The 119,178-nt window shown below is 37.5% G+C and overlaps 5 protein-coding genes across 7 annotated transcripts; 2 read left to right on the top strand and 3 right to left on the bottom strand.

Annotated features, from left to right (window-relative positions):
• The first annotated feature begins 15,193 nt into the window (after nucleotides 1–15,193).
• Nucleotides 15,194–23,635, top strand: LOC115435822 (free fatty acid receptor 2). The gene is made up of 2 exons (XM_030158433.1): nucleotides 15,194–15,411; nucleotides 22,720–23,635. The coding sequence occupies exons 1-2, from the start codon at nucleotides 15,194–15,196 to the stop codon at nucleotides 23,633–23,635; spliced, it is 1,134 nt and encodes a 377-aa protein (XP_030014293.1).
• A 2,023-nt stretch (nucleotides 23,636–25,658) lies between these two features.
• On the bottom strand, nucleotides 25,659–39,130 carry lim2.5 (lens intrinsic membrane protein 2.5). Its single transcript, XM_030158487.1, has 5 exons — nucleotides 38,936–39,130; nucleotides 33,831–34,043; nucleotides 31,072–31,221; nucleotides 27,320–27,454; nucleotides 25,659–25,778 (listed from the first exon to the last, which is right to left on the bottom strand). The coding sequence occupies exons 2-5, from the start codon at nucleotides 34,006–34,008 to the stop codon at nucleotides 25,717–25,719; spliced, it is 525 nt and encodes a 174-aa protein (XP_030014347.1). The 5' UTR covers nucleotides 34,009–34,043; nucleotides 38,936–39,130; the 3' UTR covers nucleotides 25,659–25,716.
• An 11,669-nt stretch (nucleotides 39,131–50,799) lies between these two features.
• Nucleotides 50,800–64,920, bottom strand: vsig10l (V-set and immunoglobulin domain containing 10 like). Its single transcript, XM_030157608.1, has 12 exons — nucleotides 64,744–64,920; nucleotides 62,571–62,900; nucleotides 60,370–60,642; nucleotides 59,992–60,258; nucleotides 56,013–56,255; nucleotides 54,624–54,902; nucleotides 52,624–52,716; nucleotides 52,041–52,265; nucleotides 51,652–51,771; nucleotides 51,535–51,575; nucleotides 51,337–51,423; nucleotides 50,800–51,246 (listed from the first exon to the last, which is right to left on the bottom strand). Exons 1-12 carry the CDS (start codon nucleotides 64,814–64,816, stop codon nucleotides 51,172–51,174), a joined length of 2,106 nt encoding a protein of 701 aa, XP_030013468.1. The 5' UTR covers nucleotides 64,817–64,920; the 3' UTR covers nucleotides 50,800–51,171.
• A 1,783-nt stretch (nucleotides 64,921–66,703) lies between these two features.
• Nucleotides 66,704–78,856, bottom strand: etfb (electron transfer flavoprotein subunit beta). Its single transcript, XM_030157612.1, has 7 exons — nucleotides 78,714–78,856; nucleotides 77,360–77,518; nucleotides 72,436–72,594; nucleotides 72,248–72,310; nucleotides 70,097–70,255; nucleotides 69,733–69,941; nucleotides 66,704–67,320 (listed from the first exon to the last, which is right to left on the bottom strand). The coding sequence occupies exons 1-6, from the start codon at nucleotides 78,765–78,767 to the stop codon at nucleotides 69,771–69,773; spliced, it is 765 nt and encodes a 254-aa protein (XP_030013472.1). The 5' UTR covers nucleotides 78,768–78,856; the 3' UTR covers nucleotides 66,704–67,320; nucleotides 69,733–69,770.
• Nucleotides 78,857–79,877: 1,021 nt separating this feature from the next.
• Nucleotides 79,878–109,384, top strand: usf2l (upstream transcription factor 2, c-fos interacting-like). Of its 3 annotated transcripts, XM_030157609.1 has the most exons (11): nucleotides 79,878–80,157; nucleotides 80,649–80,689; nucleotides 80,940–81,046; nucleotides 81,987–82,106; nucleotides 84,273–84,426; nucleotides 88,235–88,322; nucleotides 92,242–92,280; nucleotides 98,954–99,012; nucleotides 99,391–99,485; nucleotides 104,488–104,616; nucleotides 107,146–109,384. In XM_030157609.1, the coding sequence occupies exons 1-11, from the start codon at nucleotides 80,123–80,125 to the stop codon at nucleotides 107,233–107,235; spliced, it is 957 nt and encodes a 318-aa protein (XP_030013469.1). In that variant the 5' UTR covers nucleotides 79,878–80,122; the 3' UTR covers nucleotides 107,236–109,384. The 3 variants fall into 3 exon arrangements, with proteins under 3 accessions (XP_030013469.1, XP_030013470.1, XP_030013471.1); XM_030157610.1 differs by lacking the exon at nucleotides 92,242–92,280 and having other exon boundaries at nucleotides 79,924–80,157; XM_030157611.1 differs by lacking the exons at nucleotides 79,878–80,157; nucleotides 80,649–80,689; nucleotides 80,940–81,046 and adding an exon at nucleotides 81,090–81,876.
• Nucleotides 109,385–119,178: the final 9,794 nt, after the last annotated feature.

The raw sequence follows: 119,178 nt of genomic DNA, 5'->3' as shown, positions 1-119,178 counted from the left end.
ATTTCTTTAAATTTAGTACAGGATAGAGGGGTAATATATAATAATAATAATAATGAATATATCTGAAAATCAACACGATATTTACGTTCATCGCCATGTTTATGGGATGACTTCTCGTGTCATCTCGCGATAATAAATAAACAAATCATTGCATTTGTGATTTAATAGAAAAACCAAAATTACCCAATTCTGTTTTTTTTAAATTTAGCAAATATCGGTAAAGTTTTGTACATATGTCCGATGGAAAAGCGACTGAAGTTGGCTAAAAGGTTCAGTTAGTAAGACATGGGAGGATCTGATTTCACATATGTAATATAATGTTCATAGTTATGTTTTCATTAGATCACAATCATATGAAAATAAGGATTGTTGTATTTTTTGTTTATATTTTTACTTTAAGATAAACTGTTTTATTTACGGTTTGTTTCATCTCCACCATTGTGTCATCACATTTCTACAATAGCTTAGAATATACTTCTCTTTTCTTTTCTATTCAAGGTTCAGGTGAATTAGGATTTCCTGTTCATGTTACTGTTACCGTTCATGTTTTTAGTAGCAACTGTCACAAAGGCTGGAGTATTCAGATGATTTTTTTTCAGCCAGTTTACTCCTAAATGTCACTTAACATTACATTCTGAACCTTTAAATTGACAATTACTTATTGTTCACTTTTAAATAGCATCATAAATCAGCACATAAAATTGGCTGCTGGTAATTCAGGCAAATCATTCTAACTACATGGTAGCATATTGAACTAGATTTCTGCATATCAGCCACCGATCAGCTACTGAATATGATCTTATTGGCACATAAACTGATGTTTGCTCTAAAGATTGATGCATCTATTTTACAAAACCACATTATTAGTGCCCAATGATTATAATAATACATTTATGTTTGATAGTTATGTAAATAAGTTAAACAATGTAACATGAAATACTATATGATGATGTTTTCTTTATACTCTATGTTTTACTCTATTGCTGAATGTTGCTAATAATCTATAATCATTCTTGATATTAAATTGTGCTTCATTGCAGTGTTATTTGCATTTCATTTATACGCTGTACAGTGGCTAAGTGCTTGTCAAATTTATGAAGAAATACAAGATAATAAAGATGCCTCATCTAGTTTCCTGTCTGACACTTATTTTCTGGTTAAATACAGACACATGACTAGTATTAACCATGATATGATTTAGGGTCTATGCAACACAGAGACATTCCCGCTGAGGATATGACTCATGTATTTCAAAAATTAAGAAGTTAACAGCTGTCTTTAATGCAGTAACTGACTTCCTTTATAGAGCTGCATATCTTCTCACTAAGCCTGTCTACGAATAATAATCTCTATTTACTGTTTATCTTTTAGCTTTTCTCTAGTTCACTTGGTAAGCAACATTCTTAACACAAGAAGATTGCACAATAAGACAATTCTTCAGAGTCATCTAGGAAAATGGCCAATAATAATGATTATTGGCTTTTTCCAACACAAATCATAAAGAAAATACAACAACAGGAGAAAAATACCTATTGCAATGGTCTGAGTCAGAAAGTATTAACACATATTTCTTCGCTTTTGGATGAACTGTTTTTCATAGTAATCTCTCATGCAATAGATAGGTATACTTAGCAACATATATGTCCCAATAAGACATCGTCTATGGAACTGGGTACCTCTATGAAACTGGATTTATTTTGGTACCTGGCACTTTGCCAGCTTTTTCAGACCTAATAATAAAAGAGAAATTTAGACATACAGTACAGGCCAAAAGTTTGGACACACCTTCTCATTCTTCACATTTTCTTTATTTTCATGACTATTTACATTGTAGATTCTCACTGAAGGCATCAAAACTATGAATGAACACATGTGGAATTATGTACTTAACAAAAAAGTGTGAAATAACTGACAACATCTCTTATATTCTAGTTTCTTCAAAGTAGCCACCCTTAGCTCTGATGACTGCCTTGCACACCCTTGGCATTCTCTTGATGAGCATCAAGAGGTAGTCACCTGAAATGGTTTTCACTTCATAGCTGTGCCTTGTCAGGGTTACTTTGTGGAATTTCTTGCCTTATTGATGGGGTTGGGACCATCAGTTGTGTTGTGCAGAAGTCAGGTTGATGCACAGCTGACAGCCCTATTGGACAACTGTTAGAATGCATATTATGTTCAGAACCAATCAGCTAAGTAAATACAAACGAGTGGCCATCATTACTTTAAGAAATGAAGGTCAGTCAGTCTAGAAAATTTCAAAAACTTTGAATGTGTCCCCAAGTGCAGTCGCAAAAACCATCAAGCGCTCCAACGAAACTGGCTCACATGAGGACCGCCCCAGGAAAGGAAGACCAAGAGTCACCTCTGATGCTGAAGATAAGTTCATCTGAGTCACCAGCCTCAGAAATCGCAAATTAACAGCAGCTCAGATTAGAGACCAGATGAATACCACACAGAGCTCTAGCAGCAGACACATCTCTACAACAACTGTTAAGAGGAGACTGCGTGAATCAGGCCTTCATGGTCAAATAGCTGCTAGGAAACCACTGCTCAGGAGAGGCAACAAACAGAAGAGATTTATTTGGGCCAAGAAACCCAAGGAATGGACATTAGACCAGTGGAAATCTGTGCTTTGGTCTGATGAGTCCAAATTTGAGATCTTTGGATCCAACCGCCGTGTCTTTGTGCGACGCAGAAAAGGTGAACGGATGGATGCTACACGCCTGGTTCCCACCGTGAAGCATGGAGGGGGAGGTGTGATGGTGTGGGGGTGCTTTGCTGGTGACGCTGTTGGGGATTTATTCAAGATTGAAGGCAACCTGAATCAGCGTGGCTACCACAGCATCCTGAAGTGACATGCCATTCCATCCGGTTTGCGTTTAGTTGGACCATCATTTATGTTTCAACAGGACAATGACCCCAAACACACCTCCAGGCTGTGTGAGGGATATTTGACCAAGGAGGAGAGTGATGGAGTGCTGCGTCAGATGACCTGGCCTCCACAGTCACTGGACCTGAACCCAATCGAGATGGTTTGGGGTGAGCTGGACCGCAGAGTGAAGGCAAAAGGGCCAACAAGTGCTAAGCATCTCTGGGAACTTCTTCAAGACTGTTAGGAAACCATTTCAGGTGACTACCTCTTGAAGCTCATCAAGAGAATGGCAAGAGTGTGCAAAGCAGTCATCAGAGCTAAGGGTGGCTACTTTGAAAAAACTAGAATATAAGATATGTTTTCAGTTATTTCACACTTTTTTGTTAAGTACATAGTTCCACATGTGTTCATTCATAGTTTTGATGCCTTCAGTGAGAATCTACGATGTAAATAGTCATAAAAATAAAGAAAATGCAAAGAATGAGAAGATGTGTCCAAACTTTTGGCCTGTACTGTATTTCCCCCCAGGATGGACCTAATGATGACCTCAGATAAATGCAAAAAAAAATTCTACTCTTGCGCTGAGCCATCCCAAAATTAATGCATTTTTAATAAAATATTGGGGCCAAAAATAGGATCAAAATTGGGACAGGAAAAGCTACCTAGCTGTCAGTGCATTTGATCTGGAACACATGGCTGTAAATGGTCTTATATACTACTATGAATAAAGCCACTGTGTTAAATTTTATGATCCTAGTGGTTTTTCTAACCCAGACATGCAGGTTTTTCATGAATCTCAGTCTCATTCCAGGTTTTGTGTGTAACCCATCGTGTCCACTGGCGTTACATGCTGAACCTACCCATTTAAACACATATTATGATTTTGCAACAGCAGTTGTTTTTGTGAAACACTCCCAAAATGTACCTGTGAGAGAATAAAAAGATATTCAAAAAATAGTAGCACATAATTTTTGTGTTCCTTTTACAGTGTAACATGCAGATTTTTGCATAAAAATGTGTTTTATCTGAAAAATAGTTTCCCTTTTATCTCAGTAAATATTCATTTTTAAAATAGACCCAAATTGCTTCTAAACTGGCATCATAACATTAGTCTACATCTGGTTTGAATTTTTAGCCCCTCTGTCCTGTTTTAAGGACCGGTTTCATAGAGGCACCCAGCTATGGCCCTTCAACCTCAGTGGAGAAAAGTAAATAGACATGTTAAACACAGTAACGCCAGTGCCTTTAAAAACATGACATGTACAGAGAACAGAGGTCAAGAAGCTCAACTGTGATGGTTCCAGCATGTAGCACTGCATAGTTCTGCTGCTATGCCATAAAATAGCTGTTTAGAGGACGAAACGCAAAGACACTTGAAGAAAAACTGCTTTTAGTCCAAAATGGTCAGACATGTAGCTCTGTTGCTTTTCTTTTGAAACAGAACAATAGCTTTTATTTTTTTTGTTAGTATACAATGCTTGATATCTACTTAATATTGAATTTGCTGTGTTGACTTGAGTACATCAACATCTTCTGGAAATATTATGGTTGTTATGGTGATTCCAGACAAGTGCTTTCTGTCATATCTTGTATTACATGGTTTATCCACTTCATTCCAGTGGAAGAAATCGACGTGATTTGGAGATTTCAGTCATTTTTGTGTAGCGCCCCTTTGCTCTTCAGGCTTTAACAGGGGTAGCTAACCTGGGTCCTTGTTAAACATGTAATCTCTTACAATATTAACTTTTCTTTAAACTATGGTTCTATTTTATGTTTTGTACTATTTTTAGTGAAATGTAACTTAATATACCTTTTTAAAGCATTTACCCTTTAAATGAATACTTTTATAAACACTGTAAGCACTTTAAATCTTCCACCTCCAATGCAAAAACACATACACAATTTATAAAAAATATTCAACAATTTACTTTGAAAATTTTCAATCAACAAACAAAAAATCAAAGCTTTCACATTCAATTGTCTTTTTCCAATAACCAGCAATAATAACTTAAACCATAAACCCAAACGTTCACTGTTGCAGGCCTGTGTGTTGCTCGGGTACATTGCAGCCTAAAACTAAATGGCCTCTTCACCTCACAGAGCAATAAAATAAAGATAGGACCAATGGCCCTGTAGCTTACCAGCCAAATTAAAAGCTTTGGGAAATGTATCCACATGCCATTTATTATCACCCAGTTCTGTGTATTTATTATATTACAGAAATAGCCCATGTTTTGGTCATATTCCAATCAGATCTGTAAAAAATTCAAATTCCAACTTGATATCATTGATATTTACTGATTTATTGGATCAATCCACTTCCTATCTCTTATAATGGGAAAATTTTTCTAAGTTGCACCAAATCCAGAATCAGATCCGGATCGAAATAATTTCAATCCCTTGTGTTGACATCATCATACAGAAGCTGTATACCAAGTCTGAAGTCAATCAGAACTGGAGTTTCGGAGAAGAAGACGATTGAAATTTTTTCCCCATAAGAGCTCATGTTAAAATTTCTGTAAGTTCCCGGATCCAGATGAAGATCCTGATCAGCATGTGGACATTATGTTTTGGTCATCTCTCCATCAGGGCTGGACTGTAGAAATTTACACTGGATATCATTTATATTTACTGAGTTATTGCATCTTTCCACTTCCTATCTCTTATAATGGGGAAATTTTCAAAGTCACAGCAAATCCAGAATCAGATCCGGATCCAAATAATTTCACTAACTTTTGTTGACATCATCATAAAGAAGCTGTATACCAAGTTTGAAGTCAATTGGAATTGTAGTTTCGGAGAAGAAGACGATTGAAATTTTTGTAACGGACGACAGACGCCGCCGCCGGACGACAATAGCTTACAGCTACAAAAGGTACCTGTATCACAAGCTCCAGAGAAATGTTAATCCGTTCGGTCCAGGGAAAAAGGAAACCCAGAAACCAGTAAACAGCAATCCTCCTGTCCGTGGCAGTCATCCGCGACGTCAGCCTCCTCCAGTGCTGGCTGTGGGCTCAGTCTGTGCCCTCTGGGACTCAATGCTATCCGCCGTTAGCTGTTAGCATACCTGCTAGCTCAGTCCGTCTACAGCAGGGGTGTCACACTCTAGTCCTGGAGGGCCGGTATCCTTCCTGTTTTAGATATTTCCCTCTTCCATCACACCTGGAAACCATTACATCATTATCAGGCTTCTGCAGAACTTGAAGATGAGCTGATCATTAATTGAACCAGGTGTGATGGAAGAGGGAAACATCTAAAACATGCAGGATACCGGCCCTCCAGGACCGGAGTTTGACACCTGTGGTCTACAGCTAGCCTCATGCAGCTAACTCACTAAGTTCACCGTCTATGTTTTTCACCTTTGGACTTCTAGTCGAAGTACTGTTAAAACACAGTCTCTCACCATTATAGTGACTTTTAGTGATCTATCCGACCACTGTCATGCACTAAATGGTGTTCTTTTCTTCTTGAATACACTGTCCGTTTCATTCCATGCTCTCACTCACGTACGCTCCCGTTGACTTCACCATGTTTCTCTTTCCTCTCCTCCACTTCCTACTTCCTATGTTCTATTACCCTTGACCCCGAACTACATTCTCCAGGATCATAATAGAGGGTATGCACATGCGTCACTTCCCCCCTGGGCCACGCCCCTCTAAGTCAGACTGAGTGGCAAAAACCAACCTGCTCAACATGAGGGAGTATAGCAGTAAACACAGCCAGACCAGGAAAATGTGAAATATGAAATTAAATGAAGGACAACTGGACTGGACATGGATCCGTACGAGCTACCAAAGAACAAGTGGTTCATGAACACTGACATGTGGACAGAAATGGAGTATCCTGACATTCAGGGTGTAGGGGATCATCACTATTTTGACCTGAAACAAATATACATGGTTTCATCATTACTGACAACCAGGGTCCAAAACTAGGGGCCAGAACCAGCTGATCCACAGTGCATTTACAGCAGACCATGTACTGACCCCAGAGAATATATGCAGGATCTACTGGTACTGAGGAGATTTATGTCTAATTAATATCAAGTACTTTATACAACACATGTACTACTGCTGTGGACCAGCAGGCTACGACTTTATTCTGGTAAATTATGATATTTTTCCCACCTGTTTTCAAATTACCACATTATTCTTGTAATATTATGGCTTTAATGTCAGAATATGATGACTTTAATCTCATAAAGGAATGACATTTTTGTTAAATTATGAGTTTTTTTTGTAACTACGACTTAACATCATAACATTGTGATTCTTTTTGTATTCGACTTCATTCTCATAAAATTACGGGTTTTATATCGATATTTTATGACTTTATACTTGTAGTGACAAGTGTATTTATTTTCTCATGTGGCCCTAATGTGGCCGGCGTAGCTTTATTCTCCAGTTCCCCTGTATTTGAAAAACTAGGTTAGCCTCAGTTTAAGTTAGTTTACTAATCATGTAGGAGCACAAGGTTCAGAATCACAAAATGAAGACAAAAACCATGAAAGATCTGATCATGAAACCAAGAGCTTTACTAAGAAGTAACGTTAGCCAAAACAATACGTAATTTAAGGTATGATTTTACCCAAAAATACAGCATAAATTATTGTTACCTGACACGAAACGTGATCCACAAATCTAGGTTTGGTTTCCTGGATCCATCTACTTCTCTTTTCTTCATCTTTTGGTGTCTGTAAAATGATATCTCTGACTGCTTTTCAAACCTGTTCATACAATCAATCACACAACAGCTCTTCCCCATTTTTTATTAAATATTGTTCTTCAGTTTAGACGGTACTGAAGCCAACGCTGTCACTCATCTCCCTCTTTCTGCCACTCAGTGGGCGTAACCGTGGTGACTTCCACTAGCGGTGACATCACGTGCATACCCTCTATACACATAACATAAAATATACATTTTCATTACTTTTTAACAAAACATAAAACATTTGCACAGCTTTTCCATATTATTAATATTATTATTTTTAACTAAGTAAACACCTGCATTTAACATCCTGTAAATAATACAGTGCATGAACTCACAACAAAATTATATACCTTTTCACAACGACATGAGCTTTTTTTAATACTACCACACTGAAATAGTTTTAATTTTTAACCCTATGTATTCCACTTATGAACTTATGGTATTTATGCTTTTTATGATTTTAACTTTTAACACACACCCATCACCTTATTTCCATCAGGCTACATTTGAATACAGGGTGCTTGCTCTTTATCCCTCCTCCCCCAAGACCTTGACTTTATGTCCTTTTATACTTCGAGCCTTCTTTTTGGTTTAGACTGTATTTGTTGTGTGTTGTAGAAAAGTTCATTTTAATAGATGTATGTATGAATGAATGCATAATTCCCAGTAAATTCTGTTTTACTGACAGAAACGTTTTCAAAACTGTCCGTTTGCTTCTCTGCTGTCTCCTCCCTAACTCTGTCACCTCACCAGCAGTATTGCTTTCACCTGGACTCCCTGCTGCTGTCCTCTCCCTCACCGTTCCACACCTAATCAGCCAAACCCATTCCACTTGTCTGTCCCAGCTTTGCCTAATCAGCAGACCAGTATTTCTACAGCACAGACTCATCCACCCAGTACCAGACTGTCCTTGGATCATGCCAGACTTTCCAGCATTCATCCTGACCCTACGGTCCTGTTTCTGACCCTGCCTGATTTTGACCATGTCTCTTCACCTCAGCCCTGGTAACCTGACCTGTTTTCTATCTGTGATTCTGGATTTTCCTGGTTTTGACTCTGCCTGGCCTGACCACGTCTCTTTGCCTCAGCCCCAGTAACCCGACCCACCCTACTGTGTGTGACCACAATTCTGGATTGTTGGGCCTTATACCTGTGACTATGTGGCATTTCACCAATCTGACCCTGACCCAGAGCTTCCATCTGTTCATTTGACCTAGTGGCAACCACGCCAGCAGTCACATCTGAATCCTGGGTTCAAGTCCACGAAGTGCACCTGAGTTTTATTGTTCCTGAACTCTACCGGTGTCAAAGACTATCACTGTGCTTTTGTCTGCCTTCATATTAAGAACTATTCATAATAAAATTTACCTCCAAACTACAAAGAACTATGCTCGGCCTGATCACAATCAAGGTGTACAAGTATATTTGCACCAGTTATTAATCAGTCAAAACAAAAAGATCCCCCCCCAAAACTATTCCCAAAATGTTTCTTTGGCCATCTTATTACTAGATCTTGCCATCCTCAAAATTTGAAGAAAATTGGATAAAAACTGATAAAATGGCGACCCAATGAGCGTGAAAACATGCTCAATTTTATTGTTATAGGAGAGCAAAATTATTGTACATAATGTTTTGTAACACAATAAATAATTACTACTCAACTCCTGTGTCTTTTCTTACAAAATACACACATCACATTGCTTTTCATCTATTGATCATTTTTGAACAGCTGTTTGATTATCAATTATTATTTCAGTATTAAGACAACCATTTTGTTATGAAAACCCTTCTTTTACAGCCTTTTGATTGTAATAATAGAATGGGAACCCGTTATTTCAGTATTATTATGACTAAATATGCACAACTAGACAGATTTTGGTCTGCTCCCTGGCTGCAGAAAATTTGGGAACAATGTGGGAAACATGTTTACGTTGAACTGCATGTTTTCAATGGCGCGTTGTTCACCAAAATTCATGTAGTGTCCATACACCAATATACTTCAATCAATAATATCGCATATATGCCTTATAGATATATTGTTATAACTCGTTCACAAATGTTTGTTTCCTCCTGTACCAGGAAGACTTAGTTACAGATCTAACAGAGATGCGACCATGTGGTAAGCCAGATTTCCATTCCAATCTTGTAGAATCTGTACACCATATCAAAATATGTGGGTTTAATTTTATTGTTTCTGTCAATATATGGAATTTTTCAGCACGCATGCTTTGGACACCACATCTATGCAATAAACAATGCATGATTATCCTGAGTGCTGAAGCATTTGTATATCTTTGTAGGCATTAAATATAGAGGCTATTAGGCTGGGGTGTCCGTACACCCAATAATTTCTGATTTGAAAGGGGCAAGCCTGCGAAATTTTTAGTAGACACTATAATACAAAAATATTTTGGACTTTAAAAGAGAAATATCAGACAAATAAAATGGCCTGTCTGATTTTTTGATAGAGCATTATTATTTTTTATCTATCTGTGCACCCTTTCTGGTACCCTTGATTGTGATCAGGCCGTGCTTTGTTTGGGTCCTAATCACACCTCATTACACAAAACATATGAAAATCATGGATATCACATGAACAAGTTTCACTAGAATCATTCCAGTACCAACCCATAAATGAAATCTTATCTAGTTTTTTCATGCTTTCTTCATGTATTTGTTATCTTACAAGATTATGTGCCTTTGAGCATACTCTCAAATCTGTCTACAAGAGACTTTTACACAAAATTCCAGACTTTTTGAGGTCTGTAGAACAGCGTTTCAAAATTCCATACTTTTTAAGACTTTAAAGACCTAGACCCTTTGTATATTTTGTCTTAAAGTTGCCCAAACAAAAGTTGGACATGTTTTTTCCAAGTAAAAAATCCTCTGAACATTCTGAAATTAAATTAGATTTTCAAGACACATTTATGAGGAAAATAGAAAATGGAGTTTGTTTCAAATCCATCTCAGGCTCAACAATAAATTCTCCTGAGATCTTGCAACACAAAACTCCTTTAAAGAAATGAAAACAAGCAGGAATGAAAGTTTGTGGTAATTATGAAAAGGAAAAAAAAAAAAAATCCACATATTGGTGTATTATTTTATTCAAATCTTTTTAACCCTTTAAAGCCTGAACCATTAAATCATTGACAGAAAATTCCAGTTCTTTGAAACTGGAGCCTTTATTGGTCCTTCTGAACAACCAAATAAAACATTTGTTCAAATATCTATTTCCATGTATGAGTTTCAATTTTGTATCATATTTGATACATCAGGTTTCAGTGCTCTAACATTATTATTTTTGAACAAACAAAAACATAATATAACACAAACATGTCTAATAAATTGGTAATTCCTTTTCAAAATTGCCAAAGTTCGGCCTCCTTCCTCGTTAATGGCAGTCTTGTAGTGTCACTGGAAAGGCCACTGGTGAATGAATTCCTCCCCCCGGTGGATTATCCATGTATCGCATGTATGTAATTGTATACATCAGGTTTTTCAAGACAAAAAAATCACACTGATCAAGTAGAGGGCTTCAAAACTCATGTATCAAATATGATACATTTGGCGTTATAGAGTTAATCCAGTTTCAATCATCCACACTATGTTCCCATCCTCATTAGCCTCACCTGACAGGAAGGGAACCATTTCATGTCACTGGTGAAGCGTTCAATGCATCATTGATTCTTTTGCAGTGATTTATGTTCTACAAATGCTGGGAACTTGTTAAATTGTTGTCAAGTGTCTGCTTACTGCTTAAAATCAGCAGGAATATAACGTATTTCAAGATAAAACAATAGCCTATATTCTATTACGTGCTAACTAATATTAGCCAACATGAAAGAAAAATAATCTGTCTATTGTACATTTAAGCCTAGAAAAAACTGCACTGGTTCTAGTCGAGCTTGCTGAGAAACTGCAACTGTCTTGCTGTCTTTAACTCAGAGATGTTATGGTGTTCAGTACCATTACTTGTGACATTAGGTCAACACATCTTTCAGTGTAATGCTTAAACAGATCATAACCAAATAAAATGTGTTTACAAGCACTTTGTACTTTGTCATTTGAAAAGTCATCAAGACAGACAGTCTAACACAGCCTGTGTGCTCCATCAGACAAAGGAAAGGCAGGGGCTGGGCCTGATCCATGTTCTTATAGGGTTTGGTGTGGCCTGATACCTATGTGAGTCCAGCTCCTGCCCCTCCTCTACCAGGAAGTGCAGTTTTCAATTATATATATATATATATATATATATATATATATATATATATATATATATATATATATATATATATATATATATATGTAAGGGTAGAGACTGCGATCTGGTAGGATCGGCGATTCTACCAGTAGAAACTCCGATCAGAGTCTCTACTGGTAGAAACTCCGATCCTGCCAGTAGAAGGGTTAGGGTTAGGGTTCGGATCGGAGTTTCTACCAGTAGAGACTACGATCGGTCTCTACTGGTAGAATCGCCGATCCTACCAGATCGCAGTCTGTACCCTGACATATATATATATATATATATATATATATATATATATATATATGTGTGTGTGTGTGTGTGTGTATATGTGTGTATGTGTATATGTGTGTATGTGTATATATGTGTATACATATATATATATATATATATATATATATATATGTATGTATGTATGTATATATATATATATATATATATATATATATATATATATATGTATGTATGTGTATATATATATATATATATATATATATATATATATATATATATATATATATATATATATATATATATATATATATATATGTATACGAGGGCCGTTCAATAAGTTCATGGCCTCACCCAGAACAGAACAACACAGACTGATAATTTATATTTTATTTTTCAACATAATCTCCATTTACAGCAATGCACTTGGTCCATCGATGTTCAAGCATCACTATCCCATCACGAAAGAATGTAACATCCTGTATTATAACAACCAGTATTTCTGGGTGAGGCCATGAACTTATTGAACAGCCCTCGTATATATAGGCGTTTCTCAATATCAAGTATCCTGGCCTTGGTCAGAATGGCCCCAGAGAGCAGACTTCCTAACAACACAAGTCTCTGCTATAATTGGAATGGTTGGTGCTTGTGAACTTTCCTCCATGGCTCTGCTGTATTTCTGCCATCAGCTCCCTAAAGTATTTCCACCAATCCACCACAATATCTCATGGTTCAAGGTTCAAGGTGACTATTAATACCCAAAGGTAGATTTGTCCTGCAGTGTGAAGAGAGCATCTCAAACGTTATACACAAAAAAACATTAAAACCGCAGGACACACACAGGGGACAGACTAAAAACAGCACAGACAAAAGACATGGACACATACTCCCAGCAGCTCACTGACAAAGGTTAAAACAGTCAAAAAATAAATAGATTAAAAAAAAAAAAAGACTAAAATAAATAAAAGTCTTCAGATATCACTATCATTTGATTTCAATACATTTGTACTTCTGTTTACATTTACATTTTTTATACATGTTGCATATTCTTTAAAAGTGGATAAACAAATTGCATTGAATCCCATGTCATGACAATAAAAATGTATTTTCTCACTATTCTGCCTCTCGCGTGTGTTCCAACATCATCTAGTGATGGTCGTCTACTCAAAAAAACATTTCTTTCTTTTTTTTTTTTTTTTTTTTATTAGTGATACTTAACAAGACATTGTGGACAGAAAAACAACAACACATAAACAAAGGGAAAATCAAACAAATAAACAAACCAAAAACAACAACGACAGAGTAATGACAAACAATAACAATGACAACATCATATTACAATGAAAAAGATAATAAATGTAAAGAGCGGCTAAACAATATAGCTTGGTTAGGGGTGATAGGGAAAAGGGGAAGAGGGGAGTGTGAATGAAAGTGAGAAAGAGAGCAGGGGGAGTGTGGGGGAAAATAATACTTGTTGTAATAATACAAAAATATCTAATAATAATACCAGTAGTCTAATTTGCTAGTATTATTGTGGCAGCGGTAGCGGCAGACACAGCCACAATACGGGTTAAATAATTTAACATTTGTAATAATGTATTTCTATCAGTTACTATCTGTTTGAGCTTATATGAATTAATTTCAATTAATATGCCTATGGGCAGGTGGGGTGGAGCCAAGCACACAGTAAAACATTTTTAAATTAAGTTTTCACAGAAGCAGGGATGGATCTAGGGGCAGAACCCCCCCCCCCATTGTAGACCTTTCCCCTCCAGCTGCCCCCCTAGCCTTATGTTCTAAAAACTACACTAAACAAAAAAAAAAACAACAACAACTCAGCACTATTCCCAAAAGGCTCTCAAAATATTGAAATAATAAATGAATTCACAAAGAATTATATTATAAAAATAATCTTGGGCCCCTAAATACTTGGCTCCACCCCTGCATCAAACGTGCGGAGCTTGTGTAATGACTGGAACTCCTGTAAAACACACACGGTGTGTGTCTGGAAACTGAGTCACCCAGCTTTACCAGGTGAAGACAGTTTAACACTCAAAGTTAAAGTTTAGTTAACCCATAAAGACCCAAACATCAATCGACGAGCTAAAGTATCTACTGATCTAAGATATTGATCCACTAATTCTATCAATCCATGTAAATAATTGGTATAAAATGCAGTTTGTTATCTTTTCATGGTCATCAGATATGACTCATTTGGACGTTCAGATGGTCTGCAGTTACTGTGGAAACACCGTCATCTTCTGCAACATTGATTCACCAGTAAAACCCATGGAGTTTGATCCATGACAGTGGATGGAGAGTCTTGTTTTATGTTCAGTTAATGATATATTTTTCCGAAAGTCTCTTTTTCTTCAGTTTTTTTTTATTTTTATAGAATAACCTTTGAATTAAGTCTTGAGCTTTTATGAATATCTACATGATCAGTGAATTAAATATAGGAAAATAGAAGATTTTTACTGGAAAAAAATTCAAAATTCAAAGAATAATATTATAATAAATGGTGATAAATCAATTAGTAAAAGTTAAATAAAGAGAAAAATTCATTTGGGAACTGACACAAAAGCCACACTGGGTCCTTATGGGTTCAATATAAAATAAATGGAATATATGCTAAAGGTTCAGTATGTTCATTCAGAGGGTCACCGCTTCAGTCACAGTGTGATCAATATCACAGTAATAAGCCTGTACAGTTAAAGCAGGCTGCATCCTTACTGTCAAACTGAGAAAATAACAAACACAGTGTGAAAAATGCACAGATTTAACCCTGAAATTTTCCTATCTTGACACTTGCAGGCCACAATGAAAAGAAAAAGTAACATCATTATTAGTTATTATGAGGAAAAAATTTAAGAACTAGAAGCACTCAGAGAGCGCTGACCTCCGCCAAGGCAGATCAGTGGGCCCCCCCGTACCACCCCCCCGATCACCACCAAAACTAAATAATTTGTTCCTTGTGCCATTATCAACATTTCCTGAAATTTTCATCCAAATCCGTCCATAACTTTTTGAGTTATCTTGCACACAGACAGACAGACAAACAAACAGACAAACAAACAGACAAACAAACAGACAGACGAACCAATGCCGGTAAAAATATAACCTCCTTGGCGGATGTAATGAGGAAGAGGAAGAGAAATGGAGAAGAAAGAATAGTAGAGAAACCAGGAGGGTCAGAGCTGAAGGGGACCACTGAGAAAGGAACAGACCAAGAAGGAAGTGAAGAAGAGGAAGAAGATGATGTCAGTGGGAGGGATGAAAATGAGAAAGATTTGGTTTGTGACAGAGGGACAGAAGCAGATGCTGAGGAGGCAGATGGAGAGAATGATGGAAGGGAGTCAGAGGATCCACCCTTATGCCATCTGGACCACACGCTATGGTTTTATTACCTCCGCCAAGTGTAATGGCAGAGGTTATGTTTTCATCAGGGTTTGTCTGTTTGACTGTTAGCAAGATTACTCAAAAAGTTACGGAAGGATTTTCAGGAAATGTTCATACTAGCAAAAGGAACAAATGATTAAATTTTGGTGGTGATTGGGGGCGGGTGGGGGGAGTTGATGAAATTTTCAGGAAGTGTTCATACTGGCACAAGGAACAAATGATTAAATTTTGGTGGTGTTGAGGGGGGGCTGATCTGTCTTGGCGGAGGTCTGTGCTCTCTGAGTGGTTTTCTAGTTATTTTCCGTTTCTTACCGCATTTTCAGCATCTTTTCTAACCTACTTTTTTGTATAGGCGACATTTTCATAGTTGTCTGTTGTGTTTACCTGAAATGATTAACATACCCAATACAGAACAAAATCTCTTTAAGCATGTTTGTTGATAGTCCATGTGGGATCAAATAATAGGGAGAACTGCTATTCTTCAGTGCGATAGATCCAACTTATTACCTCCACCAAGGAGGTTATGTTTTCATTGTGGTTTGTCAATTTGTTTATTTGTTTGTCTGTTTGTCTGTCTCTTAGCAAGATAAGTCAAAAAATTATGGAAAGATTTGGATGAAATTTTCAGGAAATGTTGATACCGGCACAAGGAACAAATAATTAAATTTTGGTGGTGATCGGGGGGGGGGATGTCTGCCTTGGCCAAGGTCTGCACTCTCCGAGTGCTTTTCTAGTTTTCCACATAGATCCAGTGCAGTGACACAACATGTTACTCAATAAAATAACATGTTTTCACTAAAAGCCTTTGTTGTAAGGTTAGATATGTAAAGCTTTACATGTATCTTATTTTATCTGTAACTAGACAAGCACTTAGAGAGCGCCCGATCACCACCAAAATTTAGTCATTTGTTCCTTGTGCCAGTATCAACATTTCCTGAAAATTTCATCTACTCGGTACAGATGTTCCTGTACACTATGCCCACTACTGGTTATGCTTTGCCTGTAGTATCTTACACCCTGCTGTGATGTGCTGGACTGTCTCAGGAGCTTCTTTGCACACCCTACACCTGGGGTCTTGTCTGGGTTGGTAGACCCCAGCCTCTATTGTTCTTGTGCTGCCATGATGACACATGGACTATAGGACATGGAGAAAAACTGCATTGCATTTTGCATACGAACATATTTTCACATCAGTGTGCATGGAGTATAAGGTATGGCATACACTGCACAGGGATCATTTGGTCGGTTTTTCTCTATACATGTACAAGCATGTGACAAAGCAAGAATCCAAAAAGGGCAGATAATATAACATTTTTATTTTTTCTTTATTTTTTTTATTTCTAGATGCCTGAGTGCAAATGGATTATTGCTGTGAAAGACAGTTCCTCTTTCACGTCTGTCTCCATACTTATTAAAAGAAATGTATTCTGTATTAAAATTAGTAACCCATGTCAAAGTCCTGACATTAAGTAGAAAACACAGCTACTAGTGTCATATATGCACAATACAGATACAAGGTATTATATTGCATATGGTTTATAGGTGCAATTTTTCCAGGTTTTTTCTTTGTGTGGTTGCAGGCCTTAAAAGTAAAGTGATCTTGAAACAGTTGTTAATTATGAACACTGGTTCGTAGATTTTATCCCTTTGATATGCTGTATCTCAGTGACAATGTTTGTTACAATTTTATTTGGTAAATAAATGAATAATTTGACAAACTTCACCTCTGACAACAGTCTGCTATACAGAAATAACAGCTTAGAATGTTGTCATGGACCATTCAGAATATTCAGGAGAGTCAAGTGTGTAATATATTATGGTTAACCAGCAACGGTTACTGTTTTTATACTGTTATTGATACACACAGTGTTAGCATTACACAATGTGTGTAATGCTAACATTCTTGAAGCTGTAATTTTATCTTTATTACCTGATCATAATTAAACTCAAACATATACAGTGGTCTGCTATTGTAAACTATATTTTATGGCCATGGTTTGTCAATTGCCACAGAGCCAATCAAATGATCCAAATTCTGCACTCTGAACATTGTCCCAGTGACTGACTTATATTCATCAAAAACCAGGGCAAATTCCTCATATGAGGCAAAACAGTTACCACGTTTCATGTTGTTTGCCTCCATGCTGAAACTGGAAGTATGAATAGGCACAAACCAGCTGATTGGCTCTGTGGTAATAGACAAATGAGAAAGTAGTCCCACAGTACTGTAGCAATACCCACTTCCATATACATATATTTTTTAATTCTCACTCTCAGGATGCAGTAATTATTATTATTTGGACAGATGAGAGACTTAATTGATTTTTGTTCCCCTGTTTAAGACCATTCAACTTAGAGCAGTTTTGGAAGACTTGGACCACTTAACCTCAAGCCTACGCAGACCAATTCTGATTAACTACATGACTTGAACACCACTATGAACTTTTCACATGGATGGTGAAACACAGCTACCAGCTACTGTCTGACATACAAATATAACTTAATTTTAAAAATAAATAGTACAATATTCCAGATTGTTGCACACTTGGACACAGAGGAACTTCCAGGTGTGCATGAGAATCAGCTGGAGAGTCAGCTTGTGACCCAAGGGTTGCTGGTTTGAGTCCCTGGGCTGGCGGAGAGTTGTTGGCTGATGTGCCCTTGAGCAAGGCACTTAACCTCCCCACTTGCTCCCAGGGCGCCTGACATGGTGAGCCCACTGCGCCTAGCACGCAGTGTGTGTGTTACGTGATCTAGTGACGGGTTAAAGGCAGAAGACAAATTTCAGTGTGTGGTGCATGTTTATGTGTGACAAACTACTACTGACAAAATAAAAATTCTATTCTATTCTATTCTATTCTGTTCTGTTCTGTTCTGTTCTGTTCTATGAGTTTGTTAAAATGGCTTACAGTCTTCCATGCTGCAAAACAGATACAAACAGGCACACCAGACACTTCACTGTTAGCTGCCATGGACCATTCACTGACTGACACCTGTGTTAATGGTCCATCGTCATTGTCCGTCATTCACAAAAATAATAGTTCAACTGCCATATTTTAGCAGGACAATGGTGTATATAATACTGACTATTTCAGTGAATTATTGACACAAGGTGTAGCACTGGTTCATATGAAGCACGGCTCATTAATTAACTTGTTAACTCTGATATAAGTCTCATAACTGCATCATAAATGGTCCGTCACTTGTAGACATTCATCATATTTTTCCGTCGCCACTTTTTCACATCTCTTTCAATTCTTTTGCTTACCTGCCAAACAGACACACATAGGCACATCAGACACTCAGGCTACGTTCACACAGCAGGTCTTAATGCACAATTCGGATTTTTTGGTGACATCCGAATTTTTTGTGTACTCGTTTGTATTACACATTACATGCGACTTTTTTAGTTTCGAGTATGAACTGAATGTGACCCTGAAGTGACATGCACAGAAGAGGTCCTGATGTAATACATGACCACGCAGGCACGCACTGTGTTTACGGAAGCAACACTCCTCGGACACAGAATTGTGACATTTGTTGTATTTCAATGATGCAAAGGCTGGATAAATGCGACCTGGCCATTCAGACTGAAGTCGCATCACAAAGTATCAGATACATATGGGATTTAGGACCAGATATGAAAGTGGCCTCGGTCGGATTGGAAGAAATCGTATTAGTGCTTTAACAGATCAAGTACAGGTCACATATAACAATTGGATTTGGGCCACATTTGCCTGCAGTCTAAACGTAGCCTTAGTTGCTAGCTGCAGGTGATCCATTCACTGACTGACACCTCAGGACCCTTGGGGGTATAGCTGCCAAAATGCCTGTGTGACCAAAAATGAACCTGCCTAAAATGTAACACCTGCTATTGTAAATGGTTGAATCATCCATAAACAAAACAATAAACAACAATTTGGGGGGGGGGGGGGGTCATTTGGTCATTAACATGTCCCAAATTACTCAGACCCCCACAAGATGTTTTAGATCACATTAATCAAATGCTCCTGCTATCTGTCAAACTGAAAAATGAGAAATTTCAACACATGGAATTTTTTTCTTTCATTATTGGTTTTGTTGCTCAATCATTAAAAGACTCATTAAACTTTTGATGTTCCACACAGTAGTCACATTCACTCTTTTTCTCATACAGTAGGTTTCATATTAACATGAACCGTTCTTTTCATAAACAGCAACACCATAGAAACACAAATAAAACATACTGAGGTCTGTCTTGATTTCCTGTATAAACTTGGTGTGAACTGATGTCAATTGAATGCAACAGGAAGGAAGCCATTTATCAAGCTGTTCTCAAGCAATGCAAATCCGATTTAGAAACTATGGTGTATTCAACTTGTAAAATCTCTCAAATTATGTTGCTGGACCCTGAAAAAAAATTAATGGAAATGGAAGATGTATGTATGTGGAAAAGAAATCTGTTTATCCAACATGATGAGGTCTTCTCTGAGTTCATGGCGTAGGCGTAACTTTCAATAATTGGCCTGATCAATTCAAAAACTAATTAACATCATCAGCTTTTATTGCAATAGACATTTAGTGGGAGGAGTTCATTTATTAACATGTCCAGCATTTAAGTCAACAAGATTTACAGTTTTGCATTTTAGTTAATATTAACCAGCCACTGTCTGCCTGTTCCTCAGTGTGCTGTAGAGCAGTGAGTAAAGCATTGTGTCACACAGGATCTAGCTATGACTCTTTGCTTCCGGCTTTTAGCCTATTATATCAGCTCATCTTTGAACCCACAAGTTATAAACTGGTCATCTCTGATGAAAAGCAAAGCAAGGCAAACAACACAGAACTCTTGTTGTTCTTCATAAAGCCTCAACATTTCTTAGAACCTTCACTTTTGGGTAAGTCAGTATGTTTACCTACCTTGTCATATGTACTGTTGCTATTATGGGAGAAATTATTGTATCAGTTTAATTCATCCGTACCAGCTGTACTATGTGATAAACTGGCAATTTACACATGTGTTGCCATACACTGAAGTATATGAGGACCAGGAACAAATGTTTTTGACTGTTTATACATCTGTGTAAATAACTGCACAACAGTACAGCATAATTTGTAAAAGGGAGATTATGCTTTGATTTGCTTTCCAACTGAAATTAAGTTCGTTAATAGCCATTAGTGATTGAAAATGAGATTCAACCCTTCATCATTTTTCTATCCTTGTCTTTTTGAAGGTAGGATAGGATTATTAAATGTGCAATATGTAACATTCACACCAAACAATGTGTTTTTGAGAGGTTTGTGTTGGAGTCTATGTTGTTCTAGGACTCAGCACTATTATCTTGAGTCATTTTTTAACATACTCAGGACATCTTTCTGGTTTGTTAAGCCTTACTCTTCCACATTTAGTGCATTAGTAATATTTTGTGACATTTAGTAATATCATATAGATGGTTATCAACACGGTGACTCATCCAGGGTGTACCTCTCCTTCGCCCATGGCTGGAATAGGCTGCAACACCACTGCAACCCTAGTGAGGATAAAGCGGGTTCAGAAGATGAATGAACGAGTGAACGAACGAACGAATGGATGAATGAATGAATGAATGCTCTTACTCAGATTTCTGACTGTTATGAGTATGTTTTGTATAAAAGGGGCAGAGTTGCACCCAGAGGACCAGTGCTAAACATAGACAGGCCTAGAGCCATATATTTTGACTAGAATAAACAGATGAGGAATTTAATATATAATACAAGCTAAAAGCAACACAGCTGCTGCAGAGATAGTCATGGAGGAAAGAGATAGTGTGAGTTCATATTTGTAACAATATCCCATCATTAAGGCATAAGTGGCTCTGACTGTAATTACAGTTGTGTGTTCTACAAAATGAATGTGGTGACCAGATGTTGTCTTATGACAAGACAGTTAAAGCCTTACTCTTTCAGTATAACTCTTGTGCTGTCACACAGATAAAGTAAAGAGGACGCCTACGGATTTACTAATTCCATTACTCACACTGTGAAAGGTGACATTTGACAAAGAGCAATGAGTAGTCTGTCATGTCCCTAGTATTCATCCCTTCAGTCATTACTGCTTTACACACCTGATCAAAATTTCAAGACCAGTTGAAACATTGCATGAATTTACATTTTACACTGTTGGATCTTGAGGAAGGGTCTAAGTAAAAAAAAAAAAAAAAAAGTCTAAGTAGAGTTTCAAAATGTAAACAGAAGAAATGGGAATGAGAAAAAAAAATTGGAGTAAGCAAGTTATTGGAAACAACAATTAAACTGAAATAGGCTGTTCATCAGCTGAAAAGGTCAAAATCTGTGCGAAAATGTGGATGGATTCAGTGTCATTTTCTGTCAGGTATTCACACTGTCATGACCTCCTGACAGCAAAGGTAAACAAGTTTCTCTCTTTGATCGTGGTCTGATAGTTGAGCTGCATAAGCAAGGCCTCTAACAATGTGCCATTACTGCTGAGGTTGGACACAGTCATTTTACATTTCTTAAAAGATCCTCAGGATTATGGAACAAAAAAGTCAAGTGGTAGACCCAAAAAATGTCCCCAGCTCTGAGCCAGAGGATCTGATTGGCTGTCCATCAAGACATGGGATGATCCTCGACCCAAATTAAGGCTGTCACCGCTGCAGCCCAGTAACCATCAGATGGCATCTGCCAGAGAAGGGCTTTAAGAACAAAAAATAACATTTTCAATAAATTGCTTACTGAATTTTTTTTTTGTCTCACTCCCATTTCTTCTTTTTGCATTTTGAAACCATACTTAGATCAAAATTTTAAGACAAGTTGAAAAACTGCAAGAATTTACATTTTACACTGTTGGATCTTAAGAAGGTTCTATCTGGCTGGCTGACTGGCTTTCTAAAACTATTTGATGCCAAAGTAAAAACAAATTTCTATAAGTAAAAATATATAGTGAAAAAAGTGAGTGCATAAATACAAGTCAGTATTGACTAGAGGGACCTTTACATGTCATGATCACAGCATTGCGTCAGTGTGGACAGATCTTAGTCAATCTTCCAGATTTAGATACAGAAGTTTTACTTCTTCTTTCCAAAAGTGCTCCTACTCTGTCAGGTTACAAAGGGATCAGGTATGAACAGCCTTTCTCATGTCCAACCATTCACTTTCTGTTGGATTATGGTCTGGGCTTGGACCTGGGGGGACACAAGGATTTTCATGGAAAGTGTCCTGGATCTACCATGGATGACCAGTCTTTCATCTTGTGCTAATCTATATTTGTTATTTCTGTCCTCATGTTTAGGGCCATAATGATGCTGGTGCGAACTGAAGTCATTCTCTCTGTTTACATCCTGTCCTTCGTGATCGGCCTTCCAGCCAACCTCCTGGCTCTTTACGCCTTCAGCTTCAAGATCTACTCCAAACCTCTTCCAACAGACATCCTGCTCCTCAATCTGATCGTATCTGACCTGCTGTTCTTGATCATCCTCCCTCTAAAGATGCACGAGGCAGCGTCGAACATGCAGTGGACACTGCCTGAATTCCTGTGCTCCATCACCTCCTTCATCTTCTTCTCCACAATCTACACCAGCTCTTTGTTGCTGATGGCAGTGAGTGTAGTTCGCTACATCGCCGTGGCTTACCCTGTCACCTACCATAAGCTTCACAAACCTGTCTATGCGATCACGTGCAGTGCCATTATTTGGCTTATTTCAGGAGCACATTGCAGCATCACGATTATCACACAGTACCACCCATCTCTGTCCCGTGAAAACTCAACTGTGTGCTATGAAAACTTTACAGACACCCAGTTGGAGGTCATCCTCCCACTGCGTTTGGAGTTTTTCTTTGTACTCAGCCTTATACCGCTTTTGATTTGTGTGTACTGTTACTTGAATTGCATCTTCATTCTGTACAGCCGCCCCAGGATATCCCAGGCGCAGAAACAGAAGGCCATCGGTATGGCTTTGGGGACCCTGGCTGTGTTTCTCATTTGTGTGCTGCCATACAACATGTCACATTTAGTGGGCTACATCCAGGGTGAAAGTCCCAAATGGAGGTACTACACTTTACTGCTTAGCACCTTCAACACTTGTCTGGATCCCATCATCTTTTACTTTTCCTCCTCTGCCTTTCGTTGTACCAGTAAAAAATACATTTTCAGGAAAAATGAGCTGCCCATTACAGTTATACAAACACCAGCCACAAGCACAGGCTGAAAGTACAATGCTTTTGCATGTATTTCAAGCTTCAGTGTTACTGATGCACTGTATATCACAGCCATTATATTGGGAACGTGCAGAGGAGGGAAATTAGAGTGTAAATACTTTGTTACTGTATTTAAGTAAAGGTTTCAGGTTAATTATCTTTTTCTTTTACTCCCTACATTTTAATGCAAATGTCTTTCTATGTATTTTCATAACAGGCTCACAGTTTGCTTTAGTTTCATACTTTGAGTGGAAGTATCAGTTTTATTTTGCATTTTTGTGCACTTTCCCATAATCAGGACTTCTCTCTAGAAAGAAATACATAACAAATCATAAATAAATAGCACAGCATGACACTGCTAGGATTCATTTGTTTGTGTTTGGTATTAGAGTGAAGAAAGGGATTGTTATTTTCAGTGTACTGCTTTTTTAATGCCTCTCTACATAAAAGTTAAAATGTGATATCTCAGGAATGAAATGATTGAATGTTTGAAAATTTAGCATCAACTTTCACTTGGACTCAAGGATAAACTGAAACAATTTTGGTCAAGTCGCTGTAATGTCCAGTCTAAACATTTTTATGAATGTGATGTCAGGCATCCCTCGAGGACTCATGGATGAACTGATTAGATTGTGGTCTACAAGGGTCAAAGGCCCAATCCCAATTCCCTCCTTAGCCCTCCCCCATACCCCTACCCCTTGGCCCTTGCACTTGGCACTACTCTTTGAAACAGAGCTGCAAAAAGGGGTTGAAACATTCCCCTATGAAATGAGACAACCCTTCAAGACCTGTTACATCATCAGCAGTTATCAATGTCGCTATAAACAGATGCAACAACTTTGTTTCTGAAAAAATTCATCATGCCGTCAGCAGCTGTAACCATCTCTGCTGAATGGGCTTTGGGCATCTCTTTTACAGCTGTCAACCACAAACCGTAGAAATGTGATCTATAACACATTAAAATAGCATTAAACGATTGATCAAATGATCAGAGGTGGGAAATCCCAGTTCCACGGAGTAAATTCCTGCCATGTATTAACACAGGTGGTTCCACTAAGTCTCCCATCCACCTGGATGAGGAGTTGTGTTCATCAAAATGGGCTGGTTCAGTGAGTGGTTAGAACAAATACATGGCAGGACTTTTACTCTATGGAGCTGGGATTACCCACCTCTGCAAATGATTAAGTTATTTATGAAGGAAATACTTACATTTGTGTGTTTCTTTCATCACACTGCTGCATTTTTTTGCTGTGTTTACCTCCATCTTGCCAATGATTCGAACTGAATTATTGGAAATTTCTCCTACCCCTCCGTTTGTAGTGTGGTCCTGAAAAATCTCACTTTCGAGGGTCAAACGGCCCTCCCCCTTAGCCCTTCCCCTCTGACTCATCGAGAATCAGGACACCCCTACCCCTTCACATGAACGTGCAAAACGGAAGGGAAGGGGTAAGGGGGAGGGGCCAATGGGGTGAATTAGGATTGGGCCAAAGTTTACTGTGAGACAAAAATGTTTTTGGTCATAGCTGAACAATTTATTCAGAATTAAAAAAAAGACATTTTCACATGAATATGTTATGTATTATTAGTAATTGAGAGAATTGCATGAACAGATGATGGTGATGATGATGATGATGATGAGGATGATGAGGATGATTCAAGGATGCTAGATGCATCATCAAAGTTGTTCAAAGATCTATTTTTTTTTTACTTGTATACTTCTTGAACATTTACAAATTTGTACCTTTTCAGTGTCAGTTCAGTAAAGAATGTGTTTACTTCTGCCACCACTAGGTATGTGTAATACTGTACAAATTGTGTGATTGTGTGAAATTTTGTAACTCACCTGGTAAAGCGCATGTGCCACTTTGACTTTGGTTGGAATCCTGCACAAGCCTTTTCATTATACGTCAATAAAAAATGACTTGTGTCTATGCATATTTTATTGGGCTACTTTAAGATATCTTATGACAGTAATGACACACACTAGATGATGAATATGCAAAATTCCATATTTTATTATTTTACAGTAGGTAAGCTGTTTCTCTATGGTAGCATATGTTCTTTGCAGCGTTGCACATTACTTCCTGTCAGTTTAACGTGGGCCAGCCACTCTTCTGCACTCATGCATCCTGTAGGCACACATGTAGAATATACCTGCAAAAAAAGAGCATAGTTAAGATCCACAATTTTAATGAACTGAAAAAATCTTTCTCCTGTTGCAAGATAATGAGGATGAGCATCTATGAAGAAAACCATTTTTTTTGGCAAAGGTTAATTTTGTAGCATATTAATTCTTATGTAAGCATCCTAATGTGTAAGGTTGGTGGAATTGTTCTAGGTCATAAAAACCTGAAGCTGAATAAAAAAAATAAACATGGCAGTCACCCATTTTAGCAGATGAGCTGTATCAATAATTAGTCCTGCTGAAAGCCATTGACCTTGTGGCAAATGACATGGAATTCACTGATGTCAAGTTATACCTGTAGCGTTATATTAAAGGTGCAATATGTAAGATTTGTGTGTATACTAATGTTCTTCAGTGAAGTCTGTGTTGAAGTCTTGTGTTAGAAGCTGGTTGACTGTTTATGTTACCTGATGCTAATTCCATGTCTAAGCTAAAGCTACATCCATGAGAACAACCTGGACACTGAATTCTGAAAAGTGTGGGATTCTTTGCAAAATTCACTTCCCCAAGTCCATCAGTCCTCACAGTACGCATCTTTAGCTACTGTTGGCTTAGAAAAGGGAGTTAGGAAGAAGAAAAAGGCTCCAACAGACTCCAACACAAACATCACCAAGGCAAACAAGGACACATGGATCTTACAAATTGAACCTTTAAAGTTGTTACTACATTTCCCTGAATTTATCTGGATTTTTGTCTCTATCAAAATGTAGTTTGATAAAGGAGCTTAACCCATAAAGACCCAGTGCTGCTTTTTTGGCAGTTCCCAAATTAATTTTTCTCTCTATTTAACCTTTCTTAAGTGATTTATCACCATTTATCAAAATGTTATCCTCTATACTTTGTGTTTTTTCGGGGAAAATCAGGTATTTTCCTATAGTTAATTTACTGATCATGTACTTTATCGATTAAGATGAGATTACATTTGAGGGTTATTATATCAAAAACAGAGAAAACTTTTTCAGGCAAATTTATCATTAACCGAACAAAAATCAAGTGTGTCCATCCACTGTCATTGATCCAACTCCATGGGTTTTACTGGTGAATCAATGTTGTAGAAGATGACAGTGTTTCCACATTCACTTATGGAGCCTCTGAACGTCCAAATGGGTCATATCTAATGACCACGAAAAGACGACAAACTGTATTTTATGCCAAACATTTCAACATATTGATTGGATTAATGGTTTTAAAGTTATTAAACATTTAGATCAGTAGGTGGTTTTGGTGGAAAATTTGAGTCTTTATGGGTTAAAGCTTTAGATGTTTCACTGAACATAGGTTAATAAATAAATAAATAAATAAGTGACAGCTGTTGCCTGATCAGTCACATTGTTATATTAAATTGTAGCTCTTATATTTAATATAACAGAATTTCACAATTGGCGCATCCCTATTTAAAACATTACTTAAAGAAGTGAGCGTTGTTCATACCAGTAAATCATCTAATGGACTGTCATCAAAACATAGGTTTCACTTTGAAACTCCGTTGTACATCCTTGTATGGACTAACCTGCAAAGAAGGTCATGAGCAGGGCCACCCAGCCTAGTATGTAGGACCAAGAAAAGCGCCAGTCACCAAAGCGTTTGCCCAGGAAGTTCACCGTCACTCCGGTGTAAATGGCCATTGCAAGCAAAACAAAGAGAGCTGTTGTGGCAGACAGAGCGACACATATTAAAATGCTTATGGACAATATTTAACACTGGGTTAGTAAATAGGTAACCTGCTATTGCACTATCAGGACTTTCTATGGCCCATGGGCACATCATCAAGGGCTAACACCATGATGGAATATTAACCTCGTAAGACACAGCTATGGGTTTTCTGTCCACATTTGTGGACAAGAGTTTCACAACTTTAAACAAAAAAAAAAAAAAGAAAAGAAAAACTATCCACCACAAAGGACATTCCATAAAAACTTTAAAAACTGCATCTGAAAAAACTGTTGCATCATGACGTTTCCAATATAGGCACTTATTTAATAAAAAAACAAAAAAAAGCTTGTACTTTGCTGACATTTCCTGGGTCTTAGGAGGTTAAAGGAGTTGAGCATAATTTTTCTGTTTTAAATTATTAAAACATACCTAAAATACCTGAAAATACCTAAGTGTGAAGAAAAAATAATTTTGAGATTATATTAAAAATGTCATGATGTTGTATTGAAGGGATATCTACAGCAGTTAGCATGCTAACCAACTGAGCCTCACTTCCAATAATACTGTATGCTTTGTAGCACTGGTGCATAGAGTCACTATAGTACTGAGTGTTCTCTGATAGAGTTTCTAAATGCTTACCTATATATGAAATGCAAAGGATAAGTAAGATATGTTACAAGTAAAATTGAAGGAACAAGTCTAAAATAAAGTAAAAGAAAAATCACAAATACGATGTTGAGCATGAAAGATGGGAATAATATTAAAGATGCAACAAGACAAGCATGATGTAAAAAAAAAAAAGCATGAAAATGATGTTGAAGATGAAAATGAGACAAAGTAAAAGATGCAACAAAAGCAAAAATGATGTAACAGTGTAAAATAATGCAAAGCAGGTGACAATAAAAACAGCATAAAAGACGTAATTTAAAAAGGAGAATTTCCAACACTGTTTTAGAGGTAGACTAGTCAGTAAAAATGCAGACATTAATACAATTCAAGATGTAGTTTTGGAAATTTGGATCTCAAGGGGACACATTGTTTGGGTCTAGAAAAGTTCGAGGGACAGGTAGACTCAGATGAACAATAACTGTTAAGCAGTAAATGCAAAAATGGTATAAGCTGCATGGTGACTAGTTTCGCCGAGACAACATTCTGAGTCAATGAAAAGAAGTGACACAAGTAGAAGTGACTGCAGCATTAGCATTTGCATTCCTCTCCACCACAGAAGATCAGTTCTTGGTGAATACAGGAACAGAGTTTGATGCTGAACTCAGGTTTCTTCTTGGCTGGTAAGTTGATGATGTAGTAATAACTTATAAGACCATAATGTTAAGTAAGTTGTGTAAGTTATGGGGTGGCTGTGGTTCAGGAGGTGGAGCAGGTTGTCTAATAACCAGAAGGTTGGTGGTTTGAATCCTGCTCTGTCCTAGTCATGTGCTGTTGTGTCCTTGGGCAAGACACTTCACCTACCTTGCCTCCAGTGTCGCTCACACCGGTGTATGAATGCGAATTAATGTTTGGTGTTGGAGAGGCCGTTTGGCATGGATTGGCAGCCATGTTTCCATGTTTTGCTAAGTGAATTACGCAAGTGAGCAGAACTTATGGGGAGCAGCCATTTGCCGCCGGAAGTGATGTACCAGTCATTGATTCTAGGTGATTGACTGCGAGTAAACAAGCAGGAGTCAGTGAGCAAGATTGAGTTAAAGCATGTGTTCGCGCTTGTTGTTTGTGAGGCCATACGCTTTGCACTAACGTCATTGTCCTAGGGCGTTTTCCATTGTCCTAGGGCGTTTTCAGACTGGGTATTCGGATCCGTGCTGTACCTAGATACAATCACACCTTTCCTGCAGATGTTACGTTCACAAGCACATACCACGGCCTGTGCATGAGAACGAGTGGATGTTACATGGCCGAAACAGTAGGAGGCAGTGTGGAAGGAATTCTGTAGCTATTCAACAAATGCAGAAGTGACAAACTGATTGGTCAAACGTAATCTTGCGACGTGCTAACAAAAACGTCACATAATTGAATGTAATCTTGCGAGAGTACTGTGATGACGAAAATGTCGTGATCAGCAGATCCATTTTACCCACAGACAAACACGACTACTACTACTCAAATGAACTTAGAACCAGTAGTTATTATCAGGGCTACACTTACGTCATCAACCGAGCGACTGTTCTGTTCACAGGCAATACTTTTCTATCTGTTAGCCTGTTTGAGGAGGAGAGAAGAGCGACCTTCATTGTCCCTAATACATCACCGAGTGGTTCGGTCGATAAGGCGAACCTTTGCCATGCGGACACAGAGGCTTTTTCAAGAGACAACAGGAGTGCCGTCTATGGTCTTGTGGTGATTAGGTCACTTCTGGTCTTGGGTACAGATTGCTTTCACACGGCAATATTCTGTACTGGAATTCACACAGTCCGTACCCAGGACTACCTCCTCAGGTGGACTCGGGTATAGTACTTGCGCATGGAACATTTGCATTCACATTGATGAAATTAAATGGACATTGTGGTCCAACGTAGTCAGACACAGACTTACATATCCAGTCTGAAAACAGCCCTAGAGACGCGACCCAGCACTGGCCGATAATGTGTCATCTTATGCCACGTTTCCACTACGTGGAACCAGCTTGACTCGGCTCGGCTCGGCTCGGCTCAACTCGGTATTCCTGGAGACCATTTCCATTACAGGATACTACTGACTTTACAAGTACCTGGACATCATAGCGATGCGGCACGTTATTTCCGTGTCGTCTGCTCAGAGAGTTGCTGAAAACTCGCTCGTTGCGTGTTGTCTCGTCTGAATTTTTACGTTGGCCACCAAAGACTGAATCTCCTCGACCGACCATGGTGTAGTTTTGGGCTGTTATCATGTGGCTTAATGTACCACTATTATACTTTAAACTTCCACATCTGTTTTTTGTGAAATGGCGGGTCACAGAGATGACTGTCTGGCCAATCAGTGGTCTGCAGTGTTACATGTCATGGTTTAGTATCGCTTGGAACCTCGGTGGAGGTGATACCAAAAAACAAGTACCAGGTACCAGATTCCAGGTCCTTTTTCGTAATGAAAACGCAAAAAGGCCGAGCCAAGTCGAGTCGAGCCGGTACCATGCAGTGGAAATGCAGCATTAGACTGGTGTCTGCTGGATGGGGTCAGTGACCGGTCCATCACAGCCCAGGTAGTTGGACAAAACAACAACGTTTTGTCACTACCGGTGAAGGAAGTAACATGTCCCTGATCGTGCCTGACTGACAGAGCAGCGACTTATGATTGTGCTCAAGCGTACTTGACAACAGGCTATGATGTAAGTTATCGGACAGAACAGCTACTATTACGCGTGATCTTTTGAAATAGCCTGCAATGAAAATTCACTACAGGTACCCTTTAAGCTAACGCTACATTTATTTACTATAAACAATAAACTGCACAGTTTTTTCAATGAGTGATGAGAGTGAGGGGCTGATGCTTTTTTTTTGGGGGGGGGGGGGGGGGGGGGGGGGGCACTTTCTGGTACACTGCCGCTCCCTGCTGGAGTTACATTTTTAATGATAAAATTACAAATAAGTCATTTGATGCTGCCTGTCCTGTATTACTCACTTGAAACGAAGAACATGATTCCAGCAGCAAAGGAGCGGTTGAACCTCTCAAAAGCTGAGAAGTGGGCGAAAGAGAGGATTCCTGCGATGATGCCAGCAAAGCATGACATGGCGGAGAGGATCATGAAAGCACGGGTAGCATTCCAGTAAGCTGCGGAGAAATCAGAGAGGATAATATTTCACTTTCTATATTTATTATCTTCTCAAACTCAGACGCACTAGTTTGGTCAGTTATTACACCAATAAATAGCTAACACGCAAAATACTGTCTGAAGCTGCACATTATATGACGTTATCCCATTACGTCAGCCACACTTGAACAGTAAACTATTCAAATCCCAGATGGTAGGCTTTATGCATTAATGACACAAACAGTAAATTATTCAAACCCAGATACGTTTCAGCTGCCTGTTTTAAATCCAAATATCCTAGTGTACACCATCTGAATAATTGCTTATCTGATTAACCACCGTGATATAGTGCAGCTTCAAGTTCTCACATTTGAATTACAAACAATGTAGGGACAATAATTTATCTGGAAATAATATAACCAGCAGTAGGTGTTTCCATAGTAGTTGCCTGTAGGAGGTTAAGATAGCACAATTAGAATCACACACTATACAGACCAGTATGTTTTTACCCTTACTTGAATTACCTGAATTTTTTTTCTAGTATCTACATAGAGAGATCCTTTTTTTTTTCTCACCAAAACTCCCTCTGCTAACTGCTAACGCCATAGACCCCAGAAATGGCTTTAGCTAATGACAACAACCATTTTGGTTTAGAGCATTCAAATCTACTGTTTATTTGACAGTTGTTTGTTTTCATATCCAACTATTTCCGTACAGCCTTATGAAGCAACCTTGTTGTGATATAGGGCTCTACATATAAAATTGAATTGAATTGAATTGAATTGAATTGAACGGTATTCAGGAAAACTGTGTACCGTTCTGTCCGCCCTGTACTGGACAATACGTCCTTATAGACCGCAGGTTTTTAGTTTTGCATTAATTGTTCTACAAATGATCTTCAACCATGAATCTTCTTTTACTTTGTCACTTCCTTGCCCGCTACCCGCCCACATTTCTTTTAATTTTACCTGTGCCCATACCTGTGAAAATTCTTTTTTTTTTTTTTACCCATCCAGTTGCAGGACTCTGACACACATACAATATTGTGACACACTATTACAAGGACATGTATAAGGTAGATAAGCATGGCGTTTTTATACTGCTGTTTTAATTTACATCCCTATGCAGAACAGGAATTTATTTATTTAAAGAAGAAAGCTCCCTATGTGTGCACGTGTCTGTTTTATATGTCTGTATACAAGTAGTCGAGGAATAAGAACGGGTTCTATTGTTCAGTACAGAAAGGCTTATTTTATTCAGTGCAGTGATATAATTTGTTCCTACTGTGAAATTCAGGTTTTACTAACAAGCAGCAGTTATATATGTGGAGGTGCGGTCCATAACTAATGTAACGCTGGTGTGAAACGAAAGTGAAACTTTACATACTTTCAACGTCCAACTCCTGGGTTCTATTCTCCTATTATACAGTGGATCTCACACAAAATTTTCACAACTTCTAACCTGTATCCACTGGACACACAAATGCTGGGCCTCATGAATTTGCCATGTTTACCCCCTTTTCACAGTGCCCCAGTGCATGGGGACGTTTGCGAATTCTGAGACTGCCAAGAGTTCGGTTTGGGTGAATGCTAGGGCCGGTAATGTAGGAAATAGGTCAAGGTTATAATAGTTTTGGAATTTTCATTATAGTTTAATTTTATTTAGTTTGGACTTTTCTCTAATTCAGTTAGTTTTAGTTAGTTTTTAGAGCAGGTTTGCTAGTTTTTATTAGTTTTCGTTATTTTCTAAATGCTTAGTATTGGTTTAGTTTTAGTTTCTTTATATCTTTTATCTTCTTCACCATCGTATTCAAATAAATCGCCCACAGGACTCTGCTACTTTCTCCCAACTTTAGTCTCCATGTTTCCAGGTAGAGTGGGGACGAGAAGACGCCTAAACGACAAGTGACAAGAAGTGATTGACCGCTAAATATCGCATGATGCCAGCAGCTAAAATTGCTTGAGGGAAATAAATCGATTTTATATCAATCTGACATTGACAAAGACGAAAACGAAAGGAATTTTATCCAGAATTTTAATACGTTTTAGTTAGTTTTGTAAACACACAATACAGTTTCAGTTAGTTATCGTTTTTTTCTTTTAATTATAGTTTTCATTTATTTCAGTTAACAAAAATGTTTTTACAATTCTAGTTTTCGTCATTTTATTAGTTTTCGTTAATGATAATAACCTTGATATAAGTGTAAGAAAACTGTTAAAACCTGCCTGTTATTTCAATTGGTTGGTTGCCCCTCCAAAGATGAAATTCATTGAGCAGAAGTAGGGATGTAAAAACCAGAGGGGGGCGTTGATCTCCCCCATCCCCCCCAACAAATCGCACCCTGTGCAAATGTAATTAATAGTAAACTGAACCTTAGCATGTTAGCATAATCATGGCCCAATCATGGTATTTAGGCCAAACTACTGCTGTGTCATATCACAGGCGGAAAGAGCTGCCTCTGTTAAAGGACTTCATCATGCTGATATCATTGTGGTCTGCCAGTGTACACCTTTCAGTATAAATAACTTAATGTGTTCTTTTAAACCACATAACTAGACCTGGACTCTGGTGACCTTATGGAGATCAGAGGTAGTTTTGTCGAGGTTTGAGAGGCTGTTTGTTTGCTTACCGATGCTGTCAGTCTGCATGTAGCACTTGCCAGACATACAGTACCTCCACAGACCCTGGTGGGCAAAGCTGCCTGACAGACGGTACTGCATCCAGTAGTCTGTGGCCGTGGAGACCACCAGCAGGATGTTTCCTACGATGGCACAAAATAGGCCCCCTCCCATGAAGCTGTACATCATGAGTGACACTATGACAGTGGTTTACGCTTTATGCACTGGAGAAAAAAAACAAAAAACAGAAGAGGAAACAGAGATCAGTGAGTTTGTATGTAAATAATCTTCTAAAAGAGTCTTCAGAGAATAAAAGGTCTGCAATGGCCTGAAGGAAAAGAAAAGAAAAGAAAAGAAAAGAAAAGAAAAGAAAAGAAAAGAAAAAATAAAAGACTGATCCCACCATAGGGAAATTTCTCAGTTGACAGCAGCAAATATAATAAAAAATAAAGTAGGACAGACAAATGCAGCGGTAAAAAAGGACAGAACAGCCAAATTCTGTCAGTTTCGATGATGTTATCTGACAACACTGACAGGTGAAAAATGACGCTTATCTTTGACCTACAGAGGAGGCAACAAGACACGAGTACCTGAAGAAAGGGAAACATTTATTCTTCCTTTTCCTGTTCAGGTTTATGTATATATCCTTTATTTAACCAGGTAAAAAAGCCTCACTGAAATTGCAAATCTCTTTTTCTAGAGTGACCTGGCCAAGAAAAGCAGCATAACACACAGTTTCTGACAAGACAAGACATTATCAACGCATAATACAAAATTTATGATCAATAGTGACAAAAAAATAGCTCCTTTAAAATAGCTTCAAATTTTGTCCCCAAGGAGCCGTGTGTTAGTTTTTGACTGTTTAGAATTAGGTTTCATTGACTTACTGTAGAAGCTGAGGTTGAACTTACATCATTTGGAAAAGAGTTCACAACTTTGCAAAAATAAGAGCCAAATGCCACCAAATTGATTAAAAAAAAAAAAAAAAAAACAATCCAGGGAACAGTGTTCAGGAAATTAGTCTGTATTTTCCACATTGAGCAAACATGAGAAAATGGTAAAACCTGATAAAATGATATGTAAAATGATATGAGTCAACTGTCCTTTGGAGGATGTCTTTGTCATAAAAGAGTTAGCCGATCGATAGTGAGCTAGAAAGTGTATGTTAGACATATAGGTTGAGATAAAAAAAAAAAAAAAAAACTTGACCTCCTTATACCAAATGCATTAACACAGCCAAACTTTTAATTTTAAAAATGTAGTTTTCTGCAAGACATGAACAGTTCTCAGCAAAATAGTACGTATTTGTCCCATAGCCAAACATGAGTAAATTAATGAAACTGGAAAAAGCAGCCACTTTTGAAACCATTAATCTAAAATTGATACTGTTATATATAGTAATAAACTGAATGATTTTATGCTGCAAAGCTTTTCGTTTTCTTAATATGAGACAAGACATTATCAACACATAATACAAAGTTACAATCAATAGTGACAAAACAATAGCTCTTTTAAAATAGCTTTAAATTCACCTATAGTGACAAGTTCACATAGATTTAGGTTGTTTTGCAGGACATTAAATGCAGAGGGGGCTGCATATTGAAATGCAGTCTTCCCCAACTCTGTTCTGGCTCTGGAAACCACCATCAGTATGTTTTTCTGCAAACACAGAGCATACTGCTGTTGGGTTTTCCACATATAGATTTACTCAGTGTGCACAGACATCACTCTAGACCAGGGGTGTCAAACTCATTTTCTTTCAGGGACCACATTCAGCCCAATTTGATCTCCAGTGGGCCGGACCAGTAAAATAAAAGCATAATAACCTATAAACAACTCCAAATTTTTGTCTTTGTTTAAGTGCAAAAAAACCCAATTAAATTATGAAAATACTTACTTTGATTAACTATCAAAAAAAAAAAAAAAAAAAACCTGAAAAAACTGAAATTAAAAAAAAAAAAAATAGTGCAGTTTTAACAATATTATATTAACTTATCATTTCTACATGTGCATTATGGAATGGATCTACAAAGACACTAAACACTACAGTAACAGGCAGAAAACTGTTAAAATTGTGCTTAATTTTCTTTAGACATTTCAGGTTGTTCACATTTGTTCAGGTTATTCACAATTTATTGTTACAGGATAGTTTGTAAATGCTAATATTTTCATAATTTAATGTTATTTTTTGCACTAAAACAAAGAAAAAAATGTGAAGTTTGTATTATTTATAGGCATAACTTAATATTATTTTTCTCACATCAAAGCAAGAAGAAAATATGGAGTCATTATTTTTTGTAGGTTATTCTGCTGTTATTATTTTACTATAGATCATATTGGTCTGTATGTGAAACCTGAACTAAAATGAGTTCCACAGCCTTGACTGTGGAATTTTTGTACTTTGTAAATTCATCCCACAGGCCGCATTGGAACCTTTGGCGGGCCACATTTGACCCCCGGCCCGCATGTTTGAGACCCCTGGTCTAGACACATGCTGTCTTCACTAACTGTTCTTTTATCTCTGACAAACAGGCCTAAATGACCCCTCATGACCCCGTATGATACCAGCCAGGGGTTACTGTGACTCATAAGGTGGACACTTCCTTCAAATCTAATGCCACATCCAGCATCGACAAAACTCTGATGGAAAACACAACAGCACTGAAGGAAATTCTAGAATTTGCAACTGCAGTTTTTGACTATTATCTAATGTAAGACCATATTCCAGTGAAAATGGAGCTAAAACAATGGGTTGCGTAATATCCCATCAGAGGAAGTTATTTTATGAGTGAATCCATTTGCACATCTTCTTTAAGTCTGTTCCAGAGAACTTGAAAAAAGCACATTTTTACATTTTCCATTTGTCTGAACTATTAAGAAGTGTTTGCTTGATCAAGTAACAGGAAGACCACACAGTTTTAACACAAGTGACATTTTCCGCAATTACATTATTATTATTATAGTACTGTAATGTAAGGAGCCTGAACCAGGTGAAGGCACTGTAAACCCTGTCTACAACTGCCTTTCCTCAAATACTCTTTTATTCCATTCTGCTTTATTCTATCTGCAGTATATGCAAAAACTCTTTATCACAAAATAGCCACAGTGACTCACACACAACTCATAATGACAGGCTGCTTGGTGATACAAAAACTATGACATTTAACAGTCACAGTAGACCAATGTTTTGCATTTTTTCCAAACTGTTCCAACTTCCTGAAGACAGTTCTAACAAATTTAACCGAACATCTTATTAATCATCAATCTGCCTCGCTTGTTAAACATTAATATGACATTTACAGTATCAAAGGTGACATGTATTATTCACACTTATGATTTTAAACACTTCAAAACGGCATCATTTCAAAAGAACATCCAGTCTTGCACATGACACCAGTATGTTTCTTTTAAAAAAAATCGACCTCTCTAATGTATCATGCATGTTCACATACACATAAATATATCCTTACAGACCCAAATATCATATTCTTATTTGGATATCACCACATATCCACAATGGAGGAACACACTCAGGAAAATAACATCTTCAGTTGCAGAAAAAATTATTAGACCACCCTTGTTTTCTTCAATTTCTTTTTCATTTTAATGCCTGGTACAACTAAAGGTACAATTGTTTGGACAAATATAATGAAAACAACAAAAAATACCTCATAAGAGTTTAATTTCAGAGCTGATAGCTATCCATTTTCCATGTTTTTCTTGATAATAACCAAAATCACTTCAGTTCTTATATCAATAGCTATGACATTGTACTGACAAAACAGTGCTTTTAGGCATTCCATGTTTTCTTTTCTGTCTGTTTTAGTCACATGATACACACAGGAGTTAGTACTTGATTGCATAACCATTGTTCTTGAGGACTTTTGATGGTCTAATAATTTGTCTGCAACTGTGGTTCCCTCTCATGGCAACCACAAGAAAATGGGCCAACCTATTGGAAATGCTATAGTTTTTAAGACGTTACTCTGGATTGAAAGACTGGTAGAACAGAAATGACATTTTTGTCCCCAAGGAGCCACGTGTTTGTTTTTGACTATTTAGATTTAGGTTTCATTGTTGACTTACTGTTGAAGCTGAGGTTGAACTTACATCATTTGGAAAAGAGTTCACAACTTTATAAAAAAATAAGAGCCAAATGCCACTAAGTTGATTAAAAAAAAAAAAAAAAAAATCCAGGAAACAGTGTCCAGGAAATTAGTCTGTATTTTCCACATTGAGCAAACATGAGAAAATGGCAAAACCTGATAAAAAATAATAAAATGATATGATTCAACTGTGCATTGGAGGATGTCTTCGTCATAAAAGAGTTGGTGGATAGATAATGAGCTAGAGGGTGTATATTAGACACGTGGGTTCAGATTTAAAAAAAAAAAAAAAAAAAACTTGACTTCCTTATACCAAATGCATTAACACAGCCAAACTTTTAACTTTAAAAATGTAGTTTTCTGCAAGACATGAACCGTTCCCAACAAAATAGCATGTATTTGTCCCATAGCCAAATGTAACAAAATGAATGAAACTGGAAAAAGCAGCCACTTTTGAAACCATTAATCTAAAACTGATACTGCTATATATAGTAATAAACTGAATGATTATATGCTGAAAACATTCTTGTTTTCTTAGTATGAAAGACTTTTGTCCATGAGGAGTGTCAGTATTCTGCACACACAGTTTATAATAGACTTACTACAGGAGCTGATGCAGAATTTTAGAAGTTCTTAGACACCACATGCATTTACAAAGCGAAAAGGGTTTAAAGAAAATAAAAAATAAAAAAAATCCTTAGGGTGGTAGAAGGTTTTAATTCGATACCAGGTTTATCTGTACAGTTCAAACTCTGGTTACTATTATAAAATGAACTACCAAATATATGTTCACATTTAAGTTAAAAAAACATATTAGTGTGAAATTAAATCTGAACTCCAATACCAACCATTAGGTCAGTCCCATATGTTGAAGGCCTTATTGGTCTAACTGTGAGATGCACCCTTGTTAATTTCCATAACGTGACATTATTTCCGCTTCAGTATTTTGCTCTGCATCGATAACCTCTCAGTGACAGCAGCCATTATTAAAAGATCAGACATCATCTTACCTAAATTCCTTAGGATAAATCAAACCCTCTTAAGTATCAGCCTTTCCTCAGGGAAAGAGTGAGAGAGAGTGCAGGCCAGGAGTGAGCGAAATGTCAAAGAGGGAGCCCTAGGCAGAATTCCAAAAAGTTATCCCCTCCACTTTTCTGTTGATGGAGGCAAAATCCTTTAAAACAATCAGCACAGAACAAATGCACTTGAGCTGGAGAGGGCCTAAAGCCACGTGACTCTTTCACACCGAACTACATGGGAGTATTTTTGAGGGGCTCATGGGAGCAGGGGAGGGGTGTTTAGGGAGGGAGGGTCTGGGATACGAGGCCGCTGCGCCACAGTAGTCCTTGTCTGTTGTTCTATGAGGCATTCTGGAAACTGTGGATGTGCAAAGGCTTGCAGTACTGCTGTGGTCAATGGAACATGCTGAAGTACACACTTTCTTTCAGTGCATGGGCCGGGGTGTGGTTATGGACACACACAGACACACACACACACACACACACACACACCCCTACACACACACACACACACACACACACACACACACACACTTAGAACAGACACATGACCAAATAGCAGCTTATTAAAAATAAACACAAGTGTTAGGTTCAGCCTAGATACTGTGGAACCGTGTCACTGATGGTAAAAGGAGGCACAATACTACATATGTTTAACCTCCTGAGACCCAGGAAATGTCAACAAAGTAAAAGCTTTTTTTTGTTTTTTATTAACCCTTTCATGCATGAATTATGAGAACCTTAGTCAAGATTTTTTTCCTGAGTGTTTTTATTCCTCTTTAAGCATGAGAAAAACTATGTGATTGAATCTATTTTAATGATAATGAGTTACAAAAATGTGCACTCAGCTAGACACCATGGGTTTAATTTTTGAAGCAAAGAAACATGTATTCAAAACGCAATATCAGAATGTGATATACTGTGTGAAAACTATGAAATAAAAATATTTTTAATGCAGCTAATCTGATGTTTTGTCACATTTTATCATACTCTAATACTAGTTATTACTCACTTCATGGAGAGAACATAAAAAAAAACCCTTTTTTTTAAGAAAACTGTTAATTATAGTGTAATAACAATTAGTATTTGATTTCCACTCAAACATGTTAGTGCAGATCAGGTTTATCAAGAACAGCAAAGTTATAGTAATGGAATGAATTGCAGTCAATCAATCAATCAAATTTTATTTATATTGCACCAAATCATAGTTATCTCACGACACTTTACGTATCAAGTCGGTCGAAACCAGACTCTAAGCCAATTTACAGAAACCCAACAGAATCAGTGTATGAGATGGTGCGTAAGTGTCCACTGTGTCGGCTGATATGGAACTAAAACAACAAGACCCATGAATATACAAGAGGACATCTGGAGAACAGCTGTCCACTGGAGTGACCACAATGCATGAAAGGGTTAAAGAAGTGCCTATATTGGAAACATCATGATGCAACAGTTTTTTCAGATGCAGTTTTTTAATTTTTATGGAATGTCCTTTGTGGTCGACAGTTTTCTTTCTTTTTTTTGTATAAAGTTGTGAAACTCTTGTCCACAAATGTGGACAGAAAACCCATAGCTGGGTCTTAGGAGGTTAAAATATGACATCTACAGTACTTATTGTATTAACCCTTTATAGGGCACTCATGGAAATACTCCTGAGTGTGTTATTGGAGGACATAACAAGACTTTATTACTTTTGTGAAATCTTTCAAAATTTTTTATTGTTATGCAGAAAATCAAGGTCAATGAAGTTACCATATTTGGTTCTTTTCCCATAAAAAAAAAAAATTTTAAACAAAAAATATCCAAGAAGTAAACATGAAAAAATACAAGAAAAATCCAAGTAAGTTGAAAGTATTTTAGAACATTAGACCAACATAAGTGCTGATCCAGACCCCTGTCCACATCCACATTATCCCTTTGAACATCATTCCTTACATTAGTACCATTACTTCATGGTACCTAACAAAGCAGGTACACTCACTGTTCATGCAGAGGTGGACCTTACAGACCCTGTAGACCACATTGGACCTGAGATTGTTGACTCACTGTCCTCACTGGAACTGTTACTGTCACTGTCTTGATCTGCCTTGGTGGAGGTCTGCGCTCTCTTTTCTAGAAAAGCACTCAGAGCGCAGACCTCCGCCAAGGCAGATCAGTGGGCCCCTGTGGACCCCCACCCCACCCCTGATTACCACCAAAATTTAATCATTTGTTCCTTGTGCCAGTATCAACATTTCCTGTAACTTTCATCCAAATCCGTCCATAACTTTTTGAGTTATCTTGCACACAGACAGACAGACAGACAAACCAACGTTGGCAAAAACATAACCTCCTTGGCGGAGGTAATAACACAATGTAAAAACAAGTGTCTCCATCCACTGTCATTGATCCAACTTCATGGGTTTTACTGGTGAATCAAGGTTGTAGAAAATGACGGTGTTTCCACATTCACTATGGAGCCTCTGAACATCCAAATGGGTCATATCTGATGACCATGAAAAAATGACAAACTGTATTTTACACCAAATATTTCAACATATTAATAGGTTTAGTGGTTCAGAATGTATTAAACATTTTAGATCAATAGATGATTTTGGTTGGCAGTGGCTGTTTGAGTCTTTACAGAGACACATAATATTCAATTTAATCTGTAGAAATGCATCGTGTATTCTGTGAGAACCATGCATCTCTAAAATGTTTTCTTCCAGTGAATCCAAGAGGGTTTTTCAAGATTATTTAGATTAAGAAAAAGGGGAATTTTTAACTTTACCCATAATGGAAACACTTGATACTGAAGTTTATGGCAAACATTCAGCTGTATGTTTTATGCTGGACAAGAAGGAGTTAATAATAAACTGTGAAAAGAGACCAAAGCTTTAATGGAGTAAAAAGAACAAATAAAAAGATGTGTGTGTTTTGTGTTTCTTCATATGTGTGTCCTGTTGGATTTGGAATCATTGTTCAGTGTTCAGTGTGTTCAGCTCATTACATAATTCAGGACCATCATGCATTGTTTATGTTATATCCTGTATTAAAATGATGGTAAATGTTCAGTGGTGGCCACATACATTTAGACAAGAGGGTCAAGAGTACTTCCAAACCTAAAACACATACTTCCTCACTGAGTGCAGCTATTTTCCAAAGCACTAGAATCAGAACCTGAACTCTTGACAGCACACGTCTAAACCATGCAATCAGTCCAACAGCAGCAGCTCAGCTGGGTCCCTGGGTGAGACTGTCCATTTTGATGTATTTTCTTTACCAGCTGTCTTGGAGCCTGTGGAAAAATGTATATAATAAAAATGTGTATGCACTTCTGTTTCTGTGGTGTTGACTGGCATGTAAAATGTTGTTATTGGGCGTTTTTTCGCTGCTTTAGAGGTGTGAACAGTCCACCCTCAATATTTTTTCCATGACAGGAGAGGTTTACCAGAACTGACACTATATTTGCAGCACAATGAACCTATTACCTTATCTTCAGAGCACTATTATTAGATTAAATTGAAAAAATAAGACTGATTATACTTTTGTTGGACATAATTATGTAATAGTGGATTCACCTGCAGGAGACCCCCCACCCACCATTTGAATATGTACAAAACTCAAATTTGTCATTACTGCTCTTGCTGGGATTGTAACGCTGTGTCCTGCATCGTAGGCTGTAGTGTTGAATGAATGAAATGATTGAATATTTTATTGAAGTGTCATACACTTACATGCCCAGCCCATAGGCTTATAGGACACTACTGACATTCAAAACAGGAAGATGACCAACATATACAGCAGTGGTTCCCAACTTTTTTTGTCTCATGACCCCATTTTAACATCCCAAATTTCTGGTGACCCCAGACATTCAAAACAAAGTTGTTGTTTGTTTGTTTTTGGTTTTTTTGCTGAAATTCATTCAAATTCATGTTTTTGATCATGTAATAGTTTGCTATACTATGTTGCAAAATAAACATTAATTTTAGACAACATTTAGGCTATATAATGTATATTATTATGGACGGAGGCAGAAAAGCCAGGTGTAGATTACTGCACAAAGTGAGAATTTTATTTTCCTTGGTCAGGATATGTACAGTCAGTCCAGCTTGGATTTACAAGGCTGACAATTAATACTGAACAAAAATAACTCAAACTATGAATTATGAAAGAGCTGCAGCATCTGAAACTGACCACAATGACCGTTTGAAACATAAACAGTACCACAGTGCTTCAGTTTCAGCTTCACAGTTTGTCATGTCTTTTATGGATTAGGATTGTCTCTCTCAACTCACCATATATCTTTTTTATTAGTAAGTTGTTTTTTGTTTTTTTTGTTTTTTTTATATCAATTATTAGAAATTTCAGGCAACCCCATTTGAATTCCAGGTGACCCCGCATGAGGTCCTGACCCCAAGGTTGAAAAACACTGATATAAAGCATATATATACATATATATATATATAGGACCTGCTGAGAGCTCTCCCACCACCAGACCCTGAAGAACCGGCCCCCTTCACAGAGGGGGAGGTACGGCACCAGCTGAGCCGCTGTAAGGTAGGCAAGGCCCCGGGGCCTGATGGCATTCCCGCCAGGGTGGTTAAAAGCTGCGCCATGGAGCTAGCCCCCATACTACACTCACTATTCTGCCAATCATACCGGACTGCCACAATACCCACACTATGGAAAACTGCAACCATAATCCCAATACCAAAAAAACCCAGACCCACAGAACCCAACCACTACCGCCCCATAGCCCTCACGTCCATAATAATGAAGTGCCTGGAGAAACTACTGCTGAACATCATCCTTCCACTTGTCACCCCACACCTGGACCCCCTCCAATTTGCCTATAAGGCTAAAAGAGGCACTGAGGACGCTGTGGCCTGCCTGCTGCACCTCCTCCTCCAGCACCTGGACTCCCCAGGCAACTTCGCCAGGATCCTTTTTGTGGACTTCAGTTCCGCCTTCAACTCCCTGCAGAAGCATCTACTGATCCGGAAACTACACCATCTCAACATCCCCCCTCAACTGATCCATCTCACCCATAACTTCCTCACCGACAGACAGCAAGCAGTAAGAGTGGGCTCAACCACATCCCCTGTACTCACCATCAACACCGGGGTTCCACAGGGATGTGTGTTGAGCCCTTTCCTGTATGTACTTTACACCAACGACTGCCGCAGCATCTCACCCACCACAACATACCTAAAATACTCAGACGACACAGCCATCCTTGCACTTCTCTCCGACAATCAATCCACTCTGGACTACCACAACACAGTCACCCACTTCACCAAGCTATGCACGGACAGCTATCTGGAGATCAATGTCACCAAGACCAAGGAACTATGGTTCAACCCCCCCTCACCCCAGGATCCCATTATCATAAACACACAAACAGTTGAGTCAGTTGACACATTCAAATATCTGGGAATAACTCTGGACAATAAACTCACCTTTGATCAGCACACCACAGACATTCAAAAAAAGAGCCAACAAAGACTGTCAGCCATCCGCAAACTCAAAGGACTACATGTTGCACCCCACCTCCTGTTGTCACTCTACAAAAGTATTATCCAATCCATCCTCCTGTACTGCTCCACATGTTTTTACACCATGCTTTCCGTCACCAACCGAGCCAAATTCACACGCATCACAAATACAGCTGCTAAAATCATCGGCCTCCCCACACCCAACCTCACAGAACTAAATAACAGATCCATCACCCGAATGGCAAACACAATAGTCCAGGACATCACACACCCATTACACTGCTACTTCATCCCACTACCCTCAGGATGCAGATACAGGACATTAAAATTCAGGAGGGCCCGTCTTGGGAAAAGCCTGATCCCCTCAGCCATAGCCGCCCTAAACACCAGGCCCCGTTGACCAGTCTGCAACTGCCACCCCATAAATGTCTCTTTTCGTTATGTCTGCCCCCACTGTTGTGGTTGTCATCTGTGTTGTATAATATTACTGTCTTTTTTTTTTTTTTTTTTTTTTTTTTTCCTGTAATGTTTTCAGTCAGTGAAGATGAATTTCCCCACGGGGACCAATAAATTAAATCTAATCTAATCTATACTCATCCCATTAACAGTTACATCAAACAAGATCCTTTTAGTTCAGGATATAGAGTTCTTTGTCTAAGTTTCCATGCAAATCTTGCCAAACTATATTTCATTTTCACATAATCAACTCAACAAATCCCCATCAGGTATCCAAAACAAATTAGGCTTTTTACATTGAATTTTCTCAAACATAACAGTTCTGACATCATGATATAAAGAGCAATAAAACAGAAAATGCCATTCATCCTCCATAACCCATAAGTCACACAAAACACATATCCTGTCTTCTTCTGGGATGCTTTTAGAGCCCCCCCCCCCACCCACCTCCACCTGCAGAGGCAGTAGCCCTGCTCTGAGCTGGGCACACACAGACCTCTGGGCTCTTTTTAGATTACATTTAACCCATAAAAACCCAAACAGCCATCAGCGACCAAAACTATCTACTGACATAAATGTTTAATATCTGCTGATCCACTAATCCTATCAGTACATGTAAATAATTGGTGTAAAATGCAGTTGTCATCTTTTCATGGCCATCAGATATGACCCATTTGGACATTCAGAGGCCCTGTAGTTACCGTGGAAACACCGTCATCTTCTACAACATTGATTCACTAGTAAAACCCATGCAGTTGGGTCAATGACAGTGGATGGAAACACTGGGTTTATGTTCGGTTAATGATAGATTTTACTGAAAAGTCACTTTTTCCTCAGTTTTCTCTGTTTCTGACATAATAACCTTCAACTTTAATCTGAACTTTATAAAAATCTACATGATCAATAAATTACTATATGGGAAAATACCTGATTTTCACAGAAATAAAATGCAAAACATAAGAGCTAATATTATAATAAATGGTGATAAATCACTTAAAAAGGATGAATAGAGAGGAAAATTCATTTGAGAAGTGATACAAAAGTAACACTGGGTCTTTATGGGTTAACAAAGGCCTCTGTGGAGAAATCCTATTTATAGTGAGTATACCTTCTTAGTTTAGTGAGCGAAAGCTTGCTGCAAACAAATCTACCCACGGGTACAAATAAAGTCACCTTGAACCTTAGTTTAGGCTTATTTAACACCTGCTATTTCCACTGGTCTTCCTAAGAATCAAACAGTGTCTGTCTGAGCTGAGTTATTTTACTCCTAAATAAGTGCTGTACATTTCCTGTAGAGAATATTTCAAAAACCTTCTTTGATCGAGGATATTTGTGAGCTTTATTCCAAGTAAAGCTTTTCTGAGTGAGTCTGTCTTCTGGTAAACAGATGAGACGGTTCCAGAGTCGAACCCCTTCTGCCCTTTGCTTCACCACACAGAGCTCCCTGCCCATGTCCCCCTCTAGTGCCGCTCTAGTGGTGAACCTGTGTGTGTTCATTACTGAATTATCCATCCATATATGACCTATTTGCTGATGTATTTCTCAGGAAGGTCTTAATTCTTTTGGGGCAGTAGTGGCAGATAACAAACATACACCATATCAAATAAAATATCCTTTTGTTAAATGTCAACAGTGGACAAAAGCATGCATTTATATTGACACATTTTAATTACTCTTACAGTGTATGTGGAAATTTGAAATGAAATGGCAAAAGACTAAATGTCATTTATTATTTGTAAATGTATATCTTGGACCAGAATGAGGATGCAATTTTGTCTTTGCTTTTATTGACTAGTTCTATTGGTTATTATACTGTTGGAGAAAAAATTATTAGACCACTCCTTGTTGTCTTGTTCATTTTAATGCCTGGTACAACTAAAGGTATATTTGTTTGGACAAATACAATGAAAACAACAAAAATACCTCATAAGAGTTGAATTTCAGAGCTGATATCTATCCATTTTTCATGTTTACTTGATAACAACCAAAATCACTTCAGTTCTTACATCAATAGCTATGGCACTGTACTGACAACAACAGTAATTTTAGACATTCCATGTTTTCTTTTCTGCCTGTTTTTGTCAAATGATACACACAGGAGTTAGCACTTGATTGCATAACCGCTGTTTTTAATGATTTTGATGGTCTAATATTTTTTTTTCGTGACTGTAGAAGCTATATTATTTCATACAAGCCTATTTATATGTCCAGTATGTCAACGAGATGGATCAGAACATTATTCTTCACAGGTTATTTAGAATTTTCTGTTATGGTGGCAGAGGAGATTATTACGAGAATATTTACTAAATGAAACAAATGACTGTATTAAGCATTGAGTGTAAATTTAACACCCACCATTGCTCCACCCCCCTTCCGTTTTTTCTGGATCCATCTCTAGACATCTTTGGAGACAGACATATTTTGAATTTCACACTTCATTTGAATTAGCATAAGCTACTACCTATCTAATTTTAACACAAGTGTACTTCCTTAGAGGTTGAGAGCCACAAGCATCAGCTCAACACCCAGTTTGTATTTTTATGCAACTGTACACACATACAGTCAAATATTAAGCACAAGGGTAGATCTGTAATATGAAGCCTTTTAAATGCAATGTCTAGGACTGAAGTGAGGATTAAATAAGGCTTTACAGAGGTAGTGATGCTACCTTTGTGTGTATGAGCATGGGTTAGGAATTCATACTGTACAAGAGCACCATCTACTGGACAAACAACACAAGACATTCAAAGACACCTACACCAAGGTAATGCATGCACAACCTAAAAGGCAACGTTGGCATGGTTGAGAAAATGATCCTAAACAGAGAAAGCAGTGAGTACTATGACTATTCCATCACAGACTGTATAAAGAAAAGACATGTGTTGTTTTGTTTGGTTCATTTCACTTTTACTGTAAATACAACTACTGCATCTACTTTTGGGTGAAGTAAAGGGAAGGTTAACATCTGGTCAAAAAAATTGTATTTCAATAATCTACACCAAACTCATATTTTTGGGTTGGTAATTATTTATATTTTCAGGAAAATGTATTTTGAAATGAGAAAAAATTTCAGAAAAAAATTTTTTTGAGGAGTTTTATGAGTGTGAATGTTTGGAATTTGACAGTTTTCTGACTAAAAATTTTAATGCAGTTAACCCATCTGCAGCACAGAATGACTCTGAACATCTCTGCCAATGCATTTGGGACAGTTTCTCCTAGTAGAGTTAGTGTCGGGCATGAACGAATGGGCAGTTGATCCAGCAGTGACAGGCAGGAGAACCAACCCATACAGATGGAAGACACTAAACAGCACGTTGGCCCTCTGGATGGAAATATGAGGACAAAAAAAAAAACAAGATGGAACAGTTGAAACTGCTGAAGGTGTTTAGTAAACATGTTAAGTGCATATATATTCCCTTCTTTCTTGAGTCTGTTTGCTCATACAAAATGAAACGCGATTAGTATAGATTAAAAATGAATATGTAATTGTGATTAATCTAAATGAATCCACAGCAACCCTGTGATTAATCTGATTAAAAGTTTTAATCTTTTGACAACACTAGTATGAATGTCTTTTATGTTGTATTGATAACACTGGGTTACAAAAAAATGTTTTTTGCAAGTTGTCTAGGTTTTTTCAACTGAATTAGGACCATTTTGCACCGCTAAATCCAAAAATGACATCTGTTTTTCTCAATCAGGTCAGGTTTTTTTGCTAATTTGATTTTGAAAAATTTGATCTTCTCACAAAATTGATTACATTTTTGTGACTTTATCAGTTGATTTTATGTATAGCTCTCACCCAAAATAGGTTTTAAGAGAAAAAAAATAATTTTCTAACAGGATTCCTGTTAGGTACAATGGTGTATTCACCACAGATGTAGCAGAATACGTCAGGCTTATTTTTGCAAGATCTTCTAGTCGAAGCCATTTCATTCACCTGTAATATTAAAAAAAACAATCATAAATTGGCAAAAGTAAAATCTTCAGAACTTGTTTATTGCAAGAAATATGAAAGAATTTTGTATCATATGATGTGAAAATGCCCATAAATGTAAGCAAAAATGTTAAAAAGCCAATATGTAGCATAGTTCAGAAAGTTGACCTGATTGAGCAAAATTAATGTGATTTTTGGATTCAGCACACCAAAATTATCCTAAATCAGCTCAAAAAACTTAAACAATAAATTTGTTGTTGACCAGTGTAATTTATTTCCTTCTACTTGTTATTATACTTGAATGGAGCCACTGTAACACAATAATTTCCTTTGGGATTAATAAAGTATTCTCATTCTGATTCTGATAATGAAATATCCAGGAAACATTTAGTCCTTCAGGAGTAAATTTGGTCTGAGGATCATCCAAACCTGCCCCCCTGCCTTTAACTCTACAGCTCTGAATGGGGTGAAGGGACTTTTACCTACAAAGTGAAGCTAAGTGAAAATATATGTAGTAATCATTTGTGTTTTATGTACATTTTCCATATTGTCTTAATTTGGTCCGTAAACAGGAGCATGAGAACAGTGACATTTGAAGTTGTAGAGAAACTCCACAGAAAAATGACCTGGATATAAACCAGGTGGAGACTTTTATTACAGCCTAAGACTGATGGATGAGGAAAAGGTGACTGTAAACAGTATCCACAGACACTGAAGTCAGGAGAACTGGGTGAATTTGATTTCACAGGTTAATTCTTTAGTCTTAAACCCACACCCACATTCCTACAAACTGTTCAATGCACAAAGAAATTAAACACAATGAGACAAGGATAGTATTTAATAATGTTTTAATACACAGATCAAAATGATTAGAATAACAACTGCATGTGTCACAAAATAGATTTGGCATTCATGAACTGGATGAAGAGAGGCGCAGATCACCGTCACGAAGTATTTAAATAAAGTGAGGCTTAAAAAGGTACAGAACAATAACTTAACACATGAGAGACTACCATGGTTATGTTTATGCTGTAGGCCAGGCATGTCCAAAGTCCGGCCCGGGGGCCAATCACGGCCCGCGGTCAGATTTTCTACGGCCCACAGCTTGGGTTTTAGAATGTATTATTTATGGCCCGCTTGGACCGTTGAACAGAGTACATGAATCATAAAAGGTTCAAAATGCAGTTTCTCCTTTCACCTCATGGTGGCAGCACCACTCTTACTCTATCTGGCTCTGTGACTTTGCCGTGAACCCTTTTTGCTAATTTCTAACCATGGCGCCTGTAAATAAAAAAACGAAAGTTGACAGTGAGGGCCGCTGCTTCCAGGAGAGATGGGAATTACAATTTTTTTTTCACTGAAAATCAAGGCGATTGTGTTTGCCTAATTTGTCAAGAGACTGTTGCCTTGTTTAAGGAATTCAATGTAAAGAGACACTAGCAGACAAAACATGCTAACGCATACGACAAGCTAGCAGGGAGTGAGAGTTCCGAAAAAATGAAGCAAATTCAAGCTGCTTTAAACTCAACAGTGACTCTTCATGTGAACCTGGGAGTTCAATGAATTCACCACCAGGGCAGGCTACCAAGTTGCCAGGTTAGTTGCCTCTAACTGCTGGTGTTATGTACTTGTAGATGTGACACAAAATATTACTTTCTGAATGATTTTGTGAAAGACAAGAGTAAGAGTCATATGTTTTCATCTTAAATGTTAACAGACTTTGCATTACTGAGTAATATATGAGTAATGATTACTCATATAAGTCATGTTTAAAATGAATGTGGGGTTAAGATTTTTATCAGCTTGGATGTTTAAGATACTCCATACAGTTTGTTCTATGTTATGTGACTCCAGATGTGAAAGGAAGGCAGAAATGTATTTTTTTTTTTTTTTTTTTAATTTGTTCACACCTGAGTGGCTTAGATTTGGTTATATTGCCATTTAAAAAAATGATATTGTGACAATGAAAATAAAATTGTTGTAGAACAGCGCATTTATATGTAATTTTTACTGTTTAAAAAATTTCCAAAGGGACCACTGGCCCCTGGCAATGTCCACATTATCAGATCTGGCCCTCTTTAAAAAAAGTTTGGACACCCCTGCTGTAGGCATTTTGCTCTGGTTACAGCGGTGGTTATACAGTCTGGTATTCTTACTAAAACTACCTTAAACTTCAACGTGTCGCAAACTTATGAAAAAAATAAAAGTTTGATTCTCCAGAAAAGCAGTACAATGATCTGTGTTTATAGTATATAACAGCGTATTTCCTTTTCTTAAAAACAATTATACAAATAGAAAATATAAATTAAAATACAACACATACTGTGCAAAATTAAAAATACAAATAAAATTGAGAGTTACACAGTTGTAGCCACTCTGACGGGTGGTGGGGGGACAAAGGAGGGGAGAGTGACTGATCGTTCAGATGGAGTCTGAAAGAAAAAAACAAAACACAGGCTGGTTCAACTGGTGGAAATCGACAAAAACAGCCATGTTCTACTTGTACTGATAACACAGGATACCTGATGTAATCGGTTATAATCAGGAGGAGGCTTCAGCCCTCCTGCCAGCAGGTTATGAGGGCTCGGGTCGGATTTGTTTTTTATCACCTGTGAGTGTGAAGAAAGATGGTGAAATAACCAACCAACAGGGTAAAGCAGATTTCACTGTGAACCACATAAATGAATAAGTTCATTATTAAATACTGAGGCTGTTCCAACCGTTTCATGGGCTCTGGTTTTAGGATATCTTCCCAGCTGACCTGCAAAAGACAGGAAAAATTAGTAACAAAAAAAAGTGTAAAATTAACTCATATCTGATCAGCATATTTTACCTACTTTTGTTTTTGTGGCAGTAGAAGCAGAGGTAGATGAAACCGCCCAGCAGGATTAGAAACAGGAGACTGCAGGGAATGCCTGCTGCGATGCCAGCGATGGCCGGACCACTCAGCCCATCCCCTAGAAACCAAAACACATGGAGAACAACATGGATTTTACACCGATACCCATGAAGTTGGACTGATTTTGCTTTCAGACACATTCCTCTTTTTATTCCTATTCACACACATCACTAATAACCTTAAGGCCCCAGTTACTATTTATTCATCCAGAATAAATCACACTGTCAGAATCATTTCGTGTACAAATATTTTACATTTAGACTGTTTACGAGTCAGATCAACATCAGTATGTGATCAAAACTGCCTCAGCACATTCACTGTCCACACCTGGACGGATCCTGTGGACCTTGGACGGCTCTCCTTCAGTCGAACGGGCTTTAGGGATTATGCGGAACCTGTAAGTCCGGTCTGGGTCCAGAAAAAGGATGTCTGCGCTCCGAGCTGAACCAGGTTTCAGCAGGATGGTGGTAAATACGTCTGAGCTGCCTCTGGTTTTGGTGTCGTTACGACTTTGAGTCTGGAGTTCAGGTCCTTTCATCTGGACGTCAAACCCTGTAAAATGCACATGTTTTAGTCTCCACAGAGATATTAGTATCAACTTGGCTGGTTACTGCAGGTACCTGTAAGAATGTACAAACTGAAATAAGGAACAGAACAGAAACTGACCTTTCCCTTCCTCAGTGCTCATGTTCTATTTTCCAAAACACTACATTGTTCTCCTTGTGGCTTCACACATTACACAATATTTACACCCCTATCTTCTTCTATGGTGTTTCTGTTTTCTACACACTGTTCCTGCATGAGTTGTGCTGATGTGCAAAATCAAAACAAGTACTGTGACTGGGTCTGATTTCTTTGTGATGATGAATCAGCTCTTATGTTGTCTTCTAGGAGTTAATTGCTGCTTTACCTGTAACAACAGAAGTGGGCGGGACCTCCCAAGTCAAAGTGACGACTGTTCCATCTTGGTTTGGAAACAAATTGGAATCTGAGATGGACGGGCCTGGAGAGAGAGGGGAGGTGAAGGGAGGGCGGATATACTGACTGGAGAGCTTTGTTTAAGGGAAAAAGGCAATCTCAGGTATTACTTAACTCAGTCTGAGCCTCCATTGTTTCTGTTTTACTTTGGTAATTCTAGTACTTTAAATTAAAAGCTGAAGGAAACATAATCCTTAGTGGCTCAAAAAGCAACATAGTGTACAACAGTGTGTATGCTATGGTACATGCTATACATAACTCCTTCTACACTTTATACTTATAGATATGCATAAATATGGGACTTCTATAAAAGCTTCATGTACCAATTAGTACCACTAGCCCTGCATTATTATAAAAAAGTACTAACAAGGAGGTAATTTCTTGTCAAAACCAAACATAATTTACAAATGCCTTGTGATTCATTATAGTTTTATGCATAACACGCAAAACAAAATTAGCATAATAAATCATTTTGTTCTGCAAATGCAATGTTTTTCCATATTAAACAAATACACATAAATAAATATTGCTTTAAAGTAATCAAGAGCATGTGTTCCAAGAATAAAGAACAGACCCTAGAAAAATGAACAGAATTTTTGGCACAATCACATTTGGGGTCATTTTCTCCGGAATATCCTGAGTAATTTGTCCTTCTGTCATGGTGGGTAACTTAGGACATCTTCCAAACACATATAATCCTCATAGCATTACCTGAGTTATAATTTTGGCTAAATTGCGATATTTGCATAAAAAGAAGCAGCACTGTTAGGAGAATAAAGTTATGTATGACTGTTATCATAATTATGCTATGAGGCTAATGATGAAAATAACCACACACGTTGTCGAAAGTTTCTGCACATACATTTTTGTCCAGGTTAAGACATGCTATGATTCAATCTGAAACATGACATTTTAGAAACATGTGGTGTGTTGTACTTGCAAAACACAATACATTATTACCCTGCCCCCTGAAGGGGAGGCAAGGGGTATTGGTTTTGGTTCGGTTTGTTTGTGTGTGTTTGTGTGTTTGTTAACACTCTAGCAGCAAAACTATTACTTCAATTAATACCAAATTGGGTTTATAGATTGCCAGTGACCCAGAATAGAACTGATTACATTTTGGGAAAAATAGGTCAAAGTTTACATTTTTTATGAATTTTAAAAAATCTTTTTGTTTTCCCATTTACTTATAATGGGCAAAATTTCACATGTCTGTAGCAGCAAAACAATTGGTTGAATTCATACCAAATTGGGTTTATAGATTGGCAGTGTCCCCGAATAGATATGGTTACATTTTAGAAAAAGTAGGTCAAAGCCAAAATTTGTTATGAATTTTTAAAATCTTTTTTTCTCCCATTTACTTACAATGGGTGAAATTTTTACGTCTATAAAAACATCAATTTTGTTTCAATTTACTTCAGACTTGGCACATATATAGAGGCAATTGATATGTTGACATCAGCAGACGTATAAACATGATGACATCAGCTGGATCAACAAAATAAGCTACAATATGTGCGAGGGGCGGGGTTTGTTGTGCCTGGCACCACTTGTTATAATTATGCTATGAGGCTAATGATGAAAATAACCACAAACATTGTCGAAAGAGCATGCACATACATTTTTGTCCAGGTTAAGACATACCATGATTCAGTCTGAAACATGACATTTTAGAAACATGTAGTGTGTTGTAATTGCAAAACACAATACATTATTTTATCATGTGACAAACTGTGGTTATGTTTATGATAATACTGTGTTAATGAACTGCATGACATTTGTAAAACATGCAATGGTTGTTAAGTTTTAACATGAAATTAGCTCTATACATTTCCCGTTCCATTTAGTGGTGTTGTACAAAATTAACTGAACCAAATATTAACATGAAAACTGCTCCTTTCCTGCTCTTCCTCTTGGTAACAGAGCACTTACCCTGTAGCTGAATTCCTCTTTTCTGGAAGCCCAGTGGATTGCGACAGGTACATGTGTAGTTGTGGAGGAGAAAGTTGCTGACATTGTAATGTTGGATGTCGAGCTGAGTGGTGTTGCTGCTGATCTGGTATGTTGACCCGCTGCTGACAGTCTCGTTGCCTTTGGACCATGACACCACAGTTTTGGGTGAGGCCTCACTGAGACAGGTGATAGTTACCTCTATTTTGCCCTCAGAATTAACTGTAGTTCTCATAGATGGCAGGAACTCCGCTGGACGACCTGGCCAAGATAGATAGTAGATAGTTCTAGATAGTTCTTTTAAATGTTGGTAATTACAGGAATGCATGATTCAGATTTAGTGTGTTTTAACCCATAAAGACCCAAATGTCCACCGTCGACTAAAACCATCTACTGATCTAAAATGTTTAATACCTGTTAACCCACTAATCCTATCAATACATGTAAATAATTGGTGTAAAATACAGTTTGTCATCTTTTCATGGTCATCAGATATGACCCATTTGGACGTTCAGAGGCTCTGTAGTGAACATGGAAACACTGTCATCTTCTACAACATTGGTTCACCAGTAAAACCCATAAAGTTGGATCAATGACAGTGGATGGGAACACTCGGTTTAAGTTCAATTAATGATATTTTTGCTGAAAAAGTCACTTTTTCTTCAGTTTTCTCTGTTTTCATAAAAGACTCTATGAATTTACTCTGAGCTTTTCTGAACATCTACATCAGGGGTGTCAAACATACGGCCCGCGGGCCAAAACGGGCCCTTCCAAAGGTTCAGTCCGGATCATAGAAGACCCTGATAGTCAAGGGTGTTTCTGAGTCCATGTTCTTAAGGTTAAATGCTGTATTTTTAAGTTCCAGATACCTTTTACTAAATGTTTTGTGACTTTGTAGAGGCATAATATTGTTAAAATTGCACTTAGTTTTCTTAAGAAATTTCAGGTTGTTCATAGTTGTTCAAGGTTAATCATATTTTTTGTGAAAGGACAGTTTGTAAATGTAAACATTTTCATACTGCCATTTTACTTTTTTGGACAAAAGCAAAGAGAAAAAATTGGAGTTGTCATTATTTATATGTTATAATTCTATTATATGTTATTATTGTATTATTTTACCATTCCAGCCCTTCTGAGGTCAAATTGGGCTGAATGTGGCCCCTGAACTAAAATGACATCTATGATCTACACTAGGGGGAAAACAAGATTTACACTGAAAAATGGATATTACAGAGATGATATTATTATCAATGGGGATAAATCACTTAAGAAAGGTTAAGTAGAGAAAAAAATCATTTGGGAACTGCCTCAAACGTAGCACTGGGTCTTTATGAGTTAAAAGAGTAACGGCCCATGGTATATTTTACTCACTTGCGGTAATATTGCACTCATTTTTTTCAATTGGATGATCTGCCGTACAGGAGACAGGTGTCCCGTCGAGACTGTCTGAAGCGCTGACAGTCAGGCTGAGATGTCCCATCCCACTGCTGCTGTTACTTAGCGCTGGAAAAGACAGCTGTGCCTGCGGGGATCCCCCAGACCACTGACAGTCATACTGCAGGTCAGTGTTATTCACAGAGTGAACAGAGCACATCGGGGTCCCCTCTGGTTTCTCTGTGCATAAAGAGAAAGTGTGATGTACCGTTAGATATTAAAAAAGCATTAGGGAGCAGGTTATTTCAAGTGCCATTGTATGAGGTACTTATCCATATGGTCTGAGTATTAACTACAGCAAATGACAGTCAGTGCTGTGGATGGAGGTAGCAGCCAAATACTTCAGTAACATACAAAAGGGCCACCTATTTTTTTTTTTAAAGAATATATTTAGAATATTCTCACAACTTCATCATGCATCAGACAGCCCATTGCAACATGGAGAACATGATATTTTAATCCTTTATCAGAAAAAAAACTGTTATTTTTATCTTGCAGAACATGGTAGTTAGTGATCTAACACTGCTTCAATTCATTGTTTTGGATCTTGTGGTGTAAAGATACTCTTTTTATCGCTGTATGTGTGGCTTTGAAGATAGTGATGCAACAGTTTCAGTTCCTCTTCAGAAAATGCTCTCTCATGGCAGTTAAAATATTCTATACATAGTGTATGAAGTGCACATGATTGTGTGCTTAACCCTTTATAAGGAACTCACTGAAATACTCTGAAATTCAAAATTTCAACCTTAACGTGTCATCTCCCTCCTCTTACCACAAAACATTTGAGCAGCACTTGCTAAAAAGTAAACACATACAATAAAACAACTGTTATGAAGTCATAAACTGACAAAAATCTCTCATATTCACTATTTACAGCTTCAAAATGTCCATAAAATCTCTCTGAGTCATTGTTTAGTGATTCTAAAAACCAACATGCTTCTGGACCTCACTGAGGCACAGGATTGGCCCCATATTTAATGTTTGAGGAAATCACCAAAAATAGTCACTTGTCAAATAAAGGGTTATGAGGAGTCTGTGTTGGATGTGTCTGTAATCCCCAGAGCCAGTATACTGATTTCTAATTTTTTTTTTTTTTTTTTTTTGTCTTTTCATACTTAGTTTTTATTAGTTATTTATCATTTTGTCATACAGAACATAACAAACAACACTGGCAACAGATAAAAGTCACAATCTAAAAGTAATGATAATTTAGGTTACAGTTATGAAATAGAAATCAAGTTACCTAATTAATTTAATTTTTAGAGCAGATGTTTATAAAGCATTTCACAGGAGTATGAGACAAACCACACATTAATTGTAATTAAAGAAACTAATCCATTTGCCCCATCTTATTATGTAAAGTTCAGTTTGCAGCCTCAGCATAAATGTTAATCTCTCCATTTTGTGAATTTCATCAACAATTTTCAACCAGTCCTCCAGCACCGGTGGATCAAGCTGAAGCCATTTTGAGTGATTGTTTCTTTTGCTGCAGCACAAAAGATTTTTAGAAGGTATTTATCACTTACTGTCAAATCATCAGGAAGATCTCTTAACAATAGTGACAAAGGGGGTTGCTGTAATTTAAAACCCAAAATCTGTTCTATTTTTATTCCAACATCTTTGCAAAAAGTTGTAATTTTCATACAGGACTAAAAAATGTGGGTTTGGTTTGCCTCTGTGTCCCTGCAACCACCTCCAGCAGGTAGAAGCATTTAAGTTTCTGCAAAACTGTTGTTTTGACGTTAGAAAGAATCGTACTGAATTTTTCCAACTAAATTCTCGCCAGTAGGCTGAAGAGGAGGTTGGTTGATTTGTAATTTAATGGTAAAGTGAGGTGTACACTGCTGCTGTAGACAAGCAGAAGAGAGGTACCCTTTTGATTTTTATGGAAAATTTGTCTTGTGTCCTTAACTTTTACAGTCTGAGTACAAGCTGTTATCATGCATGGAAGCAACTGAGACCAGGAAGGTGCTCATATGTCAGATATGTTCACACACCGGACATAAAAAACTCATTAATGTTACCCGGTCCCAAACACTACTAGTGGACTAATCACCATCTACTGCAGGTAACACACAGACTGTAGATGCTTCATAATGTAGAATCCCAAAAAGCCAAACACCTCAGCTTTAAAATGAACCCAATGTGGAAGTGTGTTAAAGTTGTAGTATCACTGACAGCCCTGGTTCCTGTAAACTTACACTGAACTTCTCTAAAAAATACAGTCAAATGTTGTTTCCTAAAGTCATTCTGCTTTCATTCATTTTATCGAGATACTCAAATAAATCATGTGGTCCATCTTTATATTGTTTCTCAGCTAATCAGGTCAAATAGAGGTCGACTTTGATAAGTCTGTATGACAGCACACTCCACCTGCTCACATGTGACTACAGTGTTTTGGTTTATCTAATAAAGAGCAAAACTGTGCTGTAGCTTTGGTTTTTACACCAGGTTCCATAAAAACACTGTGAATTTACTTTGTTACCAATTGCTTGATAAAGTTTACCATAGAACTGAGTCTGTAACCTTAGCATTAGCTCACCTCTGATCACTCCAGCCCCCTTACTTGTGCTCTTTTTGTCCAAATATGGTCACTTCAGACTATGAAAAGCCAACATGATAATAGCCAAATCCCAATCTACTGAAACTAATGATATCATGGTTCCTCCATCCACTAATTATACAGGATTATTCAAAAAGAATGAACTGATTTCATGACGCATTGCTTCAGTTCTCAAGTATCGTCATGGAATGAGTCAGTGACCATTTGAAAGAGGAGATTTCTAAGTCTGAGCTTTTTTAACCCTTTCATGCATTAATTGTGAGAACCATAGTCAAGATTTTTTTCTTCAGTGTTTTTATTCTTCCTTAGGCATGAAAAAAACAATGCGATTGAGTTTTTTTTTCTGTGGAGTTACAAAAATATCCATGCATTTAATTTTTGAAGTAAAGAAACGTGTTTAAAACCCAATATCAGAGAGGGATATGAAAACAATGAAATAAAAACATGTTTAATGCAGCTAATCTGATGTCGTCTCACATTTTAACATATTCTAATGCTATTAATTCCTCACTTCAACGAGATAATGTGCAAAAAAAACCTTGTCTAACAAATAACAATTGATTTACACTCAAACATGTTAGTACAGATCAGGTTTATCAAGAACAGCAAAGTTATAGTAATGGTCTGAATGTCAGGATATGAGATGATGCGTAAGTGTCCACTGTGTTGGCTGATATGAAACTAAAACAACTAAACCCATTAATATACAAGAGAACAGCTGGAGAATAACTGCCCACTGGAGTGACTTATGCATGAAAGGGTTAAATGAAAAAGTGCCCCAATGATGGATTGGTCAGAAGGGGGCCCAAGACCTTGCTCTTTGTGCTTGGCCTGCGAGATCCCCAGACCTATCCGTGTTTGATTTTTTTCTTGTGAGGATACGTAAAAGATTTTAAAATTTTTTTTAGTTTATGTTCCACCACTACCCACTAACCTCAATGACCTTAAACACTGAATAATAACGGGGATCAACTCAGTGGATCGTAATATGCTGATACGCATCTGGGAGGAATTCTCTTATCGCATTGATGATGTCTGTGCTGCAGGTGGTGGCCACATTGAACACTTGTAAGACAGGAAACAAAGTTGATTGTGAATAGAACACTTGTGACTTGGCTGGAGTTTTCTATTGCTTTTCCTTATTAAAACATTGCATAAGGAAATCAGTTCTTTCTTTTTGAATAACCCTGTACAGTATGCAGTTTGTGATGACCTCTCTCTACATAATCTGAATTCATCCATTAAATTATTTTTTTCTTGCTATGAATTAACTAAATTTTATATTTTTTTCATGCTACCCTTCAAATTCTCAGGTCTTTAACATGAATTCACACCAAAAGATATATCACGTACCATAAACCTTTAGATTCATGCTCTTCTGTCGCTGCAGTTTGGTCTTTTCATTGATCGCTGTGCAGTTATATATGCCTGACTGGTTTGTTTGCACGTTGGTCAGATTCAGGATTCCTCCGACAGAACCAGAAACAGGCTCACCACCGAAGACCCACTTTAGAACCGGCTGTGGCAAACCCTCAGTCTTGCAGGAGAGGGTAAGGGAATCTCCAGAAATGTAAAACTGCTGAGCTGGACTGGCCTCAAGGATGGGTTCATCTGGGCCATCTATCACAAAACAGAAAAAAACAAACAAATGCAAATAGAAACAGAGGCTTAGACAGACACTACCCACACAAGATGCAGTGAAGAATTATGATTAAAACATATTATTCTTACACAGCACTGTGACAGTCTTCTGTGTTGTCACTGTGCTGAAGGGGTTTTTTAGAACCACACTGTACTGTCCTGTGTCGCTCCTGTTTGGTTTAAGGACCACAAGGCTTCTCTGCTCCACCAAGTAGTGAGAATTGTTTTTTATCTCCGTCCCCTTAAAAAACCACGTCTGCTCCTCCACCACTCCTCTCAGCATAGTGTACTGTAAAGTGAAGCGATCTGCTCCCTCTGAGGCAAAGTCAGGCTGTAGGTCCACAGTTACATTCTCTATGTGTTCTGTAAAACAAATATGAATGGAATAGTACAGCGGCAACATGACTATGAAACCTGTTTTCAATCAATTATTGTCAAGAATTGGCATATTATCCTGTCTAATACAGCAAATATAAACAAAAATGAAATGTAAATATAAACTACAAACAAAAATGTAGTTTTGTAGAAATTTTCCCAATATCTGCAGGCAAAATTTCCTTGAACACATCTCATAATCCAAAATGAACACAGTACATTTTATACAAAATTGATGCATGCTGAATTAGAATCACTGTGTTAAGACTTCCAGGTAATATGGGAAAACTGTTAAGACTAAGTAAATGGGTCCAAATAACTTCCCTGCTGGAAATAGTAAATGTTTGTTTTGTTTTTTTTAATTCCTTTAAATGTTTACATATTTCTTGTCTAATTTTATTGATAACAGTAATGTTTATGTTATGGATTAAATAAGTTTGGCAAATTATATTTGTGAGCAGGCGGGGTTAATATAAGTCACTGCAGTTAGTCTAATGTGTTTTGTGTTTAATTCTGCTTTGATATGTGGAAGACAACATTGTTTGGTTTACGTGTGAAGAGTATATTGTAATTATGTATTTCTGTGTCTGTTTCTATTTAAATGTTTATGACCTGTGGTAAAAAATAAATAAAACAAGAAAAGGCCTGTCCAGCCTTTTCGGAGGGCTAAAATTTTGAACAGTCTGAACACACTGAATCATGCTTCAAAAACATCAAAGATGACTTCTCAATATGATTTGTCAAGTCAAATCAGGCCAGATGTATACCAAGTGTGAGTCTCAAGTCATGAAAATTGTGATATACGTAGCCCACCTCTAATATACAATGTTCACTTTATGTTGCATTTTACTTCTGTACATGTTGGCTAGTTTAACCCATATAGACCCAGTGCTACTTTTGTGGGAGGTCCGGATGAATTTTTCTCTTTATTTAACCTTTCTTAAGGGCTTCATCACCATTTATTGTAATATGATCCTCTATATTTAGCAATTTTCATTGTTAATCATGATTTTTTTCCTATATTCAATTTCCTATATTTTAAAAAGATGTACAAATTAACTAAAACTATAGAGCTCAGGATTGACTAAAGAAAATACTTGTTTCAAAGACTAGGATCAATATTGGTAGTTGAGATAAGGATATGATTTACCTGAATTAAAATTCTTCTGTTGTATATTTAGCAATGATTACATTGAATTTTTTTTTTTTTTTGGATGTTTGTTTTCTTGTGGAAACATTGTGTTAACTGTAAATAGCGTAAAGCAAAATAAGTCTTTACTTCAGCTTAAACCCTTTTGGTCGCATTGTATATGGAACAATGGATATGTTGTTTTTGTTTGTTGTTTAAAGTAATTAACGACCAAATAAACTACTACTATATTTGATTGATATTCGTGATAACTAAGAGTTAATTCAATGGTTATTATATTAAAACAAAAAAAAAAAGAAGAAAAAGTGAGTTTTGCAGCAAATATATCATTAACTGAACATAAACCAAGTCTCTCCATCCATTGTCATTGATCCAACTCCATGGATTTTACTGGTGAATCAATGTTGTAGAAGATGCCGGTGTTTCCATAGTAACTACGGAGCCTCTGAACGTCCAAATGGGTCATATCTGATGACCATGAAAAGATGAAAAACTGTATTTTACACCAATTATTTACATGTATTGATAGGATCAGTAGATCAACAGGTATTAAACAGTTTAGATCAGTAGATGGTTTTAGTTGCTGGTTGATGTTTGGGTCTTTATGGGTTAAACTACAGCAACACATACACATCATATCCTAAAAAGATCAATTGTCATGTTCAAAAACAGGCCATTTTCAGGTAATCCGAGAGGGTTTTAAAGAGTATATTCATCTTACCAGGGAAAAATTTGGTGAAGGTAACTGTTAAATGCAGATACTCACCAAATACCTTGAGTGTGAACGTTGCAGAAGCCGTCCCCTGTCCAGACTTTGTCATTTCAACAGTATAATTGTTTGTATATTCAACCGACACATTTACAAAAGTAAGGGATCCGTTTGCCATCACCGTCAGCACATCCCTGTTGTTTACAGGTATGTCCGGTGGAGTGGTGGAGTTAATAGTCCAGGTGACGACAGGGACACTTCCCATTTTCCAGACAATGGCTGGGTTGGTGGCACCACTGTAGGACACAGCCAGGGTCACGGTGCTGCCGGCTAAGATGTTTATCTGAGTGAGACCAGCTGGAGAGACCACCAGGTCACTGTGGGCAACTGTCCATGGAAAGAAAAAATCAGTAGAGTTTAAGGATTTCCATTTATTAAGTCTTTAAATCCTTAACCCTTTAACCCCTGAGACATTATTCTGTTTCAGGTTCATAAAAGCTGCTGTGAGTATGTGCTTGTGTTCCTTTTCTTCAGTGGTTTTGTTTTACTGTGTTGTAGGGTCAAAACAGGTAAAATAACAGAAAAAAGACAAAGAGATGAATGGAAGTTTGACAGGTTTTTTACTAAATAAGGCACTCAGAATGTACATCAATAAGAGTTTTAGGATGATGAACATGAACTATGAACTGGAACACTCTGAACAACAACAAGTATTTGACTTTTGGACCAGTAGTTTTTGTTTTGGGGCTCTTTTTTTCTAAATTAGTCCAGCTGCTTTTGGCACCAGGTTGAACTCCAAAAAGCCGTTACACAGTCAAAACTCAGTAAAAACACAGTAAAAAAAAGAAAAAAAGAAAGAAAGAAAGAAAATTCACCACAACACTGCAAACAACAGTAAAAACAAAAATGACAAGGAAAACGGTGTAAAAAAAAAAAAAAAGACCAAACCATTTTTGTAGCGACTTGGTCTCACTCACTGCTCTGTGTTTTGCCCCCCCATTTCACAGGCAGCGGGGGGTGCACTGAGCATGCTCAGATGTCTATGAAAAGAACAAGGTCTATTCTATCAGCACGTTTGGAAATTTTCCTTATTGAATAAACTGTTGAATTTTAAGGAATATTTAAAATAAATCATATGTTTAGAACGCTCACCACAGACAGGTCAGGGCTTAAAGGGTTAACAGCTTGATTTAATGGTGTGCATTTTAGGAAAAATAGTATTTTAGAAAATTTGACCTGGCACAAAAAAATAATGCATATTATCCAATGTTGCTATTAATTATTGACATATGCCAGGCTGCAAAAAACAAACAAACAAACAAACATCAAATGTAATGGAATATATTGAAAAAAGAAACGCTATTTTTTGTGTTTTTTGCATCAAAAAATATGATTTGTTTACATTACGAACATGGCATTTAAAGGGTTGAAAATATGGCAATTATTGATTGTAATGTAAGTATGTTTTTATTTTTCATGTTCTCACAATCAGTTGGAACATAATTCAACTTCTAGAAATACATATTATTGTTCAACCTAAAAAAAATAAAATGATAATCAAGGAATATAAGTTAGATTTTGACCACCCTGCTGGAGCTAATTCCAAGAAATTACATTAATCTTTCCACCCTGTTAGTAGATACACTGGTAATAAGTTGTAATAACACTTGTAATAATTTTGTTGGACAAACAGTCTGTATAAACAAACAGTTGCAAATAGGACTATCTTTTAAAAAAAAATAAATAAATAAAAATAAAAAAGAAAACCGACAAACCCAAATAAGGAAACAGTGGTTTTTAAAGGGTGAGAAAGTACACAGTCACAGAGTAGAGGATGACTTGACTAAATAAATAGATAAAATTTAAATAAGAATGTTTCATCTAATTGATATGTATGACCTAGACTCATCTGTAATAAAAGAATATTTGGAGTTTTCCTTGTCTTGTCATGGTTCATTTCTTGCACTGAGGTTATGGTAACACTGAATGTAAACATCAATAGAAGTGAGTGAAAAATATAGAATATTATTTTAATGTAAGAGATGAAGAACACCCACATTTGTTTAAAGTAAAACCACCGGTTTTCATACACGTCATTCTGCTGAATATTTCACTTAAATGTGAACTACCACACTAGCCCGTGTATAAAAAGAAATAAAAGGACAGGTTTTCAGTCCTATTTGTCCTCCTTTTTGCAGAAGGTAATCTGTCTGTGAACACAAACTCTTACCTTGACAGAGAACACAGAGTACAACAGTTCGGTAAAGTGTCCTCACATGCTGGGATAAACGTAGCCATGTCATTTTACTGACAACAAACCGACCAGAACCTGTTGGACCCAGAACACGACCCGTCCACCCGTTAACACCATCAAACTAGTGACTTCCTGCCTGCTGTGTCCTTCAGGTGAGTGGAGACCAGAGTGCACGAGCTGAGGGAGCACACCTGCGTCCGACACCTGAGGCCACGCCCCTCACGCGACTAAAGCCAAGCATTGGATTTTTTTAAAAAAAAAGATTTTATTATTATTTTTTTAATCGTTCAGTGTGTATAGTTTTTTCCACATGCCCCGTGAAGCAGTGAGTGAGAAGAGGGTAATTATTTATTTTATTGGTATTTATGGCATAGTACATTCTTTTAATTTTACTGATTACCTCCGCCAAGGAGGTTATGTTTTTGCCAGGATTTGTTTGTTTGTTTGTCTGTTTGTTTGTTTGTCTGTCCGTTAGTGTGACACATAACTCAAAAAGTTAAGGACAGATTTGGATGAAATTTTCAGGGTTTGTTGGAAATGGGATAAGGAAGAAATGATTAAATTTTGGTGGTGATCGGAGGTGGGGGGGCCCACGGGGGGGGGCACTGATCAGCCTTGGCGGAGGTCTGCGCTCTCCGAGTGCTTCTAGTTATGTCTGTCTTGCTGTATTTATACTGCAAAATTTAAATCAAAGTTATCTAATCTGTACATTTTGCATTTAAATTTATTTATTTATTTATAATGGATGGAATAATAATGGATTTGATTTTTATAAGGCTTTAGATTATTGATCCATTATTCATTCTTACTCTGGTAGTGGTGGTAAACCACTTATGTAGCCACCGAGACAGAAGCATGGCTGCCCCTCTGACCACCACCAAACATTCATACACCAGTGCAAGTGAAGTGTCTTGCCCAAGGACACAACAGCAACTAGGACAGATGGAACTGCCAACCCTTTGGTCTGTTTGGTTATGGGATGACCCGCTCTACCAAGTCCTTATATGACTTCCTATCAGTGCTCAACAGTAACTATGCTGATATCTGTAAACATTTACATGTTATAAGACATAAAAATATGGACCATTATAAGTAAAAGCAAATTTTAAATATTTAAAAACTTCGTCAAAAATTCAAATCAGAATTTCAAAAAATTGTGAACAAACTTTGTAGATATTTTCCCAAGGGACCTACATATACAATCTATATTATAAAAGCCAAGTGGCTTCTGTGTGTGTACGTGTGTGTGTGTGCGTGTCTGTGGATTCACACAAAATCTGAAAAGCGCTGACTGCTGCACTTTGGCAAATAAATGTATTTTTGTTCAAGGAACAGACTAGCGAAGATGGCAAGTTGATAGGGCTGATATTTTGGGAGATATTAGTAATTTTGGAATACAATAGCCTTACAATCACATTGCTATGACTGAATGGTTTGGCAGCGACTGCTGGACAAATGCAGTACAGCATGCACAAATACACAACAGCATAAAGACTACCAAACCTACAACCTGTGGATCCCCATGGATCAACACGCTAGTTTTAAATTAATCTGACAAGCAGTTTCAGAGTAGATTGCTGAAATGTAGATATTTCTGACCTCAACTTTGACCCTTCAAGGTCAAAGGTCATGGACCCACATAAAAATCTATATACGACTTCCTATCAGTGATCAGTGGTAACTATATTGATATCTGTAACCATTTCCATGTTACAAATGTTTCAGATCCACAGTACAAATAAGGTTTGAAGACTTTTCCTTTACAGGTATAATATACAACGACAACACCTTACCCATGAACACATATGAGCATCCTCTCTCAAATAAAACATCTGTTCAAGACATGCACTGTGTACTGCAGGGTCGGTTTGTTCCTGTGTGAAAACATCATTTTAAGACTGGTTTAAGAAGCAACTAAAATAAAAACCAGAGTTGGTTTGGATATGAAAAGTACTGGCTGCTTTATTTTCACGGTAACGTTCTGTACAATCAACAGAGAATTGAGGCGCTTGCGGTAAAATTCAGAATTATAATCATGTTCCTCTTCTTTTCCTCACACTGAGAGACACGGTCTGTGCAGTCCTGCAAACCCAGGTACACGTTCTTTAAGATGTAAAGAAACCCAGAAGGACAAAATCATCTGTGTGGATCTATATTTACAAATATCATTTACACACTCAGCACCTCTTTTACATGTATCACTACAGATATACAAGCATTAACAGGTGACTCATGAAATGGTACCAGTGATATTTGATGCACAGAGCGACACAAAAACACACAAACATGAGTGAGCGGATGTTTCTTGGTTCAGATTATTGCCTTGAGACAGTTGGTATTGGAGACCAGGCTGTCTGTGGTTAAATTAGTAGTCTACAATACAGATGAACCAACCAGGAAAATTAAGAAAAGAAACAAACAAAAAAAAAAAAAAAATCAACACAAAAGACAAGATGATCCCCATGGGGTTGGCTGGATCTGCTGCAGGACAGTATTTCTCAGTTCTCCTCCTCCCCTGGTAATACTCCTCTGCATAACCTCAGGAGCAGCAGTCTGGAATAGAAGGATTAGACGGATACATGTGAGTCCGCAGGCGTTCATTATTATGTAACGCATCCCACATTTCATTACAGAGTCTGTAGTGAGATAAAGGAAGTGAGATGGAATTCAAGACACGAGCTGCAATTAAAATCTCTAATTGGTTTTACTTAGCTGCGAGACATATAACGTTGATTCTTCTGCCAAAAGAAGTGAATTAGTTTTTTCAAAATGAGGAGAGGGTGATAAAAATGGATATAACAAATATAGTGAGCAAACAATTCTATCGTTTACAGAATCCTTATGTATGTGGAACCTTGGAGCAACGTTTAATCAAGACATATGTACAGGTTTGTATGAGTATTGTATTTTGTCTGTTTATATTATGAGTCAATAGTGTTACTGAACTGAAATAGAATTCATATAAAGAACTAATATATCATTCTACAGGATCAACTAAAGGTAATTAACAGGAAACTCAGCCCTTGTTAAACATTTTCTCAGGCTTTTCCAGCACCACTAATTTTATTTCCATTCACAACTGTACTTTAGTTTAGGAAATCAAACAGCAAACTTTTTCATTCTCTTTATTGTTTAGTGAAATTTTCATGCTCACTTCAAAAATTCAGTTATGTTTCTGAACTATTTTCTGTGCACCACATAAACTACAGATTCACTGTTATGCAATATTGATCTGTGTGTCAAATAAGACCTCAGATGGCTTTTTACAGTCCAGTTTTAAGTCAGGATAGAGGAAAAATCCATTGTGGAATTAATAGAATTTCACTTGTTTAATGTATTGGAATTAGGAACGTAAACAATTAATCGGCTATCAATTAATTGTCGATAAGAATTTGCTCAATTAAACTATTTATTGTTGGTTAATTGCCCTTTCCCGTGGTGGGATTTGTGGTGTTGACAGTAGGAGGCGCCACTGCCCAAATTAGGCTCTTGTCATCTCTGCTGAAATCTGGCTCCATCATGTCAGTGATGCAAAGTCAGAAATGCCCATTTCTTCTAAGCTGCCCCTCTTCAGATGCATTTATTTGAATGAATTTCTTTGCAGAATTTATTTAGTTATACACCATGAATGTCATTGCCTGTACTGTATCCACAATGGTTCAGTAAATCAATCACTAAGGAATATGACATGCTTTTTACATGAAGTATATAAACAACTTTTAGCTTTTATTCTTATAGACCCTATCGAAAGAGAAATTCAGGTTCTCAGGAAAATCGCCACTTATCAATTAATCGTTAATCGATCAATAAGGTCAACCAACTAATGATTAATGGATTAACTGATAATTTGCATCCCTAATTGGAATGTATTTCATCTGACTGTAGATAGTCTCTTTCCATACTGTGCATCTAAATTTGAAAATTGGGAAATTATTTGTAGTTCAATGTATGTGACTGATTCTCAAAAACACTATACATTTACACTGTTAGTATTATATGTTTTTTTGTTTTTTTTTTAATTCAAGTATAAATAATATTACAAAAATGTATGCACATTAATCTAATGGTTTATCTCTACTCCTCTATGGCACAGAGTTCAGTTCATGTCCTTATACAGTTGGACCCAGAGGGTGTTGAAATAATTTCTCTCCCTCACTTCATCAAATAACCACAACCCCAGAGCTGCACCTACATTTTGCCAAAAACATTTAGGTGTTGTTTTCTATTTCTGTATCTTACATTTTGCAGTATCATGGCTCACTTCCTCTCATGTAGATGACGTATATGTTATATAAATATGTAGCTGAACTCGTGACTTTTTGTAAAGGCACTGTTGCTGCATCTCACATTTTGCATTACCTGAGTATGATTCACTTTCCTTTCTGAGCAGTACATATTGAATTTATTTTGTTATTACTAGTGTACATGGCAATTGCTATTTTGTCTTTATTATCTTCATTTATTGATGTGTTTGCTCAGATATTAGTTCTTTGTACACAAAAAATGTTTTATTTTTTCTTCTGCTCAAAACAAATAAATGAATGAATGAATTTAAAGAAATACAAACTAGCCAAACTACACCTTTTTGCCCTCTCCTATTCCAGAATGATAGTGGATGGTGACAGATCTATCTCCATCCCTGGTATAGCATTAACCCTGTGGACATATGTCTGGATATGCAATACTACCCCATCCACTTCACTACAGAACACTGCTGGATTTCATCTTCAGCCAATTGACTAAAGACTTTATAGACATTATACATACTATCGCATGTTCTGTATTATGACAATTTACCTGAAATTAGATTTAAAACTGTAAAAAACTGGAACATATTTTGCTTACAGTACTTCCATATGTCATATAATACTAAATCATAATCCCTGTTTCATGACATGTATTGTATCTCCAGAATGTCGCTAAAACCAGACTGAGTTAGGCCTGGGTAAGTTCACCAGTACCAACCTTAGTTCTGCTCTCCCCAGTCCATGGTCCTGTAGTGTCTATATCCTTCCTGTGTCCTTTAGTTTGCCCACCAGGTCGTCCACTGTCTCCACCTTCACTCCTGCCTGTCTCTGTGGAGGCTCATCCACTCTCAAAATCTCCACCCGTGATGTCAGGTCCACCCCCAAGTCTGCTGGATTCACATTGGCTATCTTCTTCTTCTTGGCTTTCTGAAATGACATGGGCGACATCTAGAACCTCCATTCATTGCCTTTATTATCTAAATACTTAGCTTTAATAATACTGAAATAATGTCACTAACACTTACAAATATAACATATCACTGAACAATGTCTGTTAATGGATGTAACTCCCTGCTGCGTACCATGATGTTGGGCAGAGTGGCGTATCTGGGGGTGTTGAGTCGAAGGTCTGCGGACACCACCGCCGGTGTGTTGATCTTGATCATCTCAAGGCCGCCATCAATTTCTCTCACCACTTTGAGTTTGTCTCCTTCCATTGACACCTCTGAGGCAAAAGTACCCTGTAATGTGAATATGCAAAATAAAACAATGTCCACTATACTGTTCATCAGGACCAGAGGCCAGTATTTTGTCACAAATAAGAAGGGAGAGAAAATAATGTCAGGTCACTTAAGGTCATGAGACAGTCAGTGTGTGCCATCTTCTGGTTAAATGCTGTAACTGCAGGTACACAGTCAAAGTGACAACATTTCAGAACGAATCAATCAGGGTTATTATTAAAGTTAAAGGTTTGTGCTCTTTCTTCTGGTACGTTTTATACTTTTTCTTATATTTATTACCTCCACCAAGAAACAGCAGAGGTTATGTTTTCATTGGGGTTTGTCTGTCTGTCTGTTTGTTTGTTTGTCTGTCAGCAAGATAACTCAAAAAGTTATGGATGGATTTGGATGAAATTTTCAGGAAATGTTGATACTGGCACAAGGAACAAAAATGATTACATTTTGGTGGTGATTGGGGGGGCTGAGGTGTGCACTCTGTAAGTGCTTTTCTAGTTTTTATTTTGTTTTAGCATATCTTGTATTTTTATCTACAGCTTTGTACAGCACTTATGTTATTTTAAATGTGCTATATAAATAAACTTGGACTTGAGCTTTTTGCACCAAGTCAAAAACTGTGGAAGTAAAAGGAGGATCAGATGTACTGAATGTAAGAAACTTAGAATTAATTAATTTGTAATGTTACTTATTTAATTAGAATGCTTTGCATGTGACTACAGGCCCTGGTAAAGTCAGGTAACAGAACCGGATCACACCAGTGGATCAGTGCATCTCAAAGTATCACTGGAATCAAACACTAAAACATTCACTGAAAAATTATGTTTACCACAATCATAACAGCTAAATGAAAACTAAAAATGAGCTATACAATACAAACTGAAAAACAAAAACTGCAAGTAACAGTAAGATTTCTTTTCATTTTAAACTAATGTAAATACTTCATCGTCTACATTAGGATGAATAGTTTGCACAATATCAGAACTATTCTAAATACTGGTTTGGTCAATAAAATGTAATGTCATGCACTGTTTCAGCAAAACAAGGATTTTCTTATAATATAAAAAATAAGACCAATGTCCCTGTAGCTCACTGGCATGTTCTATCAAGAATCAATCAAGTTGGATTTGTGAGGTTGTCATGTTCTGCTGCTATGTTAGAGTCCTGTGGTCTGGATGCAGGAAATCAATCTCCCAATAGAAGTGGGTGGTACTTTCACTGGAGGAGAACTCAGCTACTTAAATGAAAGTCCATATATGACCTCCTATCAGTGCTCAGTAGTAACTATACTGATATCTGTAACCATTTCCATGTTATGAGCCGTTAAATATGGACCATTATAAGTAAAGGCAAATTTTAAACATTTCAAAAGTTCACAAAAAAAATTCAAAAATCATAATATCTCATAACTATGAACATACCTTGTACACACTGTCCCAAGGAAGCTACATATAAAGTTTAAAATGAATCCGACCAGTAGTTTAATCAGACAAAATGTCTGAAGAAATCGCTAACGAAAACGACAATAAAGATGACGAAGACGACACCAGACACAGTGCTTTCACAAAAGCTCATGGCCTGTCGACTGGTGAGCTAAAAATGAACAATAAAATAAAATCTAAACAAGTCCATCCCACTTAAAGAAAAAAAAAGCATTAAAAAAATCAGTGAGTCCGACGACGAAAATGTGAATTATAAAAAGCTGGTTGAGTCTAGATGTAAATTATTCTGCTTAACGTTCTGACAGTATTTTCACAAAAAGCTCCAACTGTTGGTCAGCTCCCTGAATTTCACTACAACCACCTAAACGACCCTTGACCTACTTTGCTGGTCTGTGCAGGATCACAGGAGCTATATCTGATACAAACCAGTCAACACTGACCCTAATAAAGACATGCTGCACAATACAGTCTATGCTCACAGAAATAAACTGAGGTAACACAGCGTGATCTTCACTGACCCACTAAACACACAGACTACATCAACCTTAGATCTCACCTGAGGCCAGTCCAGTAAGGCGGCTGTCATCTGGCCCGTCTGATTGCAGTCATCATCGATGGCCTGTGAGAGTCATTGAACAAAGGTAAAGTCGGTGCAGGATCAGAGTATTAATGAAAGAATGGAAGCAGAAAGCGTGCTCTGATTTTAAATGAGGCCGTTAAGTGAAATTAATCTGGATCTTTGACCTGTTTTCCAAGGATGATGAGTTGGGCGTCCTCCTTCTTGGCTAGAGCGGCGAGGATCTTAGACACTTGCAGGGGCCCCAAGGTTTCGTAGTCTTTTCCAGTCACTTGCACGTGGATGCCACGATCCGCCCCCATAGCAAGGGCAGTCCGGATGGTCTCCTAAATGAGGAAGAATCAAGAACAAAAAAATGATAGGGTTGGAATTAAAACCTTTAGGTAATGGCAAAGGAGCTGAAACACTGTAATAACGTTATACTGTCTGACATGTGATCACCTTAGATCACAGGTGTCAAACATACAAACACCCCACCGGTCCAATCCAGCCCAGTGGGATGAATTTGTAAAATGCAAAACTTACACCGACGATACTGGCGATCAAGGATGTCAAACTCATTTTAGTTCAGGTTCCACATACAGACCAATATGATCTAAAGTGGGTCAGACCAGTAAAATAATATTATTATAACCTATAAATAATGACAACTCTAATTTTTTTCCTTTGTTTTAGTGTAAAAAAGCCAAATTACATGAAAATGTTTGCCTTTAGGGTCAGGTCAAGGGAACACACACATCTATGACAAAATCAAAGTTTGTCTTATCCTATTCCATATGCACTCATTTGTTAACTTATTACTATAATATATATAAAAAACGCTTGTATTAAAAATATTTGATTTGTTTTCTAGACACATTGGTCCTTACATCATAATAGCATCAAGAATTGAAACTGTGTCACTTTAAATCTGTGTCAATAGGTCCAAAAGTTTCCACTATACAGTCGTGGAAAAAATTATTAGACCATTAAGTCATCAAAAACAATGGTTATGCAATCAAGTACTAACTCCTGTGTGTATCATGTAACTAAAACAGACAGAAAAGAAAACATGGAATACCTAAAAGCACTGTTTTTGTCAGTACAATGCCATAGATATTGATGGAAGAACTGAAGTGATTTTGGTTATTATCAAGAAAACATGGAAAATGGATAGATATCAGCTCTGAAATTAAACTCTTATGAGCTATTTTTGTTGTTATCATTATATTTGTCTAAACAAATGTACCTTTAGTTGTACCAGGCCTTAAAATGAACAAGTAATTGAAGAAAACAAGGGGTGGTCTAATAATTTTTTCCGCGACTGCATTTTCCTAAATATTGACATCAGTGTAGCTTAATATGTTATTTAAGACATCATAGGCAAATTTAAGTGAATTTCCTGTGGGGCCACATGTTAAGCATGTAAACCTTGTCAAAATCAGTGACATTTTGATGAAATCGTGTCACCGAGCACATTTTTAAATGTTTTTGGTCAAAAATCTCATCATCCTACTATGTTGAAGTACTTACAAATACCTACTGAAATATGTACCACACACTGATATAGGTTATATATATGTGCAAAGTTAGAGCCCATTGAACACCAAACATGTAACAATGTTGGTGCTTGACCTGACCCCATTTACAAACTATCCTTTTGTGAAAAACCGGAAGAAATATGAACAACCTGAAATGTCTTGAGAAGTCACTGCAATTTTACCAATATTCTGCCTGTTATTAAATGTTTTGTGTATTTGTAGATCCACTGTGGTCTGTAAGTTGCGATATGCATGTGTAAATGATAAACTTAGGAATAATATTGTTAAAAATGCACTTATTTTTCTTAAGACATTTCAGGTTGTTGATATTATTCATATTTTTAAGGAATCTTTGTAGATGTAAACATTTTCATGATGTAATTTTATTTTTTTCATTATCATTTTACTGGTCTGGCCCACTTCAGATCATATTGGGCTGAATGTGGCCCCTGAACTAAAATGAGTTTGACGCCCCTGCATTAGATAATCTCCAAAATAAATAAAAATAAAGTGAGCTGTGTTATTTATTAGAGCTATAATACACCACATCTTCAGCACATACTAACATCTGCAAAAATACACACAGTAAAATGGCAGAAGTAACCTACACATGTGCAGTACACATTAGAATAACGATGTTATTTGCGAATGTGTGTAGGTCCACAAACTGTTTAAATTCATGCCTCAAGGTAAACAGAGTTGTAGATGCCCCTGTGTCCACCTTTGAAAATAGAAATATATAAAGCCCGGTGCACAGATCTGTGCCTACAACAGATGCTACGGACTTTCAAAGTATGATTCATGTGATTTTATTTTCCCCTGGAGGAGAACTGTAACTGTAAGCGAGGGGGCGCTTGGTGTCATAGAGTTTGTTGGAAAAAAAAAAAGGCACACAACAGCATGCTTCGAGTACAGGAGGTCAAAACCCTCCCAGATGAATAAATGTAAAAAAGGCTTGAAGGAAAAAAAAAAAAAAACATTCCATATTTAGTTTAAATCAACTGCAAAACTGTTTTGAAGTTGAAGTAAAGAGAGTTAAAGTGAGACTAAATTCAATAAGTTTTCTTTTTAACCACTTTAAAATCAGCCAATACACTCTTTTGTAAATACAGTATAACAGTATTCTCTGTTAGTTTATGGAAATGTGTATTCTGCATTACAAGTAGAAAGTAGTTTGAACCACATTTATCTGCATTATTCCGCAGGTGGGATTCATAACCAATCAATCAGTAACTAATGTGCTGCTGAATATGCTATTACATAAAAAAATAAATAAATAAATAAATGACATATTTTTTTTTACAGAATATTATTTTCTGTAAAAAGTTGAAATGTTGAATAAAAAAATACACTATTTGCATCTTTTTACTGCACAGCAAACCCTGCTTTTGGCAGATTTCCAAACAGTACAGGTCAGGATGTCGGGTCAACACCATCATGAGTAAGATGGTGTACATAGAAATGTCTCTACAACTGGCAGAATCAGCTCAAATGGCTCAATTTACAACTCATTATTTTTCATTTCAACATTAAATGCTTTCTTAGAATTTGCACTCTGCGTATCTACCAATCAAATCAATGCATATTATTCTAAGGTTCATGTTGGATCCCTACAGGGTTAGGATTTGATGCAACTATGTAAAAAGATGTGCTACTTGTAATTAGCATCTCTTTAAAATACACTGTATCAAAGCAACAGCACTGTAATGCATTTCAAAACATCCAAATGACTGAATTAAAAGCTGAAAAAGGCTTGAAAATGTGTTCAAATAAATTGATAGAAGGGATCAAAACCATTATTAAAAATAGTTTCTTATTAACATTTGGTTGTTCAACTAATATACAGTCAAAATTATACAATAAAACATGCACAGATTAGTCTAAAGCAAAGCATTTACACAATATTTCATAAGCACCCTACTGAGAGTGATTGATACTGAAACTGATATAGTGAAGTAGAAGCTATTGCATTTCTGTTTCAAAAATCAAAAAACGCTCATCACAAAAACAAATAAAGAAATAAATATGAACTATTCTCCTTTTGAGCACCCTGCTTATAACCTAGACATACAAGGCAACGACAAATCAGTATTGAGGCAGTGAAGCTTGTACAGTCAATCTATCTTCACATGACGAAAATAACATGATTTTAATCTTATTTCAAGGTCTTTTAATAAAACTTTGAGTAACTGTTTGACAGTAACTGGTGTTTAATGTAATTTTGATTGCCCAGTTGTTAGAAAACAATCAAATACCAATGAAAGTTTTACTTACTCTGGATACCCAGGACATTAATCCATTCCCTTCTACTGTTTATTTGACTGTTGCTTGTTTTCATACCCAACTAAAACTTTTTTTTGTTATATACCTGTTGTGAAGCACATCACATCTGCCTTCTGCATGAAATGTACTCTATAAATACAGCTGAATTGAATTGAATTACTCTAAGTCATTAAATTAGTTTTTACTCATTACATTTAGGTATGTCATAGTATTTGTATTTGTCAGTTTGGAATTCACAGAACAGAAAGTACAACACAGGCATGACGAATACAAGAAATGCAGGGTGTATATAAAGTCTCTTTACAATTTAACAAATTTATTACAAAAGCAAATGAATAGACTAATTCATGGAAATTATTACAAAGTGAAAAGAAGATACTGACTTTTTTTCCCTGGACAGTGACATAAAATAATGTCATATGGTAACATCCTGTCAGGTTCAGACAGTGAAGTTTCCAAAGCTTTATGGATGTTTACAAGGAAATACTGGACTACATTCACAGAGCCTGAGAAGGTACCAGGTAAGCAGCAGCTTCTATGTACATATACAGCGTTGGCTAAATGCATTTATAAAGGAAGGGCTGCTTTTGTTGAACAGTAGCTCCAGTCTGTGTCATATGGATAAAATAGTACTCCTTTTATGGGTGTCCTGACTAGTGCCTGTATTTAATGAATCAAAGGGAGATGCCTGGGGATACGGATAATTCAGCGTGTTGTGTAGTGTCTGACTTGGTGTTTCAGTGTGTGCTCCTCCCTGTCAGATTAAAATCTGCTCTAGTTGTTCTAAACAGTTGTTCAATGTGCTGAGTCTTGTATCTAGTATGTGTCCAGCTGAGTCCAGTCCGTCTGATTTAATGGCAATGTTTCTAACTTGAAACAGTGTCGCCAATGATGGCATCTATAAAACTGAAAAGCGTTTTTGTTTTTCATATTCTGAGGTCTAGCAGCATAAGACATTTTTTATTCTTATTTTGTGCATCTTGCTTCATTAGCTTTCATTTATTCAGTCTGCACAGTCTGCTGCATGTAGAAACAAAGTAAATGTCACTATTCTGTGTTCAAAATAAATGAAAAGAAACTAAGACGTTTGCATTTTGGATTTTTTTGTTGCTTTTTTCCCACATTTTACAGTATTGTATTGTGAACTGACACTGAAAAACTGAGGTATGTATGTTTGATGTATCATGACACCCTAATGACATTTTTGACTGGACACTACTGACCAAAGTCAACTACCTCACACAGTGGCGAACAAGCAGGGTCCACAACCTGGTCCCACCACACCTACCTGTGCCTGCTGGGGCCCACAGCTGACAGCCACAACCTCCTTAATGAGCTTCTTCTCCTTCAGTTTGACCGCTTCCTCTACAGCGATCTCACAGAAGGGGTTCATCGAGTGCTTCACACCATCAGTCACGACGCCGCTGTTATCCGGCTTCACGCGGATCTAAGGATGAGACACGATGACTCAGGACTCAGAGGTCAGGAACCAGTTTGGTGTTCAAAGATAAAATCTGTGCCTTAGTTTTTAGGACAAGAGTTCCTCTTTTCATTTTAGTGAATATTTCTTTTTTTTGCTTTGCATTACTCAGCCAACATAATCTATAGAGAAGCATCTTCCCCTGAAGTCATAAAATAACTAGGTCTGGTGTAATACATAATAATACAGTGTGTATTCACGTTTTATGACTACATCTGTCAAAGTCATGTCTTTCACACCACAACAATATCTTTATGCACCAGGTTATGTGCATAAGCCCTCAGTCATTGAAGAAATGTAGGAAAAAAAAACACCTTAAACAGCTGCAACAAACTAGTAATGAAGTTGCTTTCTTCTGTACAACAGTGCAACAATGTATAATCTTTTCTTAAGAGACCAAAGGGATTTAGCTCAAACAACAAAAAATATACTATACCGATAATATGTAATTATATGTGTACGTCACATTTGAAGCTGAACTATTATCCTTTAGGTTAGATCATAGTATACAAACAATCTTTATAGCCTACTTAATTATTACACTCATGATTAGCTTTTATCAGCATTTAAAGGGACATGCTAGTAAAACAATGTGTTGTTTGGTTTTATTGCCTGCTTACAATTAAGATCAATATTGGAAGACAGGACAAGCAGATACATATCAGTGTATACTGCTGATACTGATAGGATCCTGTTGAGAGCAGCTGGAGCTGGAGTGACCAAGCTGCACATAGATAATGTCTGAGGTGTTGTGTGAGGTCTAAACAGCCTTACAATGGTCTGACTTCAAACTAAATCCTGATCTTTAAGAATTAATAAACATATACAAATAGGTGCATTATGTTACACAATGTCTGACTGCATAACTTCAAAACATCTGTCTGAATGCTATTCAGGAAGTGGAAATAGTCATGTATGGTGGTGTTGCTAAAATTAAAGGTAATTCCTGATTATTCTAGTCCTTTAAATTCAGGAGGATAATAACAAGTGACTAGTCCAATGTTCGAACTGACAGTCGTGTGGCTCTTAAGTAACAGCAGTTGCCATTTGGCAGGCTAACATTAGCTAGCATACTATTAAAAGTCATGTGATTGAAAACAAGAAAACAAACAAATAAACCACAAACGAAAACAAGCCAGGTGAAACTACACGAAGACATTACCTTAACTGCATAGTCAATGACACGCTTGACACCAACAAGAACGCGGCCAGACATGGTTTAACTGTAGTGGACAGCTAACGTGTCACAGTCACCGCTATGAACCCTCACCCAAGGAGATGAGCTGATAGTCGGAATTATTTCAGGGAGGCACCAGAGGCGTAACCGCGGGACCGCCTACCAAACCAGCCAATCAGAGGCAGACAAAAGCTGCACTCTGCGGTCTGATTAGCTGAAGCGCATTCGGAAGCGTTGTTAAATTCACCAGAAAGCCAGTCAGCGCTGTGGTTATGAATAAAAAAAAAACGGTGCTGAAAGGATCCGGATTTTTCTGATAAGTTCACTAAATCGTTTTAAATGCACGGCGCCGTTACTTAAACTGACATTTTTTAAATTATTATTTTGACGCTATGTGTGTATTATAATCATGGACGTTATAAGACGAATGACGTGGTGCTCCAGCGATATGTCCCCGCAGAAGAAACGTTCCGCTGTATGTAGGACAAAGTTCACGACACAATAATTAGCAGTTCGAATTAAAGAGGGTTATCTAAAAATGGAATTAATAATAATGAATGTCATCTTAGGTTGTACCATATTTTTAGATAGACATACAGTGTAAATTACATGTATTATAACATAGTAAGAGATGGTGAGTGGGGGCAAATGTATCGCTTATAACATTATTTTGACGCGTAGTCAAGGCATTTTGCACTCATAGTTTTAAATAACATGGAAAAAATAATGAGCTGCCACGTTTCACCACACTAACATCATCCTTACTGCTATGAGCGCTAAAATGTTCACTTTGTGATTTCTTTTCAAAGTCCTCCTGGTGGTTTTTGTTGGGGGTTATTTCCAGGGCTTTTATGCTATGACAACGTGTTTTTATATAAGGAAGTGTGAATTATTATGTGTAACGTATGAAAATAAGCATTGCTGTCCACAATAAATGAAACTAGATGAAAAAATATAGATTTCTATATTCGTGGGAGGCCGGTAAACAAAACTAGACCAGACTTCATATTAGACTCATTTGGTGTTTCTGCACGGTGTATTGTTATAACAGCCCTAACGTCAAAGTTGTCTTTTAGATGCTCTGCGGTACATATATTAATTTAGTCTCTAATATATCACTATGTTTTGTTTCCGTGTATAAAAACCGTTGTTTTGATCGTGTTGAGCGTATGGTCCCTAATGAGCTCCAAAATCCTCCTCAGTGCAGAGATCCGACAGAGGGAAGTCACCTCGGATCACCCAGCGGCAGCGGCGGCCTCCATTTTAACTCCGACACCGAGCCATACCTCACGTGTCCTGGGCTGTCTCTCTCACATGACCCGAGTGTTTGTTCCCGTGATCAGCACTTCCATCTCCGTCTGTGACACCGAATATCACTTTTTATTCTAACCCTGATGGATATGCTTGAACAGAGTCTGGACAGCGCAAGGTAACCCGAGTGTCGGGCAAAATGGCTAACTGAGACAAGCTAGCTACAACATGCTATTTGGACAGCTAAACAAGGCCTGACCTGAAAAAATGTTCTTAAAACGATGTCAGTTGGAGTGTGTAAATAGTTGTAAGAAGAAGTAGTTGTCTACTTTCCCAGGCGCTTAGGCAAAGAGTCGAATGCCAAACCCTTGTCGACTATTTACAATAAACATAATCAGCTAATAGCTTTATAACAGTCAAGTTAGCTTAGGCTAGCAGTTAAAATACTAAACAACTGTGCTGTCAGTCACTAGGTAACCTGAGGACACTTGCACTATTACATTTTGTTAGACAGTTGTGCTGTAAATCCACTTGCTTTCCGAGATAAACTTGTAGGTATATATATATATTTTAAAAAAACAACAACCTTTATTAAATTGTAAAACACTAACAAGTTAACGTTAGCTTCTTGCGTAGGTATTGACAGTTATTTGTCCATTTGATTCGCAGCCAAGAAAAGCAAGAAGAGGAGGTTGTCCAGGTGTCTGAAGGTAACACTTTCTCCACCGAGTTGTCAATTACATCATCTAGTAACTGAACAATAGTGGGCATTTTGTAGAATATCCAGTTGCTGCTGTTTTTACCCGAAAAACATACACAAATCTCCTTTGGCTATTAGTCGACTTTGGGTAATCTTTGTAAATCTTGGTAAATTATGCATCTAAATATGTTCAGCCCTGTATTTATTACTTTTCTACTTCTTCCTGATGAATTTTAATTTTGTCTTCTTTTCCCTTAAAGACGGAACAGGAGAAGAGCAAACAGCTGTTACAATTGCCAGTGTACAGCAAGCTGCAGCATTTGGTGACCATAACATACAGTATCAGTTCCGTGCTGAAGGAGGACAGGTAAGTGACTAGTGGATGCACAAACCTTTAGTACAGACTCTCAAGTGTCTCTGATGGCATCTGTGTTTCAGTCACAACAGAAATAATACACCATGGACTTTACCTGTCAGGTTGTAAACAGGTTGAAATGCTGAGTCATATGTAGGACGTCACTATTGCGCCTTTCTGTTTTAACTGTTGCCTTGTAGTCAAATAAATTTTTTTTCCGCTTGCTCCTGTCTCCTCCCCTATTCCAAAGACATGCAAGTCAGGAGGATAGCAGGCCCTAAATTGCCTGAAGGTATGAATGTGTGTTTTTCTTTTTCTAGTCCCATGATTGACTGGTGACTTTTTGTCAAGAGAGATACTCTCCCCCTGCCTTTCACCAGTCTGTACTGGGATTCTCTGCAGTTGCAGCTACGGTCAGCGATAGACAATAGGACAGTGATGCAAGTAAATTAATAATCAGGAGACGTAGTGTGACATTCAAGTCGGTTTATCCTTATTTGGGTGATTTACACTGGAGGGAATTAAGTCAGTCATCCATGTGGCTTATTTGGCGTAAACAAGACTAGTGTGAGCGATCATGTGATTCCAGTCTGGCCTATGATTGGCACGGGATTCCTGTCACATGTCAGTCAGGAGGGGAGTCACATGATGAGAAGATACAAATACTGATTCTTGGAACAAACAACCTTATTTTTCAAATTGAATCAGGCACATTCTGAAGGATAGGCATATTTTGTTGGATGGTAAGATTATAATGCACTGCTGAGGCCAGGATTATAGTGTCAGATAACAGGTCTGGTTGAACGGAAGCATCAGACATGATAAACAAATCTTCAAGTCAGGTAAGGGTTGGATTGGCGTGCAGCCATTTGAGCCGTAGAAATATGTACCAACTGCTGGATGCTGTTTGTTTTTTCTCTAATTCCCTCATGTCTCTTTTTCCATCTTGAAGGTGACATACCGTGTTGTTCAAGTGACTGACCAGCACCTCGAGGGCAGAGATGACGGGGGAGGAGCCGTGAGTGTTGTTTCTACAGCTGCCTTCGCTGGAGCTCCTCAAGCTGTGGCTCAGGTACCGTACGCCTCCAGTGTTATCCAAACACCATTAAAAACCATAAAGCAGACATACCGTTGTACTGAGCAGCATGCTCTTGAACTCATATTGACCTAAGGAGTACTGTTGATATGTCTTAGCTTGATAGCAAGTGAAGTGTAAACAGGATTGATACTCCAAGTTTGCAAAGATACCCAGAGAGACAGAAAAGTACAGTTAAAGATTTGGTTTGGAATTGAGTACTCTGGCCATGTTCATTGCTCATTAGTCATAGTAAAATTAAAGTGTCTTATTTGGGGAATAATGACTGTTATGAAACTTAACACCCATTGACGAAAAGTCATCAATAAGTAAATACATGTAGTATGGACATGTTTGTATTTATTAATATTATGTTAATGGATACGTTTCAGTTGTCGTAAATATATTTTGGGTTAGATTACCTTAAAATGTGTATTGAGAAAATTGTCATTGAGCTGAAATGTAAAACTTAAGAGCTTAAATGACACTGTGATAAGTAAATTTATATTTTTATAATGAAGCAGTTCTCTGCTTTATTAAATATATATATGTGTGTGTGTGTGTGTGTGTGTGTGTTAAGGCACAAAACTGGCATAAAAGGTGTATTATGTGGGAACTGAGGCGAAAACATATCAGTACTGGTGCCAAAAAGATACCCAGAACAAGGCCTAGCCACATTGTTGTTGGGCAAAAAGTGGGCTTTTCTTTAGTGTTAAAACATACAATTATAATAGAGAAGATATGGAAATGTTTGTTTCAAAGATGCATCCTATCTGGATATTTTTGTGGACTGGTGAAGCTAGTGATTATTCTCTCCTCTGCTTAATGCACCACAGAAGGTTTAATGTTTGGTTTTTATTTGACAGATTTTGTGTGGCGCAAACACAGTTTTTATCTCACCAGCTGATAGGCCATGAGCTGTTGTGTAGGTACTCTGTCTGGTGTCTTCGTCGTTGTCTTTGTTAGCAGTTTCTTCAAACATCTTCTCAGATGAAACTAATGGTCAGATTCATTTAAAAATTTTTATGTAGCTTTCTTGGGACAGTATCTACAAAATTCGTTCACAGTTTTGAGATATTTAGATTTTTGATGAATTTTTACCCCGCCCCCCGAAGAGGAGGCAAGGGGTATTGTTTTTGGTTCGGTTTGTTTGTTTCTTTGTTTGTTAACACTCTAGCAGCAAAACTATTGGTTGAATTCATACCAAATTGGGTTTGTAGATTGCCAGTGACCCAGAATAGATGTGGTTACATTTTGGAAACAGTAGGTCAAAGTTCACATTTTTTCATGAATTTCTAAAATCTTTTTCTTCTCCCCTTTACTTATAATGGGCGAAATTTCAAATGTCTACAAAAACATCCATTTTGTTTCAGTTTACTTCAAACTTGGCACATATATAGATGCAATTGACATCAGCACAAGCATAGACATGATGACATCAGCTGGATCCATGCCAAAATAAGCTATAATACGTGTGAGGAGCAGGGTTTGTTGTGCCTGGCACCACTTATTTAATATTTAAAATTTCCCATTACTTAATAACGGACCATATTTTAAAGGCTTATAACATGAAAATGCTTACAGATATCAATATAGTTACTATTGAGCACTGATATGAAGTCATATATGGACTTTGAGTTAATTAGTTGAGTTCTCCTCCAGTGAAAGAACCACCCACTTCTTTTGGCAGATTGATCTCCTGCATCCAGACCACAGGACTCTAACATAGCGGCAGAACTTTACAACCTCACAAATTCAAGTTGTTACTGATTCTTGATAGAGCATGCCGGTGAGATAGAGGGAAATTGGTCCTATTTTTAGTTAACTAAAATAAACCCCATGACTCTGACTACAACCACAGCGACTAAGTCCCTCCCAAAAACTCTGAAAACATGCAGGTTTCCATCCCAGAATACACCAAGTTGGCTTTGAGGATGTGTTTTTTCCGCCTTTGCTGTTAACCCTGCTAACAAGATGACTGCTCCTTCTTTTTGTCCTGTTTATCCAAACTGTCAGACTGTTCTGTGTCTTGCTTAGGGATCTAGAAGTGGGGATACCAATATTGAGTCTGACAAAAACTGAGGTGTGCTTATACCTGCTGTGACTGCTCTGTTGTTGCTTGTTCAAGCTCTCTCTCCCCCGTCTCGCTCTTATCTGTCACAGGCTGTGATCCAGAACCCTTTCAGTAATGGAGGAAGCCCAGCAGGAGAGGCAGTGGGAGGGGAGACGCGCTTCGCTTACTTCCCCGCAACCGCAGTGAGCGACGGGACTGTGTCTGTTCAGGCCGCCACGGACCCCACACTCACACAGGCAGGGGGTGAGTCAGCTCTCACACTTAATTTGGGCTGAAGCTCACCACAGAGCTACAGGGCTAATTTAGCCATTATTTTCAGTGACAAACAGGAATGTAGTGAGGGGAAGCATACAGAGAGAACAGCAACCCTGTAAACGAACCATTATCTGTGCAAATGTAACAATTCAAAGCAGGGGAGTTTTATGAATACTGAGATACAAATGTGGTTTGTACTACAACAGTGCCTCAGCGACAAAGGAAAATGGATACTGAAGGATATTTACCAGCAGGAAACTGGCCCCATGTTTAAATTATGAAATGATTTCTATTAAACGGTAACAAAATATTTTCATCAGTATGTAAATTCTGTCTTCTAATATTTATTTAACCCGTAAAGACCCAAACAGCTACTGGTGACCCACAGCATCTATTAATGTAAAATGTTCACTGCAAATTATTTGGATCTTACCAAGATAAAAAAAAAAAACAACAACTTAGATTTAGAAGTGTTAGATAATTTATCTTGTTTACAGTGTTAATTTCTTATTTTAAGTGATACATCTGTAGACATGCTTATTTCTAGAGTTAACAGTCTTAATTCAAGAAATCTTGTCAAGTGAAATTATCTTGCTGCGTGGACAGATATTTCACTTGTTTTGAGTATGTTTTTCATCAAATGTAATGTTTTTATCTTGTTTTTAGACACCCCTTTTTTTGCAGAGTTTAATAACTGTTGATTCACTAATCCTATCAATGCATGTAAATAATTGAGGTAAAATGCAATTTGTCAGCTTTTAATCATCATCAGATATGACCCATTTGGACGTTCAGAGGCTCCGTAGTGAACGTAGAAACACTGTCATCTGCTACAGCATTGATTCACCAATAAAATCCATGGAGTTGGATCAGTTTCAGTAGATGGATACTTGTTTTTACATTGAGTTATCGCTGTCTTTGCTGACAAAGTCACTGTTTCTTCAGTTGTTTTTTTTTTTGTTTTTGATACAATAACTTTTGAATTTAGTCTGAGTTTTCATTAGCCAGACCAGCCATCCGGTTTTCTCAGTGAATTCAGTACTCAGAAAACTGTCTGGAATTCGACCAATCGCTGTGACGTATGCATGATCTATTCTATACCAAATCAGTCACAAGTCAGGGGGGCGGGTGTTTCACAATGCGTCATACGCATCGGCTTCTTTTTGTCACGAGTCAAAGTCAGTTCCAAGTCCGCAAATCTCTTTACAACTGTTATCGGTTGTTTACTTGATTCAAAAATAAGGACTGAATTACAGATTACACCCTGTATTCTTGAATTTCACAGACAAAAGTGTCACGTCCATCTTACCTGTGATTAGTTTACTCAGTGCCTGTTAGTCCCGCCTTCATATCTGGATTCAAGCCCCGCGATTCCAGATGGATTTTTCTTTGAGAAAGACAGATAACTGTCCAGGCTATGTTTTCATGGCCATCTACACAATCAGTAAATTAAATATAGGAAAGTACATGATTTATACTGAAAACTGAAAAATACAGATGATAATATTCCAATAAATACTGATAAATCACTTCAAAAGGGTTAAATATAGAGAACTGCCACAATAGTAGCACTGGGTCTTCATTGGTTAATGTGCAGTCTTTAATGTTTTCATGAGTTGAATACATTGAAACTGGCTCCAGCGCTCATATTTACTATGTTTCCTGTCTCATGTCCTCCCACGCGGTTTCCATTCCTCTTTCCCCCCACATGTTGTTGTCATCTGGCTGTATGGTTTTGTGGTTTTATGGTTTTGTAACAGAAGAGGATCTTAACTTCTGTTTGTCATGATATCATCACATAAGGTTAACACAGTTCACAAACCTCTCGCTGGGTTCTGTTCAGGGCTTGATCAACCTGGAGCACAGCCCTCTGGCTCAGTCTCATCGTGTCATTTGTTACCACGCCAGGTCTAGACCTAGTGGGCGCACTGTTGCAGATGGATGGTTGCTAAGTTCTGTACTGTCAAATACTGCACACCCTTTAATATTTCCCTGACACAGAGTGGTTCAATCATACTCCAGGGAAGAAACAGGTCCAGGCGTGTTCACCCAAATGTTGTGTTAACTGACTTTTATATTACCTTGGTTGTAATACAAATGTGCTATCTTGTTACTTGTAACAGCTGAAAACCACAAAAGCATAGTATGTCAGCAGTTGTTGGATATCAGAACTACAACTACAGAAAATCAACACTGGGAAGTCTTAAATATATTATTATTTCAAAGCATTTAACGCTTTTACCCTTGGGAATGTGATAAAAAAACAGGAAACTGCAACACACACACATCAATTAATATTTCATATCAAAACTTATATCGGCAGTGATGCGAAGTTCTAGATTATTGTCATGCAATAATGTAAATATGTAAATAATATTTAATTTTAATTCTAAATGTATATAACTATTTATATAAAAACCATATTTCTTATTTTTTCTCTTTATATTTCATTTTTCACTCATTTGTTGTTTTTCTACCAGTCTTTTCTCTGCATTTGCGGGTTGTATGCTGCTGCTGTTAAACTGAAATTTCCCCACGATGGGATGAATAGTCTTATCTTATCTTATCTTATCTTATCTTATCTTATCTTAATATTATCTTTTCTTACCTTACCTTACCTTACCTTACCTTGCCTTGCCTTGCCTTGCCTTGTCTTGTCTTGCTTAATGACGTTTCCGAAAACCATCCAAAGCCTAGACCTTAAACACATCAGGGCATTTTTTTCATCTAATTAACTTCCATGTCCATGTACTTTTTGAACATTAAGTCCTCCTGTCATACAGTATTGTCATACATAGTGAATATTCAGCTAGGGGTGTAATGGTACAGAAAAATTTCAGTCCGGTGCAGGGGTCTTCCATTCAATACATTTTCAATACATTTTCATTACAGTAAATTTTTATCTTTGGCTCGGTGTGAGTGCACCTGAAGAACGCCAAATGGCTTCCCTTATTTTGGGTAAAATATAGTTGTCTCCTTTAATTCTTAAACTTTTTGCTATCATGAAACATAATTTTAGATGTTTACAGGGTGGGGAAGCAAAATTTACAATATTTTGAGGCAGGGATTGAAAGACAGTGTATGACCAATTAGTTTATTGAAAGTCATGAGAATTTATTTGCCACAAGAAAATTTACATAATAGAAAATGTTTTTATTCTATATGTCCTCCTTCTTTCTCAATAACTGCCTTCACACGCTTCCTGAAACTTGCGCAAGTGTTCCTCAAATATTCGGGTGACAACTTCTCCCATTCTTCTTTAATAGTATCTTCCAGACTTTCTCGTAATAGTTTTGCTCATAGTCATTCTCTTCTTTACATTATAAACAGTCTTTACAGACACTCCAACTATTTTTGAAATCTCCTTTGGTGTGACGAGTGCATTCAACAAATCACACACTCTTTGACGTTTGCTTTCCTGATTACTCATATGGGCAAAGTTTCTGAAAAGGTATGGATAATAGTGTTAGGTATGATTATGACATCAATATATGTTTGGTTTCAAAACAATTGACGTAGTGCCTGCTGAGAAAAAACAACTAAATGTTCATTGTAAATTTTGCTTCCCCACCCTGTATAGCATAATGCAATGTATGTTATTTTTATAAAAAGTGAAAAAAATAATCATGACTATTTGTATTCCTGTAGATATGTGTTTTACCCCTGCGATAATGTGTTGTGCTGGCAGAATTTGAAAATGACCCTTAAAAGTGCTTGAAAAGTACTTGAATTTAACCTTGAAAAGTATGTGCGAACCCTGCTTCTTCATCTCTGACAGTTCGCACGTCTTCTACAGGTCAGTTTTATGTGATGATGAGCCCACCTGATGTCATTCAGACTGGAACACAACGAACTATCGCCCCACGCACACAACCCTATCCTGCGTAAGTATCCCCTCTATTCAACACTGTTTGGAAGGAGACAATGCAAACATTATAGACTGAGAAGTGAATGCATATGGATCAGTTCTCATCAAACATTTTAGCTATCATCAGCGACTGAAATGGGGCTTTTGTTCACTTCAGCCGTCAGAAAGCTGTGAATTGTACAGCTGAAATTTGATGAATTTTGATGAATTTTAAAGGCTGAGGGTTCACTTTTTAATTGTTAAACATTCAAAGACCACTATTAATTACATTTTCAGTAATTCAGTAAAGTCAGACTTTTCTTTGCAACAGTTGGATGTGTAATGAGCTGTCGCAGTGAGACACTGCTCTTAAACTAATCTGCACAAGCTCGACTCAGACCTTTTGATCATGAATTCTACAACATGCCTCCCACCCGACAGAGGCTGAGATGCACAGTATTTAAATAAACATCAACTCAGAGAGAACAAAGCATCTGGAAATCGCATACATCTAAATGCTAATCCATAAGGCGGCCCAGGAAGTTGAGGGAGTTAAATAGGTGGGAAGACAAGCAGTGTTGTGGCGTAGAACTGATGTTGAGCAGAGGTGTGGTGTAAAGAAATCAGCTTTCTGTGGATCACCTGGTCGAAGCAAATGTTCAAGTGCTGTGTTTACGGTTACGTCTCAGATTCAGTTCATGCATGAAGTGCTGCTGTGGTTACTGTTCTCTTCAATATTTAGTCCAGACAGACATTATTTTTGTGTGGACGTTACTGTATCAGTGATTTGTATTTAGTTTTTTCTTGCTTCTCATCCTTTTTGCTAAATCTGTTTATTTTGTTCTATTCCCAAATTTGACATCCTGCATCCTTGTTAGAGCTGTACCCTAATCCTGGTTGGATGTTTGTTATTAAAATTTGACCATTAGTTGTCTTTTAATGTTTTCTCATATAGAGTACTGGGAAATCAGAAAACCCATTGGACTGAGTTTCAGTGATGATTTTTACCACAATAAATAGAACCAGCTAGGGCTGGGCGATAAAACAATAACGATATATATCGCGATTTAACTTTTCCTAGATAGAAATATGAGATGCAGTTTCGATAGAATTCATTTGTCCATGTTTTGACAGACGTGAGAACAGCCAATCATAATAAAGTAGCGCCGCACCCAACCAATCACGCTAGAGCCACGTCAAGTTAGGTTGACACACACAGCACAGGCGGAAGAGCAGCCGCAGCACACACACTAATGTTTGGGCTGCAGCAGGAGATGAGTGCAAAATGTTTCAGTTCTGGTGTACAACAGAGGCGTAAAAGCTGGGAGTCAGGCGGTCAAAGCATGTTGTTTCACTTTCAGTTTACACCATTTATGGCACGGAGGTATGCATGGTTCGACAGACAGGGGGAGTTGTGGTCCATGCCAGTACTAATACACACAAACTATACGACCATATAACTGAAACTTAAGATGCTTATAAGACGGGGGTCAATAAATCTTAAGATGGGTGGCTGGGGGGAGATGAATAAAGCAGGGGGAATAATACATAACAGCAGGGGGATGGGGGGTAATTATAAGAGCGGAGGGTGCATTTCTTTCTCTCTCTCTCTCTCTCGCTCTCTGATGTCTTCACAACTAACTTATGAGTAATGGAAGATTTAAGCTTGACAAAAAATAGTTATTTGATTTATATTGTGATACATATCGATATCGTCTGATATTTTAAAAATTATCATGATATGATTTTTTTCCATATCGCCCAGCCCTACAACCAGTCCAAGGGAACTCCTTATAAACATCATTCAAAGACAGCTGCACACAGTGTGTAGAATTAACACCAGTGCCAATTGCAGATAAATTTCAGGTTGGCCGGATAAATACCTCTGGTTGTGGGTAAATAGCTCTGCAATCAGGTGAGCACAAAATAATTTGGGATGAAAGCATGTTCATGTGCACCGGCTGAGATTGTGACCTCCACTGCTCACAGAGTGTACTGTGATGTCAGTGAATATAGAGCGAGTAACAGAGCTAAAAAAGCATCGAACAGCTGCTGCTAGAGGCTCCATGTCCAGTGGTAACACAGTCCACTGTAGCTTTGACCTCCAAAGTGCTGATATGATGCATATCCTGAACTAAATTTTTAAATCCAAGTAGACAGAAATAAACAGATTTTTTTGTTGGAAAAAGTAGTTTTCACACTATTTTGCTCAGCGTAGACTTACTCTATGTGCTCAGTATTATAAGGAAAAAAGTGCTGTGTAAAGTTACTCTTTAACAATCATTTAAAACACGTGACAGACTGAGCAAATACATTTTCACAAGATGTTTGCCAGTGAATTACTAGTGAGTGGAACACTTGCATAGCAACACAAAAATGGAAATTACTTTGTGTGAAACATATTTTTCTGTGTAGGTTCTCATTTGCCCAGGTCATCATTTTTCTTGGTTCAACTGGACTGGTTTAGGTCTTTTGAATGAGCTAAACCAGTCCAGTTGAACCGAGAACTACCAAGAAAAACATATTTTTCCTTTTGGTCACCTTCTTAAAGATTAGTATACACATGCACAATGATAGATAATTTTTAATCAAATAATCAATGCAATTTTTTCAATCAATCAATCAATCAATCAAACTTTATTTCTATAGCACTTTTCATACATGTTACATGTAGCACAAAGTGCTTCACAACAAAACCCCCCACAGTCCCGCGGTTGCAAATAAAAATACAAGCAATCAAAGTAAAATTTATAGTAAGGGTTTTTTGGTTGTTTTTTTTACAAGTTTACCTTAGGACACCCGTTCCACCATTTGACAGATGTCCTGGGCGTTTGACAGCCAAAGTGAGAGCCCATTCAGGGCTCGTTTCCACATACAGGGTAAAAGAAAAATTATGTGTTCAGAGTTCAGCTTCCCATCAGTTAACCATCAGCGCATATTGCTGGATTTTTCGACTTTAAGAGGGCAGCCCTAATCATTCTAATGAGGCGTCAAAAAGAACTCATCTCATTCTCCTTCCAACTGTTAGCCACATGGTAGTGATTGCTGCTATTAAGATAATCAGCGGGCTCACGTCAGCAAAGACGAACTGACATGTCAGTTTTATTGCATTGTTGTGCCATAGACAGGATACAAAAAAGGAATTCAGGAATTATTATTTCATGTATGTAGAATGTTTAGTCATGCATCCCATTTTTCTTGTGCTGCAAAATCTAAAGCACAGCCTTTTTTTGTTTGGTTCCTCCAGAATGAACACATGACTCATTATGTTATTAAATTAGCAATGACTGAGGTGAACATATCTGTTTTCCACAAGGCTTATACTTAACCTTTTAACTTGTGTACTGATCAGCTATGGTCCTAGATGAATTTACAGTTGTGCTGTCAAAGAACACGATATATTGCGGTTGTTAATGGGATTAGACATACTCCCATTTTTGTCTTCATTATGATATGATGAATTTTAATGCAACACAAACAGAAACTTACTCCATCCTGATGTATCTGCCTGTCTTTTTATCATTTTCCACTTGAGTGTATACTGCATACAGGGTGGTAGTGTACCTCTGAGAAACCTAAAAGTCCTCACATTCTCAAAGAGTTAAACTCCTTTCTTGTGGGCAGCAATATAGGGAGTTGTAGATCCACCTTGAATTTGGCAACAGCTCTGCAGTTTATGATGGTACTTGATGTTTGCAATGTACAACAGACTTCCACTCAACAGCGAAGAACGTACTTTGTTGCAGTGTGTGTTTGTGCTGCTGTGTGTTGAAATGCGAGGTGAATTGTGTGTTTGTCTGTCAGACTGCCTATCCACTACACGTTTGTTCCTGTTTATTTCCTCTTGCATGAATTATTTATGTTTCTTGACACGCATCAGAGTTATATTTAAACTAATGAAAAGTGACATTTCTTCAAAATGAATGAAATCCTCCCACCCTATATACTGTTTGCAGAGATGAAAACAAGACGCTGCAACACGAAGGTTTAAACTGGTGAGGACAGTTTCCACATTTCTCCCACACTTTTCTGTAGTAACTGAACTAATCAAATTAGATCACAAGAAGAGAGAAGACGAAGGAGCGCACGAACCTCCGCCTTCCTCTCCTCTCTGCCCTTCTCATCCCTTTAGTCCCTGATGAATCTCCCTGCTCTTGATGTGTGAGACGCAGATGTAGTATTTCTTCAGTGCTGACCCCAATCCATTGTTGTTAGTTGTGCTCGTGGCAAACATATTTCCATTAGGAGTTAGAAATTAGGTCATTGTTCTCCATTTGGAAACCAATGGCACTCACCACACTGTTATTTTAGTATCATTGTCAAAGTGGGCTTTGTCTTAGTCATTTTCACTTTAGTTCCCATGTAACCTACTTTTTTTTTTTTTTTAAGTTAGTTTTAGAACTATTTTGTCTGTACTTTTTCTTTCATCTTCTGAAACATTTTGTCTGTACGACAGGAGTCTTAAGACAGATTCAAGGTCATAAAACTGCCTCTCAGTTTCAGAATATTTCTCACCAACTAAAGCATTGTTAAAAATATTCATTGTAAGAACATGTCGAGCCCAGGCTGAGGCATTGATGTGTCTCTCTCCTCAATGTACAGTTAAATTTGGAGGTTACAAGATGCTTTCACCTCATTCTGAACATTTTCTAATTTACACACATTTGTATCCTTTAATCCGTTTAGGTCGACTGCTTTATTTTGATATTTTGAAGTTCTGAATATGACAGTTTTTTTATTTCAACTTTTATTTATTCAGTCACATTTTCAAAGGTCTAAAGTTTGCTTAGAATTTCTTAGTATTTAATACCATCGACTTGAAATTGTTGAATTAAAATCTAACTCTCAGCATCGCCTTCCACAAGCATTTCTCCTGCAGAACCTGGTGAACTGAGTGAGGCTACTGATCCTCATAGCCCATTTTAATCCATTTTTGAGGATGTCTGTGTTTTCCCCTTTTTTATCGAGTGAAATGGGAAATATAGGGAGAAAAGACCAGGGGAATGACATGCAGTAAATTGTCTGGTCAGCCAGGAATAAAACCAGGAGCTCACCCCTCAGGGCATTTGCACCAATGTGACACATTCTCCAACCACCTCTCTATCAGGTTACCCCACAAACCTACTTTTCAGTTTTTTCTGTTCTAGCCACAAATGTTCTGTTGGATTAAGGTCAGGGCTTTGGGATGGTTGCTCCAGAACATTTCTTTTACTTGCCTTGAACTATATTGTTACCATTTTGGTGACGTGCTCATGGTCATTGTGCAGCTCAAGGATCTGTATGGGGCTTTAGTATCCCGGCTTATGTCTTCAGATAAAGTTTCAAAATATCCACATAATTCTCCTTCCTCATGACAACATGAGTTTTCTGAAACGGGACAATTTCTCTGCACCTAAATGACCCCACAACATGCTCATCCTTGTGCTTCATATTTGGAATAGTATTCCTCGGGTTACAAGCCTCAGCCAAACAGTTCTGTTTTTGCCTCTTCTGTGCATCTGAACAGACTTGACCATCGTCAAATCCTTGTTAAAGTGTTTGACTCCAAAGTTTTGGTTTTGCTTTTTTCTGCTGTTATTTTTGTAGAGGCTCGAGCAGTAGAAGTATCCTTGTTGGGGAGCAGCCTTTCAGATTTTAAGTAAACAATACTTTCTTGGAGACTTTTTGTACCAGCTACCTTCAACATCTTTACCAGTTCACAGTTGGTTTTCATGGGATTCTTCTGCACCTGTTGCACCAAAATTTGTTTGTCTCTTGGGGTCAATCCAAGTCCTCCTTCCTGAATGATTTAGAGTCTGTCTGGTCCTGTAGTGTTATGTGTTCAATTGTTTGAGTAGATGAATGTGGTGCCTTCAAAACATTTGGACATTTCTCCCAAGGACAACCCCAGACTTCTGCAAATCCTTAATTTTCTTTTTGTTTTTCAATGTTTTTTCCATGATGCCTTGCAAAATTACACTGCATGTGAAGGGAGGCCTGCTGGTACGCCCCCAACTCACTCCCAGTAATGACAGTCTGAAGTTTCTAAAGTCATGACAACAACTTCCACCAGCTTCAAGACACTGAACTTGTGTTGGTGTAGTCTCACTGGATTGGTATTCTCATCCATTTTGCTGTCTGCGGATTACCATTTTGAAAGTTTACCTCAGTAGGAGATGAAAAATAACCTCCAAGCTACAACCACACAATGAAAAAGACAAGTTTTGACAATGATTTGACACATGTCATTTTATCTTTAAGAATGATTGTGAAGGGTGCCGTACCTTTTTAAAGCACTGGCACAGAACAAATGAAGTCTGGAGATGGGTCCGACTAGGACTTGGTGATCAGGCCAAACGATCATATGATGTTGTTTTGAGGTAGAATCACAATCCACCATCTGAATCACAGGTTTCTCACATCTTATAAATTGCAGGCGACTTAGACCAATCAAAGTTTCCCTCTGTTTTTTTTTTTTTTTAACAACTTTATCATGTTTTCATATCAACATTGACATCATTAAAGCATTTCTTACAAAAGTTGTGAACTTGCCCCCCACCCTTTCCAGATGGCATCCCCACAAGTTTCCCTCTAGTTTTATCAGGTTTCTAGAGACTGTGTGTGATGGCTGTTTGTTGTTATTGGAGTGGAAACTCTGAACTTTTAGATCATTGTAGACTGACATTATTACAACGTTGACAATACTTAGATGTAGTAAATACTAGTCCACATTTTCTTGTACATACAGCTGCAGTGTTACTATTAATTACCTAAACATTGGCGGCCTAATTTGTCCTGCCTCAGTTTTGTAATGAATTAAAAACGTTTTCACACTAGCATAACTCCTAAGTATCTATATAAATCAGACACACTGCACCTCAGAGTTTGGAAGTCAGATCTACAGCTCATGGACTTTTGGTAATTCTTCCTCATTATACCTTCAGCTGCAGCAAAACAACACATTACAAACACTTTACAAGTTAATGCAGACTAAACCAAAAGTCTTAAATCAGGAGACCCTAAAGTCTCCTAAACAGGCTGAAATTAACTTGGTAGCCTAGCAACCTGCGCTAGTGACATTAATGCTATTAACAGATAGGTTAGTGGAACGCTCACCATAAAGTGCACTGATAAATGTGCAAATTAAAATAAATGTTTGATAAGTAGAAAAGTTTCAGTCCTTGGAGAATGTGGTAAAACAAAGAGAATCTGTGCCTAAATATTAAAGGTTAAGTTTAACTTAATTTATTATCTTGTAGGGAAATGTCGCTGCATTTTTCCCATTCTAATACACACACACAGTATGTAGCATTAGTATTAACATTAATATTAGCACACATTAGGAACAGTGAGTTACCATTGAAGGCACTCAGGGACCAACTCCAGATGTTCATCAGCACTGTGGTCAGGGGCACTGACAGGAGAATTAACTATATGTACCTGTTTTTAATGGCATAAAAACTATTTCCATTCATCAAAATAAAGTAACTCTAAACACATTAGAGCGGGGATGTCAAACTCATTTTCTTTCAGGGGCTACATTCAGCCCAATTTGATCTGAAGTGGGCCAGACCAGTAAAATAATAGCATAATAGCCTTTAAACAATGACAACTCCAAAATGTTCTCTTTGATTTAGTACAAAAAAATAACATTAAATTCTGAAAATATTTACATTTATAAACTATTCATACAAAAAAGATGGGAATAAACTGGGAAAAAAAGAAATTTCTTAAGAAAAATAACTGCAATTTTAGCAATATTATGTTGTAACTTATCATTTATACAAGTGCATTATACTGTAGATCAGATCTACGAAGTCACAAAACATTTATTAACAGGCATTATATTGTTAAAATTGCACTTGTTTTTCTTAAAGTTTTGTTTTTTCAGGTTATTCACATCTATTTTTGTGTGGATAGTTTGTAAATATAAATATTTTCATAATTTAATGTTATTTATTGCACTAAAAGAGAAAGTTGTCTATATTTATAGGCAGGGTGCGCTTTGTCAAGAAAAAAACGAGGGTGGTGTGTGTGTGTATATATATAAAATATATATATATATATATATATATATATATATTTTTTTTTTTTTTTTTTTTTTTTTTTTTTAATCACGAAAACAAGCAATCAACAGACCAAATTCTTTTTTAAGTTAATGGTAGGCTCTATTACTTGTCGGACAGTTGAACATTCATCTTTAATGCAAACTAAAAATACATGAAACATTTAATTTTCTGTGATGGCCACACCTGTGATGTGGGAGATGGCCTAATGAAGTTTCAGGACCATGGATAAGGGCCAACCACACCAACATAGGAGAGGATTTATGGTCAACGGGCAACTCAATCAGACTGTAAACCGTAACATAAAACCTAATTGATTAGAAGATGCAGTTGAACATGTACATTGGTGCCTGCAGACGTCCATCTGTACCAGTGATGCACGGATCAGGTCGAGTTGGGGCAGGTTAAAAAAATGTCACTTTTAGACACGGAGAGAGAGATACTGATATATACAGAGAGAGATAGGTAAGGTATACAATGTACTTATGTGCATGGGGATGTTCACGAATTCTGAGACTGCTGACAGTTCGATTCAGATAAAAGTTAAGGCTCCCACAGAGTCAGGCGTACTGTGTGCGTACTGTGAGCGGCGTGGACTCTGCACACACTGTCCATGGACGTTTGGGGTTACATAGTTGAACATACCAATTTCCTACATTTCTCATGACAATTTCCTACATTTACATCATCCTACATTGTGTAACACCAAATATCTGTACACAGAGTCTGCGCAGTTGTAAAACTTCAGCTTTGCGTGGACATGTCCGGTGGTGCTTTGGGTTTGCCTCAAGTACACACGGACGTCCACGGAGTCAAGTAAACCCGACTCTGTGGGGGCATTTAGTGCCAGCAATGTAGGCTATAGGTGTAAGAAAACTCAGTCACAACCTGCCTGTTATTTCAATTGGCTTTTAATCATTGATGGGGTTACCCCCCCCCCCCCCCCAAGGATGAAATTCTTTCAGCAGAAGTAGGGACGTAAAAACCAGAGGGGTGATGGGCCCCACCCCCCAACAAATAGCATGCTGTTTATAGGCATAATGTATTCTTATTTTTTCACATTATTATCATCATTATTTTTTCACATTAAACCAAGGAGAAAATTTGGAGTCATTATTTATAGGTTATAATGCTATTATTTAACTTGAGATCACATTGGTCTGTATGTGAAACCTGAACCAAAACAAGTTTGACACCATTGACTGTGAATATCTCCAGTGTGATTTTTTTCACTTTGCTGGCCGGATTGGACCTTTGGGCGGGCTGGTTTTGGCCCACAGGCTGTATGTCTGACACCCCTGCATTAGAGTGTAATTGGTATAGGCACATTTTGACTTGGTGTAACACTGCCACATTTGAAGATCAATATAAAACTATGCGAACATGGTTCTCTTGTGCTTCTGCATCCATAGCGCGTTCAGATGTATGCACTTGTAACTCTTCAGCAGCAGGGATGCACTCCGCTGACATTCTGTATTCGTCTGGCAGCTCTAACCCTTATGTGCACTCAGATGTAGTTTTCTTCTATAAGTTGAGAGAAGCAAATAAGAGGTGAAAAAGACATTCATCCCAGCCTGTACATTTTGTTATTCATGTAGTCTTCCACGTTTTTTCTAAACACATTCTGCCTAAGAGTACGGTTGGGCCTGAATCCATTATGCAGTTGAAATCCCATTAAGATGTGTTGAGATACAAGTGAGACTGCAGTTTGGCTTGGCTGCCTATCTCAAACATAGATATCTGCAGCAGAGTTTTGTTGATTAGTCACAAACTCACCAGTCTAGAATAAAGACGTTGTGTTTCTGAAGGACGACTAACTAAAATGACCTCACAGGATATTGATTTGACAAAAAAATCCAATGCAACTTAATAGATTTCTTTAGCATTACTGCCTTGTAACGATGTCAAATTATCGAAGTAAATCATCTCCATGCATCCAACCAATTCCATAGATAATGTATTTTTAAACAGAGTGAATAAGGTGTTAATTAAAAAACAGATATTGAGTTGCCTATATAATTTTGAGCTAGTGCATTATTGGCCTGTTCATGCCGTGGTACGTGGTTGGGTAAATCCCTCTGTCACGTCTCAGGGACTTAATTAACAGAATACCTAAGGGAAGACGGAGACAAGAGACAGTTGTGTCATTAGCCGTACGCACAGCCTCCAATAGACAGCATCTGCTCCTCCACAGTGTCGTACTTTTACAGCATAATAAAACATGAAGGTGTCCCTCTGGGCCACACCTGGGAAGAGAACAACTGGAGGGAGAATAAGGAAGGTGGATTGGGGGGGGGGGGTGTTGTTCTGTTAATTCAGTCAAATCGTCTGAGCTCCGGGACATCTGGGGTACAGGGACCGCCTGCGTGACCTCACGCGTCTCGGCGTCCTCTGGCGTCCCCATCGAAAAGCAGCGCACAGTTACACAAGGCTCGCTTTTTTAATGACAGCCAGAGACGTGGGCTGTTATTACAAAAGGCACAAATTTAAAGATAACAGACTCACACAGGGGAAGGGCTAGACACATACTGGGGGGATTGGGTTGGATTTGTGTCTGTTTGTATGACAGCCAGAGATGAGAGATATTATAATGTATGAAGAGTGTTTTCCTTTCTCTTTGCAGGAAAATGGATGGACCTCGAACACCAAGAGATGAAAGGAGGAGAGCGCAACATAATGAAGGTGGGTAATTAGTTATGATTGTGCCTTTTGATTTCATCCAGCAGAGCAACACAATGCACTGTGGTGTCTAAATGGAGAGTTTTTATTGAAAGAAAAACACCAAGCCCTGTTGAAATGTCTGTGAACAGATAACATGTGTGTATATATATATATATTTTTTTTTTTTTTTTTTTTTTAAATGGCCACTAGAGGTTACTGTTGAGCTGTCTGTAGCAGTCAGTATTTAGCACCAGCACCCACCGAAATGACAGCATCCAAGGAGTTACACTTCAAATAAGCCCCCCCTCACCACCACCACTACCATGTCACTCTGCATCTGTTATTGTGAGTACATAATGTTTTGACCTGTTCTTATTTCTTGTGATAAAACATTAACAGTTGAAAGAAGACGAAGAGACAAGATCAACAACTGGATCGTGACTCTGTCCAAGATCATCCCAGACTGCAATATGGACAGCACTAAGACTGGAGCGGTAGGCAGCGTTTGACTGTTACTGTACTAAGGTGTTATGGACTCTGGGGTTTTAAATGACCGTCTTCTAACAGCAGCTGTCATTGTTTTAATTAGGCTGTATTTTGATTTAGTCTTTTAGTTTGTGTTCTCATTTTATTTTAGTTTGAGAAGTTGGTTATTAGTTTTAGTCGTATCAGGAATGGATTTTTTTCAGTTTATTCTTTAATTTAGATTAGATTAGATTAGATAGAACTTTATTGATCCTTTTGGCAGAGTCCTCAGGAAATTAAGGCTCCAATAGCAGCACAACACCGAATGTACACATATAAGAACTATTACAAGACAGAAAGGAAAGAAAATAGTGATAACAATAGTTACAAAAAAAAGTAGTAAAAAATAGGCAATTGCACATTAAAAACTACTAGTGGAAATAAATTATAAAATTGTAATAATAATAATAATAGATGATAATAAAGAAGTAACTATATAAATATATGGATTAATAATAATGGAACTACTACTAATAATTATGATATAATAATAATAGTTTTAGCATTATTTGGAGTTTTTCATGTATGATGAGGAAAGCCTTTATTTATGAAGGCAGAAAATGGTAGGATCTAACACATGACATCACATATCGTTTATTAAATGTAATGCAAATGCAAACACATTTTATACTATAATTTGTTTCATTTCAGTTTTAGTTTTGCAATTATTTTTCTGTCAGTTCACAGAAATATTTCCCCTGTAGTTTTAGTTTTAGATTTTCCTTTTCTACACAGCTACTTAGGAATGCATCGACCCACTTTTTTCAGTTCCAATCCAGTTCTGGTTGCTGTATTTGAAGATGCCAATACCAGCGGTAAACCACACAGCACTTCATGTTCAAACAGCAAAATAAATATCAAAATGCATTAAGTCTGCCGTAAATAGAAATCAGGGGAAAAAGAACTGAAAACACACCTTCACTCTGCCGCTTTCCCCTCCCTGTTCTAAGCATAGACCAAATATAAAGATGGACGATGCATCACTGTCTCATGGCGCTACAGAGATGATCTGGGATTAGTCATTACAGCTGCCAGTCGTCTGTTTGTACATCCTCCCTCTGTGAAGATATGTGTGATCAGCCAGAATTTTTTCGGCATAGGCAGATTATCTAAAACTTGAACAGAAAACAGATGAGGTGAAGAAGTTTTCTTTCCTCTCAGATCACTTTTACAGTTTACTGAAAAGTGACATCTGACATAAAAAACCACTGCCTCCTGAATGTTTACATTGAACACATTACATCTGTTTACTGACTCAAAAAGAAACCGACAGTCAGACTGTTGACACTGACGTATGATGGGAACAGCTGATGGTTTTACTACAGAACATGGCTCACTCTGAGAGCTGGGAACTCCACAAACACTTAGTCTGAGCTGCACAGCTCTGTTACAGAATGATGCCCCTTTTACCTCATAAACAATCTTCGGCTGAGTGCAGAAAGTGTCACTAGAGTCAGAGTGCACACGAGAGAGAGAGAGCAGGGAGGTTTCATTGTGGTCTGTCATCAGGTGAAGTCACTGAGTTACTGTTAGCCATGGACAGCCGATATAGACATTTATATTTTGAAAAGTAACCGTAAAGAAAGAGATGAGAACAGCTCTATGATGTTGCTGACTGTCATAAGGCACAATGTCTCGTACAGTTTTAATAGACAGTAATATGTGAATTAACAGATTTGACAATTGAATATTATTTCAAAGTCAGCTTTATTTGTCAGTTTGCCATATGCAAAGCGCAGAAAAACTGAAATTACAACACTCTAAGGCCCCTGGTGTCACAAGGAACATAGTAAAAAAAATTATCGGCTAAAATTTGCTTAGAGGTCTTATTTATGTCTTTGCACATAAGAAATCAATATAAGTGAATCCCCAAAGGAACTTTGTGTTGGTAAATGCAAGTTATGCAAATTTACAGGATTTCATTTATGTCGCAATATGTTGATGGTCATATGAACTATGTTTTCAGGTCAAAAATGTCCAATTTCATCACAATTAATGCTATATTTTCATGTCACAAATGGCCAAGTTATATTTGAAGTGAATTTACCTGAAAAACAAATATTCTATTCTTTTAGATTCCCCAATTTTTTTTATATACTACATATCACATGTTTTATTTTTACAGGTTGCAATATGGAGTATGGTGCTGATCCATCCTGCTTATGTTACGCTAATACATACATGTCACATGTCACTTTTGAACAGTTTTCTAATAATAAGCATTTTTATAAAGAAATAACAATTCTATATTGTTATTTACTCTTTAGTATGTTGATAAACTATACAATAAATAATTATGATCCTAGTTTTTGCACAGGGATCATTTGTGGAAACGGTGACATGGCTGCCGAGCATCAGTATGATGGGATCCGTAACAACCATGTCACATCCGTCCACTGCCACATTTTGTGTTTTTGTTAAGCTGTTATTGTTTTAGATCCACAATACTAACATTTATGAATAAGAGGATTATTAGCAATACTAAGTATATAAGTTTATTACTAATAAAATACTGGTACTGACCAGATCATCATGGGTAATGTCACATCCGTCCACTGTCACGTCCATCCACCAGCAAAAGTTTTCACATACACGTGCTATTCAAAATCCGATATTTCTGAAAATATAGCTTCCACTGTCAAATAACATCAGTAGTCTGTGCACACATGTATTAGCATTATTTCAACACAGTTCTATTCATTTCTTACACTCATTTGACCCCCTAAGTAAATTTTAGCCGATGTATAAAAATAGAAAAAACAGTTTTTCTGGGGATGTCCAAGATGAGTCGCGGTTAGGATCAGAGTTCAAATATGTGATTGAAAGCAGTAATCTCTGACCGCTGCTAAGACCGTACTGCTCTACTCCATGGGTTGTGATGATGACTTCAGTAACCGTGATATTTTGAGTTTTCCACAGGGAAACAGCATCAGGTCATTTATCTTTACATTTAGTCTTTTCTTTCATAATTAGTTTTTTCCCCACTGATTTCAGCTTTTGCATTTCTGCATTTGTTACATATTTTTTCTTGACTCTCAAAGGCCCAGGCTGTTTCAGACCTCTCCCTGTTCGATATTAATTCTGTTTTTCTGTAAATTTCTATTAGTCGACATCTGTTGTCTTTGCTTTGGAAGAACAAACATTTTCTTTGTCTGAAAATGGATAATTTACTGAAATTGAAACTACAAATGTGAACACTCAGAAGGTCACTGTTTTCAGCTTCCAGATGATTTATTTTTTCTACATATAGTCTTTACGTGGAAGTCTAAGGCCCTTCATTTTAATATTGTGGGTGTTTTTCAAGGGATTTATTTATATTTAATTAAATTACCATGAACACATGTCCCAAAAGAATTATGTTATCAACTAAACTAGTCCAAACAGTAAAACCTCTGAATGTCCAAATGAGACAAAAAGTAGAAAAACTTCACATTGATATGATTAGAGTTTTAAGTTATTTAAAACAATGTGTATGATATTCCCTAATTCCTATTCCATATTAAGTCTCAAAAAATAAATTTGATGTCTCTCTGGAACCCAAATTTACAAACTAGACAATGGATTTGTATAACATTACATTTTACACTGACTCTTTCACTGTCAAAATAATGGAGAGTGAAGGCACTTTGCAGTGTAATTCACATAAGGGACTAGTTAGAATTTCAATTATGGATAGTGAAATAATGTTATGACATAATGAAGTAATGTTGGCTCATTTACTAAACATTTGTATGATAACACTGAGTATGTTTACATGCACAGTAATATTTCAACATTATTCTGAATGTAACAGGAGATATCATTGAAACAGTTTTCTGTTTGGGTATTCCTAATTAGTCATTTTCCAAATAGAGCATTTATAAACTAGATACTGTATTAATGAATTTGCTGATATTATTCCAGTTTTATGAGGATTCTTTAAACATGTATGCAGTCAGATTATCTTAGATTTATTGTCAGAAAGAGAAGCATACCTATTTTTAAACATTATGAAAGAGGATATAATGTTTTTATTTTGATATGATGAAATATGGAAAACATTTTCATGAAGGTATGAAAAAGGGAGGAATTCACATAGTGGAAAGTTTATCAGCAGAGGAAAAGTTTCTAATCAGTGTGTGCAAGGATGGGCATATACAGCAGGGGTGTCAAACATAGCTCACAGGCCAAAACTGCCCCGCCAAGGGGTCCAGTCTGGCCCTCGGAATGAAAAAAAACCCCAAAACAAAACAATAGGTATTAAATAACAGATTTTCAGTTCCAGATGCCTGTTAGTATTTGTGAGAATATATACGTGAAAATAATATGAGGAGGCATAATATTGTTAAAATTCACTTATTGTTCATGGTTGTTCTGGTTATTCACATTATTTGTGAAAGGATATTTTGTAAATGTCAACATTTTCACTACGTAATTTTGGTATTTTTGCACTTAAGTGTTATTTATGTTATTGTGTTATTATTTTACTGGTCTGGCCTGCTTGAGATCAAATTGTGCTGAATGTGGCCCCTGAACTAAAACGAGTTTGACACCCATGATATACAGGAATAATAGTGAACTTAGGCTTTTTCACAACTAGATATATTTAATCCATGTAAATGTAGTCACTGTCTCTTAAAGTCTCTCATCCAGATTTAACATTTTGAAACTTTCCATATTGGCAACTTCCATAGATAAACATAAAAAGTTCCTTACATTTGTTTCCATCATGATTATGTCTGCTTTAGGTTCATACAGAGCATCTGTGCTGAAGAGACCAGTGTAGAAGATAAAAGAACCCACTCTGCTTTACTCTAGGGAAAAATATGCATGTACATTGTTCCTTTTGGGTGGAATTTGTCTCAGTCTGTGGATCAGTGATTAGTGATGCATTCGATTGGGCCCAAATCTCCTGCTGTTGACCTGTTATTTGTCAATCTTTGTGTTTTTTCACGACTATCTTCATCTAACCTGACAACCTATTCTTTGTAGAGCAAAGGGGGCATCCTCTCCAAAGCTTGTGACTACATTCGAGAGCTGAGGCAAAGCAACCAGCGGCTGCAAGAAAGTCTGAAGGAAGTGGAAAGGATACAAGTTGACAATGAGTTGTGCAGGCAGCAGGTATGTTTATCTCCATATGTCTTTGCTGTAGCTTACAGATATTGGCGTCAACTGAAGTGTATGCGACTTCAGTAACGGGTAAAGGTCTATGAATCATATATGAGCCTAAAATATTCCTTGGAGGTTGTTTGGTGAAGCAGAAATATAAAGTTACATATAATCAGAATGCCTATGTGGCTGTGAAGGTTTCTTGTGCAGTGAATAGATAAGTTCCCTTTAGAGTGCATTGCAACATCTCTCATTTAAGTCATGAAATCCACCCGGCGCAGTATGCATCTTCATTTCTCGAAAACAACCCCCCTGAGAGTTGAGCCTCTGTAGCTGATCATCACAGCCTAACAAAGCAGATCAAAGAGTTTGCACTCATATAATGAGACACGTTACCTGAAATCAGTACTTTGAGAGAATGTGGGAATAATCTATGCCAGGGTTGTGTGAGAACTAACTGCATTCTAATGCACTCAAAGTATTGTCAAATCTCGCAGCTCTGAGGCTGCCATGTCTCCCTATTGAATACCAGGCCTGCGAGGCACTCGCAATATATTCTTATTCTGATGCTCAAAGCTCAATATCCTTTCCTCAGTCCCTCAGCGGGGAGGCAGAGAATTTGGGATTCACCCAGGGGAAATGTAGTGGGGATGACACACCTCAGGATGTGGTAATCCACTTGGTTGTGGACAGAGGTGCATGAAAAGGGGCTGCGCACACAGCACTTTAATCCCACGGATTGCACAGGCTGCAGAGTACGTAATAGTCTTTGAATGAAAAAGTTTGTTCTGTAAACTTAGAGCTGTATTTTACAACCTCATATTGGCACCCATTTAGGTAAAAGAAAATGAGGGTGGGTAATCATTAGAGAAGTCTCAAAGACTCAAATATAGTAGCGAAAAACTTCAGTATCAATATTGAAGTATGATTGCCTTATAAAAGTGAATCCACGTTTTCTCTCATCTTTCCGATTTAATCCTGTAGGATTTCTTAATTTTCCTTGATATTTATGACTTCATAATATCAGAAATTTTCTGACAGATGTACAACTTTAATCTCTTTTTTTTTTTTTCTCTTTTTTTCCCCTCTAACATCACATGCTTTATAGTCTTCTAGCAAAAAGTTCCCTCTCACAGATTTATGACTAATTCTTGAGAACATTGGTGTCTTCTCAATAACTTATTACTTGAATCATGTAAATTCTGACTTATTCTTGTAAAACTGTGAGTTCATAATTATTATAGTGTATTGCATACAGTATATATACTAAACTATAGTATAAGGTATATACCAGGAAGTCTGTCCATCCAAGATTTTTGTCCAAGTGACTTGCTGAAGACTATTCATCTGCTTCTTTTTAAATTCAACACACATTTTCTTCTCTACCAGGTGAGGTGCATTGCCAAGTTAAATGCTGGATTCATTTTTTTATTTTTTATTTATTTATTTATTTATTTTTTTCTTCTTTACAAATTCTGGAAAATTTTAACTTAAAAAATTTTGTCCAACTGATTTTTAAAAATTTGAAGTTAGAAAAATTGTCCAACTGGTTATTATGACCCCGCCCTCTAGGGCCGATGGTTGTATCGTATATACCAGGAAGTCTGTCTGTCTGTCTGTCTGTCCGTCCATCCATCCAGACACGTTCATATCAACCTGGCCACTGGCAGAAGGTTGAAGTATTTTTGAAATTCAGCAAGATGAAACATTAGAGTAGTTCACAGTTTCTGACTGGGCAGGGTATCAGTGAGTGGTTGGGGTACAGGGCAGGGTGTTAGTAAGCTCTGCTTACTTTTTCACTTGTTTTATTAAAAGAAAAATATTTATTTGTCATAAATTTATCACTCCAGTATTTGACCTCTTCTTCTTGTAAATGTACAACTTTAACTTTGTAATCAATAAAATCTTTTTTAATGAACCCTTAATTGTCCCTAAAGGCCCATTCATGTTCACTTTATGTACATAAATAGGTACGTCTGTTTCTAACGTCAAGCGTCACTGCCTTCATACTCAGATGCATCCTGTACATTGGAATGAGCGTTTCTAAATCAGTCCACCAGAGGGCGCCGCTCTGAATTAACATACTGGCCGAATACTACGAAAAAGAGTAACGTGTTTTTTAGACAATTCAATCATAAGTCAATAATAACAAACATGGTGACGACAGAGGAGGTTTTATTAATGTGGATACTAATGTTGTTATTGAGAAGGGTAGTTGTCATAAATATGTTTGTAATTTTTCACTAACTCTTTGAAAAATTTTGCTATTTCTGGAAATTATTCTCTTCAAATCTCTACACTGCCTCTGTGGTTCCTGGTGGTACTGCTCCTTATTCTCCGTCTGGGTTTGCATCCTCAAACTCCCAGAGGACGGATATAGATACAGAAGTAGTGAAGGCAGAGGATGGACAGAACGCTCCGTCCGTATACATCTGCGCCTTTCATGTAGAGCATGAATGGGCCTTAATGCAGCACTATAACATGTAGCTGTCACAGGGATGTGACATTGATAATGACATTTCTTTGGTCTGTTTTCATGAGATCGAGGAGCTGAAGAACGAGAATGCGTTACTGCGCGCCCAACTCCAGCAGCACGGCATCGAGATGGTGGGAGAGACCCCGCCTCAATGAAACGGAGCCCAAAGGAGCAACAGGAGGAGGAGCAGCAGCACTACCGCAACCACTCAGACACAACCCACACCGTGGAAAAGACTGCCACAAGATTTATTTTTTTCCTGTTTAAAAAAAAAAAAAAAAAAAGGAGTCATGAAGAATCACTTTCTTTGTAGTGAATGCATCCTTCCTCGGGGTCCCAGGTTGCGAACCCTTCACTGGCCAATTGTGGCTGTACTTGACTGTTCCAATCCTATTGAGATAAACCACCCGTTACAGCTCAGTAGAAAAGTGCTCCAAGAAAAGATGCCCACTCAACACCACCAGAGAGCTTTACTAGCACTAAGTATGAAAGAAAACCTCTGCTGAACTCCTGTGTTCTGTATTTATGTAGCCTCACTCATGGACTATGATGTTTGTCATTTAATTTTGTTCCCTGTAAGTGTACCCCACCCCCACCTTGTTCCCCATCTCCAATTGTTATTAATTTCAACTGAGTTAATGCTTTTATTTTGTTTGTTTTTTTAGTTCTGTATTAATATGCTGTTTTTAGCTTCTTTAATTTATTAGTCTGCTCGCTGGCAAGAGCCCTGATGGAGACCAGTTACATTTAGTCTTTCGCACCCCAGAGAAGCAGATTAAATTTTAAGTGGGAAAAACACATCAAAGCGTCGGGGAAAACACAAGTGTCGAGTCAGAAATAACGCAGCGACACATAACTCACCTAGTTCCACAGACAGAACAAACAAGGAGCCGCACTGACATCTGGTTCTAGGATGATTTATGTAAAATACGACTCCTCGTGTTTTAATACAGATGTTACAGAATGTCAGAGCAGTTGATCTCCAGGAGTAAACAATCAATAACTCATTAACTGAACATCGACCGTTTCTCAATAATTACTATGAAGTGTGTGCAATCTAGAAGCTTGATATGAAAAGAAGTGGTATACTTGAAATGTCGGGCATTTGCTAAACCAGGAAAATGATGAAGTCAAGAAAATTAGGTACTTTTGGCTCAAATGGACACGTTGACGATAAAGCGTGAGTGGTCGTTTGGGGACAAGAGGGGAACTGGGTGTAAATTCCAACTTTTTTGCCAAACTAATGCACAGGTACCGTGGGTTTTACTGTCATCTTATTTTTTTCTTCTGTTCACCTGTGATTTTTACCGGTGTCTCAATACTTGTACGAATAATCCCCCACGTTTCATTTCGAGCTGTTTGCTCTATTTTGGTATTGCAACACTTCAAATGAAGCTCATCGCACAAGTGGGGGAGGCACCCTGGAGAGGAGCACTCAGAAGACTCTCAGCTCACGACGGAAAAAAAGGAGCTCCACAGAAAATTCTGCGGCGCATTTCTTCTTAGTCGAGCTCAACCAGATCCCCGTGAAAAAGACGGAATAGTCGGAGAAAGTGGGGAGAAACTTGGAAATGATGTCTCGTATTTCTCCCACTCAGGCGAACATTAAGTAGACTGTAACCACTTGTACAAAAAAGAAGAAAAAACAAAAAAAGAAACCAATATTAACTTTGTTGATGATTTTTGTGAATGAATATACATGATGTGTTTCTGTTCTACTTTGGGCAACGCAAAGGAAAGTGGAAGAGAGAGAGATCGCACTTCAGAGATAGTTATTAGCTTCACCCTGTATACGCAGCTCAGGATCCAGCAAAGCAAAACCAACACTCAGACCCGTGGCAAAATCAGGCACACTATCACATTTTAATTTCTCGGACTGTAAGTTAACAGCTTGTGCTTTCAAAGTGCTGTTCTGCACTACTGCTAGATTCCAACCTGATAATGGATAGTGGCAAAGGTGTCTGATCTATCAAAAGAGGCTCCTAGCCAAAGTTTAATGATAGATGTTTGCAGTAGCATTTTTTTAAATATATATAAATATATATATATATATCTCGGGAAGGGGAGAGCACAGAATGTGAAGATGTGAGTAAGTGTTATTAAAAAAAAAAAGATGGGTGCTGAGAAATGAAAGTCTTCAAGGTAATACTTTTTCCCGTGTTGCTTTTTATTGAAATGGTAAAAGAAAGAACAAACGACTCCTTTTCACTCTGTAGCAGCCTCACTGTTCTCAGGTTAGATTGTAAGACACCTTTTTCTACATAAAATGGTGGAAAATAAAAATTTCACTAGCTAAAACCCTGATGGAGTTTGTTCTGGCTTGTTTTACTTTCTCAGGTTTTTGGATTTTTTTTTTTTTTTTTTTTTTTTTTTTTTTTGGCCTGGATGCTGCTGTGGGAGTTGAATAGATTCTGGTGAAATTTGGGTCACGACTCATGCAGTTCTCTCATGCTTATCACTTTACATTTTGGCTGACAACCTCTGGAACGCTGGGTGTAAAAGCAGCATTTGTATATTTCTCGGGTTTTAGATGAATCTTTTTGGGACATTGCTCATATTTTGTTTTAATGTTTTGACAGCAAAAAATACATATTTCATCATGGAGCATGCACAGTGTGACCTGAACATTTGTCACATTTTAACCAAATTCGGTACATCAAACATTAAAGCATTCAAATCTAAATCAATTAATATAGAACTACTGAGAGCATAGCAGGAAACTGTTGATAAATGTTATAATATTGTGGAGACGTGCACAAAAATCTAATTAAGTAGGATATCTATTATGATAAGCTCGTTTTTATAGTTTGGTCTGAAAGATTTAGCTAATCTGCATAACTTTCACCAAAACATTTATTCATACAAAGCCTGAGGACTGAAAAATAAACTACCAGAGAAAAACCCACATCATCTGAAAAACTGCCATCTGAATTTTTATTTTATTTTTTTAACCAAGTTACTGTTAACCCTCCTAAACTCCTAAACAGCAGCCAGTGAACAGCAGCATCTACTGATCTAAAATATACAATAACTTCTGATCGACTAATCCTATCAATACATTGAAGTAATTGACATCAATCAATCAAACATTTATTTATATAGCACTTTACAACAACACAAAGAAGACCAAAGTGCTTTCCATCTAAAAACATGATCAAATTATAAAAAAACAACAGTTTAATCAAATACTACGAAAGTGCATAAAACAATAAGACACAACACACAGTGATAAAAAAAAAAACCTAAGAGTGTCTCAGTGCAAAGTGTGAACAGATGTGTCTTTAACCTGGACTTAAACAGGGACAGGTCAATGAGGACTCGCAGGTCAAGAGGCAGCAAGTTCCACAGTTTTGGAGCAGCAACAGCAAATAAACCATCACCCCACTGTTTATATCGGGACCTGAGGACATCCAAAACCATCTGAGTGGATGACCGGAGGGCTCTGCTGGGGCAAATAGGAAGGAGCAAGACCATTTATAGCTTTAAAAACTAACATTAAAATTTTCAAATTAATGCGATAGCGGACCGGGAGCCAGTGGAGAGAAGAGAGGATCGGGGTGACATGGTTGTGTCTGGAGGAGTTGGCCAAGAATCAGGCAGCTGCATTCTGTACCAGTTGTAAACAATGGACTGAGGACTGAGGCCATAATAAAGTGCACTGCAATAATCAAGAGGTGAACTAATAAAAGCAGGGATTGCCTTCTCCAGATCGCTGCAAGAAAGAAAGGGCTTCACTTTAGCCAAAAGATGGAGCTGGAAAAAGCTTTTTTATCAACTGCATTAATGTGTCTATTAAGCTTCAGTTCACTGTCTAAAATCTAAAATAAGAACTCTGAAATAATTCAGATAAATCCAGTTTCTCATCTTTTCAGCATCATCATATCGAGGTGTGTCAGAATAGTTCCAGGACTGGTGTCACAAAAGATATATTCAAATCCTAACTACAAAGTACAAAGTTTTCCAGTGTCCAAGTAATCCCCCTGGAGACTAAGGGCGTTTTCACACAGCGTGCTCAAGTACGTATCCATGTACACTGGACCCCCAAGTCTGCTTCGTTTATCCTGTGAATGTCAATGCAACCGTTCCGTGCCTGAGCCAGTTGAGAAGGTAGTCCTGGGTCCGGACTGCCTGTACTCCAGCACGGCACGTCACGGTGTGAATGCAATCTGTGCCCAAGTCCGGAAGTGACCTAATCACCAGTCTGACAACAGAAGTGGGTTAATCACCACTAGACCATTGAGAGCGTTCCTGTTGTCCCCCAAAAAAGCCTTGGATCCATGGCACAGGCTCGCCTTATCAACCGAACCCCTCGGTGATATATCAGGGACAACGAAGTTCTCTCTGCTTCACTTTGCCTCTAACAGGCAACCAGATAGGTCAGGATTTGTCTTTCTCTGACTTCCGGATTTGTAGGATAGGATAGAATTCCTTCCCACACCGCCCACCTACTGTTTTCGGCCCTGTAACACCCATTTGTACTCGGGCATGGGCCGCGGTACACACGTGTGAACGCAACATCGGCGGTAAAGGTTGTGAACATATCCAAGTACGCTGTGTGAAAAACGCCCTAAAACACTTTCCCAGCCTTCTCTGCCATGCCTCCTGCACTCCTAGAAGGATTCTTCTGGGATCCATCGCAGTTCCGTCAATCTTGATTTCGTCCACGTCTTCAAAACTGGTCCCCTCAATGACCCCCTTCAGCTTGGGGACGAGGGAAAAATTACACAGAGCCAGGTCGGGTGAGTAGGGAGGTTGCTCCTGCACAGCGGTGTTCTGCTCAGCCAGGAACTGTTGGATAATCAGGGCATTGTGAGCAGGTGCGTCGTCATGGTGAAGCAGCCACAAGTTGCTCTGCCACAACTCTCACCTCTTCTTGCGCACTGAACAAAGCACACACCGCAGGGTGTCTTTGTAGACGTGCTGGGTGATTGTTTAGCCCTGTGGCAAGAACTCGCAGTGGACGATGCCCCTCACATCGAAGAATGCGATCAACATGACTTTGACTTTGGACTTGGACTGTCTTGTTTTCGATTCTTTTACCTTAATATGTTCCGGCCACAACCTGTAGCCTTCCTCAGAAGGGTCACTTGTTGTTCCTGTGACGTGTCATTGACAGCTGTTTTATCCAGGTTTGCCAAGCAGTAGGGGGGTTAATCACCCCCTACTGCCTGGCATCCCACAGAGGACCGCGTCCCAGGTCTGGGATAAGGTGTAGGATCCCTCATCTCTGTTCATGGTCCTCGGAGCCCATTTTCTGATCTCTATGGCCTCCCTGATCCATCGGTGGCATTTGTTGGTTTCAGAGCGGATGACCGTGGCTTCTTCCCAGTCCATAATATGGTTTGTCTTTTGCAGTGATCCGTTATAGTTGATTCATGTTCTGTTCTGCCTTTTCTTTGGTTTTGCGGGTGTGTCTTGCCGCTGTCTCTTTTTCACATTCTTTTCTGTGCTCATTTTTCCTTGTGCCAAATGTTCTTCCTGTTTCTCCAATGTAGGTCTTATTACATGACAGGCAGGGTATTTTGTAGAAGATGTTGTGTTTATTTTCTGTGGATATTTTGTCTTTTGGGTGGACCAGTAGTTTTCTCAGTGTGATATGTGGTTTAAGTGGGATGTTGATGTGATATTTACTCATTGCTCTTTGGATGACACGTCACAGGAACAACAACTGACCCTTCTGAGGAAGGCTACAGGTTGTAGCTGAAACATGTCGAGGTAAAAAAAAATCAACTCTTTTTCCATCTGTCTGACAAATAAGAAAAGGAAATCTGTATAAGTTCTGGTAGAAAGTATGAACCTATTTGGACTGTCTTGCTTTCTTCAGCCTTGGTGACGTTGGACTCTTCCACTGAAGGCTCTGGCCTTTGGTCTCCGGGTTGTACTCGAAGATCCATGACTCATCAGTGGTGATGAGTCTCCGTAGAAAGTCTGGTTCGGTTTCAGGACACTCGAGCAGGTCCTGACACATTTGCATGTGTCAGTCCTTCTGGTCATCATTCAGCAGTTTCTGCATCATCTTTGCTCAGACTTTCCTCATGCACAAATCTTCAGTGATAATCTTCCAGATGTTGTCCTGGTTCATGCCCTGCTCAGAGCTCAGATCACAGTTAAATATTCCAGGGCGATTACTTTGAAGGGGAACACTCGTTGTTTGGATTTGAAATATATCTTTTGTGGCACCAGTCCTGGAACTTCTCTGAAACACCTCATATATGACCCATTTGGATGTTCAGAAGCACCATAGTGAACATGGGAACACCGTCACCTTCTACAACAGGGATGTCAAACATATGGCTATGGGCCAAACCCAGCCCGCCAAAGGGTCTAATCCGGCCTGTGGGATGGATGGATGGATGGATGGATGGATGGATGCTCACATCATTCAGTTTTTTAAAGGATAGTTTGTAAATGTAAATATTTTCATTATGTAATTTTTTTTTGACTAAAACACAGAAAAGTTTGGAGTTGACATTATTTAAACTTTATTATGTAATTATTTTTGTGGTCTGGAACACTTTCGATTATATTGGGCTGAATGTGGAACCTGAGCTAAAATGAGTCTGACACCCATGTTCTACAACACTGATAAGTAAAACCCATGGAGTTTGATAAATGACACTAGTCACTTTTCCATTGGACATCTACAGAAAACTTTACCGATATTCACTAAATGTCAAAAAAACAGAAGTGCCTAATGTTGTTTTTTCCATTAAATCACAAATGCGATGATTTGTTTATTTATAATCGCGAGATGACACGAGAAGTCATTCCATAAACATGGCGACAAATGTAAATATGTTGATTTACAGATATGGTCATTATTATTATATATTACCTCTATCCTGTACTAAATTTAAAAATTATTCAGTTTCCTGGTGTGTCCACACATGTCCATGTTTCTTTTAAAACTTTTCTTCCTCACTTGTAACGCCTGTCAACATCTGTTTTTTTTTTTTTGTATTCACGTGATTCTAGTTGCAGAAAAAGGTCTTTCCTTGCAGTTTTTGCGTGATATAACAACTGCGCTATGCCCAAAAAAGCGTGTCCTGCCGGCACAAAAACTTTTAATCAAAAAACACGAGTTTGGGCAAAATTGTCATTTTTCATTAGATAAATTTTTATGCACAAGTTATATTCACGCAATTTGAGAGTCAATGGAAAAGCGACTAGTGTTTGTAGACGCTTGTTTGATGTTCAGTTAATGGTATATTTTACTGGAAAACTCACTTTTTATTTTATATCATTTAATATAATATACAGTATTTTAAAATGTCTATGAGCTTTTATGAACATGTTCACAAACAGTAAATTACATAAAGGAAAATGCCTGCTTTTCAGTGAAAACTGCCAAATGAAGAGGATGGTGATGAGTATAAATGGTGAAAAATCACTTCTGAAAGGTTACATCAAGGGGGACATGTATTTGGAAGTAGCTAGAAGAACTTGTTCAAGGTCTTTAAGGGTTAATTTTCATATTATATATAAAACAAAATACTTGCAATTTACATATTTTGTTCAAAGTACAATCCAAGCTAATACTGTAAGCTGATTTCCCATTCTTTGATTCCACATTATTAATATTATATTTATTTATTTAGTGAAATCAGCCATTATCATTTTAACCTTAGTGTACCAGAACTAAAGTAAAACCACCATCATTTACACTAGGGCATATTTTAATTGTATTTTTCACTGAGTATAAAATACATATAGACCTTGGTATGGTATGACCCCCTGTGAAAATAATAGATACATGCAATTGAAATTCTCATTGTTTTACTGTGCACATATTGTAAACTAAATTATATTTGCAAAGGACTATGGACAGAACACTGTGTGCTGTGGTCAGGACATGATGGGACCCATAAAGAATAACACCAACTCATGGAATGATTAGCATGATGAAGTAAACCAGTGTGCTGAGGTCAGTGAATGCACCAGTGAGTAGGTTTACATAGATTTTCAGGTGGTTTCATTGCTTCGATTAAAATTGACCTGGCAGCTCTAAGCAAGCAACCAACTTAGACTGTGTTAAATCTGGACTCATCTAGAGGTCCAGCATTGTCTTCATCTCAAATTTTACATGTAGCTTCCCTGGGACAATGTCTACAAAGTTTGTTCACAGTTTTGAGATATTTTAAGTTTTGAATTTTTGACCTATTAAAATTTTGCCTTTGCTTATAATGGTCCATATTTTTATGGCTTATAACATGTAAATGGTTACAGAGATCAATATAGTTATTATTGAGTACTAATAGGAAGCCATATATGGACTTTCATTTGGGTCCATGACCTTTGACCTTGAGTGACCTTGAAGGGTCAAACTTTACATCACCAATGTCTACATTTCAACAATCTCTTTCTCTGAATCTACTAATCTGATTCATTTCAATTTTTTTTATGTAGTTTCCTTGGGACAGTGTCAACAAAGGTTGTTCATAGCTTTGAGATACTTTAATTTTTTTCTTTTTTTTTTGATGATTTTTTGAAATATTAAAATTTTCCCTTTACTTATAGTGGTCCATATTTTGATGGTTTATATCACGGAAATGGTTACAGATATCAATCTAGTTACTATTGAGCACTGATAGGAAGTCATATATGGACTTTGGTTTAATTAGTTGAGTTAATTTCCAGCGAAAGTACCACCCACTTCTACTGGGAGATGGATCTACTGCATCCAGACCACAGGACTCTAACATAGCGGCAGAACCTGACAACCTCACAAATTCAGGTTGTTATTCATTCTTGATAGAACATACCAGTGAGATACAGGGACATTGGTCTTTTTTTTCTTTTGCTTTTAATAGCCCCAATATACCAGTATGATAAATGTCCCATTTAAATGAATGTGACTGATATGGAATGTACAGTTGAACCGTGTTCCAGACCTATATTTCTCAGTCAGGTCACAATCATCCAGCACAGCACGATGGTCTATACCTGCATGATTTAATGCTGCTCCATGTGCAAATTAATCATATCATTCTTGTGAAAATTACAAATGTAGATGAGTATGTATAACCAAACGTGGTTCTAAGACAGAGCGTGGGTCTTCTGCGTGCCCTCTGTAGTTCTTTCCATCGATTGATCACCACGCTGGTCAAATTGAAATCAACAAGTAGTTAGAGCACATGAAGGGCACCTTGGATGAGAGAGATCAATGGTGGATAAAAGGCCTTCAGTGAGAATGAGTTTGACATTGTGGGTCTAAGACATTTAAGCATCATTCTGCTGTTCTTAGGGAGGATTCAGACATGGTTTAGATCATCTTTTAACTGCTGATTGGGATGCTGTGAGCTTGAAGAGAGCAGCGCTATCATTTAAAACCCTCTATTTACTATCCATCACTGCTTAGCAGGGTGACACCATAGGCTGGATAGACAAAGAGGAGGCAGACTCATTGGGTTGTGCTGTTTTTATCCTGGTTTTGAAGCCTCTGGTGTGACATTTTAGCTGTTTTTTGTTGTTGTTGTTTTTTGAAGAAGTGATATAACACAGAGAGGCAAAGTCGCGCCCAATGGAACCTTAGTTTGGAAAGAAATCCTACTGAAGTTAATTGCAAGAGAAAATGTTTGGTTTTTTGGGTGTTTTTTTTTACTACGCTCTTTTCACTAAAAACTATTGTATCAGACTTGGAAAAAACAGATTCAAAGACTACACATCTGAAAGTTGCAGAAGTGATGTCATCATTTCTTTCTCCGCCAGTTGTTGAGAGCAGCTTCACACTAAACAGGCTTGAGGATATTTTTGCCTCTTTCAATATTTTTCACAGGTGAAATGTGTGGAGGTAACCGCTGTGATGACGTGAATCTTACTTTTTCATGTATTTGCCAATTAGCAGCTTTCTAATGACAAGATTGGGTGGTAATTTTGGAGTGCAGAATACAGCTCTAATAATACAGCTGGTGTTTTTTACCCCACCCCCCCAATGGGAAGGCAAGGGGTATTGTTTTTGGATCGGTTTATTTGTTTGTTTGTCTCTCATCACTGACTGTAATAACATTTTTGCTTCTAAATGAGGTCCCATTAGACACAACCAGAAGGGGCCAGACTTTGGCTCTCAGTAGTTGAACTGTCTATCATTCACAGCCCACCCAGCAGACACGGACAAAACTCACCTTAAATATGCAGAGTTAAAACCATAAATACCCAGTGCTACTTTTGTGGCAGTTCCCAAATAGTTTTTTCTCCCTATTTAACCTTTCGTAAGTGATTTATTACCATTTATTATAATAATATCTTCTGTATTTTGCACTTTTTCTGTAAAAATCCAGTCTTTTCTTCCATTTAATTCACGGATCATGGTCATAAAAGCTCAGATTAAAGTTGAGGGTTATTATATCAGAAACAGAAAAAAAAATGAAGAAGAAGTTACTTTTTAAACAAAATGTATCATTAACTGCACATAAACAAAGTGTCTCCATCCAGTGGCATTGATCCAACTCCATGGGTTTTACTGGTGAATCAGTGTTGTAGAAGATGACAGTATTTTTACGTTCACTACAGAGCCTCTGAAAGTCCAAATGGGTCATATCTGATGACCATGAGAAGATGACAAACTGTATTTTACACCAATTATTTACATGGATTGATAGGATTAGTAGATTGAAAGACATTAAATGTTTTATATCACTCAAGGACTTCGGTAGGTGGTGGATATTTGGGTCTTTATGGGTTAACCTTCTAAGACCCAGCTCTGGGTTTTCTGTCCACATTTGTGAACAAGAGTTTCACAACTTTATACAAAAAAAAAAAAGAAAAGAAAACTGTCCACCACAAAGGACATTCCATGAAAAATTTAAAAAACTGCATCTGAAAAAACTGTTGCATCATGATGTTTCCAATATAGTCACTTACTTAATACAAAACAAAAAAAGCTTATACTTTGTCGACATTTCCTGGGTCTTAGGAGGTTAAAGCTAAAACATAATTAAACAGATTAGTCATGTAAATGTTCACACCTTGTACAGTTATTAAGGGTTAAATGAGCTTCAGAGACCAATACCTTTTTAGTGCCAGACTACAGGGGTTGGACAAAATAATGGAAACACCTTCACCTCAAGATGATAATGCCCCAATCCATACAGCTAGAATTGTTAAAGAATGGCATGAGGAACATTCTAATGAAGTTGAGCATCTCGTATGGCCGGCACAGTCCCCAGACCTCAACATTATTGAGCATTTATGGTCAGTTTTAGAGATTCAAGTAAGACGTCCATTTCCACCGCCATCGTCTCTAAAAGAGTTGGAGGGTATTCTAACTGAAGAATGGCTTAAAATTCCTTTGGAAACAATTCACAAGTTGTATGAATCAATACCTCGGAGAATTGAAGCTGTAATTGCCGCAAAAGGCGGACCTACACCATATTAAATTATATTTTGTTGATTTTTTAAGGTGTTTCCATTATTTTGTCCAACCCCTGTATAAACATGGTGGTCTACGAGCTCGAGACATCATTTGAGGACCTGCAGGTTTTATCACCTCTGTGTTGGCTTCATTTTTCATGTTGGTGCTTGGTTGACGCTCTCCTAAAGCTGCCTGACGTTCAGTCTAACTGGCCCCCTTCCGTCCCCCTGCTGCCACTCAAACACACAGCTAGACAGACAGACAGGCAGGCGGGCGTCTGTGTGTCCCTGTCTCTGTTTGAAGTGTCTGATCTCTGATCCTTCGTACCTTTCTGATTGGGACATACGTCCTCTCTCCGTCTGCCTCTTTCACCCCAGACCTCTAAAGACCATCACACAGAGTTGAAATGAACTGAGTTTGCACAGGAAACCAAAAAGAGAATTTCAAATGTAATATGAAGTGTATAATGGGGAATGTCATTTTCACCTCTCAGCACAGATAATTCTCTTACAATTAATTTGTGCATTAATTGGAAGAGGACAGTACCGCTGCTTTGAGCTATATAAATTGTTGTTGCTTAAGCTCTATTTAATTGATTCGAAACACTTTATGTCTGGTCAGTGTTTAGCAAAAAATATGTTTCAGTTTTTTGCCTGAGGGTCAGGATAAAAACACCTGCTGAAAAGTCAGAGTTTTTTTTTTTTTTTCTGTCAGTCAGGGGTTTCAAACTCATTTTAGTTCATGGGCC

The sequence above is a fragment of the Sphaeramia orbicularis genome, chromosome 16 (genome assembly GCF_902148855.1).
Source record: "Sphaeramia orbicularis chromosome 16, fSphaOr1.1, whole genome shotgun sequence".
Lineage (NCBI taxonomy): Eukaryota > Metazoa > Chordata > Actinopteri > Kurtiformes > Apogonidae > Sphaeramia > Sphaeramia orbicularis.
Note: the sequence above shows the minus strand (reverse complement) of the source record. Positions and strands in the feature narration are given on the sequence as shown.

Excerpts from the sequence above, each read along its gene's own strand:
- LOC115435822 (XM_030158433.1), top strand. The coding sequence starts at position 15,194 with ATGAGGAAGAGGAAGAGAAATGGAGAAGAAAGAATAGTAGAGAAACCA. Across the intron at positions 15,412-22,719 it reads GGAGAGAATGATGGAAGGGA|GGCCATAATGATGCTGGTGC; the intron begins GTCAGAGGATCC and ends CCTCATGTTTAG.
- usf2l (XM_030157609.1), top strand. The coding sequence starts at position 80,123 with ATGGATATGCTTGAACAGAGTCTGGACAGCGCAAG. Across the intron at positions 82,107-84,272 it reads CTCCTCAAGCTGTGGCTCAG|GCTGTGATCCAGAACCCTTT; the intron begins GTACCGTACGCC and ends TATCTGTCACAG. Across the intron at positions 88,323-92,241 it reads CGCACACAACCCTATCCTGC|AGATGAAAACAAGACGCTGC; the intron begins GTAAGTATCCCC and ends TACTGTTTGCAG.
- etfb (XM_030157612.1), bottom strand. The coding sequence starts at position 78,767 with ATGTCTGGCCGCGTTCTTGTTGGTGTCAAGCGTGTCATTGACTATGCA. Across the intron at positions 77,519-78,713 it reads TCATTGACTATGCAGTTAAG|ATCCGCGTGAAGCCGGATAA; the intron begins GTAATGTCTTCG and ends TCTCATCCTTAG. Across the intron at positions 69,942-70,096 it reads CCACTCTGCCCAACATCATG|AAAGCCAAGAAGAAGAAGAT; the intron begins GTACGCAGCAGG and ends ATGTCATTTCAG.
- vsig10l (XM_030157608.1), bottom strand. The coding sequence starts at position 64,816 with ATGACATGGCTACGTTTATCCCAGCATGTGAGGACACTTTACCGAACT. Across the intron at positions 60,259-60,369 it reads GAAGACTGTCACAGTGCTGT|ATGGCCCAGATGAACCCATC; the intron begins GTAAGAATAATA and ends GTTTTGTGATAG. Across the intron at positions 56,256-59,991 it reads CATGAATCTAAAGGTTTATG|AGAAACCAGAGGGGACCCCG; the intron begins GTACGTGATATA and ends CTTTATGCACAG.
- lim2.5 (XM_030158487.1), bottom strand. The coding sequence starts at position 34,008 with ATGATGTACAGCTTCATGGGAGGGGGCCTATTTTGTGCCATCGTAGGA. Across the intron at positions 27,455-31,071 it reads AATCATGTTCTTCGTTTCAA|CTCTCTTTGTTTTGCTTGCA; the intron begins GTGAGTAATACA and ends CTGCCACAACAG. Across the intron at positions 25,779-27,319 it reads GCTCATGACCTTCTTTGCAG|GTATATTCTACATGTGTGCC; the intron begins GTTAGTCCATAC and ends CTTTTTTTGCAG.